Consider the following 144,179-nt stretch of genomic DNA (forward strand, 5'->3'; position numbering starts at 1 on the left):
AACATAACTTCATACAAATACAACAAATACTCTGCCCGGAACCCTTCCCTGAGGGAGATGGGTAGTTTAGAAATAGGATGGATGGATGGACAGATAGATAGATAGATGATAGATAGATAATAGATAGATAGATAGATAGATAGATAGATAGATAGATAGATAGATAGATAGATAGATAGATAGAAAACCCAAAAACAAGAATTAGCATATTCAGAGCTTATGTTAGCATTTGACATTTTGAGTCATCATCATTAACATCATCAGGTCCTGTGCAGAGCTCATTGGGCAGTAAATGATTTCCAGTGATTTTGATCATTTGGAACATCTTCAGCTTTGTCACAAGAGACATTACTAATCTTAAGATCTTTAAGTGTTTGGCATTAGGTTTTCCAAGGCTGGCTTCATTTCCTCTTTTGTCTAGGACAGGGGTAGAGAACCTTGGCTCTTTTATGACTTGTGGACTTCAACTCCTAGAATTCCTGAGTCAACCATGCTGACTCAGAAATTCTGGGAGTTGAGGTCCGCAAAGTCATAAAAGAGCCAAGGTTCCCTACCCCTCATCTAGGAGGTATCCATTGTAGTGCAATTTTTGGATGCCAGTCTTTAGGCATGTGTAAAGTATGACCAACAAATTGCATTTGACATTCATCCACAGCACTCATTTGGTGTTCTAAATCTGATCTTGGATACTACATATAGTTTAAAGTAGCCACTTGTTAATGTCCCACAGTAATTTTGAACTGGCATCACCCTTTTTGCAGGAAGGGCAAAAATCTAGTTAGTCAAACTTACAGTGTTACTTGAAGTGATGCCATAGATGAATAAGGCCTTTGGGACTTAATGAATGAGGAATAGGCTCACCAGACTTCTTTGTTTTAAATATAGAGTGGGTTCTGAATACGTTAACTATGAGCCAGTCTAATCTCTGGGAACCCCCATCCCAATTGAATAAAGCAAATGCAGGACTACTAAAGTCTTTTTTCTATGAGCTGATATTTAAGAAAGAAAAAGAACCAATCCTGCAAAATAAATTATTAACAGCAATGGTTTAATACTACATATATAGTAGCTGAAAGGGAACACAGCTTTGTACAAGGCAGATTGTTTTATTGGACTGATACAAGCCTTATAATTTATTTGCAATTATTATACCTAATGTTACAATAAAATCTGTGATAATTTCCTCCACTTTATTTTGTCAAGTAGATAAGGCACCAGATTAAAAACCAGGAGACTGTGAGTTCTAGTCTTGTATTAGGCATGAAAGCTGGCTGGGTGACTTTGGGCCAGTCACTCTCTCTCAGCCCAGCTCTCCTCACAGAGTTGTAATGGGGAAAATAGAAGGAGGAAGGAATATTAGATATGTTTGCCATCTTGGGTTATTTATACAAATAATAAAGGTGGGTTTAAAAATCTGAAAAAAATATTTTTCTACATATTTTATGTAGTATTTATACATTTCCATGAGAATATAGAATCTGAGTTTTACCATAAACATTTTATTGGAAGGAAAGCCAATATACAAAAATTAGACGTATTTTGGTGTTACTGTTTTTGTTGTGTTTGTGAAAGTGGAAAGACCAAATAACTTAAAATGGAGCACTGGTAAGGAGATACTTAGAGGAAATCCTTCAGCACTAAGCTCAACTCTTAGGCTTATCTGAGTAACTTTGGTACTTCCATTCATCACTGGATTCAAGAAATTAGTGATTTTTGAGTCATTTATTTTATTTGCAGTTATGGGTTCTGGTAGTGTTACAATAGATCCCTCTCATCTGATTGACTAGCAAGTTGCTCAAGACCTGCATATACAAGATATTCTTTGGGAGTTTGGGAAAATGCCTTTAAACTTGATTGAATCATTCTAGCAGTGAGATAATTCTCAAGCATGCAATTAGTGGTCACTTTTGCCAATTACCTAGGGAGATTTAGGTATAATGTAACATGCCTGCATGGTTAGCCATTGCTCATTTTCTCTGTCAGGTTTTTTTTTTCACTATTTATGTAAATACAGACCTTTGTTTGCCAATAATTTTTAATGGCATGGCAGATAATCACAGACAAGTGAAGCAGCAGAGTATTTTGTCTGTCCTGTTCACAGTGTTTGGTGGCACACATAAAAAACCCAGCTCTCAAGAAAGAAAGAAAAATAACATCAAAATCAGTTTTTGTATTAGGTGACTCCTATGACAGAAATAATATGATAAGACAAGAGAAATGGTTGTTACCTCTTCTGTTCCTTCCAGCAATTTAGGACCAATGTACTACTACAATTGTCTTTCCTGCTTGTAGAAAACCTCTATCCAGCGGGCACTCGAACTAAGAAGCAGCCAGTTAAATCATTCAGCTGATGGTCCCTGCTTGTTGTAGCAATAGAGCTTGTTGAAAATTCAGTGGTATAACAAGAATTTTTCAAGTCAAACTACAGTTGGAAGAACTGAACCATTAAAACATAATTTTAATGACAACTTTCCATGTTGCAGTTGTGGGCCTTTATTGCATAATATTTCCAAATAATACAGGAGTACAGAGGAAATATAATCCGTTTCAGATCTATATGTAAGTACAGTTTGGGTTTTCTAAACAAATACATTATATGCAACTGATCCCTGATTGAAGTATACTGAAGAGTTAGGAGGATCTTCAAATTATGCCCTCTTTCTCTCTCTCCACTTTGTGTCCACCTTCTCCCCAGGTTTGTTCTTCCCCTCTTCTTTGTGGTGAAGAATTTTTAAAACTTGCTGTTTGCTGTAGATACAACTTTTGTATTACAGAATTGCATGGGGATATAGTTTGGTTGGGGCACTGTGGTCTTTGTTGAAAAATGCATTTGTTAATAAAATGCATAATTCAGGTACTTTAATTTTGATAAATGTTTTTGAATTTATTTGCATTATTTCTTTTTTGTGTGGTTATTTGAGGAATGGGGATTTTGTGGGGTTTTTTTTTTTTTGCTTCATCTTGGGGTTCAGTTTTCTCCATGTTTTTACAAAAGTATGTGATTAGATAATGTAGATTTCCTAAACATGCTAACTTGCATGACACTCTCAGTTCTGCAGAGAAATTGATTCCTTTCCTCTAATGATTGCTGCACCTATGATATTTTTAAATGGCCCTTTGAATTAATTGGTTCATTTTAAAAAAATCTTCCATTCAGATCTGATTTTCATTGTAATTATGAACCATGCCCTGATTTGCCTCTCCTGTTATGTGCTCTGTGTAATAGATTGTGGAGAAGGTGCCTAGAAAGCGTTAAGTGGTTTTCCCTTCAATAATGTGATTTGTTCCAACTTTTGACTGTCTACATTGAGATTGGGTTGGTGGCCCTAATATCCATGATGATTTGAAAGTGTAAGAATTGTCCAGGTGTTGCTTATTAAATTTTTTGCAAGCTAAAAGAATCTCTCTGATGTGCTTTTGCCTCTTATTGAGCAGCTTACCTTCATCTTCTGATGCTGTAATGTGGACTGAAAAGTTTGAATGTTTATGCTAGCTAATTACTCCTAATGACTTAAATGGACTTTCATGGTCCATTCTAACCTCTCCACTGGTCAAACCTGATGACACTCCTGCAAAATTTCAACCTAGAAATTTTATAATGATAATTTGTCATAATCAAATTTTGGATAACGGCCAGTTTCCTTCTCTTACAGAGAGTTGTAACCCTGCATATTCTTAGCTCCCAGGCCAATATTAGTTCTAGATTTCTTTTTTTAGAATCAGGTTTAATGTCAAGGAACCAAAACTTGACACCTACTCTTAAAAAAACTTAACGGCAGGTGAAGTGGATCATCTTGCTATATGTTGCTATTGTGATATAAAAAGCCTTAACATAAATGCAAATCTTGTTTGATTTTCTCACCAAAAAGCAGACACAAAAGAATCCAATCCTGAATTAAATCTACGAATATCACAAAAACCCAAATAATAAAAATGAGAAGTGAAAATGTCCAAGTGAAAATTGGACAAAGAGATTCCTTGTTTCCAAGTTTCAACATGTTCAAATAATATTGTAATTTCTTCAAAAGATGCATACTTGTAATGGGCACTGTTCAAAAGGGGCAAACTATTGTATAATTCAAACATCTAGGAATACTACATTTTCGAAGAACTTGGTAAGTAATAATAAGCATTTTCTTTCAGGGCTTGTCGGAAGTAAAACTTATAGAAATCATTCTAAGGAAAAAATAATGTTTGTTACAGTTTTCTTATAACGAAACTTAGTTTTTGAGGGGAAAAATTCCAACCTTTCTATGCCCATGTAATCAAATAAAGAATCTTGGCAGCTTGCATTGAAAAGATGGAAGTTAAGAATACCTACAGAAGAAATAAAATAAAGCAATACAAAAGTAAAGACTATGAAATATTATAAAAAAGATAAGATACAGGTAGTCCTTGACTTACAACAATTCATTGAGTGACAGTTCGAAGTTACAACAGAACTGAAAAAAAAACAACTTACGGTTGCAGCATCCCCACAGTCATGTGATTTACATTTGGATGCCTGACAACTGACTCACACTTATGACAGTTGCAGTGTCCCGTAGTCGTGTGATCCCCTTTTGCAATCTTCTGACAAGCAAAATCAATGGGGAAATATGATTCACTTAACAACCATATTACTAATTTAAGAACTGCAGTGATTCACTTAACAAATATGGCAAGAAAAGTCATAAAATGGACAAAACTCACTTAACAAACGTCTCACTTAGCAACGTAAATTTTGGGCTCAGTTGTGGTCGTAGGTTGAGGACTATTTGTAAAGTACAGATGGTAACTTCACCTTTAATTAATCAAAAGATTTCTAAAAGCAAGCTACAGTGCAAAATTTAATACGAGTATAACCAATACAATTAGGAACGCATATAATAAAATGATTGGATATTTTGCATTAGAAATTGAGGAGCCTGGCAATATTCATGAAAATCTGCTCTGTTTGCACAGCCTTCAATGACATTAAAACAAATGAATTATACCTGTGGACATGGCCAGATTCGTAACAATTGTGTACAAATAGTCCTCGCCTTACACTAATCATTTGTTCGGTGACCATTTGAAATTACAACAGCATACGAAAAAAAACGTGGCCTTTTGTTGTTGGGGGACCTTTTTTCACACTTACAATTGTTGCAGCATCCCCATGGTCATATGATCAGATTTTGGACGTTTGGCAACTGGCATGTATTTATATGGTTGCAGTGTCTCAAGGGCATGTGATCACTTTCTGCAACCTTCCGACAAGCAAAGCCAACGGGGAAGCCAGATTCACTTAACAATCATGTTACTCACTTAACAACTGCAGTGATTCACTGAACAACTGGCAAGAAAGGTCATAAAATGGGACAAAACTCACTTAACAATTGTCTTGTTTAGCAATGGAAATTTTGGGCTCTATGTCAGTCATAACTCAAGGACTACTTGTGATAGGAAATGGAAGATGGAGAAGTGCAGTCTGTTCATATATAACACTGCAAGATGCAGATTGCGGAACAGACTGAATTACAGCTGCCAAATATAGGAATGAAATTCAGATCAATAAAGAATAGATGCGCCAGCAAGACTTGGTGTGTAATGCACCCACTCAAAAAATAAGCTCTACATTGCACATTCAGTATACATGCAAAAGGAAATCGGGAAGTTATGGAAAGATCCCACAAGAAGAATATATAATTATAAAACATTCCCTTCCCATGCCAAACAACAAATAGCAAGAAAAGATATTTTAAAATGTCAATAAATATGACATCAAAAATGAGAACCAAGATTTTAAGAAAATAAATTATTTAAATTATACTGTATGGGATTCCTTTACAAATGGGTTTCTAGAGCAACAGAATCCTATTCAGGAACTGTCCCCAATAGATACTAAGGTTCAACAGACAGCTGGTCCTTTGTCAAATATGGCATTTATAGATAAAACACCCTTTGAACTGTTTAGAAATGCAAGGGATAGTAGCTGAAGAGCAAATAGCTTCTTGTAAAATGCACATATTCTCTATGGCAGGGGTGTCAAACTGTTGGCCCGTGGGCCAGATGCGTCATGCCAAAACCATGCCCAACCTATTGCCGGCAATGGAAAAAAAGTCATGATACAGCACAACACATCACGTGATGTTGCGAGTTTGACACCCTTGCTCTATGGAAGGTAAAATATTAGTGTAAGTAATGTAAATGAATGTGAAAATAATTGAGCCATGACACTAATTCCTTATGCAATAAAAGTTTAGCTTAAGATCTTATAAAGAAGAATAGAGCCACAGAGGTATAAAGATGAGCTAATTCAAGGTGGACAATGGAAAAACTAGATAATTTAAACTGAAGGCAAACCAGTTCAGAAATCTTGCTAAGAAAACTGCAGACTGACTTAAATGTGCATATACACACAGTTCCTTGAAGCAATGATCAGTTGACAAAAGTTTGCATCTTTTGAACATGAGATATGAGAACATCTTTTTTAAAAAAAAACACAATTATCTCTGGCCAGTTAAAGGAAATAGAATGGAAGATAATGAGGAAGAGGTGGATAATTACTAACAAGATTACAGCACTCCCCTTGGAATTATTATTGGAGAGAGGTGGAGAGGGAGAACTTTAGCTCAGATAATCACCAAGCGTTGAGCCCAGCTTAATGTTACATAGCTAATTAACCTGCCAATCCTAGTCAGCAACCGAAGCAGTCTTTACAGCTAAATTCTGAAAAACGGCAGGAAGGCACTATCCCTGTAATGGCAGAAACTGCACTTCTTTGGGTAAAACAAACAAAGACTGAAGAATAAACACGAAACCAGCAGCAATTGACTGAAAAGGCTGCGATGGGAGGTTAATTCTCGTGTGGCTGTGTTTCAAGGGATGGAGAGGGGGAGGGGCAAACAAGGGCGTCCTCCTCTTGACTCTGAAGCCCAGTTGCGTCCGCGTTGAGAAAAGGATTCCTTGGCGCTATCCTTGGTGCTGATCCCTCCTCCCTTCCCAATTCTGCCAAGTTCGGGAATTCTAAGGCTGGAAAGGAAGGGAGGAAAGGTTAGCATAATTTTCTGGGTTCAGTTTTCGCGGCCTTTGTCAGCCTTCCAAAAGCCCCTCTCCCCCAGCGCCAAATTCGAGCTCCCAAAGGGAGTGCAGATCGAGCGTCAGCTTTCCACGAAACTCCTTTCCGCGCCAGTGGTGGCGCTCTACTCGGTGAGAAAGAGCGACCGAGGCAGACGGAGAAGCACAGAGGGAGGCGGATTTATTCCAGCGCTAGTTTCCCGGATCGTCTCCGCGGCCTTCGATGGCCCTATCTGCAGCCCGGAGAGCTTTGGAGGTCACAGGGCTAAAAGGGCTTCATGGCTGAGCGAAGGAAGGGACGGACGTCAAGGGGCTGGAGCGGGAGAGCTTTCTAATAACAGGGTGCGGAATGGAGGCCGATTATCCCGCTTTTGAAAACCCGCTCTGCGGCGAGTTCAAGCACATTTACCAAAGGATCAAAGAGACTTATAAGGAGATCAAAGAGGATCTCACCCCTTACAAGGATGATCGTTACTACAGGTAAGAGGAGAAGGCGAGGGAGCGGTCCTGAGCTAGCTGCATCCCCGAATCTTCCCGCAGGCTGGCGGAAGAGAAGCAAAAGATGCTTCCCTCAATTTGGGGTGTCAGATGGGATGGATCACTAACTCTCCGCATCCTGCTCATCTCAACATACTTGGGGGGCACCAGTTTGGTAAAGAGCTTTTTAATGTTCCCTAAGAGGACTGTGTGCATGAGCAGTTGGGCCTCTGGGCCAGGGGGACTGACTAGCGAGTTTCCCAAGCATCAGTGGATGATTTAGGCAAGATCATATGCTCAGGGAGCTTTTCACATTCTGGGCAGCCTTCCCTCCTTGTTCAGGGTGGGTGGGGGAGTGGAAGATGGCGCCTGCAACAGGGTCCTCATGTAAACCTTAGAAAAGCAGCTTTGGCTTATATAGTATCCTGAGAACAATTCCCTTTCGTTACAAAATGGCTGTCGTGAAAGAGCTCTGATTTCTCCCAGCTGAGTTAATCTGTTTTCTTGGGAATGTGGTCTTGACTGAAGATTTAAAAGATTCCTTTTATCAGGGAAGGGAAGGCTTCCTTACATTTCTTGAATCCTGATGGTGATTGAAAAAAAAATCTGTTCTTTGTCTAAATGTTTGGATGATAATCCCAGATTAGGGTTCTGTCTGTGCTTGCCTATTCTGAAGGGATGCATATCCTCGAGGCTGGGGTTTAACTTCCCAATAAGTGTATAGAAATTATGTGACAGAAAATGATACAGGAAAACCAGAATTCCTTCTCCCAGTAAGCAATTTCAATTAATATATATAGCATCACAGTTAAGAATGTATCTCTTGAAGAAGCCAGCCTTATCCAAAAGTTTCCAAGGTGTCATGATGGAGATAAAGTTCTCTCTTCCTCTTTGGTCTCTCACAGGCATCCAGGGGAGGAATATTTGATTTGGAGACAAAGTTCCACTTCCATTGGCCAAAATAATCAAATTCATTAACAATCATCTTGGTGGGAACTAAAAGTGAATCAATAGTTATTTTTATGCCTAATCATAAGATCTTAAAATAAAATTTAGCTTATATTAACTTATAATAAAATTTAATTGCTTCCTAGATTTAACTGTGACATGGATTAATCACTTGGTCCTGATTTCCCTACTCAGTGAGCCCCTGATCCTTTTTTTAAAAAAACAAAACAAAACAATCATGCTATAATATTTTTAAGAAAGAAAAAAAACCCACAATGCTCAGTCTTGAGAATGTTAATACAGTGAACATCTGTATTGGCTGTTGTATATGTTTACCAGAACGTGTGAGTAGTAATGCTGGCCAAAATATAGTCATGTTTTTAGAAGAACGTATCATGTTTTCCCGAAAGTAAGACCTACCCGCAGAATAAGCTCTAGCTTGATTTTTGGGGGTGGGCCTAATATAAGCCCTACCCCCAAAATAAGCCCTAGTTTTGGGGCAAGGCGCACACTTAAAAATCAAGCTAGGTGGGGGTGGGAGAGTGGAGCTGCCCCATGCACCCCACACCCGTTTACCATTGCAGCCAGGCCTCCCAGGAATCAACACCTGCCTCGCCTTACTAGCCCACTTCTTCTGTGGCTCCTCCTGGCCTGCATTTTGCTGTCAGAGGCCTTCAGGAAAGACTTCTGCAGCCGAGAACCAAGTTACAAATTCAATCCGTAGCTCAGTTCTTGGCTGCAGAGGCCTTTCCAGAAGGCTTCTGATGGCGAAATGCAGGCTGGAGAGGGGGGCGGCGCCACGAGCATCAATCCACAGCTCCATTCTCAGCTGCAGAGGCATTTCCTTTGGCCATAGAAGAAGTGGGCCAGCTGGGTGGGGCCGTTGGTGCCGCTGAGGTGACGTGAGACTGTGGAAAAGATACCCCCTGAAATTAGACCTGATGCCTCTTTTGGAGGAAAAAAAAATAAAAAAAAAAATAAGACCAAGTCTTATTTTCGGGGAAATACAGTAGATCACCCAAGATACTTTGCCTGAGATGAAAAAAGGAAATGGCACCTCAGCCTCCCCTCAGCTAAGTATGCAACGGTATGCAGTACTGGCCAACTTACCCTTTGAGATTAGAAGTCTGATAAGATATCCCAGTCCCTAAAGAATCTACTTACTTTCTTTCGACTTCCTCAAAATCAATTATTTTAAGCAGCTATTGCAGAGAGTAAGAAAGCTGACTTTGAGGGATATATGCAAGAACCGTGTCCTAGGCAAAAGAGCCTGAAACATATTTTAAGACTTGATGGTATTCAGAAGCAGTTCAGGCTCCTGAATATTATTAAAATTCATTGAACAAGAAGGAGAGGAGATACAACACAATCGGGATCACAAGGCTCTGTTTTTATAGCTCGTCTCAATAACAGTAGCTTTAGCCTTCCTCTAGAGTTGATTTACATTGTCATTAAATCACCATGAGTGAAAATGTGGGAGGTTTTCACACATTAGAGACATGTTTGCAATGCACTAAACCTTGGCTTAATTATGGTTTATTAAATAACCTTCACTGACATGTTTCACACACTGTGATAAACAGAAATCATAGTTTACAAAACCCAACAAGTAGTACATGCATCACTCTAAGCCATATCCATATAAAGCAGCAGTGACAAGAGATTGAAAAAGGACAGATTGTTGGGGAAAATATGCAAATAATGCTTATACAGTAAACCACTCAGAGAGTGCTGTAAAATACTGTGGGCCAGTATATCAGCCTAAATGCTATTGGTATTGCTATTAATGTTGATTACAGAAAGGCCTTTGATTGTGTTGACCATATGAAGTTGTGGAAAGTCCTTAGGAAAATAAGAATCTCAAAATATTTAATTTCAAAACCTCAGACAGGACAAAACCACGCTCCAGGTGGCAAAGGATTAAAACAAGGCTGTATTTATTTATTCAACATTATATGCTGTATAAAGGTGTCAGGAAGGGCAGCCAGCCAGAAAATGCTCAGCTCCATCCAGTCGCCCCTACTCTATTCTGAATTAAGGAACTACATGGTTATAAAAAAAAAGTTGAATAATATTGAGATCTAGTACTCTGGAGAAGGCTATAATGTTGAAAAAGTGGAAGAAAGAGAAGAGGACAATCAGTGGCAAAGTGATGAATGCATGGTGGAAGATATGAAAAAAATCTATTGTTTTAAGGAGTTGACAATGAAGCGATGGCATATAATCAAAACTAGAGAAACCCAATTTTAAATTTAGAAGAGGAAACATGTAGTATGGTGGTGATACTGCTCTGATAGCTGAAAAAAATGCAAATGAACCTTTTGATAAAAATCAAGGTGCACACTTGAAAATTAAAGGCCAAATTAATGACAAAATTACAAAAAACAGCCCTAGAATTGACAATGAAGATGCTGACATGATCTTTAACTTCTGCTTTTTATGATTATGCTGCAGATTAGCACTTAGATAGGGTAGCCAAGAAGGCCTTGGAAAAGATATTCAGATAAGTATCATCTTTATTTCAGTCACAGACTAACAAAAAGAAATAAAAACAAAGCAAACATAGAAGTAACCAAACAGTAACACATTAGAGACAACATCAGTGAATTTTGGGAGGTATCTTTCTCTACAAAGATGAGACTCATGCAGGGAATTGCTTCCCCTGTGAAGCAAAAGTTGGAATTTGAAGAAGCATCAATGGTTTGGTGTTTTGGTGTTGGAAAACCCAAAAAATATCACAAATAGTCAAAACAGGCAAGTGGGTCCCAGGACAAATTAATTCAAAGAGGCACAAATGGCCACACTCAGTTTATCACACTTTGGGCTCTCTTGAGAAGTAGATTGTAATGATGAGGGAGATGGAAGGGGCAAAAAAGGATGACCTATATCAAGTTGGATGGACTCAGGAGCAATGGTGTGCCATTTGAAGTGCTTGAAGGACTGGTTGGGTACAGAATGTCATGGACAAAATCTATCTGGTTGTTAAGAGCTATCACCCACTTAATAGCATATATTCAATCAAATTAGTCAATCAATTATGTTTGGGCCTGGCGATAATGTGGAGAGAAACAATCTGGAGAAATTTCCTGACAGTGAGAACAATTAACCAGTGAAACGGGTGACTTTCCTCCAGAAGTTGTGGGTTCTTCATCACTGGAGGTTTTTTTTTAAGAAGAGACTGGACAACCATTTGTCCAGAATAGTGTAGGGTCGCTTGCTTGAGCAAGAGGGGGATTGGACTAGAAGACCTACAAGGTCCCTTGCAACTCTGTTATGCTGTTATTCTGGATTACTTGTTTTGGAATTTAGTGTGTTGTGTGAAACCTTGTGTGATTTTCAAGGAACATCAGCCGCCAGAATTTTACACCAACTTGAGGGGGATTTTATCATTTTAAAGGCAAAGAAGCAGGAGGAGCCTCGGAAACGAGGATTCCTGAGCTTGTTTGGAGGTTCAGCAATTCTTTCCGCCCCCCCCCCCCCCGTCCCTCCTTAGAGGTTTTCAAATTGCCCGGCTGAGGCAGCGATGGCAATCTTTCCTGACAGCGCGCAGCTGCTCCCCCTCCCTTCCTCCAAAGAGCGGCTGGGCGGGGCTCTCTTCGCCCTGTCCCCTTCGCCAGGAGGCAGGGCTGGGACGCCGGGTGACGCACGCGGAAGTGCTTTGAGCGGCTCGCGGGCGGTGCCGCCACCGGGCCAGGTGGCAGTGGAGCGGCTCCTCCTCTGGAGGCGAGATGCTGGCAAGGTGAAGGAGCCTTGGTGCGCGTGCGCAGCGTGGACATGGAGCCGTGAGTTGGAGAGGGGCTGCGCTTGGAAACGGAGCGGGGGGCTTCCCTGGGAAGCGTGATGCCTTGACCGCCAAGGGGATATAGTCGAGGGAGGAAGGAGGGGCGGTTGCAGATGGGCACGCAACATTGCACGGCGCTCGCTTAGCAATTTTGTTCCCATCCTACTGTGCGTAACTCAGGCCAGACTTTGTAAAGCCTTTCCCAGCCTGATGTGATCCGGTTACGTTGGAACATACCGCCCGGAGTTCGTGGCCGGTTCCGAGGTTGAGGAGGAAATTAGGCTGAGGCCAAGGGTCGGAAAGAGCAGTTTGGTAGCTCCGGTCCAATCTTCCCTCCTTGTGATACTGTCCAGATTGATGGGCTCCCATAATCGATGCTGTAGCAGTGTTTCACAACTTCAGTAAGATATGTGTGGACTTCAATTCCCAGAATCCATCATGCTGGTTGGGGAGTTCTGGGAGTTCACACATCTTAAAGCGACTGAGGCTGATCTATTGTATATAGTACACCTTTGGAGAGCACCAGGTTAAAAAAAAAGTTGATTCAGCTGGTGGAAAGCAGGCTTGTTTCCGACTTCCATATAGGATTTAAACAATAAGACCGAACTTATGTGATAAGATAATCAGAAAGTAATAGCTTTCCTATGTAAAACTGTCTGTAACCTGTTGCATTTATAATTGGAATAAGAGCTGCCAAGTCAAAAGATGTAATTGAGGTGTGTCAATTATAAGTTTAGAAACAAGGCCCCAGGAAAGATTTCTCCTCTTCCTGTCTGTCTAGGAGGAAACACTGTGTTTATGTCTTTATTAAAATTGTTGATGCTTTTAAAAAGTGTTTGTGGATTGACACATAATGTTGATTTCCTTTTCTCTATTGGAATGCAGAATGAAACATTGTCACTTCTTGGTCCCAAAGCCATATTAATGTTGGGGATAGGCAAGGTTAAATATAAATGTGTTCTAAATGTTGGCTACATTATATTATCATGCAAGAACTAGCCATTATAATGAAGGCTGAGTCTTTTTGCCTTTTACTGAGGCATCTGAAGGCATAGTAAGTGAAGAGATCTATTCTAGGATCATTCAAAATTTCTTGGGTGGGAGGGGGTGTCTTCTAAATTTCTCTTCAAGTAAAGATCAGCACATTATAAAGGAAATACAGAAACAGAAGTTTGTGTGTTTCTACAGTTTTATGTTGCTTTCTGATTCCTTCAAGAACATCCGAGTCTCATTTTCTGATTATGCATGGTGACAATGAGTCACAAAATCACAAACTGGATCAAATGTAGCCTTTACCATTAAGACATAGCCTGCTTTATGTAAATCAGGAATAAGTTATGCATACACTTCCGAGAAGGTTGATTTATATATTTGATAAGAATATGTTACTGTTTAATACAAACCCTTCCAAAGTGATGTCTAAAAAATCTTTAAAAATATGAATTAATGACCACATATATTAGATAGAAATTCTTATCTTTTAATTTTGGATTTTTTTTTTTGTCCAGAAGAAAAAAACACCCCCACCTCTGATAACATAAAGTTTACCTGTAACTTAATTTTTCTCTCCTTGCTTACAGACTAGCTCCAATGCGATTATATACTCTGTCCAAGCGCCACTTTGTTTTGGTCTTTGTAGTATTCTTCATTTGTTTTGGCTTGACAGTCTTAATAGGCATTGCAGGTAAGATTTTCACCTTTTCTTCCAGATTTTTTTTTTTTACTTGCTTCTTCTTCTGTTCCTGGGCTGCATTTGTGATTACGTTATTATAACAGTGAAACCACTGAAAGTATTCCTTGTTAGTATCTTGATATAAAAATGATAAATGAATTTTAGGCATTACAGATCATCAATGACTTAATAATCACAACTGAACCCAAAATTTCCATTGCTAAGCAAGACACTTGTCAAGTGAATTTTTCCCCATTTTACAACTTTTCTTGACATGATTGTTAATTTGAATCACTGCAGTTCTTAGGTTAGTGACACGGTTGTTAAGAGAATCTGGCTTTCCCATTAACTTTGTTTGTCAGAGGATCACTGTCAGAGCATGCACAGTCTTATTGCGCTGAGGTAACCCAGGAGTAAACACAGTAAATAGTGGTCTATATTAAATGGTGGTTTATCTTACACTATCTACAATATTATACACCAGGAACAATATACATACACGTGTTAATACAGCAGGATCCAACACACCACAGTTACAGCAGGAATACAGAAGAGAGAGAACACATCTGCAGAGCCTTCCCTTTTATACAAAGCTCTTAAAGAGATACAGACCCTGCTTGCTCTTAAAGAGACATAGACCCTGCTGAGTCATTTCCAACATTACATCATACATTACATCAGCTGGTTAGCTTCTAAGTCATTACCTTGACAGTCACAAAAGGGGATCACATGACCCCCAGAACTCAACCATCATAAATATGAGCCAATTGTCAAGCATCCAAATCCTGATCGCGTGACTGTGGGGGATGCTACAATGCTCGTAAGTGAAAAACAGTGATAAGTCACTTTTTTCAGTGCCATTGTAACTTTGACCAGTCACTAAATGAATGGTTGTAAGTTGAGGACTACCTGTACTGAAAGATACTAATGTTTTAAGAGGAGTGATAGTTGGTGACCTTCAAGAACAAAGAGTGCACATGTGCTCCCCCATCTTGAATTTGAACTCTGTACAATCATTCATTTAGTGAGCGTTTAAAGTTACAATGGTACTGAAAAAAGTGACTGTCATTCTTATGACAGTTGCAGTGTCCCCACGGTCACATGACCAAAATCGGGTGCTTGCAACTAGCATGTATTTACAACAGTTGCAGCATGTGGTGTCCTGCCATTTGCGACCCTTTCAGCTGTCTTCTGAAAGCAAAGTCAATGGGGGAAGCTGGAGTTGCTTAATGACAACATGATTCACTTCATAACTGCAATGGTTCAATTAACTGTGCCAGATACTGCATCCAGTTTTGGTCACCACGATGTAAAAAAGATGTTGGGACTCTAGAAAGAGTACAGAGAAGAACAACAAAGATGATTAGGGGACTGGACGCTAAAACATATAAGGAACGGTTGCTGGAATTGGGTATGTCTAGTTTAACGAAAGGAAGGATGAGGGGGGACATGATAGCAGTGTAACAATATCTCAGGGGCTGCCACAAAGAAGAGGGAGTCAAGCTATTTTCCAAAGCGCCTGAAGGCAGGACAAGAAGCAAGGGATGGAAACTAATCAAGGAGAGAAGCAACATAGAACTAAGGAGAAATTTAGAACAGTTAAATCAGTAGAACAACCTGCCTCCAGAAGTTATGAATGCTCCAATACTGGAAATTTTTAAGAAGAGACTGGACAGCCACTTGTCTGAAATGGTATAGAGTTTCCTGCCTGAGCAGGGGGTTGGACTAGATGACCTCCAAGGTCCCTTCCAACATTATTATTATTATAGATAGTTCAGAGACTCAGATGTGACTCGCTTAACAACTGCCTTGCTTAACAACAGAAATACTGGTCTCAGTTGTATTTGTATGCCTCTAATGAAGTAGAAATCTAGTGTAGAACAGTCTCATCACCAGAAGTTGTGGTTTGCTTTTTTTTTTTTTTAGTGGGGAGTTTCAAATGCCCCTTGTGTAGTTAATTGAAAACAGATAGTCCTCAAGTTATAACCATTTGTTTAGCAACCGTTTGAAGTTAACAACAGCACTGGAAAAAAGGGATTCACAACCCTGTCTTCACACTTAAAACTGTCAAAGCATTCCCACGATCACATGATCAAAATTCGGGCACTTTGCAACTAACATGTATTTACAAAAGTCGCAGCATCCCAGGATCATGTGATCTTCATTTGTAACCTTCCCACCCGGCTTCCGACAAACCAAATCAATGGGGGAAGCCAGACTCACTTAATGACCACATGATTCACTTAACAGAAAGAATTTCAGCAGCAAACTGAGAATAAACCCAACAGCCTTTACATGTATTTAGGGCGGTTCACTTAATAACCATGCCCAAAAACTGTTGTAAAATTGGGCAAGGCTCATTTAACAACTGCCTTGCTTAGCAATGGAAATTCTGGTCCAGTCATGGTGGTATATTGTATACTATAAATCAGAAGTTCCCAACCTTTTGGGCACTAGGGACCGGTTACGGGGAGAGAGGTTTTTCCATGGACTGGAGAGTGCGTGGTTTTGTGTGCTGCCTGCATCCCACAGATGGGGCTTTGATTGTTTGTGTGGACCAGTTTGCTGGTATGCCGCGGCCTGGTACCAGTCCACGGATCAGGAGTTGGGGACCCCTGCTGTAAATGCTGTTTGTGACATTGAATAAGAAAATAGTGTCTGAATAAAAAAGTATTTAAATATAGCCTGCTCACACCCAATTTCTAAACACAAGTAAAGCATGCAGGGTTCCTCTGCAGTTTGTTGGAAAAACTCCTTCAGATAGTTGCCCTCCAGGTCCACATAGATCAATGTTTCCCAAACTTGACAATTTTAAGGCATGAGGACTTCAACTCCCAGAATTCCACAGCCAGCAACGCACAGTGAAGTCCACATGCCTTAAAATTGTCAAGTTTGGGAAACACTGACATAGATGATATTTGATGTCACGTTGGAAGGATGAACCTGACCTTTGTTATCCTGGGGAAGTGAATGCTGATGTAGGTGCTTTACTTTTGCACAATAGTTGGGGCAGATGGATTTGCTGACTTGAGCCTAAGTGGCTGATACACACTGTTTGCTTTTACAGGGCGGTGCAAAATTCTCTCCTTTGGTGAGGCAGACAGGTGTTTCAGGAGCTAGAAAATCTTTTTTTTTTGCTTTCATGGGAAGTGGATTCAACTGTCCTGCAATTTTAACACAATATATTCTATAGTCTTATCCAAATGAGGTGTTTGTCTTAAAAGCATTTGGATTTTTTTTTTAAAAAACAAGCAAACAAAATATTTGATAGCTTTACAGCAATGTTTCTCCACGTCATCAGCCTTAACGATGTGTGGACTTCAACTTCCAGAGTTCCACAGCCATTCATAGATTAAATTCTGTGCCTTTATGTATTGTTCAGGTCCCAAAGTCATTGAATGCATATCAGAAATACCTCCGATGACTAATGGTTCAAAGGTAAGTCTTGTGTTCCTTGGTTTTGCATTTGATGTACTCTGACTTTCCAAACAATTTTTAACCGTTCTACAAATACTTTAGATAAAAAGGTATCATTCCAACAATTTCTTATATTCAGAATAATATTAACCATGGTCTCGGGTTTGTCTTGAGTCTACGGCTTGCACAGCCGTTCAGTGGTTCAGTAGCAAAGGTCAAGGCTCTTCCTACTGACGCCCAGGCTGTAATTCAGGGTAATAGGAGTTACTTTGTTCCTTCTGCTTCCATACCAAATACAGTCCTCCACTTACAACCCTTCATTTAGTGATCATTCAAAGTTAGAACAGCACTGAAAAAAGTGATGACCTTTCCTTGCACTTACGATGATCACAGCATTCCCATGGTCATGTGATCAAAATTTGGTTGCTTGGCAACTGGCTGATATTTATGACACGTGCAGTGTCCCGGGATCATGTGATTGTCATCGGAGACCTTTCCAGCTGCCTTCTGACCATCGAAGTCAATGGGGGAAGCGGGATTCACTTAATGACTGCATGACTCACTCCACAACTGCACTGATTCGTTTAACAACCATGGTCAAAAGAGGTTGTAAAATTAGATCTGACTCAACCGCCTTGCTGGTCTCCATTGTGGTTGTAAGCTAAAGATCATCTGTAAAACTGTTAGTCCCTTTCTCTTGATGAAATGCAGGTTTTTAAGATTTCTTAGGGATCAGAATATGTTTTGTGGCTCAGGACAAAACAACGAAACCCTTTCATTACATAGAAATGTAAAAAGTTGAGATTTGATTTTAATGTCTGATTTTACTGCAACACACACAGAGAGAGAGAGATGGAAGTCAATGCTTTTTGTTTCTCCCTCCCTTTTCTCCACACCTTTTTTGTTTTCCCTTTTGCTACTGTTGTCCCCTGCTATTTGCTTTTGTATTTTCACATTTTATGTTATAAATGAATAAAACTATTAAAAAAGAAAAAAGAAACCTTTTCCAAACTGACAGGGTTATGAATCGCATAGCATAGCACTTGTGTCAGAAGCACCAAGGGGCTTCCAGGTTGAAAGGATTAGCCGATGACACCACCATTGTCTGGGACAGGGATAGGCAACCTTGGCTCTTTTATGACTTGTGGATTTCAACTCTCAGAATTCCTGAGCCAGCATGGCTGGCTCAGGAATTCTGGGAGTTGAAGTCCACGAGTCATAAAAGAGCCAAGGTTGCCTACCCCTTGTCTGGGAGATGCCTAGTATGGGGGCTCCTTTCATGTCCCTGGAGGAACTGGAGCGAAGGATGGGAGCTCAACCCTGTACCACGACCCCACTCGGATCTTGAACACGGGCTTGCTAATCTCCAACTCAGCGTCTTAACCACCCAGCCACTCTGCTCCAGGAAGTGCACGAATGACATATTTTCTTTGAATGAATTACATTTGGATAATGCTATTGTCGGAGGTGTATTTTTAATACATGCTCCTATATTTCTGAAAATATTTCCATGAACTTGGATTGGGTAACATTTGTGCTATTAGTACTTAACAGATACTGCTAAAAAGCGAACTAGCTTATGCTTCCACTAGAATGATTTTTTTAACGGGAAGATTTCACATGATTGCAGCTTTGGCTTCCATTTTGTTGTAGACAAAGTCATTTCCTTTAAGTTCGCCACCAATATCTACTTATAATCAACAACTCTGGCTTACCTGTACAGTGCACTTGGAGCAACCTTCTGGTAAGGATATTTTTTTTTTTAGTTTAGTTGTATATTGCTGTTTTGCTGCATTATCTTAATTACATATATACCTATGAATGGTATATAGCAGGGGTCTGCAACCTTGACAACTTTTAAGACTTGTGGACCTCAGCTCCCAGAATTCCCAGCTGGCTGAGGAGTTCTGGGAGCTGAAGTCTACAAATCTTAAAGTTGTCAAGGTTGCAGACCCCTGCTATATAGCATGGGTGTCCAACCTTTTGGCTTGCTGGGGCTGCATTGAATGAAGAGGAATTGTCCTGGGCCACATATAAAATATGTAATACAGTTAATGTACATAAATCACATAACAATTTAAAAGTTTACAATTTTGTAGGGCTGCATTATTAGCTCCCCAGGGCTGCATGTGGCCTGTGAGCCGCGGATTGCGCATGCCTGGTGTAGAGTGTTTGTGTCCCATTTTGGTTTAGCATGGAGAAAACAGAGTCATATCTGATACACTGATTTTGTATCACAGTGTCTTAGGTGCTTGATAATCCTGCCTCCCCCACTGTATATATCAAGAAGCCAATAAAAATGGGGTGTTAGTAAGCAACATTACCCATTACTGATGTCAAGATATAACGAGGCAATGTATGTACCAAGACTTTTTGTAGCTATGGAACATATATCAGAAAGAAATCTTCTTACTGAAATCAGTTTGCCTGGAAAAGATGGCTTATGTTGCTTCTGCAGTTCGGGTTAACTAAGAAAATACATTTTTCCTTTGAGGAAAATTCCCCTGAAGACGGACTATATTGCAAAATGTCATTTTCTTTAGCTACATCAAGTGCATGTAACTGCCAGCATTTGCTGTATATACCATACACATGCTAGAGTGTGTATCATTATATATATATTAATTTATCAAATTTATATACCTGTCCATCTCACAAATTTTTTTTGAAGGCTAAAATAACAATTTTTCACATCATTGTATATTTTTTTAAAAAGGATGGAGGGCAAGTAAATCAATAATAAGTAGTTATTAACTTTGTGCTAACCAGCCAATGTATTAAGCTCCTATAAACAAAACTGGGTGTATTGCTAAAGGAAGACACCTGTTCTTAGACTGCCTCATAGAAAGAGGCAATATCGAAAAATATAGTCAAAAGCCCTTCATAAAAAGATTAGGAGAATAGGTATATAAATTAGAAAATGAATAATAGCCATAGGAGATGAAAAGATGCTGACTAAATTGCTGCCTTATTACCGTAAGTTCTTTTCTCATGCATCACTTTTGTCACAACAAATTAGGTTTCTGATCTGCCTTATCTAGTTAAGTTTTTTTCTTTCTTTAAATAAAATAAGCAAAATAAATTTCTCCAGATAACAAGTTACGTGACACATTTCATATGTGTAAGATACATTTCCAGATGTCTGAAATGTAAAAGATCCAGTAATAAAAGAGCTGTAATTAATGAGCATATTTGCTGATCCAAAATATGTGAACTGGCTGAACCTTGCCTCCAAAAATATCACGCAAATATCAGCTTAACCCAGCCAATTGCTCTCCTAGTGCTGGTTGAATATCACAGGTGTCATCCAACATGTCTGGAGGACATCTATTTGAAGAAAGCTACCATAAGTCATAGAAGAGTGTTGCTAGTGCCTAAAAAAATATGGTGCCTATTTGGGAGCATATTTCAACATGAACTAGTTTCAGTAGCCTGTGGCTGATTTGATTGATTCTGCAGTTGATATTTCTTGATGTGTTTTCGTCCTTCCTGGTTTATTTTTCTCTCCGTGTTGCACTATTCCTCTTATAGGAGAAGAACACAGTCTGAGGCCCTGGGTGACATGCAGCTCCAAAACCCTAGGAAGTGGTTTTCGGAGGAATTCGTAAAATTGTTAATGAATTGAATCTTTTAATGTAGGAGAAGGGAGAAACTATTATATACTTGGAAGTCATCTTATTACCTATATTTAATTAAAACAAAAAAATAATAGTTCTTGTCATGGCCTCTCCTAGGTTCTTTTAGAGCATCTCCCCATGCAACTGAAAGGGAGAGATTGTCTGTGATTCAAAATAAATTCAGTCACAGGTGTTTGATTTAATGTTTCAGATAACAAATTGGATAGCTTGAAAATTAGCTTTATTATGTCAGTTACAATACGTGGTGTACTAAAGAATGGAAGTGTACGTTACTATAATAAAGAAACTCACAACCGGACAAGGATATTCAACTGTGCTAAGGTAAGCACAAGAAAATTTCTTTTTTTAAAAAAAAAAATGCTAAAGTAGATGTAAAATCATTTACCTGTTAGAGAAACTCATAAATTAATTATTCATGTATATGGGCAATCACAGATTCAACAAGTTGCCTTTCTAAGAGGAGTGATGGCAATATGTTTGGTAGAAATTCTAAAAAAAATATTATTAGCAATTTTATTCAGATGAGTTCTTTGTCAGTAACAATTTTAAAAAAATAAGAGGCTGTACCTAAACCGTGTGTGTTTTAGAACTATTCACACATTTCCAAATCAAAATGAAGTTAAGGCTATTATTAATCTACTAACCCAGTTTTCATATCCCAATTCACAGGATTGTGATGAAATTATTGTGGTTCATCTTGGTTATTTGAATTTCACTCGTTATAACATTGTTGTTACCTTTAACAAGTTTCCTGAGATCTACCACCTCAAGAGTTACAACTTCACGGTAAGTATAAATTGTAAAAGTAAGCAGAAAATATAAGTTCAGTTTTACACGGAAGTCTCTTTGTGTTGATTTTCTACAGGAAATCCTGAAGCAGTTGACAATAATTATAAAATCTTTCTAAATAAGTTACCAGGCAGAGAATTGCAAATATCTGTCTGGCATTGTTTTTAAGGAGCGGAAGAAATCCCCTTTTTTAAAAAACTGAATAGAAATAGATTACATACTAAACATGATTGCAGTTGACTTGATTCTGAATCTGATATGACTTACAGACATATGACTTGACATAAAAAAGACAAACTGTAAAGTGCTGATCTGAAAAAAAAAGTCTTGTGCTAAGTGTAATTACCAAAAAAAAAAAAAAAAGTAAATTGGAGACACTACTGGAGAGCATGGGGAGTGAAACTGGAGATTGCAAAGAGGAATTGAGAAAATTATTTTCTTATCTTTTTCTCTTCTGAAATATGATAAATTCTGATTGTTGCAATAAAACAGTTAATTAAAATATCTTGAGCAGTAAAGAGAATTGGGTAATCAGATAGATTAGCCTTGTCTAAATAATGATATATTTGCCTGACAGTGAAATGGACTGTAAAAAAGCATCAAGCAGATCATAGGAAAGAAAGAAGTCCAAGTACTACCAGTATAGTTAGAGGATTAAAAAAAAAAATTATCTAGGTACATTTCAGAATTTGGTAGAAAGCGAAAAGAGCCTCTAAGAATCTAATTCTTATTGGGGCCCATTCGGTATTATCAGGGCTTTTTTTCTCATAGAACGCCCAGAACAGAGTTCTGGCACCTTTTTTGGATGGAACCTTGTAGGGTAGGCAAGACGGGTTGTATGAAGTGTGTGAGTTCTGGCACCTTTTTTTTTTTTTTTTTCAAAAAAAGCACTGGGTATTATTATCTATTCTTTAATTTTATGAGCTGTATTTCTGAAGCTTAGTTTGAAATAGGATTGGAGGAATTAACAAATGGTGGTGAGTTCCCAAATGTTTGATGGGACTTCAGATTTTGGCTGTTGTTCAGGAGAAAATTCATTTGCCAGGGATTTGTAATCCACTGTATCTAAAGAACAGTAGACAAGTGAAGGGAAATTAATCCTGTCCACATGATTCAGATGTCCTCCAAATAACGTTTGCATTGTAATGTGTGGATTGACATCTTTCTGTGAAGAAAGCTCCACCTTATTGGTCCAGCGTAGCGGATTCTCTCTTGCTGAAGGGAGAATTAACTGTCTTTCTAGATGGTGACTCAGCAACTTCCTTGAGATCTGGAAGCCCAACTGGATTAATCTGTCCTGCCCAGGAACACTTTCCTGAACCGTCAGACCTATTTTTTCAGTTCAGTAAGACAACTACACCACATAACCAGGCCTCAATTCCAGAGGGCACTAACCTTATCATGCTTTAATGTACTTCCTATGGCAGTTCTTAAGGGAACATAGAAACAAATTCCACATGAACTTAGGTTATGCCCCTATGGAGGGGGCACAATTCTGGAAACTGAAGTCCAAAAGTCTTAAAATTGCCAAGTTTGGAGACACCTGCCAAGGACCATGCAATATTGTGTACTTTTTATAAGGATGCAAGAACCCATTTTCATCACTTCCCAGTTAATAAAATAACCAGGCAACTCCAATTACCAGACTGGAAAGATCCTACTTCTATGAATATGGCCCAACTTTATTATACTGTTTGTAAAATTAGGTATACTTCGATCACATCAATAAACTAATCACCAACTCTTTTATGTTATTTCATCTGCTATTATTTGTATTCTGATCAGTTACCATAATAAAGGTACACATGTATGTGCATTTGAAGGGCACTCAATGGGAAAAGAATATTGAGTGTGCAAAGTATTTTTATTCACAAAGTTTTTGGTTAATATTCTGACATCTTTTTTTTTCAGTGGAAAACTTATAACCCAGCTTTCTCCCAGGTGGAAATCTGGTTCCGATTTGTCTTTGTGGTTCTTACTTTTATAGTCACAGTGAGTATCAGCTTTTTGTTTAGTTTTTGATAAAATATTTTGGTATATTTGCCTGTCTTCAACAAATCAGTGTCTGTTTAGGTACACCTGCTGTTGGCTTAGTTCTCTTGCTTTGCTTTGCTATTTATTCTCCTTGATCCAAAAGATTAGAATTGCTTGATGCTGGAAGGTTTTTGTTAAACAATCTTGTGGGAAAATATTTCTTTATCGAGTGAGGGAGGCAAGAAAAATGATCAGAGTTGAAGATGAGACAGTATACATGCAATAAGAGAAGAAAATAATGTAATAGAAGAAATCTGTTACATCATGTGTGTCTTCTTCATAGGTGATGCAGCACATACACTTGAGCTGAGTTTCAGCTTAGTGATTGTTTTATGGTTACATTTGTGACATTCAGACACTACTGAATATTACAAACATCCCTTATTACTGGCCATGTTGGCTGCATCTCTTCATTATTGGTCTCTCCCATTATCTCCCATTATCCTTAGCAAGATGTAGCCATGAGATTTTATGATTAGTCATTGCTCTGCAATTAGGAATTCTGTTTTGGGTGTATAAGTCACTCATGCTGCACATACTCTCAAATTGCACCCCTTGTCTTATGCTGAACAGATACCACATAATTGTTATAATTCTTCTGCCTTTCTTTGCAGTGTCTTTTTGCTCACTCCCTGCGCAAGTTCTCCATGCGAGATTGGGGGATAGAGCAGAAGTGGATGTCAATCCTCCTCCCCCTGCTATTACTTTATAATGGTATTTATTCAAATCATATTTTGATATGATGGGATTTGGAGAGTTATCCTACTTTCACATGTGAGAGATTGATTGAAAATTAAAATTCCAATTAAAATCACTTGGAAACATTAGGCTTGGCCGATCAGCATAATCTGATGGCATTTTCAGATTTGATAAAAAATCTTTTGCATGGTTGTTCCCTCTGTTTAATACTAAAATAATTAAGAGTGTTTGAAGTAGCTGAAAAGGTTTAATATGTGGAACCAAGTTAACCTCTGCTATCACTCAACAGCAAAAAAGCTGATTAGTGAAATAGGCCAGCATCTTATTCTAATTAAAAAGAAGTGTTGAAAGATGGAGGGCTTGGCAAAGACCCATGTGTTCTAAAATATAATATTCAGGGAGCCTATGCTCAAATTGGTGATAGCCCCCCATTTCTGGGGTGCCTTCCCATTACAGTTTTGAATTTTTTTTTTAAAACATGACTTCTTAGAAAAACAAGAAAACTTGATCCATCAGAGTTGTAGTTGTTATCAATGTGGCTATCCTGTTATTTTTCATTTTCAGTATTATTGTACATTGCACAGTGTTTTTCTGCAAATGAGCAGAAGTAACAAATAACATATCAGTTTGAGTGGAGGTTGATGTCTTGCTTAAGAAGGAGTTGTAGAATTCAAGGTAGCTATTAAGAAGTTTCCAGTCTTTCTCCAGGCAAAAGTACGGCCTTTGGTGCATGATCATTTCTGTAAAAGGAACCAATAGCAATCATGCATCAGGCAAGTAGCCTTACGTATAACTTGAAACAGAGATGAGAATCTGACTACCTTACGTTCCTCTATTAGTCTTTTATTTGTGTCTGTGCCTTTGAGTCAGTGTTGACTCCTGGTGATTGGCGTGGACTAGGCCCTGCAGTTTTCTGGGCAAGTTTTTTTGAAAATGGTTTGCTACTGCCTCCTTTTTAGGCCTGAGAGAAAGTAACTGGCCCAAGGTTACCTAGCTGGCTTTGTACCTAAGTTAGGACTAGAACTCACACACTCCCAATTTCTAGCCTGATGTCTTAACCACTACACAAAATTGGTCTTCTTTGGTAGTCTTAATCTCCAATATTTGTTTCCATGCTTGGTGCCCACTAGACCAATTAGGGTGAATAGAAGGGGTTTTCTTTGTGTGTGAATGTATGTGTGTTCAGTTGTTAGCAGTGCCTTTGTCCAATTTTTGAAAATTCCTGCTCAGTTCCAGTTCCTGGCCATCTTCAGTTGAATTCTGTTGTAATAAGCTGGGATGGGAGAGAAAATCAGTTTCTTTACAAATCCAGCCCAAAGTTTAGCCAATGTTTTCTCAGTAAATTGCCTTTAGAATGCACATGTTTTAAATCCATAGCAAAGTATATTAGAAATACCATATAGAAATACTTAACACATGTATTACATTGTTTTCTTAGATTATTGTGATGGCACAGAGTTCAAATGTGTTGATCTATATTTTCCAACATACCTGTATTGTATGTTGTATTACCTGTATAGCCAATATACCAATATTGGCTAGGCTGGCTTGAGTGGATGTGGTTTAGCAACATCTAGGTCTTGTGTGCTGTAGAAAAGGCAGAATATTCTTGTGGGTAGTAACAATGATGTCTTCTGACTCTCTCCCTCTCCCATTCTGTTACAGACCCATTTTTCCCCCTCTCATTCCTAATCAACAGCTGGTTTCCTGGAATGCTAGATGACCTCTTTCAGTCTTTGTTCTTGTGTGCCTTGCTGCTGTTCTGGCTTTGTGTCTACCACGGGATCAGAGTACAGGTGAGGACTGACTTTGGACTGTGAGTAATGTTCTGAACTCTTCATTTCAAAATGATGCAATGGCTAAAAAAATTAAAGTAATTAGAGCTTTTTACAATTAATACAATAAAGAAGGATGGGATTAGGAAAGTGGAATGGATAAAGTGAACAGGATCATTCTTTCTGCAAAATGGTGGGAAACTCAGGAAAGAAATAGAGGAATTACTGAATTACATTGCGTGAAACTGAGCAATAAAATTTGCTGCTGCAGATTGTAGTAATAAGCAATCAATTTGGTTGCCTTTAAAAGGGAATTGTACATATTCTTGAACAATGTAAGTGAAGATTGCTGGAAAAGTTGGGTCTTTCATCTAGCACAGTTATTATGACAGGAATAAATAATATTTCAGTGTGGTTTATGCTCTGCGATAATCCCCTTTTTGTTAAACACATACAAAGTATAATTTTTATCTCTTCTACAAACTCTGCAAAGTAACTAGGCTATGAGATGGCGGTTGGTCTAGAAATATCTACTGATCTTCATGGCTGAACAAGGGTCCTCCTAATCCCAAATCCCAGCCAGTCATTAATCTTTTCTGTGAAACTTGCTTGTTTCACTTAGCAACATGTGGTACTTAATAGGTGTTGAATGCTAATGAAATGAACATTACTGCTGAACAGAATTCTATCCTTAGCTCCTTGTATATTGTCTCTGAGATACTGGGGCAATCTTCAGAATAAGTGTAATGAAAAATGATGGAGTAAGCAATGGAGGAAGAAGAGGAGGAAGATGAAAGCTTCTTTTGCTCAAGAGGAAATCCACTTACACAATTTTGGATTTAGCTCTATGTGGCCAGCAACCCAAAAAGAATTTCCATTATTCATTAGGTAACAAATGATATGCTTTCTTTTAGTGAAGGAAGGCCTTGAGAATCTTGGCTGTGTAAATCTGTTGTTTTCGTTCTGCCCTTGGTCAAATTAATTACATAGTTGATTACTTGCTGATTCCTTCTTCAGAACTCACACTGAAAAACTGTGTGTCATAAATGATAACATTTAGTTAGAACAAAGTTTCTATAAGAATATGAAGTACCATAGTCAGGTGGCTGACTTGTTACACTGATCACTGCTTTGGAAGTCCTTCTGAAGAAAATAACAAGTTTTACGATCCTGAATCTAAAAAATCATATTAAAAGAAAATAAGCATTGGAATGATTAGATGCTACACTTCTCTCCAAAAAGTATGCAACAATTTGCAGAATTTCTCTGCTCTGCAGAGGAACATCTGCAGCCATAAGTGAGATCTGCCAGATTTTGGAAACATTGGCAATGATTACTTGTGTTTTTCCAAAGAAACCGACACAGATTTGACAGCCATTCCTTAAAGAGTAATTAAACTTCAGTCTGATCTCTTCCTCTGCTATTAATAGGGAAAAAGAATTTTTAGGAGGTATATATTCTTCTTGCATTTAAAATCAATATAGAAGCAACAGAACTCTCGCTCTCTTTTAAATAAAAATATTTTCACAGAGTTTTAACTGATATTTGTAAAGCAAATCCAATATGGTTGTCATGTTTCTTTCTCTTTTCCATTTTATTTAGGGAGAAAGAAAATGCATGACCTTTTATTTTCCCAAATTCCTTATCGTTGGTCTCCTGTGGCTGGCTTCTGTTACGCTAGGCATATGGCAGACGTAAGTAATTTACTTCTTTTTATTTGTTAGACACCAATTATTCCTTTCCTAATTCAAAACAATTTACAAAATTCAGATTAGAAACAGCAATAATATTGGAATGAATACTAACATAACAATAAATGAAAAAGGGAGCTAAAATATTAATTTTGAAAAGGCCAGTAAGAGATCTTAGAAAATATTTTAAAAGTTCTGGAAGAATTAACAAGCCAACTATATCAAAATCATATCCTTTAGATTGTTACAGATAAATGTTTAGATTAATGATCATGGCATGTTTTGTTTTTTAGGGTCAATGAACTACATGATCCAACATACCAATATGAGACTGACACAAATAACTTTCAGGTATGTTAGCATAAAGCAGTTTTGAATTTGCATAGGAAATGATTTTGAAAATAGAGCTGTTTTTACCTGTCTATTTAACTGTGTAAAAATTTATGCTTACTCCACATCTAAAATTATTTGTATGTATTAGGGAGAACTATACCAGAGCTTAAACTTTGTTTATTTTCGAAGCTACTACTGCAAAAAAAGATTTTAAAAAATTGGTTTACTTTTCTGGCAGTGCATGCAATCTACTTTGAATATAGCAAAATTGAGCCATGTAAGCATTTCATTTATTTGGATCCTAAATTTTTGATTTATTCTTAAGATTTTTCCTTTTTATTTACCCCAGTAAGTTTTTGGTATCTCTAGTATATCTTTTGCTTTCCTTTTTTCTTTTTCTCTTATTTATTGCCAGTTGGGTGAGTTTTTAAGAATTGTGCACTTACTCCAGAAAACTGCTCAACTTTACAAAGGAATTGCTATTTTTTGCATCTTTTCTCTATTTTAAGGCTGTAGAGTCATTCCCAATAACTGAAAATAAAATTTAAAATGGTCAAGAAGTCACTGAAGCCCTTGGGGTGGGATTATTGTAATCTTACAAACTTTGGTGCTTTCCTGAATTTTCAATCATATAAAAATAAGGATAGTGTTCAATGCCTGATACAGCTGTCAACTCCTGGTATAATGCACAAATGTGGGAGAAAAGAAGTGTGGTGCTATCAAAATAATGTTAAAATGGTTTTTAAATGTATTTTGTAACAGGGGATGAAAATCTTCTTCGTTGTGGTGGCGACAGTCTACATTTTGTACCTTTTATTTCTAATAATCCGGGCGTGCTCGGAGCTTCGGAATATGCCCTATGTTGGTAAGCTCTATTCTTCACCTGTGATTTCTGATAATATATTGTTCTTCTAGAAAGATACTTCATTCTAGAAAGTTATTTATCAGATAACTCTTTGCTCTTCTTTTCTCAGATCTCAGGTTGAAATTCTTGACTGCGCTGACATTCATAGTGCTTATCATTAGGTGAGATATTATTCGTTTGAAGATATTATTCAGTTATACCTAAAAGTGTGCAAAATGTTCCATTTGGGAGGATGGACCATGTTTGAAACACAAATTACTTCCTGTTTTGGAAACTATATGTCTCTAAATTGACCCAACCCTTCCTTACCCATCCACTCCCACTCTTTAATGGCTGGGTCAACTTATTCTGTAAGGAAAATACAATCTCTTGACATTTATCAGACTAGAACTTTTTGCACATTCCTAATACTCTGTGTGAAATATGAAAGATGTTGTGCAAGATATTAGATGCACTTCATTGGATCAATCTCTCTTTTCTGACATAAGCAGATATAGTGGTACCTTGGTACTCAATTGCTTTGAAGCTCATTGAATTTGGTACTCAATGCATTTTGACATGAACATTTTGTCTTGTTGGTATTCCACACACAAGTTAGAACTTGTCAGTGTTGGCTACCTTGTGACTCACTGCATTATTCCTTACAAGGTACCGTTGTACTAGATAGTGCACTTCGGTAACATTTTCTTTTTAAGTGGTGGTATTGGTGGTAAAATAAAGAAACTCAATGAACAGAATTAAAACAATCTGTCTAGACATTCTTACTGTGCAAATTTTACACCACAGCAGTCAACCATTAATATTGTAGGGGTTTTTTTTGGTAAAAAATCCTATAAGATTAAACACAACCTTTTTCCTCCCCATAATCCCCATCAACTATTTCGATGTCTTATATAACTTATTCCTAATTTATTTGGGCGCTTGTATTATTCTTGCAGGCATATATTTGTAATTGGCCCATTTGCAACTTTCTGCACTTTACCTGGGAAATAGCTTCCTAATATTAATTTTAAAGATGGATTTTTATTTAATTGATCTTGGAATTAAAAATGTAGACTGAACTTTGATTTCATTTCTTTTCTTCTTGCAGCATTGCTACATTTTATTTGCGTTTTGGAGCACAGGTTCTTCAGGACAATTTTGTGGCTGAGCTTTCAACCCATTATCATAATTATATCCTTTTACTGTGACATCCTGCTCAAAGTTTCTATCAAATGGTAGGGCAATCGTAATTGAAAAGACTAATACACAAATAAGTAAGATAGGCTTTATAGTCCATTATGTAGTCTCTAAAAATCAACAGTGACTAACCATCCTTATTACTCTGAAGCCCACAGTTAATATTCTCCGGTTCCATGTATGTATCCCAAAGGTGCTATTCAAAAGGCAACTGGACTGTCTTGGTTTTTTTTTCCTTGAAGACATTTCACTTCTCATCCAAGAAGCTTCTTCAGTTCTGGCTGAATGGTGAGGAATGGTTTCTTCAGTTTTCACCCAGAACTAAGGAAGCTTCTTGAATGAGAGGTGAAATGTTTTTGAAGAAAAAAAACTCCAAGAAAGTCCAGTTGCCTTTTGAACAGCACGTTTGGGACAACCATGGCCTGGATGATTGAGAATCTCCATAGACTTTCCATGTATATAAATTTAGATTCTTGTGCAATGTGTCATTTGAGTCCCTAAAATAATATGAATATTGTTAAGTCTTCCTGATCATTTAGTTCTTATTTGATTTATGTGTTGAATACACTAATATTTCACCCTCAAAATATCTCACTGGCTCAAAGTTTAATTTTAAAAAATGTTTAAAATTCAGTATAAATTAAAGTTAAAAATTAAAGCATGTCAGATAAAAAGGTGGATATGCACAAAGATTAAAACCTAGCAACTCAGGATTGTTTGCTTGCTTGTCTGTTTTTTTATCATGGTGATGAAGATCTTCATACTGAAGGTTAGGGGAATTTCCAAGGTCAGGACTTCCAAAGGCTAGTTACAACTACAGGGAAGACCCTCTTTGGGCAACACAAACAAATGTAGCTTTAAATGCTGGTGGGATGTTGGCAAATTTCTGTAAAGCAGCAGCCCTCAACCTTTTGGGCAACAGGGACCGGTTCCATGGAGAGAGGTTTTTTCCACAGACTGGAGAGGATGTGGTTTCATGTGCTGCCTGCATCCCATGGATGGGGCGTCACTTGTTTGCGCGACTTGGTTTCTGGCATGTCACAGACTGGTGCCGGTCCACGGACCCAGAGTTGGGGATCCTGCTGTAAAAGATCTTAGGAAACAAATGTGTACAAATGTTTTTATGAGGTTGGCTTTTTACTCAGTGTTTTAATGTGTACTATAAATGCCGGCGTATAAGGCGACTTCCGCGAGCGCTGAAATCGGTGCCAAAGACGGGGGTCGTCTTATACGCCGAGTCGTCTTATACGCCAGAAATACTGGTAGTTTCCGGCGTATAAGACGACGTTCTAGGAATGCGGCCCAACGTTAAAGACGGGGGTCGTCTTATACTTCGGGTTGCCTTGTATGCCGGCATATACGGTAAATCACTGTTGGGTGAGGAATAGAAAATGGGGCTCGTTCAGCTTTTTGAATGGTTTTTTAGATCTTGATGATATGTTGAATTGTTTCATATGTAATGATATCCTTGACAGTTATCACCTGCAGAATTCTTATCATTCTATGGCTTATTAAATTTCTATCTATACACGTTAGCCTTTGTGTATTCACCATCAAAAAATGCCCTGTATGGTAAGTTAATTTCTGTTGCTTCTTTTGGCAAAATTCTGTTTTGTTTTTTGTTTGAAATACAGTTTGACTGACCTATGGATAAGCTATGAAGTTTAGTACCAAATGGTGCAGTGCATAGTAAAATTATATTCTTTGTGGGCATTCATGTTATATCAGGTATTATTTTTTTATTATACCTTCCAGAACTAAATTTGTTAGGCAATCTGAACTTGGCATAGTTTCCAGGTGTTTTGAGATTAAAAATGTGGGGGTAAAAATGAGCCTTTAAAAAAGTAGCACCATTCTTTGATAATAGAGCAAAATCTGAAACTATCCCTAAAATCTCAGTCCCAACATATGTAATGGGACCCTCCCCTCTCTACAGTAATCAACAAAAAGGTAAGATGCCCATTTCCCTTTACACCAAATGATTGCCTAATTCCAACCTATAACAATAAATAAATGAAAACTGAAGCAAAGAGAGGAGGATTTAATATTCACTCAGTTGGCACCAAAGAGTGACAAGGAAGAAGAGACCTGAATTAAATGGCTTTTATTAACATGACTGATCTTTGGGGAAGAGAGATGCATTTATTGATTATATTCAAAATGTCTTTCAGAATCTCAGTTGAAAGACAACCCAGCCTTTTCCATGTTGAATGATTCCGATGACGATGTTATCTATGGGTAAGTAAGACTTGCAATAATGTCATCAATCCCACTTTGTTTCTGTAGTGTTCTATAAAACGTATTGTCACTTTTTTGTCGAACCTCTCCATTTCCTACATTAAAAAACCTATCCTGTCCCGGAAGTTGTTTATGTAATAAAAACATGCTAAGGAAGTACTTCTGGAATGAATATGTGGCAAAGGTAGGCATAAATTGTTAAACTGCTGTTGTGCATGGGTTTTTTGCCCAAAAAGGAATAAAACTGTTATAAAAAGATGGCAAATCTACGAAGTTCACCAGGCAGCTAGTAAGCCAGTTGAATTATTATCTCCAAAATTTGATGAAAGCAAAGAACTGTATAAGGGAGAATAGTGATTTTCTTATTTAGATCTGTAAATGTAGCTTGTAAATATTGTAAAATAAAAAAAATACTATACATAAGTCAGTTAGATTGGCTTGAAAGAAGGGTTTGGGAATTTTATGATTGATCCTAGTCAGTTTTTTCCCCAATCTTAACCTTGATTCTTTTTTGGGTTATGCTGATTGGTACCTGATTTTTTTTTTCTTGTCCCAAGTTTGATATCTTTGAAATTACAAGCTATCCATTCTCAAGCAAGTGCAGTATTAAGTAGCTGTGGAATGTATCAGCCCTGTCAAAATTGTGTGGCTCATTTTTTTCAGGATTTTTATTACTGTCCTGGAATCTCTGTTTTTGATGAATTTTGACTGCTGCAAAATTTGAAATGTATATTGCTTTAAATAAACACAATTAAAATTAAATTAAACTGATTATACCATGCTTCTAATACAATCAAATTTAAAAGCGTCAAAAAGGGGAGTTTCCAAACAGGATGAAAGCAAATAAAGGAATATAGTTTGCGTACTTACCTGGAAAGAGCTCAAATTGAAAATAATAAAGCTAGTAAATTCCAGAATTTAAATGGTATGGAATTGTAATATTTTTGCTGCTTATGTTAAAGTATTTCTTCAATATATGTTTGGACAGGAGTGACTATGAAGAAATGCCACTTCAGAATGGCCGGGCTATCAGAGCCAAATTCAAAGAGGAATCGGACAGTGATTAAATTTGCACAGGAACAGCCAAGAATATGGAACAAGAGTAATGTTATATTTCCTATAGTCAAGTGAACCTTGCTTTTGGTGGAAGTATGTCCTTTATTCCAGTCATTTTCTGTTTACAAATCTAAAATGGATGGGAGTGAGAAATGAATGTTTAGTAACATTTATTTTTAAGAAACTTGTGGTTTATCCACTCCCCTCTTGTAAAACTCAGTAGCAACAGGATGCATTCATGGATGGAATGCTGTGGAATCAGATTATTAAATCAATATGTTTTTTGGGTGGAGTCTTAGCTTATTATGGATTAACAACTGAATACCGGATTTCCTAATTCCTTCATTATTAATATAAGAGAATATTTGGAGCTCAGGGTTGAACTGTGGAGTCTTTGATGCTCTCTGAGCTTGGTTTTTTCCTTGAAGACATTTCTTTGCCCAATTAGATAATATGTTCAGTGCTAAAAGGGAGTGGTGTTTGTTCTGTTTATATATGGCTTGCCCTGTCAGTGTTGCTGGGAATGTTTTTGTTTTTTTTTATTGTTCCTTGATTAGGCTGTTTTAATTACTATGCTTCATTACTATTTATGACTGTGCTTCGTTACTATTTAAATGGCGGCAATACTTTGCGTTTTAAAAATGCTGAAGTAAATTATCTTGTTATTGCATATTGAGCATCAGGACAATGCACCATGTCCCAACGTCTATAGATTCCAAAGTTAAGTAGAAATTGGTCTTCTTGGCTCTCGAGAAAAGAGCAGAATATTACCACAGGCAGAGATGACATATTACGGAACTCCCAATAATAATTCAGTACATAACCAGTGTCTTGAATTCATAAAATTTATCCTGTTGTTTTCTGTTGTGGACAATTGATTACCACAGCAGCTCATTCTTTCTGAGACACTAGTATAGTTGTGTTGTTTTAGAAAACAAAACAAATTGAGAGAAGGGATTATTTGAAAGCTGATTTATCTTAAAATAATGCTAACATTTAAATGCATGGCAATTTTGAATTCAAAGCAAAGCCTTCTGCTGATGCTAGTATTTTTTAAGGGAACATATACTTCAATCACATACTCTACTTCAGAAAAATGTTCTGAATATTTTGATAAATTGAACATTATTAAGTAGTGTAGTTTAGAAACACACAGTAAATGTTAAGTATGATGACTAGTAAAATGAGCACTTGCTCATTTTATAACCTGGCAGGATCCAAAATGGTGGTTGATTTGTTTTTATTGGATGAACACTCCTTTGGCAGAGTTAGGTAGAACTTTCAGATTTGCACAGAAACAAATTCATTCAGATTACAAAACTCTGGAAGAATTATATGAATAAAATATGGTCAAATAACATTTTCTTAGAATTGCTTTCGCTTCATGGCTATTTTATGCGCGGGCTATAATACAGAGTACAATTGTTCCTATTGTACATATAGAATAGGAATGAAGAGCTCTGCAGCAAACAGCAAGTGCCTGGGGATTGTGATGTGATTTCTTGATTTGAATTGCAAGTATCTTGAATGGTATTTCTCAGACTTTTTTAATCTCATCTCCTAACATAAATAAAATAACCTCTTCTACAACTTTCTGATCCTTGTTAGAAAAAGAAATTACTGAACTTCAGTGTGCTAACTGGAATGAGGATACCAGTTAACAGTGCACTAAAAATACCTTTTAGTCTTACATCTAGACCGATTCTGTGAATTAATTTCATCTGATTAACTTTATGGGATAACCTTCTATTTTAATTAACCTTCTATTTTCTGTGCTTTCATAGTACATCTTCCTCCTTCTCATTCACTCCAGTAACCTTCTTAAACACATGAAGCTCTTATAACCTGTGAAATAAAACCTGAATGATACATAAGAATTAAAGCACAGTTTAAATTACAGGTAAAATTAAATGTGTTTCCAATGTTCACGTTTGAGTCATTTCTTACTTTAGGTCTTGTTCTAAGTTTAAGCTTCAGGAGCAGCCTAATTATTTAATTCCAGGACCTCAATTAAAAAGCACTTCATTTTGTGCTGAGGGGAGACAGTATTCTCAGCTCTATCACATGCAAATCTGATGATCCTTCAATGCATGCAAGAAATTATAGTAAGGAGATGCTTAATAGGCATGCAGGGACTGGATCCCAGACATACCCAAGAATGTAATAAAAACTGAAATAACCCAAACCCATTAATACAATGATAAACTCATTTTTGTAAGTTACTCAAAACAGATACCTAAAAAAGATGATGTGTGGGTTGCAGTTCAATGTCCCACATGTAAAATTATGTGATCACCACAGTTCTCTACTGTATATTACTGTAAATCATGTCTTTGGTATATGTGAAAGATCCAGTTTTCCTTTGTGATAATATTTTAAGTATGCCAAGCTTATAGTGTAAAACGATAAGACAGAATATCTTCCTCTAATTTTTTTGTATTGCTTACTCATGAAAAGTTGTTGAAGTATATGTTGTTTTATGTTATTTTGAGTTGCTTTTCTAAGGTTTGCATTCAATTTGTGCAAAAGTATAAAAGAAAATCTGTTCCTTCTTCTGTATCCCAGCTTTGCTGTTGAGGTTTCCTTAATCTCTCTGGGCCCATTGGAAGTTGATGACAGGGTAAACTAGAGTAGACTCTTCCAGCGATATCTTGCTGACAAATAGCATTAGATTCAACACTAAGATGTCCAAGTTTTATTTAATGAGGTTCGCAAGTTATTTTATCCTGAATTCATTTATGTTTCTCTAGAACTGTATATTCAGTTCAATGCCCCTGAAGTTCATTTGACCTTGGGAATTTCAGGTGGCTTTTTTACCTAGTAATGTAGCTGTAAGCAGAATATCACTGAACTTGCCTGCACCACTTCAGCCAGTTGAAAATGTCTAGCAAATATACTATCTCCTAAACGTTTTGATCTTTTTTCCTATTTGCAAAATGTTTGTCTGACCTTTGATATTTTTAGTACACAATTAAAACTTATCCATCCTGAATTTATTACTTTAAGGAGACATTGTCAGCAAGAAAATCGAGCACTTTCTTAAATCTCTATGAGGGATTAGAATTGTGGTAGCTTTCAACTTAATACTATTCATTTAATGACTATTCAAAATTACGACAGCACTAAAAAGCTACGACTGGTCCTTGCACTTAGCAACTGTTGCAGTGATCACAATTTGCAGCAGCCAGTTTGCAACAAGCAAAGCCAATGGAAGCTGGATTCCCTTAACAACTGCATGATTCACTTAACATCCAGATTCCCTTAACTACGGCAGCAAAAAAGATGTCAAAATTGGGCACAACTCACTTAATGACCACCCCTTTAGTGACAGACTGGCTGGTCCCAATTGGGGTCAGAAATCAAGGACTACCTGTACACCATTTATTTTTACATAATTTTATAAACTGTAAACTTGTATTCTTTATGAGTTAAAAGTTTTCTGATGAATTTGTCTGGATTTGTTTCTTTAAATAATTTAGTAATTTGCATGGGATGAATTAGGCATCTCTTCCCCTCTCTTTTTTTTGTCTGTATCTTTGAAAAGAGGCAAGTCCAATAGGGATCACTTTAAAACCTTTTGCAAGGAACAAGTGTATTATTGCCTTTTTTCATATGTAATGTGGTATTTTTTAAGTTTTGGAAAGCTCAGAAGGAAACTTCCAGAACATACAGAATGACATCTAACTTTGAAAATCCAACAAAGATGAGGGCTGCTGCTCTTTTTTGAATCTCACTCCTTATTGGAAATTGAGACTATTTTTCAGGCGTATTATTAATCACAGAATACTTTTGCATGTGCAGTATATAATGGTGTAATGAGACGGGATCTATTTCACCCTTTTAGTTAAGGGAATAATGGGAGAGAACTCCTTCAATTAAGGAGATTCATTTGGATACCAATATATTTTCCCAGTAAGAAGCTAGAGCAGTGGTTCTCAACCTGTGGGTCGGGACCCCATTTGGGGTCGAATGACCATTTCACAGGGGTCGCCAAACAACGTAGTCCGCCATTTTTTCCCCCTTTTCCTTAGCTGTGCTACTCCCTTTTATTCTATTGGCTTTTGAAAGCCAATAGAATAGATTCTCTTGAATAGAGTCTAATTCTATTGGCTTTCAAAAGCCAATAGGAATTGTCCAGGCTGTCTCTGCCCTGCTGAGCCCACCAAAAGTCCCATTCTGCAAAAGGTGCTGCACCAGTTGAATAGTCCTCGACTTACGACCGGTTGAGTAATCCTCGACTTACGACCAGTTGGGGGTCGCGGCATTAAAAAGGTTGAGAACCACTGAGCTAGAGAGATATTAGTAAAAGGAGAGGGTTTTAAATACTACCCTCACTTACAGCTCTCATGTTCTTTGGGGGGTTAGGGTAGTTCTCATTGTAAGATGGCTGCTCAGCATTATGGGAACATGAGACTATCCCTTCAGTGTACTCAGTTTTTAGGTGGATTCCAATAATTCTGATGTTAGCAGTAGCATTTTACACCCTCCCAAGCCTGAATTTAAAAATTAAAATGTCCTCTGACAATGCCATGTTTCCTTTAGTGAAAGCAGCTGCTCTTTTAGTAAAGGATTGGATCCAATAGAATAACCTGATTAAACCAGAAAACAGATTGTATAGGACAGGGAGATAATGTCATATTACACTGCCATAAAGCCAATCAGATTTAACTTTTGTAATTAGTGAGGTCCATCGAAAAACATGTTTTCATGGAAATATTTGAAAAGGATAAAACAGGCTTTTTCAGTACCACCAAGAGCAGCGTAAGCCTGGGAATTGGAAAAGTTAATAGGTATGTTGAAAAAAATCAATTATTTTAATGGTGATTTTAATTCTGATTTTGTGCATGTTTATTTAAAAATACATGCTATCAAGCTTTAGGTTCACATCTGATACAAAATTTGAGAAAAAAATACCTGAAATTGTGCAATCATTGCACATTAGCTCTGTGGCTCTTTTGTTGTATTTGTTGTCTTATGCTCCACTTGTGCCAATATATATATGGAAAAATCCTTTCAGTACTATTCAACAGATGTCAATTTTTTAAAACAGATGTAACAAAGCAAATATAGAAAATTTTATATCAAAATGTGGCTAGCGATTTTTCAAAATGGCTGTTAATGAGTACATTTGTAAATTTAATTTTGCTTGAAGAAGGAATATGCATGGTTTATTGTAATGTGTAATCTCCGGGCTTCAGGGAATCTGCTGCTTGCAATTATGAGGTTTGGAATATGAAACAGAATTTTCCCACGGCATAATGTAATGTAAAGGATTTTTTTTTAGTAAATACTAGAAATAGTGCAAAATAAAGATCATGAAATTCAATTTATTCATAATAAAATTTTATACTGAACTTCTGTATCAATGTCAATTAGTCTTTCTTTCATTTTTTTCATGCTTTACAGGGGAATGCCAGCCAAAACAAAATACCCAGGAAGCTAATGAGATTAAGGAATAATGATACTCTTTCAGAACTTCAGCATGTTAAATACTGGACTATTAAAAGTTAGGATAAAATTACCAAATCAAACTCAGTTCCTGGTGATCATATGTACACATCGGTAGCATTTTTTTTTTTAAAAAAATGGGACTTCCATGGGGGACCCCAAATACTAATCTGGCCCCAATTTGCTTACTTCCAAAACCAGCAAAGGTCAGCCACTGCTGTGCTCATGATATTTTCCGCATTTCTATTTTTTTTAAGTTTTAGGAACGAACATACGCATATTCAGAGCTTCAATAATTTAATAACAAACAAATCTAGAGTGAAAATCATTCTTACCCACACAGGCGGAGTAAAGCTATAGAACTGCAGCAAATTTCAGGTATTAGCACCTTGAGAAAGTCCTTAAAGTGTTAAGACAGAGTTTGGATGTGAAGAAGGAATCATGCTTATATAACAGTACTGAAATTTCTCTGTTTTTCCTCAGAAAGAATGGGGAATTCTTAGTTATTCACCGAATTCACAGTTTTACTGGACTTAAAGCAACAACAAGGTCTGAAGAATTTCAAGGCAAATTATATTGCAAGTCCGAAGGCACTGACAATACAGTACATAGTCTTGTTCTCCCATCTTACAGTGCAGGCTCCTACCAAAAAAAAATAATAAAAAAAAATCAACCAGTTAGGAGAGCCACATAAACACAAGACATAGATTAGTGCATCCATACTTAATCCAGGCATTTATGTCTATGGCAAAACTCTTCATAAGTTTAAGTAGTACTTGTAGACAAACTCTACTGCTATTTAAACTGTTTGGAAGCACACCCATTTACAGTTTACTATATTGCCTATTTTGAACAGTAAGGGAGAGTAAGTCATCATAGCCATGAGCCATGATCAGGTGAATGCACTGGAAACAAGTTTGTAAATGCAATGCAAATTATTTGACCCAAAAGAAAGAGCTTCCAGAGTTAGACAAATTTTCTGTAAAAAAGTTCAGCAACACCAATTTTGAAAGAGTTTTATACCATCAGCGGCATTGTCCCAGAAGCAAGAGTTTGCAGTGTGAAGTCCAGCACCATTTTTTTGCATAATCACACAGGTCACTATAAATTATAGACAAAATACTGTTAGAAAAAAAAGCATTTGTCTATGCATCACAATCATATCTGATTTTGCAAAGGATATAGAGTACTTGTAGCATGACCACAAATGTTCAGACTATTTACTATTAGAATCTCCCCACCCTTAAAATTTCAAGCTTTAATTTTATTTGGAAGCATTTCTGAAAAGTACATGATAAGACTGCATTAACTTACCAACATATTTGAATGGTTTCCCCAGCTTTGTCAACTGACTTAAAATCTGCTCCACAACAGTTGTAGTCCATTGGTTCACTTTGCTGTGCAGATATGCATTGCCACCTATTGTTCCTTCTACGGCCTACAGATTAAATATAGATCACTAAATTCCCATAGTTCTATTTTAAAATTCACACATCAGCCTCAGAAATTAGAAATGGTATGCAAACATTTCTCCCAATTAATTCATTTTTGACAAAAAGAGATGAGTAATATCCCTACCCACCCAAATATTGATAAGACATACAACCTTGAACTTTTATTGTGAGGATGAACTCTCCATATCCATGGCATTGGGGGGGGGGAAACCCATAGATTGATAATATCTTAACAGTACTGCCATTAAAACTTCAAGAACAAAAATAATTGCAATGTAACTGAAAGAAGCAGGCAAAAGTAGTGGGTTACCTGGATTCATATAATCATTGCATACCCATCATACTTATTTGGGCATAAACAATGCTGTACAAAACCAAAAATAGTGGCTCTTCTTTTTTTCTAAAGATGGCCTGAGAGGGGTTTCACCTCTCAATTGATTCCTCAGTTTGGTCCCCAGAACTTCCTGGGGTTCAGTTGCTCTTTGCTTCCTATTTGGAAAGACAAGTTAAACAACTTTCCTTTAACCCTTCCATTGTCTGAAACGCCTGATGTGGAATTTCCCCACATTCAATTAGGAAGCTTATGCAAGAGATTTTTGTTTTAGTATGCAACGAGTTATATCCCATTCCACCATCTGGCACTACCTCCCCTAAACTGGCTCCCACTAGTAACAATTCCATTTGTCTGGTTATTACAGTACAGTATATGGCATAGACTTGCAGTGTTTCTCAACCTTGACAATTTTAAGGCATGTGGACTTCAACTCCCAGAATTCCACAGCCAGCATTGGAATCATGCCGTCTGTAGCAGTGCCTGTCCCTGGAATGAGATTCTCCTAAGATCCCGATGCCCCCCCCCACTCTATTGTTGAAGAGGGACAACCCTTGCTTCCTTTCCATCCCTTCTATCATGCTTGCTATCTCTTCCGCTTTAACTTGTGTTGTGGTAATTCTTTGTTTTGCAACAAACAAGATTAATACATTTTTTAAAAAAATCTATTTGTCCTTAGCAGGGGGAGAGGAAAAAAAAGCATAACCTATTGCATCAACCCAAATGGGATTATTCTTATTCTCTTCCAATGAAATTAAACCTTTCTATTCTAGTCTCAATGCAGATCAGCCACAATTAATCCCCTCTTAAAATAAAATGGGTCTTATCAGGGCATGCTTACATAGAGATTATGTCTATATATTTAGTGTGTAGAGTCTTTGACAGTCATTCACTGCATATTATTAAGCCTTAGTTGGTAGGGGTATTTTTCCCCCTGAAGGATTTTTAAAATTAATAAACTATTACTGAGGAACATTTACATTTGATAAGCCTGGGAATTGACTGTGTCTCGGAGATTATTTTCATAGATTTAGTAAATTATCAACTATAACTTAACTTTAAAAAGGATGTGCTTTCTGTATTGTAATGCTTAGCATAACAAGGCATGTTCTCAACTTTCTCTGAATTGTTAAGGCAGTTGCTACAACAAGGGATTAGCAAATAAGACACTGGTACCTTGACAACTATTAACCAAACTATAATCTGCGCTAAAATAATGAACTACATAGACTCTATATTAATAGATGGCATAAACTGGAAGATATAATTTTTACTTTCCATCAATAAAGATTTAGACTAAACTCTGTCCAAAAGGCTAAGGATTTTATTACAAAATATGAAACTGGAATAAGACTTAATGGATATGGAGGAAAAGGGTTTACATGGGCAGCAATAACTTGAAGACACTGAAGAACCAGCTGTGGAACTGGAAGCCACAGCTAAAGAGTTTGTCAAACTTTGTGCCTAAGTATGGATTACAAATTATGACACAGAATATAAATGGAATCAAAGCTCCTCAAAAAAAAAAAAAAGATTTGTCATTATCTGAGAAAGCTGAATCATGATGTAATTTGCAGGAAACACATATGAAGAAAAGATTCTATAGTTAGAAGTTGCTAACAATTTGTTTCTGAAGTTGGAATTAAATAGGGCAAAACAGCCTACTCTGCCTGAGTGAGCCACAAGCATGGAAACCAATTCATTCCCACCACTATTTATCTAGATTCAATAGGTTACAAATTAAGTTAGAGGCCAAATCTAATTACATGAGACAAAGCTCTGAGCTGGATATGCTTAACCATTTCAAGCAATAGTAGTATTGTTATGAATGCAGTTCTCTTAGGACAATAAAAGATAAACATTGGCTGGGATTCAGAAAACCTACTGTATATATGTATTTGTCCCTAAAGTAATTTTATGTTAAACAACATTACGCAAGCATCAAAAATAAGTCAGAAAAGCTGTTCAGAAATGGAACATTTTCCTGACATTTAGAAGATTTTCCCTTTTCCACTTATTTTGGGCTGTTGCTGTCTGGTCATCTCCTCCACAGAAAGGAGAAGGAAATATAGAGCTTTAGAGTCCACCTAAAATGTTACTAGAAGGTATGTATACTCAAGGGATTTCCAGAGTTCCTATCTCATTGTATGCAGTACCTTTTAAACTCTGAAAACCCACTCCTGAAGATAAAGGTGCTCCCCAAAAGGGGGGGGGGGTTGATGCAGTTAAAACAGCAGTCCATCTCCATTTACACATTTTCCACATATATATGAAATATTGTTGTGAAATATTTTTTTATTTAAGAACCCCACAGCATTACTTGAAAGTGATTTTACAGTTAGGACTACTATGGAGACAAGTTATAATTTCTTTGAAATGTCTCAAATGAAATAGCAAAAATTGTACCACAATTCAGGAGATTCTATAGAATATGGTAAAATATAACCTGGACTTTGCTACCATTATGGATGGATTCAGAGTTGGCTGAACAAATGCATTCAATGAATGAACTTTGGTCAGGATCATGTTTCTTCTAAAGGAGGTTATCTGTGACTGGTGGTGGTGGGTTCCTCCAGGCTTATAATTCCTGCTTTAAAAGCAATGGAAACCATAATCAGGGTCTATCCAATTCCAGATAGTGTGCAGGTTTCAGTCCTACCTAGAACAAGATGCCCTGGTAATGACAACCCATATCCTCATTATGATTTGGCCAGAATGCAAAGCAGCCTTTAGAGAGCATCTGGAAGTTGCTTCTTCAAAATGTATAAGCCAAACTACTAGCAAGGCAAACTCACTATTTTTGTCATGTTTATGACAACTGTGAGAGATATCTTGGAGCCCTAGTGGACAATCACTTAAATATGAGATAGCAGTATGCTGCAGCTGCCAAAAAAGCCAACAGAGGGATAGAATCAAGATCATGTGAAGTATTAATACCACTTTATAATGTCTTGGTAAAACCATACTTGGAATACTGCATCCAAATTTGGTCACCACGATGGAAAAAAGATATTGGGACTCTAGAAAGAGTACAGAGAACAAAGATTAGGGGACTGGAGGCTAAAGCATATAAGGAATGGCTGCTGGAAATGGGTATGTCTAGTTTAATGAAGCAGAGTTCCAATATCTCAAGGGTTGCCACAAAAGAGAGGGAGTCAGACTATTCTCCAAAGCACTTGAAGGCAGGACAAGAAGCAATGGATGGAAACCGATCAAGGAGAGAAGCAACCTAGAACTAAGGAGAAATTTCCTGACGGTTAGAACAATTAATCAGTGGAACAACTTGCCTCCAGGAGTTGTGAATGCTCCAACACTGGAAGTTTTTAAGAGATTGGACAACTATTTATCTGAAATGGTAGGGTTTCCTGCCTGAGCAGGAGGTTGAATTAGAAGATCTCCAAGATCCCTCCAACTCTGTTATTCTGCTATGTGTGCACATATACACTCATACACTTTACTAAGAAATAGCCCTATGATTATGCAGGTTATTATTCCCATTAATAAGTGGGCTTATATTTAAAACCTGGAGAAGGAGTTATTCCTCATGTTGTAGAAGTGATAAATTCTTCTTTTGAATGGAGACACAGTTGTTTGGTACTATAAAAATATAAACTATTAATAAAGCCAGTTAACTGGCAGAACCACTTTCTTAAAAACAATTCGGTTGAGGAATAAAAGGAAATGTAATAATGATGCAAGATCGTATTCATGTATAAGGACAAATAAATTTACCTCTTTTATAATGTTGCTTACTTCGTCCACAACAAATGCAGTCTTTTAAAATAAAGCAGAAATGTTTAAAATTACATTATGCAAAACTGAAAAGCCTCACTTAAATAAATACTTCACTCATTCAATTTAAATAGGATCACATATCTGAGTAACTTACAGCTTACTTTGACTTAATAGGCTGTATCACTTTCTTAGCCTCTCACAAAGAAGAAAGATGCTCCATGTTTTCTTAAGCATATAAATGACAGATACGACAATAGCCAACAGAACAACAGTCCTCCAGAGGCCTGTAAAGACCCCCGTTCTTCTCCCAATCGTTCAGCTAGGATGAGGGTTGAGCTGAGAGGATATTGGCTCTGCCATGGGGGGTGAGGGGGAAAAAAACCTCTCATTTTCAGTCATGTTTTTATGGGTTGTTCTAGGCTGCCTAGAATCATTTCATGAGATAGGCAGCCATCTAAGCCCTGTAAATAAATTTAAAAATAAATAATAAACAGTGCAGACATTGTTCACAGAAAAAGGGCTGTTTTCTCATTCAAGTAATAATCATTTTCTGCAGGAACCAGGGCTGCAACCCAACGGGTTCCCCCGCGTGCATATGGCTTAACTCATTGGGAGGGAGGGAGGACTATTTTTATTTAAAAAAAAACCTCTGAATTCTAGCAGAAGCCCAAAGCAGAGCTCTCCTTTGGCGGCCGCGCATAAGGATTGATTCTATATCTAACCCATCGCCTCCGCGTAATCTGGGAAAGAGCAGCGCAGCCAGGGAAGCCCACTGGGGCGCAAGTGAACGGGGCTAGAAGCCCGCTGGGGCGCAAGTGAACGGGGCTCTTTCTCCGCCGTCTTTTGGAAGAAGGCGAGGAAAGCACAGGCGTGGTGGGAAGGTGGGGAAGAGGAGCAACAATGGGGAAGGGGCGTGTCTCGACCGGAGAGGCCACCCGGAACCTCTGTTTCTCCAAAGGTCTGTTACAGCGAGGCCTGCGACCAAGCTACGTCCCGGGACGTGACAGCCCCTTTGCTCCGGCAGACGCGTTACCTCCTCGGCAGATTGGAGCTCATCCATCGTCCTCCTTCTGAGTCAGCTCGGCTCCAACCCCCGCGCGTTAGTTGCCGCTACGCGACAAGCTCCCTCCTCCTCCTCCTTCTGCGGTTGCGCACTGCGGTTGACACGTTCAGCCAATCATCTGCGACGCAGACGGACATGCCCGGAGGGGGTGGCGGGGCTAAGTTTTCTGCTCGCGGGTTGCGCGCGGGTGCAAGCAGCCTCTGTTACCACTTCCCCTTTCTAATTGTGACGTATTGTCTCACGTGGGATTTTGCAGGCTTTGCTCGCGACCGCTAGATAGTTGGAGGTGATTAACGCTTCCTATTTCACATTCAAGCCTTGTCTTCCCAAGGTGGGAGGGTGGCCGGGTGCACAGTAGGGTTTCCTCAAACTTTGGCATCTTAAAGGTGGGTGGACTTTAAACGCTTTGGGAGGTGGAACCCCACCCATCTTAAATTTGCCAAGTTTGAAAAACACTGATGTGCAACCATCGGCGAGAAGGGACGAAGCAAATCCAAAACAGTCATGGACAAAAAGTGACCAGACTTAAAGACGGGGAGCATGATTTTCACCGCTGCGTTTTGGCGCACTCCTCAGGTCTAACGCTCAAAAGATAGCAGCATCTGCCATCTGAAACGATCTTGAAAAAGGTATATAGAATCAGGACAGGCTGATACCTAAGTGAAAAAGCCATCAGGAGATCCCAGGGCTGTGGAAGAGATGAAGAGATAAAAGTCTCTCATATGCATACCATCTAGGAAGAAAACAAGAAAACAATACTTTATCCACATAGTCACTAGAAGTTGATTCTAGGCCAAGGTTCTATATTTATCCTTAGATAATGTACAAATAAAAAGTTGCCACGTATTTGGTATATGTAATAATATTGTTCCTTTAGTGGTGTCAAAAACAATCAGCCCATTTATGGAATTATCAGTGTAATTGCTTTTTGAAAGCTGTGTCTGTTCCAAATCTAGCCAGTTATGCCAGTTTTGTGCCCTCCAGGCATATATTGACTTACAACTCCCATAGTCAATGATAATGGGGTGTACTGTTACAGGTGTTAAAAACATTATAGATCGCGACTGAGAAGAGCCAGATTGATGTAGTGGCTAATGCATCAGGCTAGAAATTGAGAGATCCTGAGTTCTATGGTAGTAAGACATTTGGCATGAAGCAGCTGGGTGACCTTGGGCTAGTCACTCTCTTTCAGCTCTAGGGAGGAGGCAAGGGCATGCCATCTCTGCAAAATCTGGCCAAGAAAATTTCAGGGACTTGTCCAAGTAGTTGCCGGTAGCACAAACACACACAAAATGTCCACAACTGTGGAGCAGTAGGTTGGGAAGAGCTGCTATACTACAGAACAATTAATCAGTGGAATGACTTGCCTTCAAAAGTTGTGGAGGCTCCATCACTGGAGGTTGTTAAGAAGAGATTGGATAATCACTTGTCGGAAATGGCATAGGATCTCCTGCTTGAGCAGGGAATTGGACTAGAAGACCTCCATGGTACATTCCAATTCTGTTATTCTGTTATTCTATTCTGTACTTTTAATTTTGTGATTGTTGAATTTAATCTAGTTTTTAGAAACATCAGATTAGGTGCTCCTCTTCTTCATTCCTACCATCTTATCCGTTTGCTTTCCATTTAGACACTTATGGCCAGTGTATGCAACACCATTCTTTGCTCCTTGCTCCATTTCTAGACAGCTTTGTCTGCTATTTAGTGTTATAAAATTACTCAAACTCAGCAGACTGAAGAGCACAACAGATTTTAAAAAGTTTCCAGTGTGAAGGTGTATGCAGCACCATTCTTTGCTCCTTGCTCCATTTCAAGACAGCTCAGTTGAAGGAAGGCAAACAGGCAGAACAAAATAAATCTTTTAAGAAAAGACAAGCTCAGAAAGAGGAGTCAGAAACAGAACTGAACAACATTGTGGGTGTGTGCTTGAAGGGTTTTGCTCAGCCTAATGAATGGGTTAGAAGGAGGGCTGAGAAAATAATTACAGATCCCTTATATCCTGGCCATAAACTGTTTCAACTCCTCATGCCCAAACAACTAGAAATAGGGACAGTTTTCCCTTGTGCCATCACTCTGCTGAACACCTAATCCTCACAGTACTGTCTATTCACCCATGTTGTGCATCTGTATTATTATTATTATCATCATCATCATCATCATCATCATCATCATCATCTCCTCTACTAGCCCCTCTTACTGGTATCATTTATTATGATTAGTATTACTCTACTGTTTTACATTTACACTGAGAACTTATGCACTGGAGACAAATTCCTTGTGTTTTAATCACACTTGGCCAAATACAGTATTCTATTCTATTCTGTTCTGTTCCGTTCCGTTCCGTTCCATTCCATTCCATTCCATTGTACAGCACCATAGTATATGGATAGATTATCATATGGTAAACAAATAGAAGTGGATGAAGAGTATAACAGAACTCACTGTTTTACAGAAAAAATCTTATTCTGAAATATATTACAATAAAATCTTTTCTGAAGGGGCTTGTTTAGCCCTTATCTGGTTCTGGCACTATCTCCTTCAAAGAACACACAATGCAGGGATATTGCCTACAGAATTCCTAGAATTCATAAGTAGATTTTGACTGGATCCAAAAAGCTGATCCCAAAGAGATGATAAAATCCAAGCCTGATTGATAATTAGGATGAAGAATAATGTAAACCAGGAAATCCTAAAGTTATAATCTAGACTGGGAAGTTGAAAAAAATAACCCAGAAAGCAATGACAACCTTCCTCCATATTGTTGCCAAGAATATATGGAATGTTTTTTTGCTGTATGAATCACTTTCACCAGCAAAGATGAAAAATATATAACTGGAAATATGAGAGCGAAGAACCAAGAAGTTTATTTTCTGGGAAAGCTGTGATTCTTCATATCAGCAAAATGGACCTACAGTCATGGTAGTTCCTTTAATCTCTAGATTCAGTGTGAATTGGCCACTGTGAGAAAGATGGATCATTGAGCTAATAAGAGAAATGCTGCAAAAGCTCATTTATTCCACGGTATTCTCTTTAAATATGGACAGGGTTCTTAAACAGACATATAGGTGATTATAGACACTGAAGATCTAGAGACTCCAGCTAAGATGCTGCTCGTTCTTGATGAGTGATGAATTTGCTTTTGGTCCTATAACAAAGAGAAAATCCTTCTGTCTATTAAAAGTATGCTATTATGCACATTCACAGCAAAATAAAGCAATTTCACCTCCACATTAACAATACTGCCTAATTGCCTAAGTTCTCAAGAACCTCCCCCCAATCTTTTCTTGTAAATGGCATATTGACTATAATTGTATGTTTCTTATTCTGAAGCTTTGCGGAAACTGAGGTTTGCAGTATTGCATACATCTAATATTAGAGAGGAAGAAGGAGGAAACACTGTCAGTATCACATTTAACTGCTATTACTCTTCCTGTTCAATGACTAGACGCTTCAGATCCATTTTAATGAGAACAGCTGTTTTTTCTCAGAGCGAAAAGCTTCTTCCAAAACCTGTTGAGGCTCTCTTTGAGAGCAAATTGTATTACTAACGGTGACTTCCAGTGCAGATGGCCGAACGACAGCCAGGTAAAGCACACAGAGAAAACTCCATGTTAACTCTGGGTCAGCAAGACAGAATCATATGAGAGGGTGGTAACAAGCTCTTATTCAATAAAGCCAGCCTCTCTTTTTTGGCTTGGAAGGAACAGGTAAGTCACTATTTATTAATGGGAAAAAGTAGTCTCATGGAATTTTGTCTGATCTGTTTTTATTTTCTAAGAGTAAGGATTTGTTTTGGGTTTTTTTTTTAGCTCTTTTGAGTCAGCTTTGGCTCCTGGTGACTGCCTGCAGTTTTCTTGGCAAGCTTTTTCAGAAGTGGTTTGCATTTGCTTCTTTCTTAGGGCTGAGTGAAAGCACATAGAACATAGAAATAATAGATTCGGAAGGGACCAAGCAGGAGACCTTATACTATTCTGGACAAGTGACTGATCTGAAGTCACCCAGTTGGATTTGAGGATAAGGCAGACTAGAATTCACAGTCTCCTGGTTTCTAGTCTAGAGCTTAACCACCATGCCATCAATCTCAGATCTAATGATTTAACATTCAAAATCCAAGATAAATATTGTTAATAATATTAGGAGAGCTATTAGTAAATTCAGAAGACAAAATCCCTCGAAGGAAATATATTTTCTGTTTGCCATTGCATTATTTCATGTTTTTTTAAATTTAGTATGATGGAACAATGCATTTACAGTATATTGATATCAAGCCTTTGGAAAATGCACTTCATCTAGGGAACTGGTGTGGTATCATATGGTGTTGGATACTTAGATGTGAATCAGGAATCAGTTCATCAGGGTATCTCTGATGGAAGCCATGTCTTCAGATTCCTCTGCAGAAGATGGGGATAAGGCAGGCCATTTTCTTGCCAGGACCAGGGGCTACATAACCAAACAACTTGAGCCTGCAGGGTAGAAGTTTGGAGTTCTTAAACCTCTTTTCCCAGAATCTCAATGGACCTTCACCCCCTGAACATACCTCCTTCTTTGGGCTAACAGCTTGGCAGTGCCGCCCACCGTTATCTATTTTTTAGGGAGCACCCCAATGCAAGAGAAAGACTGAGTAAAAGCTGAAGTCACAGTATGCTAGTTCAAGGGTCTCCAAACCTGGCAATGTTAAGCTTCATGGAATTCAAGTCCCAGAATTCCTCAGCCACCCATGTTGGCTGAGGAATTCTGGAGTTGAAGTCCATAAGGCTTAACGTTGCCAAGTTTGGAGACCCCTGTGCTAGTTGTGCAGAGAAATAAAAGGTAAATTAGATAGAGACTGTTATGTCCTGAGCCTGTGCAAGCAGGCTTGGGGCATTGCAAATGGTCCCGGGCAAGTGCAAGCTGCCCGGGACCAGGCAGGCTGTCGCCAGTACTTGTGCGCATGCGCAAGTGCTGGCGCGCCAAAAGTTGCAGATTGACTCGGGAATGGCCTATAAAAGAGGCTGGGAGTTTTGGGTGTGGCCGGCGTCTTCTAACCTGTAAGCTGAACTAAGAATAAAGAAGTTCCTGAGAACTACAACTGCTTCTCGTGTCTTGCCATTTCGTGAGGGACGCAACACTGGCGACGAAGGTGGGATTGCCTTACATCAACGAAAGGGTGTAAGCTTACACGAGTGAGTCCTGAGCGGCAGGAACGGCGTTGACTCGGCAGCTACCCACCAATCCAGCGTGCATTCGGGGGTAGGCTGGCTGATAGACCCTTCCTTCTACAAAATGGCAAAAATTGGAAGGCTTTCGGAATTCGACGTCTCACATCCAGAGAGGTGGGAGTCCTACGTAGCCAGGGTGGAGAACTATCTCAAGGTAAATCAAGTAAGGGAAGATAGTTTAAAGGCTGCCACCCTGCTGTGCGTTTGCGGTCAAGACGCATTCGAAATCGCTGAGAACCTTGCAGCACCTGTTCCTCTAGAGTCTGTCAGCTACGCAGATCTAAAAAAGCTACTGAAGGAGCACTTCTAGCCTAAGATGTCCGTCATCGCATGGCGCCACACCTTCGAGCAGAGGGATCAACGACCCGGAGAATCGGCCAAGGAGTACATCGCCGCTGCGAGTTCAAGGACCTCGAAGAACGACTGAGGGACAGATTTGTATGCGGACTAAGGCATAGAGAGTTACAACAGAGACTTGTTGCCAAGGAGGACTTGTCATTCCAAGATGCCTTGAGAGAGGTCACCGCAGAAGAAGCAGCGGGCGGCACCATCAAGAACATGCGGCCGATCAGAAGCAGTCCAGATGCTGCGTCCGTGCACCAGGAAGAAGTCCAAAGGAACTCTGAGGAGGATCCTGACGAGGAAGTGGACCGTCTCCACTCTTCAAAGGAAGGGAAACAAAAAGGAAGCTCTTCAGCTTTCCCCAAGTGCATCGGTTGTGGAGGTCGCCACAAGAGAACCGACTGCAAGTTCCACTCCGCTTTCTGCAGGGCGTGCGGAAAACAAGGACACATTGCAGCTGTGTGCCTGGGCCGTCAGAAGGTACAACCTCAGGAAGAATTGCGTCTGAAAGGTACCAGGGTTCCCAGCCAGAATAGAGTGGGGTTTTGCGCTTCGCGAAGAAGCATCTATAGGACAGGCACACACAAGCCCATTAAGAAAAAGCTGTCACTTAAGGTGAAGCTACAAGGGGTTCCATTGACTATGGAACTGGACACGGGGTCTACACTTTCGATCATTTCTATGCATACATTTAGGAAGATTTGTTCCGGCAGTGGAATTCAAGCCAAGTTGAGGCCTTCCGACATTGTGTTAACACTTTCAAAACTCCAGAGTGTGTGTTAAGAAGGAGGCCACCCTTAATGTACAGTATAAGGATTTTGAGGGTCCACTAGACCTATTAGTAGTAGGGGGTGAACGAACGAGTCTCATAGGACTCGATTGGTTTGAGGCCTTGGGAATACACGTCACAGGGCTCAATAGTCTGCAAACACTCGACCTACAGGAAGTCTGTAAGGAATTTGCAGATGTTTTCAGCCCCCAGCTGGGCACATTCAAAGGACCCCCTGTGTCATTAAAGCTAGACCCCACTGTCACTCCCATTAGAATTAAGGCAAGAAGGGTCCCTTTTGCTTTAAAGAGTAAAATTGACACTGAGTTGGACAAACTGATCCAACAAGGAATTCTAGAACCTGTTGACTCCAGTCCCTGGGAGACCCCCATTGTCACGCCTCTCAAGGCAAATGGGGACATTCGCATCTGTGCTGATTACAAATGCACTCTGAATAAGGCATTGCAGCAACATGCCTATCCTGTTCCTGTGGTCAGTCATATTCTGGCCTCCCTCAAGGGGGGGCGTGTTTTTGCAAAGCTTGACCTAGCTCAGGCATATCAACAGCTGCCTGTTGATGATGATGCTGCTATAGCTCAGACCATTGTGACCCACAGAGGGGCTTTCAAGGTGAAGAGGCTACAATTTGGAGTAAATGTCGCTCCTGGGATTTTCCAAAGCGTAATGGAAAACACACTACGGGGTATACCAGGGGTTTGCCCCTATTTTGATGACGTCTTAATTGCAGGAGACTCTACACACAACTTAGGTGAAAGGTTAAGGGCTGTCCTGTTAAGGTTCAGGAAAACGGGCCTCAAACTTAAGAAGGACAAATGCAAAATTGAGGTGCCTTCTACTGATTTTCTGGGATTCAGAATTGATGCTACTGGGATTCACCCTGCTGAATCCAAACTGAAAGCTATTATGCATGCTCCTAGGCTAAAATCTAAGGCCAAACTACAGGCCTTTCTGGGCCTTCTGAATTTCTACAATTCCTTTCTCCCACATAAGGCTAGTGTAGCTGAGCCTCTTCACAGGCTATTAGACAAACAGGCAGTGTGGCAGTGGTCACAAAAACATGAGGCAAGTTTCAATGAGGTCAAGGCCTTACTCACTTCTAACAGTGTACTCGCAGATTTCAATGAATCCCTTCCTGTGTGCATCGCTTGTGATGCTTCTCCTTATGGGGTAGGAGCTGTACTGAGCCACCTCAGGTCTGATAGAACTCAGGTTCCTGTTGCATATTACTCCAGAACATTGTCTTCTGCCGAGCGTAATTATGCTCATATAGACAGGGAGGCCTTAGCTGTTGTTGCTGGAATTAAAAAATTCCATGATTTTTTATATGGTAGGCATTTCACGGTCTTCACTGACCATAAGCCTTTGCTGGGACTGTTCACCACGCATAAGCAAACCCCCCAAATCATCTCCCCCAGGATGCTCAGGTGGTCTATCTTTTTGTCTGCCTATGATTTTTCCTTACTTCACAAACCTGGGAAGGAAATGGGCCATGCTGATGGCCTCAGCAGATTACCCCTGCCGGTAATTGAAGCTGACCCTGCGCCAGCTATCAATCTTCTTTCTATTCAAGCCTTGCCCGAGTCCCCTCTGAATGCCAGGGATGTAGCCGCTGAATCAGGCACAGATCACACCCTTCACGTGTCCTTTCTTGGGTTTTGTCTGGATGGCCCGAGCACTGTCCTGGTCCTGAGTTTCAGAGTTTCTGGTCTAAAAGGAACGAGTTGTCCACCTCTCAGGGTTGTCTGCTTTGGGGAAGCAGAGTTGTCATTCCCACCTCAATGAGGACTAGGGTCTTAGGTACTCTCCACGAGGGTCATCCTGGCATTGTACGTATGAAGGCGCTTGCGCGCAGCCATTTGTGGTGGCCTGGATTAGATAGAGACATTGAAGCTAAGGTGCATGCATGCCACCTTTGTCAACGCTCGTGCCCTGAAATGCCCCAAGCTCCTGTACATAGATGGGAGGAAACACAGTCTCCATGGTCTAGGGTGTACATTGACTACACTGGGCCCTTTCAGGGTCAATTCTTCTTGGTCCTGGCTTGAGGTTGTACCTGTCTCATCCACCACCACTGCAAAGGCTATTCAGGTACTGAGGGGGATTTTTGCTGCACACGGGCTTCCAGACGTCATCGTGGCTGACAACGGCCCGCAATTCACTTCCTCCGAATTCCAGGCTTTCTTGCAAGCTAACATGATTCGTCATGCCACCTTTGCACCTTTCCACCCGTTTACCAACGGTATGGCTGAACGCATGGTTCGCATCACCAAGGACGCCTTGAAGAAACTGACCTACGGAGACTGGCATCACAGGTTGGCTGACTTCCTCCTTTCTTATCGCACCACACCGTCCACTTTTACAGCTGAACATCGTTGGGGGCGCAAACTGACTACCAAGCTTGACTGGTTGCATCCGGACAGACTGCCTCCTTCTGTTTCACACCCCAGGGCACCTAGGCAACTACTTGTGGGTGCCCCGGTTTGGACTCGTAATTACGGGCCTGGTCATACATGGGTCCCCGCTTCTATATACAGGGTCACAGGTCCTCTGTCTTACGAGGTGTCCCTGGACAACGGTCGTGTCCTGCGTCGACACATCGACCAACTTCGCCCTAGACGGGACCTTCCCGCTGAGACTCCTGGGTCTTTTCCAGGGGGGAGGGGGACCTCTTTGGGCAAAGGGAAGGGCATGGGCTGCTGCCCATTATCAATGAGGAAGCCACAAACGGCTCATCTCAAGATTCCGCATGTGCTCCCAACAGGAAGTCATGGAGCCCAACTAGAACCCAGGCATCAGAGCCTACTCCAGCCAGGGAGTCACCCCGGGGGCATAATCACTACTCACCCACATCACTCAGTACTCCAGACAGGGAGGATACCCAGGAGCATCCCAACAAACCATACCCTGCAAGAGAGCTGGCACACACTCTAGTTGGCCCGACACTACCCCTGTCCCTAGAAGGGGGCAAACACACAGGGAGGTGGTCGAGGAACCAGATCCCGACTACAACACCTCTGATTTCACTCAGGGGACAACTGAGTTTTGGGACAGTATTGAAAACCCCGCAAGCCCGGAAACAGGACGGGAATCATGGAACAGACAACCTCCTGACAGGTCTTGGACGGACCTAGGAGGTTCTACAGAAACGCCCAACAGTGACAGTCACTTAGAGGGGCCAGAGAGCCTACAGCCAGGCAGGACAACCAGGTCAAACAAAGAAAGAAGCCGTGGCCTGACGAGCCCAATGGGCAAGCAAGCAGGCCAGGCATTGGAGCACAGTCCTTGGGAACCACCAAGGTGTAATAGGGGGGACAGGCGCTCATCACCCCTCAGTCAAGGGGTACTTGGCAGGTACCCAGAAGTTAGGAGGTCACAGAGAGCAAGGAAATCTCCTAAGTATTTAGAGGATTTTGTAACTCTATTGGCAAAACAGAGTTAGCAGAGGAAATAGAACACTAAGGTTGATGGAAGAAAAGGGAATACCTGGCATTGGGTAGTATGGCACTACACTCGCAATAGGTTATGTGTTATTATGGCATGGTTAATAGTTTTAGCCCGGGGGGAAGGGGTGTTATGTCCTGAGCCTGTGCAAGCAGGCTCGGGGCATTGCAAACGGTCCTAGCAGGTGCAAGTGCTGGCGCGCCAAAAGTTGCAGATTGACTCGGGAATGGCCTATAAAAGAGGCTGGGAGTTTTGGGCATTGCCGGTGTCTTCTAACCTGTAAGCTGAACTAAGAATAAAGAAGTTCCTGAGAACTACAACTGCTTCTCGTGTCTTGCCATTTCGCGAGGGACGCAACAGAGACCCTGTGCTAGTTGGGCAGAGAAATAAAAGGTAAATTAGACTCAATGCAAGGAAATAAATAGAACCACATTCAATTCCTCGTAGAATGTTTTTACCTATATCTATAAGATATAGCTTCTTGGAAATTCCCAAACTTAATCAGGGCTCCATTCTTTTCCAGTTTCTCTCCGGCTAGAGTTCTGTCACCAGTTTTAAAGGGGCTGAGGTGTCTGACTCTTTCTGTATTATTTTCCTCTGTGTCTCACCGGCGTCAGAATGACTGGTAACCTATAGTATTATGAATGTGTAGCAAACAAGTACATTCCCATTAGGACCCAGTTAAAGATGCTGGAGGATCTGTTTAAAGAATAAGAGAGCTGGTACCGAAGAAGTAGGTGGGGCCAGCCAGCACAAAAATGAAATCTGATTTAATTTAATTTCAGTTTAAGTTTAGTTAAAATAATGTGACAAAATATGATTACTACCTGTGTATTTAATAAGACACATAGCTAAACTCATTTGCAAAACAAACAAACAAAAAGGAATTTTAGAGATTTGGTCAGCTTTTTGGCATTCCTGAACTAAAGCTAGGGGTAGTAGTATAATAGCTGACAATTATCCAATAACTGAATCACATTCTGCCAATAGAATATAAACCTGGACAAGTTCCGCCTTTTTATATTCACAAGAATAAGAAACATGTTAATATTATTTTGAGAGATACGTGTACAATGCTAAATATTTGATATGGCAAAAAAAAAAGAGTCAGCGACCCGGAAACCATTTCCACTACTAATGAGAATGTGCTTGATTTTTCTATAATAAAATTATAGGATGTACTTGGATATTCAAATAAAATGTTTGTAAGTGAAAAACTGAGTTCCTGACTTCCAAAGAGAGAGATTCATAATATGAAATTATGCATTACACAACTTCTGTTCTTTTCTCATTTCCTCTTCATTGTATACTTAACTTTCTAACATCAATCATGCCTTAATTCTGAATAATCTCATTCATGCCAATATGGTTATTCTACAGAAAATGGTTTATAATTTCAAATCAGTTCCTAAAGATTCAGAGAAGGGCACTTCTGTCATTGTTAACAATGAGATTCTGCATCTGCTTATGTCTGATGATGGTGTGAATGCTAAGTTATTTGTAGGAAGTAATTTAGACAAGCTTTTAAAACATAAAGAAGTATCAATTTGACTTCTTTGGTCTTCTAGGCGATCAGTGAAGTTATAAAGCTACATTTTCAGATCAAATGGCATGAAGGTAAAGCTAACTTCTTCCTTTTATCTGAAACACATTGTGCATTTTGCATAAAAAGAGATAATCTCCAACTTGCAAATTCTTAAGCTCCCTAGAAAACATGGTCACTTGGAGGTATATTTCTCATATATGCAGAACTCCAGATGAATGGTGTTGTTTTTTTTCAGACAGTTCTCTCTCCTTTGATCTCTGTTATTATTTCTTTCTTCAAGTCACATCATTGAAATTCTCCCTGGTTTTTGCTTGAGGATGATGGCCGTGGTTTTCCTATTTATTGTACATCAATTCATGAATCAATATCCATGATGCAATATGAATGCATATTGCTGGAAATAACAAAAGGAAATCCTCTTGATTTCTATGAGAGAGGTGTGGTCAATCAGAATTGCATTGTTTTATGCAAAGCCATTTTATGTGTCTCTAGAGCAGTGGTTCTCAACCTATGGGTCAGGACCCCATTTGGGGTCGAACGACCATTTCACGGGGGTCGCCAAACAAGGCTGTCTGCCATTTTTTTCCCCTTTTCTTTGGCCACGGCCCTGGCACATGGTGATGTATAAGTGGTTGGGGGTCACCACAACATGGGGAACTGTATTATAGGGTCGCGGCATTAGAAAGGTTGAGAACCACTGCTCTAGAGACATAGGCAAAGCATAATTCTCTCTCCCCTCCCTACACACACACACACACACACACACAGAGAGAGAGAGAGAGAGAGAGAGAGAGAGAGAGAGAGAGAGAGAGAGAGAGAACATGAAACTAGGAAACAGCCCTTAATTCCATGTACCTTTTATTAGTTTGCTTATTGTAATTGGCTATTAAATACTTTTTTGAAAGCTACATAAAACAAATTGCACAATGATGTATAAGCAGAGTGAAACTGAGCAATAATAAACCACATTTTATGCCACACCAGTTTTCTACCAGAATTATTAATTTATTTCTTTTTTCAATTTAATGTTGCCTCTAGAAGATTAGGAGCCTGAAGTTCACTTCTTCATGGGAGGAAGCAGACAACTGTTAATAAGAAGAGCAGATGTATTAAACAGATAATGAGTTTGTGAAAACAAAGGCTTCTCTGGAATATACACCTATTTTTTTTTACCACTTTTAAAAAGAACAATGCATTGCAAATGCTTCACTAACGAATGAAGGATGTAAATCTTCATAACTCTTTTCCCTGCTGGACAACACTGGATTCTCTGTCTTGTGATTGTCAGAAGAGAAGATGTCCCAAGAATTTAACCTTAACTTACTTAAGGAACTGGAGCAAGAAATTGTTCTAAATGTCCTTTGCCGTGACGAGATGTTGAGAAAACTGGAGGAAGAAAGAGTAAGGTATGTATGTTCTATCTTGGAATGCAGGCGCTGTTGTTTTCTGAGCTGTGAAAGCTAATGTACTGTTCAAAATATATAATACAGTATCTTTTGAGAACCAAACAAAATGGTACATTAAAATGTACTAGTGTCCAAGCTTCTGTGGCACGATAGCAGAAAAACACCCTCTAGCGTTGAAATTTTGAATGAAATAATTTGTAGGAAGAAACCTAAGTAGTTTCATAGATTAATTAAAAAAACCTGGTGATTTGCTTAAACTGCTGCAAAAAAAGTCATAAAAACAGATCAGTCAAGTGCCCAGCCTATTTTATGTCCATCACAATTTATGATCATCGGCATGCTCCATTATTGTCCTTAGATGAGGACTGTGTACCATTTGTTTCCAACTCCTATAGTTCACTTATTGTAATAAAAATGCTAGCTGATGACTTAGTAACTTCTAATTAGATCAGATAAAACCATCAGAGTAAAACTGGTTTCTGTTTGATCAATTTCCTCTTCCCTAAAGACAGAACCAGTCGATCTGCCAATCTACAGATAACTGGTTCTTTTTCTTCCCCTTTTGTGTAGATTGTTGGATTTACAGGCTCTGCAGCAGTTTGAAGTGGGACAGTGGTTTGTGTACCTTCTCAACATTTCAAATGGGCAGAAGCAGAGATATTCACAGATCAAGTTCAAAGTATTTTTGTGGGCTTGGGGAGTGAAACTGGTGGTTGGGTTGAAGTGCCATCATTCATTGCCTGTGGAGTCAGCTTGGTAACTTTAAGAATTTTGGAAAAAGTAGGCTTTTGATGCTTCCATGCTGATTTTCAACATAATATTCCAAAGCAGTTTACAGTATCAGAAATTTAAATGTTAAGAAAGCATATCATTTAATAAAGCAACAGTAGTAACTAGCCATCAATCTTTAAAACATTAAAACAATTCCATGTTCAAAACCAGTCACTTTTTAAAAATCCATTAAATTCATAAGCCTCCTTAACTAATGATGAATAGATACTGTACTGGACAAGCATATTCTTGAAGGCAAAGTTGCACAAATAATGGGATACTAATAAAAACGTTCTATAACTCATACTAATAGTAAGATAGATCTTAATGTTTGTGAAATGTTACATGCTTGCAGGTAGTTCTTCACTATGGTTGGTTTGGTTTACTACACATATCAGCCCCAAATCATAGAAAACTCCTAACTGATCTTTCAGAAGAACTGAGACCCCATTTAGAACAGAGTAAACAGGTTCATTCAGATTTATCAGCTTTCCCACCAATTAAACTTTCAATTAATTCTCCCTCAACAAAATAGTTTTTAGAGAATGTTAGAGTTTCATGGTTTCTCAAGGATCAATAGACAAAAATGCATGATAGAACTTGTTTCTGCATTGATGAGGCTAGCTGAGCCATTCTTGACTTGCACAAGAATAGTACCAAGATTTTACATTAGGATCATGTTGCAGAAATGGGAGGGGTGGTCAGGCCCAAGTTTAGAAAGACGGTTTAGTAGTTTTAAAAGGTGACATTGTTAGTGTCACTGACACAATTAACATGAATTTGGGCAAACTCTGGGATACAGAGAAGAACAGGGAGCCTGGCGTGCTATGATCCATGGGGTCACGAAGAGCCGGATATGACTTTGCAACTGAACAACAAATACAAATCTTGAGTATTTCAAAGAGTTAGACACTCTAGAGTTTTGCCCTTCAAACTCCCCTTCTTAAACTGGCAAAACTGCTAGAGCAGGACTCCAAATTTGTCCCTAACCATTCTGGGAGGTTTAGGCTCTATATAAGGAATGCTGTCAAATTGCACTTTTTCAGATCCTTTGGAGCCCAATCCATTTTATTTAGGGATGTAAGAGGGGTTATAAAACAGAATAGAATTTTCAATGCCTCATATGTGAAAGCCATTGAGAAATATATAAATAATCTAAGAATGGGAGCAGATTGCCAGATTATCAGCCAGGACAAGTCAGAACCTGCCTAATGTCAAGTCATTCAGATCAGTCAAGCCATGCAGCTCAAGAATCTATTTTTCATGAGAATCTGTAGGTTGACACCCTTTCTTGGTCTTTTTGTGCCCTGAACACATAAGAACCAAATTAAAATAGATCCGACTACTCAGAATCATCCAAAATGGCTTGGAATTAGGATGCTATCATCTTCTCCAAAACTTTGTTCAAGAATGGGCTATTAAATATTCTGGGGTATTTGACATTTTTCACTGGAGGTTTAGTAAAAGGATTCATCTCCATGGAAGTCAGAATATCACAATTCACAGCTACAGCTTAATAATATTTAGATGACTTAGAATTTGTAGTGCTGGCAAATGTGTGAATATTTTTATTTCTTTCTGGTCAACTACAGGAAACTGAAAACCCAACTGCAGCAACTTTGGCGTAAAGGAACAAAAAGTGCCAGCTATGGATCTCAGAAACGGTCTTGTGCCCGTTGTCAGAAGTCGTTTGGAATCCTATTCGATAGAGGAGCAGTGTGCAAAGGATGCAGCCATTATATATGCTCTCAATGTCGCGTTACTCTAAATGCCTTTCTGTGGAAATGCACTGTCTGCTGTGCTTCTGAGTACGAACCTACCTTACTTTAATACAGGGGTCTTCAGACTTGGCCCTTTTATGACTTGTGGACTTCAACGCTCAGAATTCTTCAGCCAGCATGGCTGGATGAGGAATTCTGGCACGCTGGTTTAATAGATGAATTTTTCACACTTAGGACTGTTGCAGCATCCCCACGGTCATGTGATTTACATTTGGACGCTTGACAAGTACTCACATTTATGATGGTTGTAGTGTCCCAGGGTCATGTTATCTCCCTTTTGCAACCTTCTGACAAGCAAAGTCAACTGGGAAACCAGGTGCACTTAACAACCGGGTTACTAATTTAGGAATTGCAGAGATTCACTTAACAAATGTGGTGAGAAAAGTTGTAAAATGGGGCAAAACTCACTTAACAAATTTCTTACTTAGCAACATAAATTTTGGACTCAATTGTGGTCATAAGTTAATGGCCACCTGTGTATATTTGACAGTGGGAACCTCTATTTGGGGAATCAGATTTATAGGAATTTGCAAATAGCCAGCCGCTGAAAATGGCAGAAGGGCTTGAGAAAGTGTAAGTCTGCCATTTCAGAAGGAAGACTGGAAAAACCGTTTCCTGTGGAAGAAATATAAAAGGGCTGAGAGTGAGTATATGTATGAGCTGATTTTCAGGAAAAACTACTTTTGTTTCATTTATTGATAAAATTGTTATAGAGCTGGGATGTTGGTGTTTGATGGTGTTTGAATGGAGTTTCAAAAATAAATGGCAGCTATAGGGACTCTGGATATGAATTAGCGTAGGATTTGAAAAGAAGGGGGTTTTATATGCTTGCGCAAAATCACAGAATACATAACTGATTATGCAAGAGCTGATGTTCCACTGCTCTTGATTACCATGATGGAACTGATTTGGTTTGATCTTTTAAAAAAATAATTAGCCCATTTATGTCTCCAAAAATCCTCCTTGAAAAAGGCATGTATAAAATTCAAATAAATACTTATTTTGTTTTTTGCAGGGCTATTAAAGTGAAAACAGGTGAATGGTTCTTTGAGGAGCGAGCAAAGAAATTCCCCACTGAAGGTACCAAATAAAAAACAGAAGCATTGAGTCATGCAAGATAAATTGATTACTTTGATAAGTTTCTCTTTCTAATTCATGTTTTATCTTAGCAAAAACAGTCTTCTAGAAAGTAAATCTATGAGTTTGGAAATTTCAGAGTGCAATTTTATTGAGCTATAATAGTAGTAATTGTATTGAATTTTTAAAATTCACCCTGCCTTAGCTATAAATATATGCATTTGTCATAGCTAATAACAACCGTGACTGATGGAAATATGGAAGTATTCACTGCTTATGTAAAAGATAAACCCAAGAAAACCAGCATTGTCCACTGGTGAAGATGCTGTCACCAGATTGGAGAGACCCAGATTAGATTCCCTGACCTATTCAGCCACAGATCTCCCTGGCCAGATTTCCCTTGCAGGCCAATGTAGCCCATGAGTTGCTGCTGTGAGGGTAGAATATATGCCACCTGTACCTCTCAGAAAAATGGTGGGGCAGAAATAAAAAAATAAGTGAGGTATCATTAAAATTAAGGAACTTGTTTATTTGCTGCTGACCAGGAGATCAATTTCCCATTGACTTTCTGCAATAGAAGAAGCAAAAGGTGACCAAGTGTTGTGCCAAGGAAGTTATGATTGCCTCTCATTAGCCACATGGCCTCCTTCATAGAAAGTATATTCTTGGAGAGTTATTCCCACACTGCTTTCATTGAGTGCAAGACATTTGCTGAAGGATTTCCTTACCAGGGTGCACTTTTCTCTGGTGGCAAATTCTACCTGGGCAGTAGGGCACAATATTTTCCAAAACACAGAACAATGATAATCTTGCAGGATCCAGTCTGGGCTGGTTACCAGGACCAGAAGTTTAGTCTTCCGAGCTTTTGGATTTGTGTTGGAAAATTCTCTCTCTCCAGAATGTGTGTTTTGGGCTATTCTATGCATAGTATTTATGTGGAGCCTGGTTGTGTGTGGCTTTTTAGTTGTTGAAGTTGTAATTAATAACCAGTCATCAACACCCCAATCAACAACTAAAAAACCACACACAACCAGGCACTACATAAATACGATAGATAGAATAACCCAAGGCACATATTCTGGCAGAGAGTAGTTCCCTGATGATGGGTTCCAGCACAAATCTGAAAGCTTGGAAGACTAAACCTCTGGTCCCAGTGGCTGACCCAGACTGGATCCTGCAACATTATCCTGGGACGTGTATATTTGCTTTCATTCATAATGATAGCCTTGTTGGTTCATGGGTGGAAAAACACAACATTCATACAAAGGGATCTTTTTTTTTTTTTTTTTTAACATGCTGAGAATTCAAATCCCTCCAGTCCCTAAATAGTGTCAGATGAAAGAAATCAGGAACCAAAATAGAGTTCAAATGTACTACAAGTTTAGTTCATGCTACTTATGCACAAGAATCTGATCTACCAATGGTCAAGGCAAATTGATGCCAGGTAAGAGTTAATGGACTTCAAGAGGGGCCCGACTTAGAGACTCCAAACTGATAATGTGTTTGACCTTGACCTCAGGCTCACACTGGTCATCTCCTACAGTAATATTACAATGAATTGATATATTTTTTAAATTTAGCATATCACATAAGTTTACTCTCTGCCTTTCCTCTGCGTTGTTTTCTAAGTCATCTTTAATTTTGCTCTTTGTGAGGCTAGATGCTTATGTGCTTTGCCTGTGACAGGAGACAGATAGGGGATACATGTCGTTTGTGTTTTCAGAAATGAAATTTTTGAGTTTTGAAATTTTTAAGAAGAGGCTAGCTAGACAGTCACTTGTCTAAGACGGTATAGGTTCTCCTGCTTGAGCAGGGGGCTGGACTAGAAGACCTCCAAGGTCCCTTCCAGCTCTATTCTAAAAGTGTGAACATGACTTTAAACAGCAGACTTTATTGACTCAAGTTGCTTTAAAACACTTTAAATTTGCTTGCTTTTGTCTGAGAGTTGTGGAGAATGTAAAGGCTTGCACAATATTTGTGCCATTGTGGTTGGCCCATGTTCTGCTTAAATATGGATGTGGGTTGTTTTTCTTCAAGGGAATCATACCCTTCCTTTTTTAAAAAAAGCTATTGTGAGAATTTTCTTAAGTGGAAATTTCTATACACACTCGTCAAAGCTGCCTATACCAAATATCAGTGCTTAATTGGCTTCCCCCCCACTACCACCATTAATTCCAGAGCATTTCTCTTGGAGAAATACTGGAAAATAGAAGTCAAATTGAGTTCTGTTCTAGTTGCAAAAAAGCAGAATTTATCCCAAGGTATTGCTAGTGTTGAGACATAGAAGGTGATGAGAAACGGTTGCATATGTTTTTAGTGTATGTTTTTTTTTAATGATAGAAAAGGGAAGAAAGGAAATGCAGTTTAAAGGTGGCACAAGAAAAAGAGGAAATCATGAAAACAAATTAGTTCTATTACTATTTTTTTAAAAAATAATAGGGAAATAATCTATAGGTGAATTTTAATTACATTGCAAATGCATACTGTATGTTAAACAGTGTTTATAGGATATATAATATCCTATAAATATATAATTGATTGGGTGGGAGCTTGGCTGTGTTCTGATTGGGTGGAGGTGTGTTCTGATTGGTACACATTGGTACACAGCCAAGCTCCCATCCAATCAGTTCATACCCCCACTGGCAGTTAAAAGGAAGAAACAGCTAAGACCACACATTGCTCCTCGAAGCATGAAGCTGAAAATACCAGCCTGAAGATGACGAATGGGACTTTGTCGAAACGTTGCCAAGACACTTCCAATTTTACACCCTAATAACCAAAGACCTCCATACAAACACCCGCGAAAACCTCAGAACACACACACACACACACACATATATATGATTAGAAATATGAGTAAAAATTCGACTTTTGGGCATGTCCATATTGCTAAAATAACGATCACCAAGAGAATGGATAAGAAAATAGAATTTAATCAACCTAGCTTTCGTCGATAACTCTCAACATCATCAGGGTTAAAAGGCAAACGCTAAGAGGAAACCTATATATGATTGCTAAACGCCTGTTTCCGGCTCCTGGAGCACGTCACTGACCCCAGCTGATCAAATTGCGTTCTAAATGCACCCCTTTTGTCAGTGCGTGTTCCTTTCCCGTTCCTTTCCTGCACTCCATCGCGCACCATTCCACCATTAACCCTAGGGTTGGATGAGGTCGGAATCCCCCCTCCTCCCTTGTGTGCAATTCCTCCATTACTTCGCATATCCCTCATTCTATAGGGGGGGAGGGGGTGTTCAAGTCTCTATTAATACCCCCATATGCCCCAATCCCTTCCTGATCTGCCCTACTTTTTCTTTGGGACTGCAATGTGAGTCTCTCACCCCACCCACATAATGTATTCTGAGGTTTTTGCGGGTGTTTGTATGTAGATCTTTGGTTATTCAGGTTTTCTCCCGTGTAAAATTGGAAGTGTCTTGACGATGTTTCGACAAAGTCCCATTTGTCATCTTCAGGCTGGTGTTTTCGGCTTCGTGCTTCTAGAAGCTGTATAATTATAAGCTTCTAGGAGCTATATAATCTAGCTATATAATTAAAGTAAAACCCCTAAAAGAAGTCAGTATTATTTTTATTTGTAAAGGTACTGTCTTATCCCATTTTGACATAATGTCACGCTCCTGATATCATTGTCCACCTGGATGATATTTGGATGCCTCAGATTGCTTCTTTCTTCTCTTCAGCAGGTCTTGCTAGACTTTTGGATGGGTGTGAGTGTAATGGGAAAACTCCCAGGAAAGTCCAGTTATGTATGTGTCAAAAAATGTCTTCCAGAACATTGGTTTTTCAACTAGATTACTTTATATCAATCTTTTCTCCACCTCAAGATATACAGGTTGTTTCTTGGCCAGATGATTGGGAATTATGTAATATCAAATTTTATAAAATAAAGAGGGAATCAACTTGGGGAAGATAACGTTTCCTATACTGATGGCTTAAAAAGGAGAAAACTGAATTTTTGAATAGAGAAATTTGGTAATCAAGATAACGTTTCCTATACTGATGGCTTAAAAAGGAGAAAACTGAATTTTTGAATAGAGAAATTTGGTAATCAAGAACAATGATTTGTTCTTTCATCAGAACAAAGATGTTGACTTTCACAACTGTCTAAATGTGCAAGGTGACTCATATAATTCCATGTTTTTCTAGAAAAATATTGGACTCCTAGCAGTTTTCAGTGCAAATTATTGATCACTGAATTTATGAATGAATTCATAAATTATTTTATGAATTCAAACAGTGCCCTCTCTTGGCCCTTTATCATAATGCCAAAGAAATTATTCAGTTTTAATGCAATTGAATGTAATATAATCATTATTACAGTAAAGTTTAAGAAAAACATGTTAAATTATTAAAAGCTCATACTAATCCAGTTCCAAAATGCATGTAATTCAACTCATTTAGTCTTGAATATCACCCAGAATTAGAATTCAAATAAACTCAAATAGTCTTGTAGACACGTTTTAACAAACTGATTTCTCAGTCTTGAAAAATGAAGAAAAATGAATGGGAAATAGTATCGCTTGATAAAAAAAATATCTAAATTATGGAACAGTAATCAGAAACTAAATAAATGTAAAAGCTGGTCCAGAAGTAACCTTCTACCCATGATTGTGCTTATGTCCCATTGAAATTAGATGATTTCAATATGTTTGGCTGCAGATGTATAAAGAGATAAACCTTAGTTACATCTCTCTTGAAACCAAAATAATTTAACAGACTAGTAATTATTAATAATAGCAATAATTATTATCTGTTAATAGCTCTTAGGTTTAGTTTACAGTATTTATTACTGTACAAGGCCAATAAACTTCTGATATACTTGACACAATGTTAAATATAAGGAACTGCAGAAAATAGGATAATAGATCAGTTTCATGTTTTCATGGAAAACTAATCACCTACACTTTCATTTACTGCTTAATCATAAATTAATTTTAAAATGTCAGTACAAATGCCTTTTTATCTATTGTAATGCTTTGTGACATTGGCATGGTATTTCTCACATAATGCAAGAACATTATTTGAAAAACAAGTTACCTATCTGATAGGCATAAATAAATGATCTTTTTAGAAGAGATTTCCAGGCTGCATTTCAACTGACATATGCAACTTGACTAATCATGACAAATATAAGAAAATAAATTCAGTCCAGCAACTAATGCTATCCCCACTAGTAACATGGAAATTTGGTGAGAGTAGAAGTAAAAAGAAAAAGCTTTAATAAAAGGACCTGTTCAACAAATGGACAGATAGCTAGCTCTAAGTATTCATGGCCTAGTCGGGAACATCCCCAAATCCAAAATCAAATTATTGAAAATGGTCTATCACTCTTCGCCATTCCCCAAACTTCTGATAATAACCGCTTCACTTCCAAGGCTCAAAAGGAAATTATGAAATTATTTTATGAATGCCAAATTATTGCTTCATTAAATTAATTATTGACTATTCCAACTTTTCACACAATTGGTTATCTGGCATTTAATCTAACATTTTCATATTAATTGGCCATTTTCTCTTTCACTGAGCTAGAACCTCTTCTTAATTTAATAAACTATATAAATACTATAAATAAAAATACTCTTTATTGCTTCTTAAGTACAGTAACTCATCAGAGCTATGATGATAATAGTAATGATAGAAGGAGAATAGATTTGATGCACATAATGATGAAAATATGCTTCACAATGACCATTTTATGAAATTTCCAAATTCAGATGAACAGAAATCATATGCTGGCCACTACAATAGTTGAAGAAAAGCTCTATAATGTTTACTTATAAATGTGACGGTATTAAATGACACTAGACTAGCTCAAAAGAAACTGGAAAGGATTGTAAAATATTTGGACTGAATAAATGAATTACAGAGACAATGGACTAAACCGGCAACATTTTTCCTCATAATTATTGGAACATTAGGAATTATAACAATGCAGTTGTAAAAACAGCTGACAAAATTGAAAGTATTTGACCTCATTTACAAAAAACAAGTATAGACACATATATTATGGTAATATTTGAACAATTCTTAGGCTTTGGGATAAAACTTGAATTGACCCTAAACTATCAAGGCAGCGTTTTTTCAGAAGAGAAATCATCATCAATCTCATCCTTTATTTGCAGTCTGGCTTGGTTAACAATTAATTTAAGTATTTAAAAAAGCTCCTGTATTTAGCCTTTGGAATGTTAATTCTACTTCCTGTCACAAAAATCCTTTTCTCAACTTTGTAGGTGTGTGAATAGGATCATTTCATTATTTAAAGCTAAGGGTCTGAATTTTTGGGCTGCTTAGTTTGTGAAGTAAATTTGAAAAGCCATTTCTGTTGATTTAACTACTGATCAAACGGATTAAAGCTCTCAGTTCTGGTGAGATCTTTTCCTCCAGTAGCTGTTCTTCTTAGGAACAACAGAACTTGAGTTTTTCTCCATTCATTCTTAAATGTCCAGTTTTTATGACCCTAGTTCTGGTATTACAGGTTAGGTTGATTTATATAGAAGCTCTCTTTGTATATAGATTAAGGAAATCTGCAGTAGCATAGCTACTGCCAGAAGACTAGCATATACACACACTTCCCTGTTTTACTGGGACACATGTTATGAAAGATCACGTGATTAACCAGTGTGAGAAAATAATTTTTATTGTCAGCTTAGCTGATTATGCCAAAGAATTATTTTCTATATTGTTTAATGATTTACCTGATGCAGAATGGTTTTCTTTGTGGACAGATATAAGAACACATTCCAGATGTAATTGTTAATAATCAATGCTTTTATTGCTACACACCATTTATCATTTGCAACATTGATTGAATCACATGGGTTGACTGTGTTTTAGTTGACTATCAATCCGTAGTTTTATAATCAGTGAGATTTTTTTCTAGCACTATTTGTACTGAAAAGTTATCCAACATTTAAATGGTGTTACATAACAAAAGTTGCTTCTTTTCATTTCATCGTCTTGCCTTATTGGTGTTTACTTCTTTTTAATGTTTTTTCTGCTATAATTGAGGTCTCCATAATCCATTACAATACAGGGGGTTGAATAGAAACAGGAAGAGAACATTTTAAACCACAAACATTTTCATATTGGCAATAACAAGTAGTAAAAATGGTTGATAAAAATGGCTACATCTACTAAAAAAAACATTGGCATGCAAGTACAAGTTTATTGCTATCAGTGACCTTGAGTTCTTTTCATTCTTGATAGGTAGATATGAAACTGCTGGAGCAAAACTCTTGAAATCTTATCAGAAATTAAGGTAAGGACAAGGAGGTTGACGTGTCCTACAGACGTTTGATGTAGTACTAAGTGCGTATTATCCCGTGCAGGAAGCCTGTTGAAGCTTCTAGTGAATGTGGGTGGAGTATGCATTTCATTGCCATGGATTCTCTTTACATATAGAACTTGTACAACATCAGCCATAGCAGCCATGTCCAAATATTTACCTGGGGAAATTGTTTCAGTTTTCCTTGTGTTACCTTTCGAGCCACTAAAACACTGCCTTTTATTTCAGTGTGGCAGTCTAGACAAGTGTTTCGGTGTGGCTCTGTAATTATAGCTTTTGCTATGGCCACAACTCCAACAACATTGGGGGTAGGGGAGGGATAAAGGGGCGTCTCTTTAACACTGTGGCCCTTGATACTGTAGGCCAGGGGTAGCTGGCTCAGGAATTCTGGGAGTTGGAGTCATAAAAGAGCCAAGGTTGCCTACCCCTGCTGTAGGCTGTTCTTGCAAAGTTGATAACGGGGATTAAGTTGTAAAGTTTTGTTTTGGTTTCATTGAAAAAGTTAAAGGTTAAAAAGCTTAAAGCTTAAAAATAAATAGCAAGGCCAACAGAAATGCGACTGACAGATCTTAAATAGTATTACCTCTTGAATGTTGAAGGTAAACTGGGGAGTTGGCTTTCAATCACATATTTAGTTTCAACCCTGATATCCTTTTCTACTATTATTTAAGAATCATTTTAATTTGAATTGAAATGCAAATGTTATAATTTAAATGCAATGTCATATTTCACACAGATAAAACAAGCACGTTTTAAATGAGATTTCCGTGGCATTTCATGTCCTAATGTTTCAGTCACAAACATGATCTCAGTGACAAATGTCCTAATTCCATGTTTTAATCACAGAGATGATCTAAGTCAGCGGTTCTCAACCTATGGGTCGCGACCCCATTTGAGGTCGATCGACCATTTTACGGGGGTCGCCAAACAATGCAATCCACCATTTTCCCCCCTCAGGGGGCACCGCCACGCATGCACGCCATGCCTGGGGGCGCCGCCGCACACACATGCGCCACACACGGGGGCGCGCCGCGCATGCATGCACCGTGCATGGGCCGCCGCCGCACATGGGCCGCCGCACATGGGCCGCCGCCGCGTATGCGTGCCACACATGGGCCACCACCGTGTATGCACGCCGCACATGGGGCGCCGCCGCGCATGCGCACCGCACATGGGGCACCGCCGCGCATGCGCGCCGCACATGGGGCACCACCACGCATGTGCGTGGCACGTTCGTGTGACGGGGGTCGCTGTCATACAAACGTTGAGAAACGCTGATCTAAGTGACAAAAGTGACAACCCCCCCCCAAAACCACAGAATCTTTAAATATTCTTTGCAGGCTACATACATGATTTACCACGAGTCTAGTTTTACCAAAGGCAGAATTTTAAACATTTCTGATGGGTCTTACCTCTGAATGATTAAGCTATGTTGTATTCAGGTACAGGTAGATGCAGGTAGATGCTTGACAACTGATTCATATTTATGACAATTGCATTGTCCTGGGGTCATGCTATCACCTTTTGTAACTTCCTGACAAGCAAAGTCAATGGGGAAGCCAGATTCACTTAACAGCTGTGTTAATATTTTAACAACTGCAGTAATTCACTTAACAAATATGGCAAGAAAAGTTGTAAATTGGAGAAAACTCACTTAACAAATTTCTCACTTAACAACATGAATTCTGGGCTCAGTGGTGGTCATAAGCCGAGGACCACCTCTAAATTCACATCATGGGTAGGCAACATTTTAGGCAAGCAGTGGGTGGTTCTATCGCCAAAGCGAGTGAGAAGCAGTAGTAACTTTCAGGCAGTAGAAGCAGTGGTGAGATTCAGCTGGTTCACATCACTTTGGCAGAAACGGTAGCTAATTTTTTGTTGCCCAGGCCCAGAATGGACTTCCGGAAGTGGCATCCACACAGAGAACCGGTTGTTTACACATTTGAATCCCACCACTGAATAGAAGGAAGACACTGAGAAGCTGGGGTATATATTTTTTTGTTATCATTTGGACATCTGATTAGACACTTGAGCAAACAATTTCCATTCAATGGCAAATGTGACTTCGCAAATAGCGAAGTCATATGGATGCCCTCAGATGTTACTAACATGCTGTTATGTCCACAAGGAAGTGTTGTGAGTGCTATTCTTTGTGTTGACTTTAAGAGGATCAAGTTGGGAGAAACTTCAGCATTTTTGAGAAACTGATAATATTAATTTCAAACCACCATGATAATCGGTTCCTTTGCTAATGCCATTGGGGAAACTGTGAGAAGAAATGTTTATCTACCCATGAGTAGATGGACAGATGAACCTATTCCAAAGTAAGGTTCTATGTTCCTATAAATCTTAAGTCAATCTTAGCTTATTTCTTACATCAAGAAGTAGTTCTTGCTCTTTGTTTGAACTGGGAAGTTACTGTAGGCTGAGAAGATTTATCTCCTAAGTTTTACCTTTATTTCATTTTCTTAGTTCTTCCTAAGAAGTCTTCATGATCCTTTGCAATCCTTTAAGTTTCAGATGGAGATTTTAATGTATTTAATAGCTTGGTATTTGGTTTCTAAAGTTAGTTGTTAATGTTAATAGTACAAAATACCACACAAGCAAATAAAGAGAAAGCAGTGCATTTTGTACAGGTAGTCCTCGATTTATGACTGCAATGGAACCCCAAATTTCCACTATTAAGCAAAAGAGTGGTTAAGTGAGTTTTATCCCATTTTACAACCTATCTTGCCACAGTTGTTAAGTGAATCACTGCAGTTGTTAAGTTATTAACATGGCTGTTAGGTGAATCTGGCTTCCCCACCAACTTTGCTTGTCAGAAGGTCATAAAAGTGGATCACATCTATCAGAAATGTGAACCAGTTGCCATGTCCATGACCATGGGGATGCTGTAATAGTTGTAAGTGTAGAAGCTGGTCAGAAGTCACTTTTTTTAGTGATGTTATAACTTTGAATGGTCTCTAAATGGACTGTTGTAAGTTGAGGACTTGCTGTATTGTATTTTATGTGGGTAACTTTCCATTATTATTTTATTCTAAATATTGGGTGGAATGATTGAATTCCTGAATGATGATGATGATGATGATGTTGTTGGAAGGTACCTTGGAGGTCATCTAGTCCAACCCCCTGCTCAGGCAGGAAACCCTATACCATTTCAGACAAATGGCTGTCCAGTCTCTTCTTAAAGACTTCCAGTGTTGGAGCGTTCACTGCTTCTGGAGGCAGGTTGTTCCACTGGTTAATTGTTCTAACTGTCAGGAAGTTTCTCCTTAGTTCTAGGTTGCTTCTCTCCTTGATTAGTTTCCATCCGTTGCTTCTTGTCCTGCCCTCAGGTGCTTTGGAGAATAGCTTGACTCCCTCTTCTTTGTGGCAACCCCTGAGATATTGGAACACTGCTATCATGTCCCCCCTCGTCCTTCTCTTCATTAAACATTTTGTTTATGTTTTTTTTCCCCTAAAACTCTTAGCAAAGTATCGGTGATTCCTCCAACTCCTCCACCTTTTGCTGAATCTGCCAATAGAATAAACATATTGGTAATGTATCACTCTACATTCAGTTCGACCAATCACCTACTTACTCAAAAAGCTTTCAGCTATCATTGATTTTGTGCTTAATATGTTTTCTTTAATCTTATACGTCTTTTTATTTGGTAGTCTCCAGAAACTGATCTCTATGTATGATTAATTTTTTTTTCAGCCTAACATAATAGGCATAGCTATTAATTTGTATGATCAGCCATGTATTAACAATTAAGTATGAGATAGGGAAGAGACTAAATTTAAAGAACAACAATAGATAGGAGGGCTCCCTCTCTTCATGCTGTTCATTTTTCTGCCATCCATCTTTTCCAATGTTAATCATGATCAGGTAGAGGAAGTGAATGTCTCTGAGAAGGAGGCTGCAGTAGCAGATAGAGGTCCACTATCACCTGGGGTACACATGAAATCCTATCAACCGAGACAACACTGAATAAGCTGTATTTTCTGTAACTACTCATTGTTCACTTCCTATTTGATGTTCAGTTTGCCCTTCATTTCATTTATTTACTCTTCTTCTTGTCTTGAACAATAACCATGCTACAGTTATTTTCTACAGCAATTTTTTCCTTAATTTGGAAAGGAATTAATTTTGATTGCTTTTTGTTTAGTCTGAACTTCCTTTTCCACACTCAGAAATATTACAGTACACTCGTTTCCATTGCATAATAGAAGTATTCATAGTTTATTCATCTGTCCCATCTTCATGACAAATTTAATTTAATTAAAATGAGGATGACAAAGTTATTTAGTCTGCATTACTTCTCTTCAGTTTCCCAAGATTAATTAGCAGTACATACTCTGCAACCAGTTTTTTCCCCGAATATAAGGCAGGGAGCAGTATTTGAAATTCCCATGAGCTAACTTTGAGTCATACTAGTTACAGTGATTGATTACTTATTATTTGTGTGGGGTAAATTTTGCTTCTTTTTTTGTAATTGGGGAGCTTTGATTCCCATTTTAAGCCTTGCATGCCAAATAAAAATAAGTTCCTTATTTTGAAAGTGACTAAATATTTAAGTTAAAATGGGTTTAAAATTTTTAATGAAGAGAATAGTGATTAATTTTTTAAGTAAAGTAAGAATGTGATTGAAGTAAAGAAAACTAGAAAGTCAATGGTATGTACTGTGATAGAATTTACTGCATTAAAATTCTTAGATTAAATCATATTTCCTATTTAAATATTTCCAAAAATGAAATATAAAATAATAATCATTTACCAGATCTGAGCAAAAATCCAGATGATCACTAGATGGCAACAAAGTGACAAAAATATAGTGGTTATTTGGCGAGTTTTTTTTACAACTCAGATTGGGATATTGTTTGATTTATAAGATTACTATGGTAAGCACTGTGATCTTTTAGATACCAAAGGACCAGACAGCATTTGTTTTTCGGCACGAAAGCTGACTGGGTGATTTTGGCCCAGTCGCTATCTCTCAGACCAACCCACCACACAGTGTTATTGTACAAAAAATAGGAGCAAGAAATATTAAGGTAGTTTTGAGTTGACCAAAATATTTAAAAGGTGGGATAAAATATAATAATAATAATAATACTATAGATCATCTCCTAAATGCTTGGACACAGGAATTATAGCTCTGTTTGCAAGTTTGCACTTGCGTTTCCTTGACAAATTCAAAGGGGTTATATGTTCCAGGAAACCTTGAAAAGCTAGCTCCATTCTATTTATTTTTTCTTGTCTCTTTCTCTTTCAGGAACTTAATCCAGGTTTCCACAAGTCTATGGAAAACATCTTTCTTTCTTTTACCTCACATATCAAAAGTAAGGACCTATGGTATTCTGAAATAAGATGTTGTATTAAAAGGATAGATCTAGTCATCTGATAGCTAAAAGAACACTATTGTAATTTACTACCTATCTTTTGACTGGGGGAATTAAAGAAAGAGATTCACAACCAGTATCAAAGGTGCAGCTGACTGAATCTTAGAATCTGGATTGGAACTTCAAGATTTGTAGTGTACAAGGAACAGTAGCCTTCCTTCCTCTCATCCCCCCAATGCCATTCCTGAAGAAAATAAGAACTTCTCATCTGACACTTCCCTTCTGAGGTAGAATCCAAGGTGGCCATGACACTGGATTAAAGTGTTTCATCATTCATTAACAACGTGTATTAATAGATTCTAGTGAGATTAGTGAGATTTCTTAGTTGTGCCCCTTCTGATTGTAGTTACAGCTTGTGGGACTGAATTATTTACCATACTCCAAAAATATACATGCAGAATATGATATGTTAGACCTGCCCATCATGAAGAATTATTCTTATGTCATTTGAAAGAGTTCTGCACACTCCTACCAAGCTAATACAAGTTACAGTCACTTCTACTTTCTGCCCTTTGTGACAATATTAATCAAAGCGGTCAATACATTTTTTAGATTTTCCACTGCTACAACATTCGTTCATTCATTCATTCATTGAAAAATTATATGGCTACCCAACTCACCGTCAATGACTCCGGGTGGCTTACCACAATACAAACCCACTAAAAACAACAACAGCAAAGATCTATAACCCCATCTTCCTATCCTGGCGACAGAAATCAAACTAATCATTTGATGGCCCCATCCCACTTTGGGGACCCAGGCCCATTGGCAAAGTCAGGTTTTCAGGGCCTTGTGAAAGAGTGTCAAAGTGGGGGCAAATCTTATCTCTGAGGGGATGATATTCTTGAGACATCTTATGCAATAAAAATTCACATATAATTTGCACCAATGCTTATTTGAGAAATAATTGGAACAGGGATTTCCCCTCCCCCCAATTTATCAACAAGTTTACTATTAAGTCAAACATAGAGCTACATAAAAGAAAATAAAAAGCAAATCATGAAGCGTTTTCTAAATTCTTACTCTCAGTCTCTCCAGTTTGTAACTCATTCTCCGTTCTGTGCCAATGTAGACTGCAGTTCTATACACGACTGCCTGAGAGAAATTTTCAATAAACTAACTAGGAGTCACTCTTTTGAATTCATACTACTCCTTTGAAGCTGTGCTATGGATAATTGTAATAACAGTAGACTCCTGTCAAGAGAGGACATAATAGAATAAAAATTGTATCCTGTAGGGATAGATACTTAACTGAAATTGTTACTTTCAGTTTAGGCCTACTTTAGGCAGTACTTGCTACCAGGAGCTGATTGTGTGTGTGTGTGTGTGTGTGTTTATTTTATGCATGTTGTAGACCAGTGTTTCTCAACCTTGACAATTTTAAGGCATGTGGCAATGCTGGCTGTGGAATTCTGGGAGTTGAAGTCCACATGCCTTAAAATTGTCAAGGTTGAGAAACACTGTTGTAGACTCTCTGTTGTGTGCCTGCTCCCTAAATTAAATCCCATTAACCCTAGGATATCTCTAAAACAGGGTTTTTCAATATGTGTTCTATAAAGCACTAAGCTTCTGCAAGAACTCAGTGTGATTCCATGAGAGACTTTTCCGTGGACAAAAAAAAAGTTTATCCAAATGTAGCCACTTTTTTTTGTTACTAGAGCTTTGTCTTTTGATCTACGATTGATTAGAAAGATGACTGGTCCAAGATCATCCAGCTAGCTTTGTGGCTAAGGTGGGACTAGAATTCCTAGTCTGCAGCTTCTAGCCTGATGCCTCAACCACTACACCAAACTGGTTCTCTAATCTAAGCTATAGTAATATATAACTGATATATTTTAATAGGTCTGTTTTAGTTTCATAAAATGCAAACAAGAATATTATACTTCAAATGCTGACAGCTCAGCCTTACAAGTATTATAAGAATTATAAATTTCAGACATAATTTTGAACAAACTGAATTGATTTTTTAAATTCTCTGACTTTTTTCCCCTCTAGAAATCTCAAAGTCACAGAATGATGTGCCCAATGAGAAATACCTTCTCACAGGAAATTATGGGCCACAAACCGATCCAGTGAAGGACAGGAGAAGTCTATCTGATACGGCTATTGATTTTTCAACTAGGGTACAATACTATTTAATTATATTAACTATGTAATATATTAATGGAATGTTGAGAAAACACAAAAAAGTCTGTGAACTGAATAAATTATGCAAAGTATGGAGGTTTACAATATATAATAGCTGTAATCACATTAGTATATACATGGGAAATCATAGTTTATTTATCTTTCCTCCCCAATTACAGATGGGAAGGGGAAACATCAACGTGGAACTCCCAGATCTACAGTTGTCTCCATTAATCCATGGATGTCCATGGATTCACTTGCAATCCACTGCCATGTATGGCAGTGAATGGAACCAGCTGAGTTCCTTTTTAAACTGTTCATTTTGCTCCGCATTGTTTTAGTTATCAACTGGCTCATGTTATTGAATCATTCAAGTTTAATCACTGACTGTATCATTCAGCATTTCAGAAGCCCCCTTGTCTTGATTTTATAAAGACTAGTAGGATTTTACATATTACTACCTCTCCTTTTTTATTAACAAAGAAATGTTCAAGTATCAGTGGAGAACAAGATGACAGTAGAGTTGCTTGCATAAAAGCATCAAGCGAAGAAGGCATACCCTCCGTTATTACCAATAATACCTTAATTTGTGGAGATAAAAAACGTGTAAGTAGTGATCCTATTTCTCATGTTTCTATTACTGCGCATGGAAAATGTATAGATTTTTAATGCTAGGCAGTTTATTAACTATCTTCCCAAAGAAATACCATATAATTCTCAAGAACGTGTACAACTTCAGAAAATAATCTGTTTCAGAGACGGAAATAATGATATAAACTTAAATATTTCTTTATCTTTACAATGGGCCTTTCTTTTAGTTTGATTAGCAGAACAGAGTACCGCTTAAAATTAGTTGTGTGGGAAATCTTATCTTCTTTGGATATCAAGGTTATTACAGTTCTGATTTGGGTTGGACAAGTAATAAATGACATTAAAGAGATGCAAAAAAAATCCCCCTCTAACCCAGTGTTTTTCAACCTTGATGTCAGGCCCAAAGCCCAGAGATGAAACAGTGAGATCCAATTGAGTCCATTCCTTTATTTACTTATACCTAATTGATAGAATCTTGCCAAATGACAACCATGTCTTTCTGACCTACTAGAGACTGTATAGCTTGAGCAATTCTAGGGTGTGGCTACCCCTAACCTCTTCCATCTTGGGATTGGCACAGTCTCTTAATCTGGGCCTCTTTCTGGGAAATCTCTCTGTTGTCAAAAACCTCCCCAACTGCTTCTGCAGGTGTACATTCCATCACAATTTGGTTACTTTAAGATGTGTGGTCTTCAACTCTCAGAATTCCCCAGCCATCATAAGAGCGGTGAATGCTCCAACACTGGAAGTTTTTAAGAAGAGACTGGACAGCCATTTGTCTGAAATGGTGTAGGATTCCTGCCTGAGCAGGGGGTTGGACTCGATGACCTCCAAGATCCCTTCCAACTTTATTATTATTATTATTATTATTATTGATCATTGCACAGTCAGCCAGATGTTCAGACTGGATTTGGCATTTTGTCTACCTATCGAGTCCTTACCCAGGACCTGGGATAGGCAGATGTGGATGTTTGATGGTATTACAGATATCGTCGCAAGATGAAAGCAGTTCCTAGTAAGGCCGCCTTTTGCAATTGACTAATAGCGAATTTGTCAACGCCAATGGTGTTCAAGTGGTGCTCCAGTTGTTTTGGGATTGCACCCAAGGTGCCTATGACTATTGGTACTACCCTTGCTTGCTTTTGCCACAGTCTTTCTATTTCTATTTGTAGGTCTTTGTATTTTGTTATCTTTTCCAGTTCTTTCTCCTCTATTCTGCTATCTCCAGGCACTGCCATGTCCACTATCCAGATTTTTTTGTCTTTCTTATCGACAATTGTTAAGTCTGGGGTGTTATGTTGCAGGTACTTGTCTGTTTGAATTCTGAAGTCCCAGAGCAGTTTAATTTTATCATTTTCTATGACTTTCTCTATTTTATGATCCCACCAGTTTTTGCTTACAGGCAAATGATATTTTTTGCAGATCTTCCTATTATTATTATTATTATTATTATTATTATTATTATTATTATTATTATTATTATCATCATCATCAACTTCCCTGTATGCTGGCTGGGAAATTCTATGTGTCGACATCCATACATCTTGAAGATGCCAAAATTGAGAAATCTTGTTCTAACCCTTCATGCCATCCAGTCAGTCTAGACCAGTGGTTCTCAACCTGTGGGTCGGGACCCCATTTGGGGTCGAATGACCATTTCACGGGGGTCACCAAACCATGCTGTCCGCCATTTTTTCCCCCTTTTCCTTAGCTGTCCTACTCCCTCTTATTGGTGGCCACACCCACTTGGGGGTCACCACAACATGGGGAACTGTATTATGGGGTCACGGCATTAGAAAGGTTGAGAACCACTGGTCTAGACTTTGGGGTCCTAAATTAAACCTAGAAAGCAGACAGATTATGTACTTGAGACCCTTTTGTATTGTCTTAATTCACTATTTTATACAGGATAGTTTATACAGCATTACCAGCGTTTGCAGTGGGGCTGTTGACTTTGAAAAAACTGATGTCTGTGGTGAAATAGAATTTGCCATTAGATACAATTTCAAATTTGGCTTTTTGGAAGTATTCATCAGTGCCTGTAGGAATCTGGCTTATGGAAAGGAGGAAAAAAAGAAATGCAATCCGTAAGTTTCTTTTGGTTACTTTAAAAAAAAATCTAAGATGTATTTTAATTCTAAAATAATATTATTTGTGAAGATGCATCGTCAAGGGGAAGGAGGAGATGCATGTGATGAAACGTATACCATGATGCAAACTCTGTCTCTTATGAGCTTGTATGTGATGCTGCAATGCCCATTTCATTATTTTGATATCATTGCCATTAGGAATGAACATCTAGGCATACATCTGCAGATACATGGGTGGTATAGATTTTTTTTTTAACCTAAAACCAAAATCATCAATAAGATTAATAATAGGCTTGCTTTAATTTCTTCTAGTTAGCTTTTATTCAAATTTTTACACTATTACAGGACTTGGGCTTGTTGGCTAGAAACATTTTCAGATCCTCTCATCTGCAAAAAGCAGTGGTAACAGTTTTTCACGGTTTCTCAGTTTCTCACTCTTTCTGCCATGGCTATCCCTGCTTTTGAGCAATTTTTTTTTCTGTTTGCCCTTAATCTCTCCAGAAGACTAATTGACCAACCTAGAAATATTCAGAGCCTCTCTGTACTGGAGACCTGTCACTCATGCAACCAACTGGAAAGGCTGTTAAATCTTCTCTTCCAGGCACCAGCCACACTTTCAGGAGTGTGATGATTTTGGATGGGAGTGAAAATCTCTGCTATTAAATTGTCCTGCAGGAAAGCTGTAAGCGCAGGGGTTCTCAACCTGGGCAACTTTAAGACTTGTGGACTTCAACTCCCAGAATTCTGGGAGTTGAAGTCCACAAGTCTGAAAGTTGCCCAGGTTGAGAACCCCTGCAAGGACTGGATCACTCAGGACATTTGTTACTAAGACAAATAAAAATTCAGTTTAATTCCTGAAACAATGCCAATTACGTTGGCAACTATTTATGCAAACTCAGGGATAGCCGAAATCTCAGATGACCATGAAGAAGAGCCAATAAGGAAGCAACGTTAGTAATGTTTTAAAAAATGGCTAAATATGTCACTTCTTTGATGCCCTTTGCAACTGACAGGTGTTTTGTTTTCCTTGCTTTAGAAAGAACACGCTCATAAGCTTGCTGCCTCCCACCTTTGTTTTAACATTGACTAGGTCAGTGGTGGCAAACCTATGGCATGCGTGCCAGAAGTGGCACTCAGAGCCCTCTCTGTGGGCACGTTCCATGGCCCAGAGATGGCAACCGTCCCTCTTCAACCAGCCGCCCGCTAACTCACCGAAGTCCCACATGGCTGGATGCATCCCAGCACCCATGTGCTTGCTGGCCTCTGTGTGCAGGGGCTGATGGTGTCAGGCAGCAGCCACCCTGGCCCCTGCCTCATCTTGCCCTGTGATAATGGCACCCCCGCCCTGCCTCGCCTCGCCTTGCCTCACCTCACCCCGCAGGACGAGCCTCCTGCCCACCGCTCCACCTGCCAGAACTCCCTGGATCTCCCCCAACCCTGCCCGGCCTCCACAGGCATCCCTCCCCACGAGCAACATTGAGGTGATCATGCCCACCTTGGCCACACACACCCAGTCTGCCATGACCATCACAGCCACGCTCATCCAGTGGGCCACACCCACCGGGCACCCGGCAATAAATAAGTGGGTTTTGGGTTGCAGTTTGGGCATTCAGTCTCTAAAAGATTCACCATCACTGGACTAGGCTAATTCTACATCATGCTCCCTTGTTTTCCCCCCATGGATTGTAAGCTACAGTAAACGTTAAGTGTTGTGTAAAATCAGAGGGCCGGTTTACCATTCACTGGGGTGAGTCAGGAGTTATAACAATACTTCACTCATGGTAGCAAAGCCAGTTTGGTGGAGTAGTTAAGCCATAAAGCTAGAAACCAGGAGACCATGGCCGTGACCGTAGTCCTGCCTTAGGGATAAAGCCGCTTGGGTGACTTTGGGCCAATCTCTCTCAGCCCCAGAAAGCAGGCAAGGACAAATTGCTTCTGAAATCTTGTTAAGAAAACTTAAGGGACTTGTCAGCGCTATTCAGAAGGATATATACACAAACCTAATAGCAAAAGTATAATAAGGTATAATATACTACATATATATTTAAAAGAGATATATAGACACTTATATTACAAATCACAGTTCTGGGCACTTGACAAAACACTAAACATTTAAAAAAATGAACAAATCATGATAAAATTTCCTGGCACCCCGAGACAGCTTTCTTTCACTATCAGTATGTTGCTTTGCTGGGCTCCAGCCTCATTGTCCCCCAATGCTTGCAGGAGGAGCCAGCTCTAGAAGACTTTCGAGAAAGCTAAAAGGGCAGAGGTCTGCCAGATTTCTGGGGAAATCTGGAAGAGTGTTCCACAGGCCAGGGTCAACAATAGAGAAGGTGTGCTTCCTGAGTCAAATGTTACTAGATGATAACATTTAAGGGAAGGAACCTGAGCACCTAGCCCCATGGTGGTGAACCTATGGCACGCGTGCCACAGGTGGCACGCAGAGCCCTCTCTGTGGGCATGCGCGCCATCACCCCAATCCTAGGCTTTCAGCTGGGTTTTATAAAACCTTTTTGCTTTAGGCCTCTGCTGCCGTGTGCAAAAAAAAAAAAAAAAAGGTTCAATCAATCAATCAATTTCAACTTCTCGCAGGAAAAAAAAACCTCGCAAGGTTTGAATTGATTGATTGAACTTTTTACTCCCACCCAGTCTGCCGTTACCATGCAGCCATGCCCACCCAATTGGCCACGCCCAACCAATGGGCCACACCCCCCAGCACCCAGTGATACATAAGTTGGTTTTGGGTTGCAGTTTGGGCACTCGATCTCTAAAAAGTTCACCATCACTGACCTAGCCTATCATATCATATAAAACCTAGCTAGAAGCTCAGATCCAGATAGCTCTAGGGTAGTTTCATGGTATCTAATATTTGTTTGTGGTGCCTAAACCTAAAGCCACACAAGTTGCCGAGATAGACAGCAAATACTATAAATTTTATCAATAAAAAAATAAATAAAGGTAACTCTGCTATCAGTTTTATTGAATTTAATACCTTTGCAAATTCATGATGTAACTACTACGTTTGTTTCTCAGAATTAATGGATTGATTAGATGAAGAACACAGACTCTAGACTGACTGATTGATTAATTATGAGTCATCAAGTCAAAATTAAGAGAGACCAAAATGGAATTTAAAAGTGAATAAGAGAACAGCCTTGTTACAAAAGAAAAGAGAAGAAAAAGAAAATGCTTCTTACAACACAAAACAAAATTTAAAAACAGGAGCCAAATACAGGAGATAAAAATCATTGTATTCCTCCTATCTGAATCCCAAGGCCTGTATATGTACGAAACTGATTTCATACATAAAGTAATCTCATTAGTTTTTTTTTCAGATTTCCAAAATTTGTCTCAGAGTTGAGTCTACTTTCATTGTAATGTTGTGTTTTAATATAATCAAACTAGAGTGTACCATGCTTAGCCTTACAGTCTATTTTCATTGTTGAGCTTAATTCAGTTTTAAAAAGAGGATATAATAATAAAGAATTCCGTCACAGTGATCAATGTGTACTAGTCATTACTTGGCAATTTCAATTCACTAGTATACTGAATTCAATTCGTAATCATTTAAGAAAAAGGATCTCATACAACATAAATGACTTGAATCCTAAAATATCAAAGTGTGTATACGTGTAAGTCTGTGTGGAGATGGGTTGGATAATAAAATGTTCTTAAAATATACCTGATATAGTAGTGGCTGGGACTTGAATTACTCTTTTAAAAAACTTGGCCAACATCCACATTTTACAAAGCAACCTATGAAGTCCTTCCTTACTCTTCAAGTACAATAAATAAATAAATAAATAAATAAAAAATCAGCACAGCATTTATGAAACTAAAAGAGAAACAACATGCTGTTGATCTCCAGAGGCATTAATTAATCACCCTCATGTGACTTTATTTTCCTCCTCCCTTTTTTTCACAAGCCTTAACCGCTGTCTCTATCTTTGATTGAAAGATATGTCAAGACTTACTTGCTGCCTGATAAATCTCCTCAGAGTAAACGGAAGACTTCTGTCAAAAAGAACACGCTGAATCCAACATTCCAAGAAATATTAAAGGTATTTGAAGCAATTCTTGGCCATATTGTGAAGAGTCAAGGAAGAGCATAACATATAGTTTTTTTATTTATAAGCTAAAGTTTTTCTTATGAGTTTATAAAAACAGCTGCAATCAGAATAAAGGGGATAACTCAAAACAATCCTATAAAACTACTGTATAGATTAAAAATAGATATGGCTCTATTTGGGATTATTATTAGATCTGCAGATTATTAGATCTGCAGTAAAATTGTAACACATGATAGTAAGAGGAGGTTCCTCTTCTACTATCTAGAGGAATATTTGGATTTTTGCAGTCTATTGATTTCTGGTAACTATATGACAAGTCCACAAACTTTTTAAGTGATTCACCATTGCCTTTTTACTAGGCTGAGAAACTGACTGGCCTAAAATCACACAATTGGCTTCTCTATCTAAGGCAGGAATAGAACTCAGCTTTCCCTGCTTCTAGTCCAGTGCTTTAACCTATAGACCAAACTGGATGCCTGCAAGATGGCAATAAAGAGGTCTGTTTGCTATTATCTAGGATTCCCGCAGCATTTCGCATAGAATGATAGTAGCTGATGTCCGGAAATTGGTACTCTGAATGGGAAGAGTGGAAATAACTGTCATCAGTGTGCTGATCTTACTAATTTTTGTGGCTTGATAGTAGAGAAAACTGTCTGGTATGGAAATATTCTTAAGGAAGAAATATCTAAGCATAAACTTCAATGGCCCATTAGCTAGAAATGTGACTTGTTGCATTTAATAGGATTTCTGAGTATAGGCTTTCAAGAATCTTGGGTATTGATTTTTAAATACAGACAGGACTTTATTCTTTTTTAGAGAGGAATGTTTGTTAATTTAAAAGATGCTATCATGCTTTGGATCCACTGAGTAACATAAGAAAGGTTTTACTGAGTCACACACAAGTAAATGTGCCAAAGCATTTTGGAGCTGAAGAAGAAATCTTGTGAAAATCCAGCATCTACACTATCTAAAAGCTGGTTTACTAAATGATAGAATCTGCAACATTCGGAATGGTTTCAGAAGTATATTACAATTTGGGTAATGAGTTGATCTTCTATTATTGATAGGTAATTTATCAAACTTAAAGGAGCTGTTTAATTTAAACTACCTAAATCTAACATAGATTGAAAAGTAGATCCAATGGCAGACATGCAAAGCTCCCATGGGGTTTTTGTAGAAAGCATTATGCTGGATCAGCTTTGATTGGGATTGGGCAGTCTCACTCTTCAAGAAAGAAGGACATAAGATATAACTTGGCTGAGGATTAAAGGATTATTAGCCCACCTTCCAATCAATTGTGACATAATATCCTTAACGCTAGCTTAGATAGTAGTCATTTATTGCAGGAGTCTGTGAAAGTGCTGTATAACGAGGCTGCATCTGTATAAATTGCATTTGCTAATCTCGCACCAGTCAATAATGCCATTTATCTTTATAGTACAATATTGAATATTCCCAACTGCAAACCCGACAGCTTCAGATATCTGTCTGGCACGCTGGAATTTTCAGACATCCCGTATTCCTCGGAGAAGTGGTGATAGATTTTGGGTCCTGGGATTTTGAAAACTATTCTGCTGAGTCGTTCAACTGGTACCAATTGAAAGCCAAAGTGACATGACTGCATTTGATTTACTTATGTTTACTGTATTTATGCATGTTTCCTGTTTCTTCAGATTTTAAGGATAAATGTACCGTAAGCAGTTCATTTTTTTTTCAGTGAAGTAGGCGTTAAATGTTTTCATCACTAGAATCATAAAGTGCAATTAGAATGCACCTCAGAGATCATGTAATCCTTTCCTTGTGCCAGCTAGATAAAGTCTCCTTTGAGCTGAACTTGACTCCTGGCAATTTCATAAACACATCCAAGTAGGTTACGTTTGCCAACAGTATAAATGTGTCTTGTTATAACCTTCCAGGATTTTTTGACTTCTTGATCTAGCATCTGACCATGGAATTTCCTGGCTCTTCCACAGTGTCCCATCCAAAGCATGTACCAAGTTTATTCCTGCTATTTTTTTAAAAAAAGATTTACCCAGGTCAGCAGATCCCTGCTATTACCTCTGCATTTGGGTCAGGTTAGGTGAGCACTGTTGATGATAGGACTTTGTTTTGGGGTTGTCATTTTAACCAGAATTTAATGGATTATATTTTATCTTTGTATGTTGACCAGCATCATTGTTGTGAAATGTATGGCTTTATAAACTATTTAAATAAATAAATCTTCAGCTTAAGATATCTAATGAAGAAAAATCTGAAGTTTTCAGTGCATTCTGCTTCCCTCATTCTTTAAATGTTTAATCAAAGTTCCCTTTCACATACCTTTGAACCCATTGGTTTCTATTCTGCCCCTGGAACAAAGAAAAAAAATGTCCTATCATATATGCGGTAGTATTTTAAATATTTGTAGACGGCCATTGCATCTGCTTTAAAATCTTGTCTGAACACATTCAAAGTATAATGATAGCCATCAGCTTGCATTAGATAACATAATTAAAAACTATCCTATAGCCTAATTTCTCAAACATTTTCCAAAGTAAATCTGATGTAATTCCCCTCTCTGCAGATTGCTCTAGAGCAGTGGTTCTCAACCTTTTTAATGCCGTGACCCCCAAACTGGTCGTAAGTCGAGGACTACTCAACCAGTTGTAAGTCGAGGACTACTCAACTGGTGCAGCACCATTTGCAGAATGGGACTTTTGGCGGGCTCAGCAGGGCAGAGACAGCCTGGACAATTCCTATTGGCTTTTGAAAGCCAATAGAATTAGACTCTATTCAAGAGAGTCTATTCTATTGGCTTTCAAAAGCCAATAGAATAAAAGGGAGTAGCACAGCTAAGGAAAAGGGGGAAAAAATGGCGGACTGCGTTGTTTGGCGACCCCCGTGAAATGGTCGTTCGACCCCAAATGGGGTCCCGACCCACAGGTTGAGAACCACTGCTCTAGAGATCCTCTTCTCCCCTCTGCAGTTTTCTAATGGTTGCCATTGAAATATTGTAATCCAAAAGTGAAAGTGTCCCAATTACAAGGAAAAGAGTAAAAGGAAATCTTCCCTTTTCTTTTGTTTTACCTTCCTTTGCCCTTAATACTTTCCTCTCAAATGGCTCTTGGTAGTTATAGTCAGCATCAAGGTCTGGCTCATATTACCTTTATCTTTTGTTCTGTAAAATTCACCAATTTTTTACACTCTTTAATAATAAACAACAAACATTCCTATGAAGGTTCAGTTCATTTTATTATTTTAATTTGTTCAACACTTTTACCAAAAATAATCTTTCAAAATAGCTATCTCCTTTATTCATTTTAAACTATCTTACATCCGCTCCTAGTTAAGCTTTTTTTTTTGCCAAAATTTCTAAATCTTTTAAGCCCTTTTTCTTTTTAATTCAGAGAGAATGTTGATTCACCAAATGGAATCATCTTATCCTGCCACTTAGAAAAATCTCTCTTTGATTGTAAATTAATTCCATCTAAAACTCAAAGCAAATTGCTCTAAAGAGATACTGTATTAATGGAAAGCATGATTATACAAAAAGTATTTTATCAATATTATTCCAACTTGTTTATAGGAAGTGATATCTCTCTTAAGAAAATAGATGAGTATCTAAAAAAACCCAAAATTACCAAGGATTACAGAGAAACAGAAGCAGATAACAGACCTATAAAAATATAGGAAGTTTCTGAAACTATAAAAAAGATTAAACCAAGCAAAGTGCCTGAGTGAGATGGATTATCACGTTCTTATTATACATGTTTTGAGGATGAACTTTTACACAGATTAACTCTTACAGGGAGGAAAGATGTCAGAGAGTTGGAAAGAGGCCAATATAGCACTAAGAACAAGATATGCTTTATGCTTTACTCATAAGATGTAATTATGAGGCACTTCAAATACCTGTCGGAAATGTGAACAAGGAGGAACATTTTATCATGCTTGGTAGACATGTAAAAAGCTAGAAAGTTTTGAATTAAAATACATATACTGTTTCAGAGGATTTTAAAGATTAATATATATCAATGTATATTTTCTGATCAGAGAAAAGACAATGTTTCTTACTGATTTACTGACCCCTTTATGGACTTTTTGCATAAAACAATAAATGATTTTTGATTTATGGTTTTATAATTAGACAGGATAGGTTGTAGAAAGAAAAGTCATTTGTAACTTAGAGTAAAAGGTAAATTTATAATTGTACTTATAATTTGCCATAAAGATCAGAAGCCATTTCTCTGTATTTTTGGTTTTTTTTAAACTTTTTTTCTTTTCTTGCCCTTTGTAGCTTTCTTTCCAATTCCTTCTATTAGTATTAGTTTTTATCTTTTTTTAAAACTTTGAATAAAATTATAGAAAAATGAATTTTGAAACTTGTAATTATTTTATGAAACTTCTATTGGCCCTAACAAAGATACGTTATGTATTTTTATTTTTTTCTAATGGCCAACATGACTACTGCTGTTTTATAAGAAAGTTATATGCTATATTATTTATAATATTGCAGCTCAGTCAAATCCTTGAACAGTACATACACTCAACTGACAAATAGTTTGTATCTGTCTCTTGCATTCTCCACATGCCTATTTGCCTTACATAGAAAAGCAGCATTCTTCAGTTTTTTTATGAAGTGATAAGATTATTTAGACAAGTAATATAATGGGACAAGTAATTTCAGGATAAGAAAAAATAAAGGTAAAATTTACTAATACCAAATATACCCAGGGTATCCTACAGTACTGCAGGAAGACCTTTTACAAGAAATGTTACATGTTTTAAACACTACTTTCTGCAAAGATATTTGGGAATCTGTGGCCATCCATCATTTTTACTAAAAATGCCTTTTGGATCTATGTTGAACCAAATGTCATCTGGGAAATGAAAATGATTACTAAGGATGCTACTTAGTTTTACAGTATGCTACTTTCTCATTTAGCTAAATTACAATCAACTTCACTTTAATAAATGGAATGAGTACATAATATGGGTAATTTGGCAATTACAAAATACTACCTATTATCTCAAGATCCTGATAAAGCAGGAGTGCAGAATGCTATGCTGGCTTTTGAATATATATGAATGCAGCTGTCCTGCTGAACAAAGGAAGCTCAAAAAAGGATGGGGAAACACCCCTTCCTCTTTTAATTGTATGTATTCCTCATATTCACAAGGCTACAGACAATGCAAACCTATCTAGAACTAGGTGAAACAAAACATATATTTACAGGACACAAATCATGTTGGACTTAAATGGAGTATCTAAACAATGAGTTACCCTGGTTAAGAAGATATGCTTTATGCTTTACTCATAAGATATAATTATGGCCTGTTACAGGTTTAGCACAACCTCAGTCTAATGTTTTCCAAACCCAAGCTAGTTTAAAGTTAAACAATCACTAGCCTTCCAAGAAAATGACAAGGAATGCAGAAGCCACCAGTTCTTTCATTCCACTTTGATTTTTCAACCACCCACAAGTAAGGGGATCTTTCCTGGGAAACAAACGATAAGCCTTTCAGATTCCTGAGTGTGGTGGCTCTGATCAGGCTATTGCACTTTGTTCTTTGCAGAAATCAGGAAAGCAAAGCAAAACAAAACACAACCCACCTTTCCTGGGATGTACTATATGCAGATTGCTGGCTATCTGATCTTGGCAGTAGAGGTGATGGGAGCTGCCATTTCTATTGTTATCAGTACTGTTCAGTAATCAGCTGGTTCAGTTGCTAGACTATGATTAAGGCTAAACATGGGCCACACTATTTAGAAACTTTACCACTGGGTTAAAGCTTATAGTTATTAACTTAATTTCCACCTTGCATCCAAGGCAAATGTTTTGCTATTCTGTGTTATTAGTTTATATATTGAACTTAATTACAAATTTACCCTCAGTGTCATAATTTCTTCCATAGTTACTATTTTACCTTTCTGTTTTATTATTAATATTCTCTGTCACTTGAACAAATGGGCTGCTTCATAGTTTTTCAGAAAAAAGAACTGGAGAAATTTAAGAAAGAAAACGTTGCCTTGCAGATTTTTATTTATGGGTTGATTGCATTCAACAAATAATCCCACCACACTATATCAGGATTCCAGAGGTATAAACTTCAAAATACAAAGCAGCATAGAAAATTGTATGTAGAGCAGGACTAACAACATTCTGTACTCTGACACTGATGATTTCAGAAGCCTAAAATTGGGATCTGGGGGCAGGCTAGGAGGTGGTGGTCAAATGGGGGTTAACAAGGGGATAGTGAGGCAAATCTATAGCAACTCTCTTCAACAGAGACATTTTAAAAAGCTGATAAAGTCCCTTCATGGCTGGAGTCTGAAACGGTACCATTTTTTAAAAATTAGAAAATTTGTTAGAAAAAATAGGATTAGTGAAATTATTTATACTGAATTACAGGCATGCATTACAATTTTCTTTCAAGTAAAAAATCATCTTTACAAATGTTTTCTAGATCATGCCTCACCCAAGAGTTTAGATTTTTTTTCCAAAATATCATTTGTTTAACAAGTCAAGAAATAATAACAAAATATACAAAGCAAAAAACCCTTTTCAAACTAGAATTATATGTTACTTATATTTTTAACACATATATATTATATATAAATATGATACTACAGCTGACTGGTTAAGCTGCAGTTCAACACTTGAATAATATTGAACATCGACAATTTCCCTCTATTTCTGATATAAGAAAGACATCCAAGTGTGTCTGTCATGTACTCCCTCTGAGTGATCATCGGGAACCTCTCCGATTCAAGGTGAACTTTTTTAGAGTCCTTTTGTGACTTTTTTTATAGGAATAACAAAAGATGAGGACTGACTTAAGACGTAAGAACATTATAAACTTCAAATATGGTGGGTGTTTAAGAACAAGAAACATGGCACAACATTTCCCTACACCCAAACAAATCTGGATATACTTGTGGTAGTAAAAAGCCTTCTATTAAAGCTGCAGAACTCTTAACGTGTAGGAAAAAAGTGACCACGAAACATCCTTTGACAATATTTTTTGACACAATATTAATAAGATTGTACTATGTCTCTGACTGTTCTCCTCGTTATACTTAAATCCTGGTGGCTGCTTTTATTAAATTCAGCTGACACCTGACAGTGTGGGAGTTTATTCATTTATTTACTGGTATGACTTTGCAAGTGACCTTTCAAGAAGAAATGTCAACATTTAAAATCTGCATTTCCCAGAGTCTTCGTTGAAACTATATTTACATAGCTTCAAATTCATCAATCCTCTGCTTGGTGTTCCCTTGTCGTATCTGTCTCAGTGTCTTGTACTTGTCTCGGCCTTGTCGCATATTCTCTGTGTGGAGGAGGTCGTTCTGAGTCTTCTTGTCCTCATCTCTGGCCTGAGCTAGTTCATCAGTCAGCGTCTACAACATTTAAACACAGTATTACACACATGCACAAGTAATAAATTTGTGAAACTTACATTATGATGGAAACAAAAAAACAATATGAAATTTTGCAAATGCTATCTGAAGGTGAGTTTTGTACATATCATTCTTCTATAGTCCAGGAATAGGCATAGTTATGTCTAAGAGCCTACAGTGGTTAATGTTAGAAGATAAAAGATCTGGATCATCTAAATTTGCCAACCATTTTCTACCTTCCACTATAAGATACATGGTAGCAAAGATTTCTAGATTATGATCCTCTTTCTTCATAAAATATAAAACCTTTCTTAACCCTTTAAAAGAAAGATACAATTACAACCTTTCTCCCTTCTTGGGCAAATTATAAAATGGTACACAGAATGATAACAAATGCTTTGTATTGCTGATAGATTACCTTCAGTTGTCTTTGCACACGCTCATTCTTTTCGGCTTCAGTAATTCGCTTTTCTTCATTACGATCGTTCAGTATGCCTTCGCTTGAGAATTCTGCACTGTAGCCAGAGGACTCAGATCCTTCATCTTGAAGGGGATCATGGACATGATAGTTCACTGGTTCATATGCAGGTGGAGGTGGAGGAGGTGGAGCAGTCATTACCAGGTGTAATTCTTCCTTTGTTTTCACCAGATCATCTTGGGCTTCTTTAGCCTAGAAAAGGGAAACCAAGAAGAATATGTTTTCAATGTTAAGTTTCCAGTGAAAGTATTATTTAGAAAATAGGTGACATCTGATATGACATATCTGACATTTTGTGTGTTTCCCAAATAATCTTAAAATACACAGATTTATGATAATTTAATACCTCAATTAATAATTTAATTTTCAACTATACCTCCATTCTCTTTTCCCAATGACTATGTTCCTGACTCTCAACTTATCCTCCTTCCGGACTCAGATGCACTTTTCTATTCATCCATATTGGCAAATGGGGTTTGTGTTCCCCCAAATTATGTAATGTGGCTCAATTGTTTAGCCACCTGACCAGCTGTTTGACGAGAAGCTGTTCGCCAAAGTTTTGACATATTCAATTATGGAATCCTCTATCTCAAAATAGAGTAAATTACTTCCATAAATTTGAATGTTTTAAAAGACAATAGTCAAACCTGTGAGGAATAAAGCTATGAGTGTTACTAATTTAGTCACAATGGGTATGCATTATTTGTACTATTAGATGCAATATGCTTCTGAATACAGTATTTGGGAAACACAAGTTGGTATAGATATATGTTATAATGTATTACTTGCAAGAATATTAGTGGCTAAAAAGAGCCATCTCTGCGTGAATGGCTCTCTTACCTCTGATGCAACCTGCAAGTTATCAATAAAACCTAGCTGCGTACTGAATTTGTCTTTCTTATTATTTATGTCTGTTGTGTAAACATAACATAAAGTTAGAAGTCAACTGAGAAGCTTTGAACAGTGCAGGTGTAATCAACAGTCTCTAGGTTTAGGTTTTGCTGGAATTTTGGAGAAGATGGAAACAAAGAGCTTTATGGTGGCAAGCAGGGCCAATAAAAATAATAAGAAATTACAAGCAGTCTTGTTTCAGCTTGTTGATGGAGAGGAGACAACAGACATATTTACTACATATTAATTTGAAGAGAAGTTTAATAAGCAGATATTGCAGGTGTTGAGAAATCCAAAACTTGCTATGTATCAAGAAAGGACATTGCATAAGAGAGGAATACTATTTTTACAAGAAAACAGAGAGACTTATGTAACAGAATTAAAACTTTTAATGCAGTCTTGTGAGTTTGGACAGTTACGCGGCTCTTTAAGTAAGGACTGTGGCCTATATGGAATAAGACCTGAAAGCGTAAGAGTCAGATTGTCAGGGACAGATGGTTTAACACTGGAACATGCCGTCAATGTTTGCAGAGCTGAGGAGTAGGCTGTAGGTTGTAAAAGACCTTGAGCATATCGATAAGGAACTGGTTGTTTTGAGAAGTAAACCCCAGCCATCAGTTGTAATGCCAAAGACCAAAGACTGGAAGCACCCATGTCTGAGATACAGAGTTTCTCAAAGGTGCATGGGCAGTGGTTGGAAAAGAATGCAGAAAATGTGGGTGGCTGAATCTTTTATAAAAAGTGACAAACTAAGAACAAAAAAAGAGTTAAACCTAAAACATTATGTACTGTATATCATATGACAAAGAACCTTCTTCAGAGCTTTGTAATGGACTGATTAAAATGGACATTTAGAAGTTGAACGGGCTGTTTGTTTAGTTATTAATGTTGTAAAACTATAATGTTTAAAATTCATAAGAGGGATAAGTATTAGGTTTATAGCCTGTATAAAATTGTTCAGAGTTAAAAGCAGTAACTGATTTAAATCTTGTGTTAATTTGGACTGAGGTAAAGTACTTAGGACATCTGCTAACCTCTAATGACAAGAAACTTGAGAAAAAGACTGAAGCCATGGTTAAAATACCAAGAAGAAAACAGATGTACAGTGGTTTTTCAGTATGGCCAATTTTTTTTTTCCAGGAACGACTACTGTGACAATTCCATTAAGTCAATTGTTGTTACATGAGATTTCAGTGGATATCACTACAAGAAGAAGCAGTTAATAAACTGTGTTACTAATGATTGAATCTGCATTCAAATATTACAATGTGCCAAAACTATGATGGTGTCAGCGGATGGCAGCGTATCTAGTTTAGCTGCAGCACTCCTTCAGTGAGGAGTTCCAGTGCCATATGCATCTAGAGTCAGGAGTTTTTAATTGCTTTCTTTTATGGAGAAGAAGTTTCAGTAGAGCCTGACCACAAATCTTTGAAAGCTATTTTAAGCAAACCATTACACAGAGTGCTTCAATTGTGGCTACTAATGTCAAGTACCTAATGAACCTGGAAAAAAAATAATAATTTTTGAGATCTTGCCTAGAGGTATTTTTTTTAATTTAACAGTCATAAATGTATGTTTTGGATTGTACTGATGTTACAGCTGATAGGATGAGGTCTTATTATTATCTATGTCTGAGAGGAAATAGAATTTAAATATATTACATTACATGATAAGTCCTTATAATTACTGAAGAAAGTTATTTTATTTTGGTAAAGAAAGCAAGATCCAGAAAATGTATAAAAATAGCTTAGGAATTATAGACAGTCAAGTACCTAATGGAAATTTACTGGCCAACGATACTATCTTTTGATTAGGTATGCATGCTCAGTAGAGATAATGTAAGATTTTTTAGGCTTTCAGGAATTGGAAATGTATTGAATCAATGGAAAAGTGAGAATTGCCTATGAACAATTTGCCAATTTTCTCGGCCAAAATAGTTATATATTTGATTTTTAGAAAAACAGATTATCTTGCAATGTAGAATGCAATTCAGACAATTTGCAAAAGATTGTGATTTTGGGTATACTACTTCCTCCCCATGTTATGCCCCTATCAAACAGAATGATAGAAGAATCATGCAGCTTGCAAAGGGAATGTTAGAAAAGCCAAATGAGGATGGTTCTGAATTTTATCTGGAACCTTTTGATTGTAGAAATACTCTTAGTTTGTTTTATAAACAAAAATAGCAGACCTACACTATAGCACTCAATTTATCCACTCCTTATGAGCTTCCTGGAAGCATGCTGTTGGCTCTTGTGGAAAGCAGATATATAGAATGTCAGTTCTGATGCAATGTGGCTCATCTTCTAGTATAGCAAATCTTATAGGACAATCGACTATACCATCTATATTTCCAATGAACCATGTTGTAATCAAGATCCAGGGAAGACCTAAAGTTGCTAAAACCCTGAAAGTAAAACAAAGTGGAACACATTAGCTTACCCTGTGCTGCCATTCTTCAACCTCAGTCTCTTTACGCTTCCTTGCCTCTTCCAGAAGAGAAATCTTGGCTGTATATTCTGCGAGCTCTGCAGCCTTTTTTGAGGGAAAAAAAAAAGGAAATTACATGAGATAGAAGTACGTTGGGTCAGTAAGAGAACTGCCCCCTATTCCTAGAGCCTCTGGTTTTTAGATAGGGTGGGACATTCAGATTCTGTTCTTGGCTCAAAAAATGACACAGTAGCAGCTACAAAAAAGTAGAACGTTGGGGGGGGGGAACTTTAGTTATGGGAAGACTAGACAACTAACATCCAACTTTATTAAGTTTTCCTTAGAGAACTTTCACACATTTTATTAAACATTGCCTGAATAAAATTTGCCAGTATCAACTCAAAGAAACCCATTTGTCTATTCCTGGAATATCAATAGTGGCTACTTTATTTCTAGCTGCAAGTTAGAACATTAAAAAATAGTTTACAGCCAATATAACTTAAGCAAACTGTTCCCAAACTGGTACCTTCCAGATATGATGGATTTGCAACTATTAGCATCCTGAGCCAGACTTTACCCATAATGCGTGGAAAGCCTGGGAGCTTAATGCAACATTTCATGAAGGCACAATTGATGGGAAAAGACAGCTTCTTTCTATAAGATATCATTGACCCCTCCAAGGGTTTTAATACCTCATTTCCAGCTCAAGTGCAGCTCAACCAGTTTCTCTATAGCAGCACTAGTTTGTAGAAACCCCTGTTCTGTAAAAACTGTTGTGCCCTTAAATATTATTTTGTCATCATGCATTTGATTCAGGAAATATTTGTGGCTTGTGCTGTCTATTTTCTATACTGTATCCATTTAAAGTATGATTATCATCTCTGCATGTTTTAAAATTACTTTGAAAATACATGAAGACTTTGAGAACCAAAGGCAAGATTTAAAAAGCTATAAACACTGATGATGCTTGAGGAGCTTAGCCCAACTACTTTGCTAAGATTTGTATCAATTTTCCAAGTTTCTTTCCAAAATGCCTCCGATCCATACCAGCTGCTCCTGACTCTTAATTTGGTCAACAGCCTGCCTCTCCAGCTCTTCCTTAGCTTGCAGAGCCATCAAACGCTCATTCTCCAGACGCTCTGCTTCTTCCTGGGCCCTTGTTCTTTCTTCCTCCAGCTGCCTGGCTTTTTCGATCTGGTCTGAGAGCTCTGGCAAAAAGGAAAAAAAAAACCACAGTCACATATATTTTAAATGCTGGTTATTTTTTTTAAAAAAAGCCCACCCCTCTTCAGAAATTGCATCAGTGGAACAAGGTAGTAATATTTGTGGAGAGGTAGGACAGTTCCTTCACCTTATCATTTTATGGCTAAATATGATATGCAATTAAGACTTCATGCTTTTGGAATGCTAGTCCTTGTTTTATGCGCAAAATATTCTTTGAAGATAAATAATTACAGCTTTAGTCACCACAGATGACAGCACTGGCCGACTTGCAGGAAGTCCCCAGGCTGTTGACTAAGGTGGAAGACTGGAAAACATCTTAGAAGAAATGTCTATTCTCATATTGTGCTTATATATCTATCAGACCAACTCCAACCAAATCACGTACCTGCCAAGATGATCAGTGATGATTACTTCTGATTTCATTGCATTGGACAGCACACAAACACTACTTCAGTGGTTAATTTTTCAGTCAACCAAACTATTAACATAGGAGGCTGATATTTTGGGGCTATTCAGTAGCCCTGCCAAACACTGGATCTTGATGGCAACAGCACATCATGATTCCCCGTTACTGTAAGTGAAGTGAAGCTTCCTCCTGCTCCCTACTCTCTTTGAAGGATTCTTGCTCAAGGAAGGTCCTGGGAGTTCATTAGGGTGAGACTACTCTTCTCTCAGAAGGATATGTTTACCTGTATATGTATTTCTATTAATTAGGAAACTCAATCCACAGCACTACTAGAATGACATTTTAAATTGCTATTGCTTGTTAAAGACATTGCTTATCCGATCAGAAGTGAGGAACACAGAAAGATGGATGTGGGTTTCAGCAATTGCTGCCAACAAAATGCAAGGTAGTACCTTTTTCGGCTTTTTTTGTCTTCACTTCATATTCCTGCAGCCTCATCATCAGCTCTTCTTTCTCTCGCATCATCTGCTCTTTTTCCTTCTCAATTGTCTCTCTTTTCTTCTTCTCATTTTCCAACATCTCTCTGTAGATATAAAATTAAATTAATTTTAGAACTGAACAGACTACAACTTACTTCACCTTCTAGAAACATTTTACACTTTTCTGATTTTTTTTCATAATAACCAGGACAGAACAATGTGAAAGTATCTGAACATGTGTTTAAATCAAGAGTAGTACTTATTATGTAATGACTGCATTTCTAATCACTCATGACCTACACTTTTCTATTAAGGAACCATGAAGGAAGTAAAGAGGATATAAAAATCTCAAGCAACTCAACCTCTTACTAGTCCATACTCACTCTAGATTTAATTTCTGGTAACCCTATAATTGCCATGTACGCTATGGTATGGTAAGGCTATCAATATATCTTCAGCAGAATGATCACACTTAACGTAGGGGCCTAACTGAGTTGTACCATGTTGTAGTTCCTATGTTCTTGCACACACCTTTCTAGCTCTTTCTGGTGCTTCTCTTCACGGGCCTGAGCTTTCATTTGCTGGACCTCAATGGTATCTGGTTTCCTACGGCGCATATACAGCTCATGATTTCCCATGCATAGCTGCAGGATTCTCTTGTTGATTCTTAGGCGAGGAGCATAAAATATAAAGTCCTGACAAGAAGAGATGAAAAGGTTAAAAAGACACCCATGCACACATGCACACTTGCAGTGCCCTACTTTACAGTTTTGTGTCTAACTTTTCACTGGCTCCTTAATTCTTTGTACTGGAAAATCCAAGCAATAACAAATTAACCCGTTTCATCATATAGGGGTTAGGTCTTCTCCTGCGATTGGTCTATGATTGTTAATTTCAGCACTAAAAATACATTAATAATTTCTGAGCCCTACCAATTTAATAACTGCTATAACAATGCTTCTCTAATAGTGTCTTTTGTAATATTCATTGGGCTTTGTGCATGGGTTAGATAAGTAATGGTATGGAAATCATCCAAATTCAAAACTTCTGTCCCTAAGTTCTTAAGAGCCAAGTATCAGAGCAAGTTCATTTGTAGGGTGGAATAAAGACAGAAGGGAAATTATGAAATAATGGATGGAGAAAATGAGCTAACATTGAGAAAAAGAACACAATAAAGTTATTCATAATCCCAGGGCTCCAGTGAACATTTGGAACACAAAATTTAAATATGGTTAATGACCATATTGTATGAAATGGTATAGGGTTTCCTGCCTGAGCAGAGGGTTGGACTAGATAATCTCCAAGATCCCTTCCAACTTAATAATAATAATAATAATAATAATTATACTAAATTTTCTCTTTACCTTCAAAGAATAATTTCTCGTAATCAAATATTTAAAGGGGAGGAAGTCATTTCTGAAATTTAAGCAATTTCTGGCAAGACCCATTTATATTATAAAGGAAAGCAAAATAAGACATTTCTTCAATATACCAACTTCTTTAAAAAAAACTTTACGGAAAGATTATTTCACAATTATCAGGAAGATTAAATTCTACAATGCAACAATAGAAGATGTTACAGAATTAAGGAAATATTCCTATGGTAATTTTTTTTACAAGTTATCATTTTAAGACTCCAATTTTGTGCAATATTATTATGCCCATAATATTAATATTCAATAAATGCAATAAAATGATTCAACAAACATTCTAACATATTGATGTGGACATGATGAAAGGAAGGGAGAATTCCACATTTTGTTGAAGTACAGTAATTTCCGGCATATAAGACGACTTGGCGTATAAGACGACCCCCGACTTCGGAGTTGATTTGCATGCCTAGAAAGTCGTCTTATATGCCGGAAACTACCGTAATTTCTGGCGTATAAGATGACTCGGCATATAAAACAACCCCCGACTTCGAAGCCGATTTGCATGCTTTAGAAACTCGTCTTATACACCGGAAAATACGGTAATTTCAATCATTAAGCAGATTTATTTTATAGAAACCATTATTCAACTACTGAATGGACATGCAAATTCATTCTAAGATTTATGCAAATTAACAGGTAGGTCTTTAAAAATAATAAATAAATAACCATATTCTCTTTCATTAGGAGCAACACAAATTATCAGTTATACTCACTGGTGATTTCTTGTCAATCGGTTTTATAACAAACTTCTTATCATTGAAAGATATGTTTCGAATTTCACTCCAAGGGAAGCCAATTTTAGGGGTTAATCTGGAAACACCAAAGCAGATATAGATAAGGAAACAATATCTACAATACAGATCAAGAGGTTTGGCTTTATTACACTCCAGGTAGTCAAGGTAGTCCTCAGTTTATGACAATTACCGGAATTTTGGTCATTAAACAAGTCATCATGTGATGGGACTTAATTTTGAAATAATTTTTACTGTGGTTGTTAAGCAAATCACATAGTAATTAAGTGAATCATGAAGTTGTTAAGCAAATTTGGCTTCTCCAATTTACTTTGTCAGAAGCTAGCTGAGAAGGTTGAAATTGGGATCATGTGACCACATGATGTAAATGCGAGCTGGTTGCCAACTGCCTGAGTTGCGATCATGTGACTGTGCAAGTTGTTGTAATGGCAATAACTTTGAGGATGGGCGTGTCACATTTTCCAAGGCCATTGTAACTTTGAACTGTCATTAAATGAACTGACATAAATCAAGGATTAAATTGTACTGTGATGCTGAAGCTACCTCCCTGTCTCATTAGATCTTTATAGCAGAATTGGGAGTAAATTGGGTTCCATATTTCTGCAATAGGTTGAATAACTGGCATCTAACAAAAGTTACTTCAATCTTGTGGCTTTTACAGGAAGGATACCAAGCCAAAAAAAAAAAAAAAAAAGGACTGATTATTGGGTTTAATGTGGTCAAAGAGGCATCATGACAATATGTGTTTCCCCAAACACAATTTTGTATCTGACCTACTAAATAACATTTTTGAGTACACAAACTGCATGACTGCCCATCCCTTTCTCTACAGCATCAAATTATCAGGTCAATCCAGGGATAGAAAAAATAATAATTGAAAGTCTCTCTCTTTGTACCCTTATAATTCTAACACCTGTATTCTTCTTTATATCACAGTCTTTAAAGTGAAACTCTGCCATCCTCCCAGAGACAAAAAGTTCTTCCCCATAAAGGTTTCATTCATTTTAAATCTCCTTTATAATATGTAGGTAAATTTTATCTTGTAGAGATCCATGTTATATTTAGAGCAGAGCTTGCATAAGAACTTTAAATCAGAGCAAAGATAATACTCCTCATATAAAGAAACACACAAGTATGGGAGCTGTTGCTTTGATCTCCGAACTTGGCAATTTGGCTGCAAAGGTTTCATCTCCATTCCGTGGGGGGGGGGGACATCTTCAGTGGGCTTTGAATTGTGGGTTAGGGTTGCACAACTCAAAGCACACTGAAGATGTCCCCCTCCTCCCAAATGGAGATGAAACATTTGCAGCCAAATCACCAAGCTCGGAGATCAGACCATCAGCTCAGCTACCAGTAGTGGGATTCAGCCGGTTTGCACCAGTTTAGCAGACCCGGTAGCTAATTTTTTTGTTGCCCAGGCCCAGAATGGACTTCCAGAAGCGGCATCCACATAGAGAACTGGTTGTTCACATATTTGAATCCCACCACTGCCAACTACCAACCCGAGCTACTAATATTCGAACACATCTCAAACACATAAGTATATAACTCACACAGACTATTATAACTGGAGCATTGTGTGCTAATGCTTCTCAACATATACAGACTATTGTTTTAAAGATATTGATGCAGTAATTAAGTGTTGGAGATTCAAAGGTAGCTTTCATAATGAAAAATAGAAGTGCTGTTATTTACATGCTAAACTCAATATTAGCCATAGGTGTGCCGTATCATATTCCATCCTCCAGCAATTTCTATGCATTCAAGTTGTATTAAAAAAATAAGGGAGGGGGGAAGCAGCAAGTTAACTTCCATATTATGAAGATTCCATTATGAATTATTAGATGTGCCAATGCTTAATTTACTTTGCACATCCCCCTTTCCCAGATTTTCTTTCAGAAGCAAATGTTTTTTCCTGCAGGCTTCATATAGCTTGTAAAACCAGTTTGAATGACTGTGGCTACACAAAAAGACCTGTCATTCAAGAATCTAGAAGTAGTTTCACTCATGCAATCCTTAGAGTGACACTCCTTATTTTCTAGGTGTGATAGGGGTGCTAGAAATTTTTTTTAGCTTTCTTCGGTGATCTTGGTATAATTTTGATTAAAAATGGCAAGAAAGACCTAGCATGTAGCCTGTTTTCAATGTTTGCAGCCAATTTCTCCTCTTTGAATGTTTATACAGCTTAAAGCGTGCCTTGGAAACAAATATAAAACCAATTTACTATTTATAAATAATCCACTATGCTTCAAAAATAAATTCAAGTTACTTGTACTTCCTTGTTGTATTGAACAAGTATTATATGAACAGGAACCATTCCTTTTTACATGGTATCATTCAGTTTCCTCTGTCTCATTTCCAGATTACCACTATGCTGTTTCTTCCTCAAATCTCTTCCTTAATAAGGAACCTTAAAGCTACTGCCTTATAATAACAAAGATTGTCAGTCTGGTATTCCAAGAATTCAACTTAACTTTACCTAGCTGTTTCCCTATAAAAGCCAACCTGTTTGCTAAGAATCATTTCACACTAATGGTTCCTAGCATGGAATAAGCGATTATAAAAAGCTCTCAACTGAGCATAATGGAAATTCTCCATTGAGGAGAAAGTTGAGTGAGAATCCTGAATGATTAAGCAAGGTTTCTTACATGGTGGCAATACTGTGAATACATTTTCTTAAACTTGGTTACTCTAATGAACCACAGCTCTCATCCAAGAAGCTTCTTCAGCTCTGACTGGATGGTGGGGCTGAAGAAGCTGAAGAAGCTTTTTGGATGAGAAGCGAAACGTCTTCAAAGAAAAACAAGAAAGTCCAGTTGCCTCGTGAAAAATGCATCTTTGGGATAACTATGAGAATCTCCATAGACAATGCATCATAAGGCAACAATTTTGGAATCAACATATCTTAACGTATCTCAAATAGGTTAATTTACAAAATACATCCAAAAATAGGGACCCATGATTAACATTTGGCAGAGTTGTGGCCGATTCAGCGGCATGTCTTTTGACTATACTTCCCAGAAACTCTTAAGTTATTTGGCACAAGGAAAAATGGGAGGACTTTACCCCCCCATCTCCCTTTGGCTCGTGTTCCCAATTGGTTGGCAGTAAGGACTGACAGGTTGCTTTGGAACTGAGGCTGAAATCTTAAATCTCTTTTAACAGTGGTGGCCGGTAAGGGAAGAATGAGTGACTCAGATGCTTGCTGGCAGAGTAGGTCTGGCTGGGGTGTATTGATGGTCAAAGGGTGAGTCCTTTTCCTCCCTGGAGGGAGGGGTGTTTTGGAGACATGCCAGAATAGGGAGTGTGGGGTGCAATTTTCCTTGTGGTCTGTCACTCCTTTTGTTCCTCCCCTCTTAACAAATGGCAGGAAGTTCTGTGGGTCAGCTGAAGTGGTGGAGGAAGTAATTTCACCAGAGCTCTCCTGAAGTTTTTGAGGGGAATGCAAACAGCATAAACCTATATTGTATACGGAAAGAAGAATGTGCCAACAGGTCATGGGTTGTCTACAGTATCCTTTGGCTCATATCTCTGTCCTACTTCCTGCAGATGATTGTTCTTGCTTCTGTCCAATACTTTAACAAGTGAAAATGGACTTGGCTTCTGATTTTTTTCTAGAATTATCAATAAGGTATGATACATAATAATAAAGACAAGCCATACAATAATTATTCCCTGTAGCCCCTGCCTGTCTTTCTGAAACCACATGTCTGTACATGAGCTTAAGCAGTTAAGAGATAAAGCAAGGCAAGTGACATTGAAGTCATATGCACCCCAGCACAATATTATTTAGCATATATTCTGAAAGGCAAGGTGACCTTAGCAATTATGATTGCTATAAAAGTACACATCACAGATGAGGTAATTCTTTGGCACAAGAACAGCTGTTTAGACAAAGGATTACAAATATCTCCACTTACTTGTCTTCCTTTTCATAAATGTTGAGCCCAAGTGCATCTACTCCCAACCAAAGTTCTGTTCCTTTCTTATTTTTTATTTCAAAATAGTTGATTCCATACATTTCAAGATCCTGAGCAATCTTCAAATATTCCAGCATGGCATTTTCTCTGGTTAATACAAAATAGGAAACGTTAAGACTTGTTTTCAAGACTGATGCAGAACTTTGAGTTCTGGGAAAATAAAATACTTAAGACTGCTAGGTATAACAGAAAAGATCTAAAAGAACCAACTCACCTCCCTATAGAATATCAGCACTTTACTAACCCTTTCTTCCATTTATCAATTTTTGTTTTTTCCACACTGTGTGTTCAATATTATTTCACTATCTCTACTCAATCATCTTTGGCTTTGCCTATATAAAAAATTCAATGAAATAACTCACTTAAGCATTCCACCATGTTCAGCATGCCATACTTGAATTCGTTCTTCCCACTGTTCTCTGGATAGCTTATGTTGATTCATTACTCTAAAATATAAAGATATATCATGAGATTTAAGGTTCAATTTGTTTTATTTACAAAAATATCATATGCTAGCAAAATTGGGTATATGGAAAAGATGGCACAGAACATTTAAAGTAAAAAAAGTTACATTTTTGAGATTTTTTTAAAAAGATGAATCTTGAACAAGTTTAATGATTAAACTCTAGCTTTACTACAAAGTTATTCTTTAAGGATGTGCAAATGTCTGCAAACATCCCTGTCCCATGAAGTTTGTACCCAAGAGCTCCATGGGTACAAACTAATGTCTTAAGGCAGTGTAAAGTAGCAGCAATTTATTAATTTGTTAACTGAAACCAGAAGTGAATTGAGAAATAATAGACCTATTCAATTGACACTCTATGTCAGGGGTCTTCAAACTTGGCCCTTTTATGACTTGTGGACTTCAACTCCCAGAATTCCTCAGCCAGCGTGCCTGCTCTATGTTGATAATATTTTCCCATTTGTTCATTCCAACTTTCATTAGGTTTAGATCACATTTTACTGTAGGACCTCAAAGTGGTATACTTAGCTTCTTTAATTTTCCCTATAACAACCATCCTTTTGGGAAGTGAGATAGCAATTGACTCAAAACCTTAAGTATTAGCCTCACTGCCATGTTTAGTTGCTAAATATTATGTGCAGTACTAGGACCCCATAAGCAACGAGCATCCCTAATATTCTAAAAAAAAATTAAATCTCAAATTCTGCTAAATTTCATGAAAATTACAACATACTGTAGTTCTTTTATATTACTGGTATTTTAGCTTTGTCAACATTTTGAAAAACAAAACTCATTTTGTTTTTCATTTTATTGTGTCACTCTTTTCTTAATAGATTGGCTATCAGTTGTAACAACTGCAAAAACTGTTCTAGTATCTTTCACACATCCCACATTCTCATCTGGAAGCTCATTCAATAGAATTGGGGAGTGCTGGGCCTCAGGATTTCAACAGTGCTTACCGCTGGGGGACCAGGCGTTCAGAACTGAGATACCCAGTCTTGTGCAGTTCTTTATTATAATCTCCAAATTTGGCTTGCACAGCGTAAGATCCAAGAAGGACAGCAGTTTCAGGTGGGCAATAGATCTCGTCACTAAGGATTCCTTCTTTGACTTGCAAGAAGAACAGCTTCTGTGTAATGTCCTGGATCAACTCTACAGACACATCCTCAGGAAAAAACTTGGCCCGGAATTTGAACTGGAGAGGGTTCTCTTTCCTGATTTCTTGAGCAGAGACCTAAATAGCAATAAAGTATCAGTAAATTATGAAATACTAACTTGTTGAACACAAGATATTTATTTATTCAGTTTTGATGCTGCCCAACTCCAATCAATAATAAAATTTTATTATCAAGTTATTAGATATCTTTGAACTTATGATTGTCTCCTGCTCCAAAAAAAATCAACTTATTTAAAATCTGTAAAAACAACAGCCCCTACTTAAGTATAAAAAGCTATTCTGTCCCCAAAATACCAATGTTAAAACAACTATTTCATTTGCCTTTCTGCTTCCTATCACTTGATCAATAGTGCTGTTCAGTAATTGTTAGGAAGGCCATGGGGGGGGGGGGTCTTTGGTGCTCTCTGAGCTTGATTGTTTTCTTCCAGATGTTTCATCACCCAAACTAGATAACATTATCAGTGCTCCTGATGATCTTACTTAGTTTGGGAAATGAAACATCTGCAAGGGAATAACCAGGCTCAGAGAGCACCAAGGACCCTTCAGTTCAACCCCGAGCTATAAATATTCTCCTTTATTTGTAATATGGGTCATATTATAACATAGTTACATGTATGCATGGGGGGAAGGGTTGTTTGAACAAGGAAATCTCTACATTTCTGAGGTTGTTGTTTTTTCCATAGGACTCAGCAAACATCAGGATTTGATAAGCTTAGAAATAAGAACAACTATCTTCCAGGATGTTTGCACTGTCAGGAGATGTTTAACTTTCAGTGGGCATGAATATATATTCTCTCTCTCTCTCTCTCTCTCTCTCTAACACACACAAACGTTTTGCACTGAAGAAAAGGAAATTGCTTTAGTACTTAACAGAAGTGAAATGTCTTATCAAAAAACCAAAAAGGCTGCTCTTTACACATTTGGCTTTGTGGTAGGGAAAGCTAGAAACAATTCCTAATATTTATTCCCTCCATGTGTTCTTTGTTTATTTGCTTAATAAGGACCCAGTGGGGAAGTTATCCATCATTATAACTCATCTGGATTACAATAATGAAAAATAAAATGGTGTTAGTATTTTAAACATTATCTTGCTTAGATTATGTGTTCCTGACTGCTTGCAATTTCTCTATCTCAGTATCACAACATAACCTGAGTTTACAGATACATATATATAGTCCCTTTAAATTGCTTTTTCTGCATCAGCATTCCTATTATACACAAAATAAACTGTGTTAAGCATATAGGATTAGCCATTTTAAACAGCATCTATTAACTTTGATAGTTGACACAGTTGTTTCAATTGTCAGTTCAATTGAACTGACTGCAAAAGCTATAATTATATAGTTTTATAAAATTAAGGGGAGAGAGATGGAAACCTCTACTTTGCATGAACTGAGCACAATCTGGAAAGACTAGTGAAAGACTAATACAAACTTTGTATGTTTTTTTTCTAATACTATCATACTGTTTTAATACTTGAATTAAGTAGTGCAGAATCAGATTATATCTTTACTTTTTCCCCCTAACAGATATTAATACTATTTATGCCTCCTATGAATGATTACAAATAGATCAGTGGAAAAATAATTTTCTGGGAGAATTCTTTAAATCAGTGTGGATTATGAAGACCTATATCTTAACTAGTCTCCACACTATATCTATAGGAACATTCATCTACAACAGGGGCGTCAAACTGCCGGTCCACGGGCCAGTTGTATCATACGGAGGCCGTGCTCACCCCAGCTCCAGCAATGCAAAAAAAAGTTGCGATACGTTGCAACACATCACATGACATGGCAAGTTTGACATCCGTGATCTATAAGAACAGGCCACTCTGGGCACATTGACAGCTAGTCTTGAAAAGTATTTAGAAAATTATCTATGTGTACCAAGAGACTGAGCTAACTGAAATAAGTGCAATGTCCATATTATGAATAGATTAAAGGAATGTTGACACTAAATTGTGTTCAGATTCTCAGCATGCATGCATATACTGTGAATGCACACTCAGTTTGCCAGCTTACTGGTCTCCACCAGACAGCCAACAATCTTTATTTATACATTTAAAAAATAAATAAAAACCTGACAGTTACAATACCAACTGCTAGATGTACTGAAAATCTGCTTTAGATGGTTCTGCCCTGCCTGCTAAGTATACTTCAAGATATAAATGGCTTCTTGTCCTACATTCCATTGCAGACTATTATTGTCCTAGCACATAGACTTAAATATGATGTCTGTAGCACGTGTTCTTATTATTCAAGTGGGATAGCAGACGCATAACTGTGATTAGCTCTTCTTATCAGTACCCAAGCCTAAACATCATCTCAACAAATTGCTTTACTTTAATAGCACTGGATCCTAAAGAAAGTGGCTAGGGCTAAGGGAATTGTCAAATATCCCATTCTTATTGAGTTTTGCTGGTCAATATTTCAACAATTATTTCAGAGCCCTGGTAGTGCAGTGGTTAGGATGCAGTATTGCAGACTAATTCTGCTGACTGACAGTTCGATTCTGATTGGCTCAAGGTTGACTCAACCTTCCATCCTTCTGAGGTTGGTAAAATGAAGACCCAGATTGCTGGGGGAAATATGCTGACTCTGTAAACTTCTTAGAGAGGGCTGTAAAGCACTATGAAGTGGTATATAAATCTAAGTGCTGTTACTGATGCTAGTGCTGGCTACTTAGGAAAAAAATCCTTGAAGAAAGAAAATGGTGGTTGAGTGATAACCATTACCAGAATCCTGCTTAACTGAACTTTTTGTATATGTCCCCTTTCTCTGGCATTATCATCTACTTGCTTGCTTATAAATAAGCACTGCTTTTGAACTGCTTTGCAGGATTATTTTAAAAGACTTAAATACAAATAAAGCAGTAATAGCAAATAATGATGACAGCAAATAATAAACATGTTATTTTTCACTGAAATGACTGTGATTTGACTTAAAAGATTTAGATGGATCTGATTATAAGTTAAATAGTGCATACCTATGTTTGGACCTTTAACCATCAAAGTTAGTTTATTTCATTACCTTTTTCTCAAGTTTCAGCCAGGTTGGGAAACCTTTATTATCTGTACATTGAAGACCAAAGTACCATACTTCGCGCAAGCCTATGGTTTTCACCACCTGAAAAATTAGGAAAGGTTAAAGCTGAATTTAAAGATGTAACACTTCCTAAGACAATTCATACAGGTAATATTAAACTATTAAAGTTTTACCATGTCAAGCAAATGACAAGAAGTGTTGCATCGATGCTTAACTTTGTAAACGCAGCTGAGAAAAAAAAGACTGAATAAAAGACATACTGTTCATGCTGATAGATTAAAATAAAAAACAATTATTTAGATTGAATTCAAAATGTTAAAGTTATTGCTGCTTGAAATAAGATCATTTATAACAGTACTATTATACTATTTATAACAGTAACCACATTAGGCTTAGAATCCTGCCCAAGGAAAATTCAGTTTGGACCCATACTGTTTTTAAACAATGACAACACCTTAATAAAAAAAAAATGGCAACATTGTCTGAAGACATCTTTTATAAATCAATGAAGACTAATGCACTATAATTAAATCTGCATGGTAGAAGATTATTTCTAATGTCAAAAGTTATATTTCTACATTATGGTTGCTTCCCTTTTGTAGCTATTAGTTATTTTATATATAAACAATGCCTTTTCCTGAACACAGGTTTAGGAAAATATCTGCTTGAATTAAAGCAGTATTAAGGGAGCAGCAACAGAGGGCAAGCACATGTTGTTGCTCATTCATTAAACTCAAACATATACCGTATATGCCGGCGTATTAGGCGACCCGGCGTATAAGACGACCCCCGTCTTTATAGCCGAGCCGCATTCCTAGAACGTCGTCTTATACATCGGAAACTACCAGTATTTCCGGCGTATAAGACGACTCGGCGTATAAGATGACCCCCGTCTTTGGCGCCGATTTCAGCGCTCGCGGAAGTCGTCTTATACGCCGGCATTTACGGTATCTTCCTGATCCTGTGCAGTTATGTGGCCTAAAAAAATGGACAGCTTCCGATGTTCCATAGTTTAAAATTTCTGGAGGAATAAACTGGGGCTCCTAATCAGCAACCTAATTCTATAAGAAATTGAAGGAACCTGGTGAAATTGCTATTAACTATTTATATGAGTAGTCCTCAATTTACAACCATTTAAAGTTATGATGGCACTAAAAAGTGACTTATGATTGGCCTTTTCAACAAAAGCAGGAAAATACTGTTCTTTAAGTGGAGGATTTGTGATTGGGTATATGTGGGTGACACTGTTCCCACCTTCCTGGAGGATTTGTGATTGGGTATATGTGAATGACACTGTCTGTTCCCACCTTCTAGAAATGGTGGTCACTCATAGCAACTTGGCAAAAAATCAAGGTGTACATAACTGAGGAACACAGAACTCCTGACCTGAATGCCTCAGAATGAGTCATAAGCATTATTCAGAGAAAAGGAAAAGTGAAGCAGTTTAGCTTTCCTGTTAACAGCCAAAACATAAAGGATATATTTGTGTGATAGAAGAATGATTCATATTTGTAGAATCTGAAGAATAACAATAGTGGTGGGATATGAGCAAGAGAGATTTTATATACTGATATGAAAACCTTTGGGAGAATCTTCCTACCTTGAGAAATCAATGGGTACCAGGCTAAAGCAGAAAATCAAGTTCAAAAGAATACATTTATTTTTTTATTTATTACTAAATGTATATGCTGCCTATCCTGCTGTTGAAGTTTTATTTTAGCATTATCCATTTATTCACCAATTTGAAGAAATTGTAGGCTATTGATAGAAAGCTTGACTAACTTGCCTCTAGTGAAATAATAAGTTAGTAGCTGTAGTTTCCCTCTGGTTACTGCATTTAATTTAAGATAAAGTCTCTTCCAACTTCTAATTAGCAGTAATCATCATAAAACAATTATGCGGATCATGAAGCTATCACAATCCCCATATGTGATAACATGAAAAAGTGCATTGTTTAGTTTCATTTCATGTAGGGAACAGAAAATGATATAAGGAAGGTAAAAATAACTTTATATTGATGTAGAGAAACTAAATAAAATTACTGGGCATATTTCCTTACAGCAGTAAAATATAAGACATATAGAAGCTTGAATTCCCAAATAAAGATTGTAAAAATTAATGAAAAAAGAAAAAAAATGTTGGGAACTGCTTCCTTAAAAGACACAGTTCAGGGATAGGTATGCTGAAGTTGTATGACTTCTCTGATTGTTATTTACATGGGCTGGAATATAAATGCACCAGAATTATAACATTGAGGAAAAGTAAGTAGCTCAGGATAATAAAAATAGTAATTAAACACCCCCATCCCCCCAAAATCCTGCTGAATTTCAAATAGAGGAAGTAAGGCAAGTTTTATAGTTATTACACTAGCAAGGAAAACCTGTTGTAAAAGAATCTGTAGCAGGTGTTAGTCAGGAAAAGCAGGAAAAAAGCAAAAAATAAAAAAATAAGTCTGGAAGCTGTGCATATAGAACTAATTTAACTTTGCCTATATTTCTGAGTGTACACATGTGTATATAAAGAATATGTATGTATACCTAGAAAGGCAAGCAATTGGCCAGATTGGCTTTCCTGAAACCAAAAAGTGGGAGAGCACAACACCAGAATTGTCCAATAGAGAACATGATAATAGCCTAGACTGAACATCTTGCAAATTGTTGTTAAAGAATCTTAGTTTAAGGATTTTCTGAATCCATTTCAGAGCCAAGCTGAGATGAATACAAGAACTGGGCAGATAACTAAAAACAAGATGAATCAATGTGCAGGATTGCCAATTATATCAGAAATAAAGGAACAGGAAATAACTATGTAACTTCTCAATCTTTCCATTCACAAAGTTGAATATAGTCCACGGAATTCATATCCACCTTTATTCTCTAGCAAAGCACTTTTCCTCAAGATATTTGTATCAAACTATCAATTTAATATATTGTGGAGAATCATATTACATGTTTCCAGTTCTATCCTAGCATGCCTGATTGATTGTCTACTTTAGATATTGTTCAGTTATCTGGAAATGTGTTCTATAAGCTTCTTTTAAATAAGTTTGTAAAGTGACTTGTCTACTCATTTCCCTTTATCATTCTGGAACATTTTAGATTGCATCCACTGGAACTGATTTTATTTCCTAGCATCTAATAAAATAAACTTGTATTGCTCCTATTACAAAAGAATTATGTGATAGATTAATAGCAATCAAATAGCAAATTTGATTAATCATCAAATAGAACACTTAGTACCTACTCATGTAATCTTCAACCTCACACTAGTGTTTTATTATCCTTATACCAAGGGTGACAAGTTCAATATTACTATTTCACAGGGGGGGGAGACATTTATTAGGTCTAACATCACCAATAATCAATCTGGAGTATTTAATGTCATTGTTATGTCAATCTAATTAGAATTTCAAGGAAGAACATTAGGATTTCTGTCAGAATTTTAATCCAGTATTTTCAAACAGACTTAGTAAACATCCAGTAAACATGCTATCCCAACCCAATGGTGGGAAAAGCTAATGCACTATTTTATAGCGAATACAGGCAACCAGTGGACTGCTTATGGTTCCTAACTCCTTCTACCTCACTTAAAAATATCAAGAAATAATGAATATAAGAAAAAAATGAGATACAACTTGAGGTTTGGAAAAATCACAGGAAAATATATAGCTAAGTTAAATATATTAATGAAGAAGACATGAAAGCAATCTAAGAGAAACAGAAGCAAAAAAAAAAGCCCATGTTGCTGTTTTTTTAATAAAACAAATTTTTGCTTAAGATCCAATGAAAAATGAAGTTGTATGTGGAATAAACAGACAAGTTTCCAAAAAGGCAGAGGAATACATGATCAGATAACTAATGTAAGGTAGGTAATAAGAAGAACAAAAGATATTAAGAGGTTTAAATTTGTTCTGTTCAGTATAACAAAGCCTTTGATTTGCAAAATATTACCAGAATATTGGTTATATTCAGGCTAACAGATGTGTCATAACACATCTGTGTTATGTGTTCCGAGGAACCTTTACAATGAATAAACAATTGCTACAAGAAATGAGTCTAGGAAAATGAAATGATTCAGAATAGGAAGGGGAACAAGACAAGAATGTACATTGTCTTTTTATCTACAAGAAATATATTAAAGGGCATGGCAGAACTTTTATTAGCTAATAGTAAGAAATGAAAATAAAATGAAAGTCAAAAATCTAGCTTAATGTTAAATAGAATGATAAATGAAATGTCAACTACCACATTTATTGAACTTGCAGCTGACAGCAGCGTAAGTGGTAGTTTTGTTTTCTTTAGCTTAAGAATAGGTAGAGATGGTCAATGTGCTGTAGAGATAAGAGGAGATGAATGCTAATTTGTGGTATTCATGGTTTCAAGTTTTTCTGTTTAATCAGAAATCAAACTCGCACCTGCAATTTCTTTCTTTTTTTTTTAAATTCCATGCATGCTTATACTAACCTGGTCAAACAGCTGTTTCCCTGTAGTATTAGGCTGGATGGCAAACTCTAGTTCTGCATCCATTGTGGTAACTCGAACATTGACCTAGAGGAAAAGATTAAAACAATGTATAAGGAAATAATAGGTCCAATAATTTCCCAATTTAGTAGATAATTACAGGAAAGTATGTTAATTTGAAAAGCCGAGCTATAGTTGGTTTGTTTCATACAGCCACTTATCTCTAGCAAATGACTCTGGCTAAAATCAATACATTAGCAAAATATTAAAATTGATAATTCTAGCTTCAAAATATATGATAGACCTCTTTTTAGAATATTGAATAGTATTTAGTACTGAATGCTGCATATATAAAACAATTAGTCCAAACTTTGAAAAACTGTTGCCAGGTTTCTTACCTATTCGGAAGCCAACATTAACTTCACATTTACTGAAAATATTGTTATGAAATCAAGGAAGAATGAGTGCCATGAAAACAATTAACAATCCCACTCTACAAAACAAATGATTGGCAATTTGTATTGGTCTTTTGTTCTATTATTAGTTATTGGTACTGTTGGCTGTTTATAACAAAGGACATTAAATTCCACTGCATGTTAAGTTTAACTTATTAATTTTTACAATTTTCAATGTTTTTTTCAAACATTATCAACTACAATGTTAAGGCACTTAAAATTATGGTTCTAGTAAAAGATTAATAGATTTATATCAGGACAGCTACATCTTTATCTTTTCATCTGATATATATGGATAATGTGAAAATGTTACTTTGGATATATCCATTTTTTTCTATTTTCACTCAGTGAAAAACATACCGTATATGCCGGCGTATTCGGCGACCCGGTGTATAAGATGACCCCCGTCTTTATCGCCGAGCCGCATTCCTAGAACGTCGTCTTATACGCCGGAAACTACCAGTATTTCCGGCATATAAGACGACTCGGCGTATAAGACGACCCCCGTCTTTGGCGCCGAGTTTAGCGCTTTCGGAAGTCGTCTTATACGCCGGCATATACGGTACTTTAGAATGATTTGTTTAAAGTTCTTTAATTTCAAGAAGACTGCTCTTCTATAAATTTAAATATGTTAGGGGGTGCATAATTAATATATAAGAATGGCCTTTTAAATGCCTCTCACAATACTATTGGATTACAACTCCCTGTTGGGTAGTAGATGATTAGAGCTCACCAACACATTTTAAGGGCACTAGATCAATGAAGACTGCATTAAAGGTCACATAAGAAAATTTTCATGGCTACCAATATGGTAGAGAACATAGCACTGAAAATATAAAACAATAATTAGTGTTGTTGGCAGTGTACAATTATACTTTCATTGAAAGACTTTTACACTAATACACAGAATAAGGATGAGAATACTGTACAGTAGTCCTTGATTTATGACCAAACTGACCCTGGGATTTTGGCTGTAAGTTTTGTAGTCATAAGTTGGGTCACCATGTGACTGGACTCAATTTTATAATTGTTTTTACAATGTCTGTTAAGTGAATCACTGGGTTCTTAAATGAACCGCATGGTCATAAGTCTGAATCCAACATCATTGGAAAATGGCAAAAAAATTTTTTTCCAAAATGTGATCACATAATCATGGGACACTGCAACCCACTGTAAATGTGAGCTGGTTGCCAAACATCTGAAATGTGATCATGTGACTGCTGGGGTGGTATGGCAGTCATAACTTCAAGAATGGATTATAACATTTTAACAACTGTTAAGTTGTGTTAGAGGTAAGTCTTCATCCTGGTTCATCCAAGCCGGGAATAAATAAGCAAACATGGCGACTGCTTTGGGAAGAAGGTTACAGTTTATTGCAGAAAGATGGTTCTTCAGGAAAGTGCAGAGGAGAGAAGGGCTGAGCACATGGGGTAGTAGGCTTTTATACCCCCTCTAGCCTTGTTTGGAATAGTTTCCTGTTCCTGTGGCATGAACCTTGAGGCTGTTTCTAAGTGTTTGTCTAGGCCTTCATATCTGTGGTTTAATCCTATTATCATATCCTGCTTCCCAGGTGATGGGGCTAATGACTCCTAGAGTTTGGGTGGGGTATGCAGATCTTCTCTTTTGTCTTCTTGATTTCTCTGGCTCCAACTTTCTGATGGTTTTACATCTGCATTTGTATGGGGCTAAAGTCTTGCTTGGGCCAGAGAGATAGATTTGGGGCCAGGTTTGGTTTTAAAAAGTCCTTTTGAGGAAAAATATATTTTTCTGCCTTTTTTAATATTTCTTTCTCTGGGCTAACTTCCCTCAGTTGTTAAGTCACTGGTAAGTCAAAGACTACTTGTAATACTTTATTATCATTGCCTTCTTCTTATATGCTTGTATGCAACTCACAAATCCATGTACGCAGGCAGCTATTAACAAAAACCTGGGGAGGACAAAATAGCAGCTTCCAATTCTGATTTCCTGGAAACTGACCCAAGCCAGATAACAACTGGGGAAAAGCAAATACTATTATATAAATCAGAGGTCCCCAACCACCGGTCCGTGGACCAGTACTGGGCTGTGGCATGCCAGAAACTGGGCTGCACAAACAAGAGAAGCCCCATCCGCAGAATGCAGGCAACACACAAAACCACGCCTCTTCCAGTGTTATGGAAAAACCTCTCTCCACGGAACTGGTCCCTTAGGCCCAAAAGGTTGGGGGCCATTGATATAAATGTATATTCGTATAATATTATATAATACTGGACAATGAAAATTGAACGACCACTTGTCTGAAATAGTATAGAATCTCCTGCTTGATCAGGGGGGTTGGACTAGAAGACCTCCAAGGTCCCTTCCAACTCTGTTATTCTATTCTGAAAATACATGCATGTAACACTCATTAGCCATAACACAAAACAGTTCCTTTTATTAGCTTTGATTAATAATACAAATTACGTAATTGCTCCATTGGAAGTCTACTATATCTGTCATACTTTTTTTTCTTTGCTAACATTAATTTCTTGGAAAAGAAACAAAATATTTGCCACTTAAAACACAAAAGAATTACAATTTCTTTTCTATTTCTTTTGCTTTATTTCTTTTCCCTGTTCTTCGTGATTCAAAATTTGTACTGGTTTTATTCTATTGAAAAGTTATTTAACAAAGATTATATAAGAAAAAAAAGAAAAGAAACCATTTTTCATTTGAAACACAAAAGATTAACAAATCATAAACTTTAGTATTAGCACCATGCAAAGCAGTAAACAGAAAGTCATTTGCAATGGCCATTTCTGAGTTATTACGTAATTTTCCATCTAGCCCAGGGATCCCCAACCTTCAATCCGTGGACCGGCACTGTGCCGCAGCATGCCAGAAACTGGGCTGCATAAACCAAAGCCTGATCTGCAGGATGCAGGCAGCACACAAAACCACGCCCCCTCCAGCCTGCAGAAACACCTTTCTCCACAGAACTGGTCCCTGTTGCCCAAAAGGTTGGAGGCCTCTGGTCTAGCCTACAGCTTGTGGATTTCCTAATAATTCCCTCCTGCAGGCTCTAAGCTGGTCTATACACCTCTATCAGTTTGGGGGCAATAAGCCAAGTAATTTAGATGCTGTTATGTACAAAGGTCTTTCCAGTTATATGCAACTAAAATAATTACTTCCCACTCGTGTATTTATAACACACATCCACTTCTACTAGATTAAACATTACACAATTTTAGAGATCTGGTAGTTGCACGTAAGACTTTCAGGGATTGCACAGGATTCTGGGATAACAAATTGTTCTCTACTATCAAATCTTACTACAGATAATATAATGGCTGTAAAGCCATTTCATCTCAATAGTGCTTTAAATTCCAAGAATATGGAGAACTGTAGAGAAAAGGAATAAAATGTGTAGACTAAATAGACTCTAACAAGTCATCTGAACACTGGAGTTAAGTAGCTACCATATATAAACATTCTGTGTAAATTTTATACTTGACAAGAACGTTCTCTTTATTTTCACTGAGAATTCCACCTTTATATATGTTATGCACCATTACTATACTACTTGTGATCAATTCACAATCTCATGATTTTATATGTTTAATCATATTAATACAAGATTTTAAGAGGAATCATAAAAATATAATCTTGCTGCTTGAGAATATTTTAATAATCTAAATCTTTTAGCTGCAGAAGTGTTACTTGTATGCTGTCTTCTGTTGTCAGCAGAAAACAAGCGATACAAGTGTAAAGTCACAAAATACAGTTTGAACTTTGATCTTTATAGCTTAAAAACCCTGATGTTATTTAGCCCTGGGCAACCAAAGCTGTTTAAACCTTTTACATTTCATATACATTATAACTTAAATTATCATAACTAAAATCTAGAAAATGTTACATACTGTCTAGTTTCAAGGTGTCCCCTTTATGGATTACTGCCTTGTCGTGGCGAAGGGGCTTGCGTAACAAGGTGTATTATTTTAATCTTTTGAAAAAGCAAACAGCCTGAAATGCTAGCACAATACACAAAAACAAAAAGTTGTGAACTATAAGAATTGGACCAAAATATCTGCACGGCAAGGCAACAGATTGTGGAAGATTGGCTTAAGAATATATTTAAAGTATTACTACTGTATATAATAATTTCCACAATGCAATTAAAAATGTATTTTTATTTCCCTATCTTTAAATTTCCTATTGGGTTTGCATCTAAAAGAAGCTGCTTGCTTCTTTCTAACAGCTCCTATCAAGTTTTCTACTTCCTCTCAGCAAAGTCTTTATGTGCCTCAATTAATTCCTGCATTTATTATTCGACTTACTTTTACCAAGTAGCAGCTGTAGCATTTGGTGCCATTTTGATAAGGATAGGACAGAAGAGATCTTAAGAGTCCCCCACTTTTTAAAATTGTTGTTGACATTGCACTGTTTCAGATAATGAGCTACATCCAACATCACATAGAATAATTTCTCTCATTAGTTGATCCTCCAATTCTTTGGGGCGAGGTTTGGGTGCATGCTGTATCGTTTTGGAAAGAGGATGGAATCTCTTTTGGTTATTGGGCCTTGATTCACAGAAGTAGGGCAAGACAGGTTGCAGAACTCACCACAGAATATAAGCAATTAAAGTAATCATGGTTGAATTACGCTGGGTATATTTACGCTGATTGGGTTATCACTGTCCAATTAGGGTGACAAATGATTCATGTTTCTATGTTGCAGAGACTGAAAAGGACAAAGAGGAAAGCAGCAATTGTACCAAATGTCTTCCCAAGCAGATTGCTTTGTTTTAACAGCTGTATGCAAATTGGCACTTAAGGTTTTTTTTTAACGATAATGCTACAAAACAGTTGCTCAGCCTCAATAGTTCTAAGTTCCAAAAGCTTATATACTTATTAAGGAAGGCAGGAAGAAAGAAGAGCAATGTCTATGTCTACTGAATATGGCAATAGGCCAAAGGAATTCATTTTTGGGATGACACTCAAAGAAAAATAATGAACTGTCTTTTTATGAGTACTCATTTCCAGAAATATAATTGTGTTACTATACAAGCTAAGAATCATATTTAAAATATCACATTTTATCCCAAAGTTCCCCTCCCATCTTTGATCTGAATTCACAGAATAGAGCCTACTACATGAAATCAGCAAAAAGATGATTAGGTCATAGTGAAGTGAATAGAGCTTACTTGTGTACTGACATACTGGAAATAGTATTAATCTTCACATATTGTACTAAACAAGCCATAGCAATTTGGCTTACGCACACATATTTTATACACACACATTATATGTATATATCTCATGGTATACAAGCTACAATGTACATATTCTAAATCCAAGGTAAACCAACTAGTTTATTAGCCCAGCAAGAAGCCTAAATACAGGTAAAAGATAAAATATGGATTAAAAAGGTAACTATATAAAAAGGAAGAGACTTGGAGGAATAGGGTAGAATGTTGAAAAGACAGGGTAAGTATACTAATGTAAATTTTATTCTAAATCAAACTTACAATGGGATATTTGAGACAATAATACAGCATCATTTTCAAACACAATTTACATGTTCCAGAACACCTATATTTCTTTTTGGTACCATAACCAACTATTCAGTTTTTCCAAAGCTTTCACTGGATATATTCTCTTAAGATTTGCTAATGCTCTGACATACCTTGAAATATAAAATAAATAATATAAAGATGTTAAAATAAAGTTTTGCCTACCAGCCCATACCAGATAACTATTGTAGTATATCTTTAGAAGGTGCTTAGAATTACATTCACACCTGCATGAACATCAATTGTTAGAAATTTCCACTCCCTTCCAGCTAAGTCTGGTGATTTTCTTTTACCTATCCCAACAATGAAATTTTAATACTCAGGGGGAAGGTATCAGGATAAATTTGAGGCTGATGGCAAAAATAATGTTAAGAAATATGTTGATATTTTTAAATATGTCTCATTCACAATATCATGCAATAACCAATTAGTGTGATAAGTCAAATGCTAGAGGACCTGATCCAGAATAAAGTTTGAATTTTGCTAGAGATATGAAAATTTTAAACTTTGCTCTTACTATGTTAGTTCAAACTGGAATTAATTAGATTACTATTCAAACTAATGAAATAATTTTTACTATTAATAATTCTATGACGTTTTGTATTTTTGGTAGTTTAGCCCTTCGTTCTACTTAGATTTGCTGAATTAATAATACACTACAAGTTGAATTGGCCAGCTACTGTTGCAATAGGACTGATTAATAAGATTTCCTATCCCATTTCAACTTGCTGTTTATTTCAAAGCCACAGTAACTTAGTGTATATGCACATGAAGAATCACATGGCTAATCTGTAACAATGTAATCACGCTCCAGCACAAGTCCCAAAAACAAAGCAACAGAAAAAAAATGCCTTTTCTACATTCTTATGAAAAAAATTACTCCTTTCCTGTTTCTCTTTTATCTGCAATTCAGTTATCACCTAACATCTAAGGATATAAATAGGATTGAATGCAAGCCACAATTCTATAGAACTGTAGAAAACACTTGTATTATTTTGAATATTATTATTTCTCAACTCAAAAAACACTTTCATATTCTAAAAGTAAAGCTGTTTTCTCTTATGTGTATTCCTAATAACAACTGAAACTCAAAATTTTTAAGTAGCTGTATGTAAACAAATGGCCTGTGAAGCATACTGTAAGAGTTCTTGTTACATCCTCGACTAGCAAAATAATTTCTGCAAAACAAGAGATCACACACATTCCCCAATTTGCATAATTTATAAAGAATGCAAATTCTGTGTTACAGAAGCTTGGTGGAAACTTCCGCCATTCCATTTCTCTGTATAACATTCTACCTTCAGTTCCTAGAAGACATTAAAATAATAGTTTGCAATTCTTGGAAAAAAAATAGGAAAACCATGTAATGATCATATACAGCAGGGATTCTCAACCTTGGCAACTTTAAGACTTGTGGACTTCAACTCCCAGTATTCCTCAGCCAGCTTTGCTGGCTGAGGAATTCTGGGAGTTGAAGTCCACAAGTCTTAAAGTTGCCAAGGTTGAGAACCCCTTGATATACAGGTTTCATTTTTTTGTCACAATTAGTTTTAAATCTGACTATTTTTCTAATTTATGCTTTAGAATAGGTTTAAGACAAAATTTAAAGCTATTCAATAAGAACTGAATATATCCAATCATTAATGACTATCTTTTAAAGACAACCAAGAATATATTTAGCACAAGGATGCGTTTTAAGAATCTTACTCTTCAGTGTATGTTTTAACATAGCTACATTATAGTATCACAGGATGGCTTAAAGAACAATTCAGGACAAAATAAAAGCTCACGAATCAATGTTTATTTCACAGCGAGTTGATGCCTGCCGCCATATGTAAGTCACTCTTTAACTTATAAAAATAGAGCAGTGGGATAGATACACTTTGTATTCCAAAGTTTCTCTTTCTTAAGAAAAATAGGTGTCTGCTTCAGACAGCTTGCTATCTTGAACTAAGTCTAATATACCCATATTCTTTAGGCCAGGGCAATCTAATAAAACTGTCAGGGTGTTTAGGGCAATATTGTAATGGTCAGGTTCACGTGCAATAGCAGGTCCTGCTTAGTTGTTAAGATCACCTAGCTAAGCTGGAATCAGTAATACTAGGATAGGTATCACAGAGCTGGAGGAAAAAGGTAAATGATCCCCATCTTCTCTCTACTGAAACTAGTAGATGACTAATATGTTTAAAACAGGGTAATCCCCTATGATGGTTCTTTTCCTTTTCTAATTATCCTGTCAAAGAACTGCTAATTACTAGGTATGTGGAAAACTGAGCCTGGACAGCATGAAGTACTCAGCCATGCTTCCAAATCTTAGTACTATAGCCTCACTATCACAATATAAAAACCAGTGCCTCTTGTCTCTTTTTACATTTCAGACCACGTCAACATTTCTGCTTTCCAGCATTAATTAGCAGCAGAAGGGGGGGGGGGGGAGAGAAAGACTGGAAAAAACTTTTTCTAAATGTCAGGTGACAAATATAACTCAGGCACAGTTAAGAACATACTGTAAGCAGCTTTTGTTGATTAGATGAAGGAACTTTTCCTCAGCCCACAGAACATTCTTGTGTAACTTAGACATAAGTCCAGGAGGTCATATTGAAACAGAACCCTATCACAGCGCCTGATTAGTAAATTCATTGTACTGCTTTATGCTGCTTGATTGAGTAGTGTAGAAAGCCTCAGATTGTAGAAGAGGGTAGTTCTTTTTTAATCAGCGCAGACTATTCAGGATCAAGAGGTGAAGGAGCATGGAAATATATGATGGCAGCAGAAAACAGCAAGAGTATATTTAAAGGTACAGCAACTGAACTTGAGAAAGTATTAATAAAGATACTGAATTCAACATTGATTTGAATTACGGTTATAAAAAACATCAAAATAAATTACTCCTAGTTCACATTTCAGGCTAGGAAAATAATATCTACTTACTATACTTCAGCAAATAATAAGAAAAATACACCAATTATAAACTTTTCTATAAATTTATTGGAGGCCCATGAGAGTTCACCTACACATAAGAAAATGAAAACTGTATTCTCGACCAGAGCAAAGATCTGTCTAATCTAGTAACCCAGACATGTCAAACACGCGACGTATCGGGACGGTTTTACCATTGTCGGCAATGGGGTGGGCACGGCTTCCGGATGATGACGTGTCTGGCCTGCGGGCTGGCAGTTTGACATCCCTGCAGTAATCTATTTCGCACAATGATTTCTCACAATGATCAACTAAATCAACTGAAGATTTATAAAGAATATGTTCATACAGAAAGTTAACTATATGTTGTTTTAAGTACTGCTGTTTGTCAATCATTCAGCCTTATGAAAAACCTTAAGTAGATTCCACATCTAGTATTTTGAGAAAACAAACCTCTCTAACCGCTTTATCCACAACATGAATAATTTTGAAGAGTTTTATCTTATGACCCTTATCATTCCCCCCACCAAATAAAATCCACATGTGTTACATTTTCCCCATTGTGAAGAATATATATAGCTCAGTGCTAGTTCTTGGTATTCTCAATTAGTTTCTCTTCCTGCTGCATTTCATTCCTAGGCTAGGTGATATTCAACATTATGAGTTCCAATTTTATCAATTTGATTTTTCTTTGTAACTTTTATCCAGATGCACAATACTCATAAAAGTTTAACAATCAGAACTCTATATAATACTCCTAATCATCGCAACAAGTAGACCACAGCATTACAGAACTGGCAATGTTAGTTTTGATTTCAAAACTAATGATCTTAAAGATAATATCTAATGTCATAACTTGGGTATGTTGGTTGGCTTCCTATGTTGTTGTCTTTTAAAACCATGGTTTGCTTAGTATCACACAGCATTCTAACTACAAATTCATTTCTAGACTACAATTGCAAAAAAATCCCTTTGTTAACTGATTACCTTGTGTAATATGGGAATAAGGATTCCTAGAAGATTGCTTAAGAAATAAAGCATACTATGTACTTTAGACTTGGGAACAAAATTAGAGCTTTATGAAAATTGACAAATACAAGATTTAAAAAAGGAAGAAAAGACAAATGGAATCCTTAGGCCTTCTAAAAAATAAAATGTAAAAAACTGAGCACCTTAACTTTTTTTTGTCTCTCAAAGTTAAGGTGCTAACTTGCTATCTATGAAATAACTTCTATGGGTGGAAACACAAAAAGCAGCAGTTGTGCAAGCATATTAATCTTCCTTTTTCTCAAGTCATAGCTTTAATTATTACAATCTCCACAGGCCCAGCTTACTGAATCTGTGGATCTATGCCAGGGGTGCCAAACTGCCAGCCTGCGGGCCTGTTTCATCATACTGGAGCCACGCCCACCCCATTGCCGGCACTGGCGAAAAAGCTCCGATACGTCGCACGACGTCACGTGACATCGCGAGTTTGACATGCCTGATCTATGCTGTACCTACAAAAACCCCTATAACAGATAGCTATGAGCTACAAAGAACACACAGAACCATTATATCTTCATCCTATTAATTAGCTATTTTATCTTTTAGGTCAAAGAGCTGTATATTTGCATCCATTTCATGCCTGCAAATTTCCCTGAAAAAAAAAAAATAGAAATTGTACTAGCAAAATGTCCCCAGGTATCAGGCCCTTTAGCTCAACTTTTCTAGTCTTCTGTGGCTTTGGAGTGGACCTGATTTCCTTAACGTAACCAAGTCTATTTACTGTATTACATACCTGCACATCATATGGCCTTCCTAGCAGCCTTCTGTGGCTCCCTGGTGTTTTTAAAAGTCCCTGCCACTAAACATTGTTACTGCCAGAAGAATCTGCTGCCACCACCTCTGTTCCAAAAGACAAACTGCTGAGCACCTGCCATGCCTCCAGGCTTCATTGACTTGGCCAGCTCCATTGCTACCCACTGAATAGCTGATCAGTGCACCAGGTGTTCCTTTGTAGCTCATGATTATTTTTAAGGTATCAATCAGATCCTTTTCCCTCCACGGGTTTGTGCTGGCCTTTTTTGTTTGCTAATACTAATAGCGTTAATAGATTTTCAGAGTTACTTATAAGTAGTGTGCTTTTAAGAAGTAAACGTTTCACAATGATTTCTTAAAAAGCAACAAGTATTCAGGAATAAACTTTGCAACATTGGAATTCTAATTCACTTATGGGCTAATCTTTTTTTTTTTTTTTGCTTTTTAAATTTCCCACTAAATTTAATGTGGCTACAGAAAACTGAAGCCGAGGAAGAAGAGAGTGTTCTGTAGATTTGTCACAGAGAGCAAAGTTTATAATAATTCCAGAAAAGGATAACCAGAACTGCAGTTTGAGCAGTACGATTTGATATTGAGACTCATCTCTCCAAACAAGCTGACTAGAATAACAGAAACTATGGACCCCTGGCTCTCGGGCCCTGACCCTTTCATGGCAAGATATTGTGTGTTCTATGGAATATTAATAGAATTTTCCGGCAATCCATTGCACAACAAGATATTGTGTCTATGCAATGCAGCTCCTTTAAGCCTTAATCACCCAGATGAATTACAGCAATATCTTCTTGGAAGAAACCTACTTTTGTGAAGCTAATGAACTCTGCCATCTTTCCAAATTCCAAGTTCATTATTAAACAGCTTTTTAGATACCGATTTTGCTGGAGAAGCACATTCTTTGCTTCCACATGACTTGGGAAAAAGTAATTCAGAACATCAGCCATTCAGTGCAAATGCACAGTCCAAGGTCATAGGGGGAATGACAGCAGACACTCCTGTTAATCTGCACACACATAAAAAAGTTTACAACTTGAACTATAGGATGAAAAATGTGAAGAATCTACCTTCCAGGAGTTTTTTTACAGGTTGTATTTGACTTGCAACCATTTGAGGTTTCGAGGGATCTAACTTGGGGCTACTTATGACCTGGATTTAAAGTTCAATGGCTGCCTCCCCAGTAGTATTTTTGGGTCTTGGCATTACATCCACACTTACGGTCATTTGCAATATCCTGCAGTTACATGATCACATTTTACGATGGTTTCTCTATCGGCACTCTGTTTTTTTGGAAAACTACACCCATAGTAAAGTATTTAACTGCTGTGGTAATGCTGACAGTGAACACTTTACAACTGTTGTGTTCATGTAATGGTCATACAATTGGGCCATGTGACCAACTCATTTTAAGACTTTATGACTTCTAACTGTGATGGACAGGCTCCATTACAGTCATAAGTTGAGGATTATCTGTAATAGGAATGTTCAAAACAATCTGCTCTGGAGATCAAACTTCTGAAGAATTTAAAGCATGTTCTATACTTCCTCTTCCTCCATGACAATCCAGCCATTCCTGGTTAGACTGGCAACCTTCTGGAAGTTAATCTTTCAGGACAAGAAATGTACTAGTACATTAGTGTACTAGACATGGAACAGACTATTTTGCACATTATTGCTTTCTACTTTTTGTCCATAAAAGCAGTGTGTAGAATTTTTAAATGAAAAGTCACGGTTATTAATTGCTCTATTTTCTGACTAAGCTAGAATTCTAAAAGCAGCTATTCATGAATCCTATTAAATGAAATAATTTCTTAAAAAATCATATTGTATGAAATTTCATGCACAGAAGATGTATTTCAGTGCATATTGCTGGATTGAAAAGAAACACTTGAATAGTTGAAGCTTTCTTAAGCGTAATATTTGATGTCATCTAGAGAGCTCAAGATAAGTTTTTAAATATTAATTCTGGGGAAAATATGGGACTCCCTCCCCAAACATTTTCAAAATAAACAGAAAAAAACATGGCCAAAGGAACAAAGGCTCGTCTCTCCTGTCAGTCAATAAAGAACAATAGCTAATGCCACTGATACTTAGGAAGGAGCATGCCAGATACAATTAGTGTAAATTAGTGGAACCGGGTGTTAGAGAGAGAGAGAAAGCAAGGTCCAGATTTTTTCAGAGGAATCCATTCTTGCATAATCAATATCTGCAGTCTTGGGTCCAAAGAATGAACAATATGACATGAACAACCACACCAGAAACAAAGGAAAAAGCATTCTAATATAGAGAGAAGAATCACAGAAGAAACTGATAAACACATGAAATGTTCTTCAGAATTTCTCAATTTGTTATCTGGAAACAGTGAACTACTCTCACATCAACTTTTTTTTTTTTTTTAAAGATCCAAGTTTAGTTTTCTTAAGAAATTTACACAACCTAGGCGCAAGATTTGAACATGCATAAAAGCTATGCAGAATTCAGGACAATTATATGATATGGTGTCCTTATGTTTCTTTACATTTCAACAAGTCAACAGGAAGCCAATGTTAAGTCTAGGTCGGACACCAATATATTATAGCTACAATAAGCAGTCCACATATGGACAACCATAGGTGGGAATATCCATGTTCTAATAAATTAAAAAATTAAAAATACACATTAGCCAAATAATAGTATGAAGAAAATTGACTGGAGAAATAAGGAACATATACTTCAAGTGTAGTCTGCAAATCGGTGCTAACAGGGACACTCAAGGAATTGGAAGTTGAGGGAAAAGATTAGTAAGAAAGCCAAAAGTGTGCCAATCCTTTTTACTGTATCAAAGCACTGCAGCCAGCTGGTGTAGGAACTACTAGTTATTATTGTCAAAATCCTGAAGAATCCAAAACTGTACCTTTTACCTCCATGTTATTTGTCAGAGCCTCAATCAGTTCTTTCCACATTAATAACAACACAAGAGAGATTTAGATCTCATAAAACATTAGTTTTACTTAGGACCATCAAAATCTAAATTCAACTTTTTTCAAACCAGGCAATATACAAGTACAAAGTGTGTCAGATTTATATAAAAATTTGTTGCATTTGTATAGTTGAATTTATTTAGTCTCATATCTACATTATGCCATCCAAATCTTTCTCTCTTTCCCTAGATTTCTTGCCAGGAAAAAAAAAAATGCATAGCTTTTTGCTATGATGATAATTTTTATAGCTGTCAATTGAGGGTTGTTTTAATAATGTTAAGGAGGTTTACTCCAATTAAAATGGAATAGATTCGGAATCGGAAGACAAAAATCCATGATTAATAGTATAATTTCATTAAATATTAATCAAAGATTATAGATTTCTTTGCATTTTTAGATTCAGAAGGCACCTAAAGAACATCTTACACGTAGGTACAGATTTATAAATGATAATTTCTACAACTCCTACTAAAGGGAACTTTAATTGGAACAAGCATAAAAGAAGTAAACTTTGTTTTAACTTACCGGCTTCGGCATGTTTAGTTCCTGAGGTTTTCCTGTTGATCCAAGACCAAATATTCATACAGCAGTTTACCGATATCCTCTTTGCTTCCAGGAGACCTGGTAGAATGGTTACACGGAAGACCAACTCAGACGCATGACATAGTTAAGGAGCTTTAGGCAAGTTAAGCAAGCAAAAAAATGATTCACTCATGACCAATAATTACTTAGTAACACCACCACTTTGCAAAGAAACAGAACCAGCAGCCTCACCCAGTAGGAAAAAAAAGAATCCAATTGTAAGTAGAGAAGGTCATTTTGCCAGCCACACCCATAAGAGCAGCTATAATTTCAAGATTCTTGAGAAAGAGAGAGAGAGAGACTGACTCTCTCTCTCGGGGGTGGTATCTAAAGCCAGTATCCCAGCAACAGGAGAATCAACGAAACCCCTCAAAAGGGAAAATTGTGCTAAGCCTCTCAGGCTACCAGTTGATACCGGTAGCTCGTATTTCTCAAACTCTGCTCCCTTTAGAAGACAACGGCTGCAATCTGATTAGGACTATTCCGCAATAAGCAAGCTGCAGGCGCCCATTCTGTATAGGACTAAAGCACACAGAGGGTCCATCTTAACCCTGGGGAAGGGGGGGGGGATCGGTAATTGCTCTCTGGTGCACTTCAAGACTATCGTGAACAAGGAAAGAGACGTTTCTTGATCAGTTAAAAAGGTGTTTTCAGCGATTCAATGTGTGGGGGAAAGACTCTTTTTTGTTCAACGCCCCCACCCCGGGGACACAAATGGCTTCCTTTTGTACTGGAGTGCCACCTTTACTTTCACGTACACGGAGTTAAGGATTTCTATTTTTCTCACTCCTGCCCGAGAAAGGGGAGATTAAATTCTTTTAGTAACTCCGTTCTTCAATGTTAGTAGCCAAATCGGGCGAGGAAATGCTCGCCTTTTCGCGTCGTCTTCCGCAAACGGACCTGAGGAGGAGCGCAATGCCACCCAACGCCTAGATGGCGGGTCTTCCTAAATAAAGAGGGGCTTTTCGCGCGAGGCAAAACCGTCGTGGCACCAGACTTCAGGAAGCGGCAATCTTTCGCCCACTTCCTGGGATAAAAAGTTTCGTTGAATTCCGCGGAACTCGGAGGGAGGGAGGGAGGGAAAGACTTCCACTTTCCGCAAACCCGGAAAGCGCCAAGTTTGTCCCAAAGGCCCAAAAAGAGGCTGAGGGATGGAAAAAACAAAAACAAGGCGCAAATCCCCGCCCCGAGAAAGCCCAAATTCCCTGTGAGAGAGAAGCAGAGCGTGGGAATCCCCCGCCGCGGCACCTGTGGCCGAAGCCTTGTCCGCCCCCCGGCGCTTCTTCCTCCTTTACCGCCTCGAAGGCGAGAGCCTGCCGAAGCCGTTTCGGGTCCTTCGGGGCCCCACCTGCTTTCCATTCCCGCCAACGCAGACAACCTGAGGAGAGAAGGTTCGCTCGGCGGCCTTACCTCGTTGGCGCGTCCTCTCTCCACAACCGAGTCGAGCGGCTTTTGGCGGGGCGCGGCTGCTTCAGCCGCTTTGGCTCTTTCCCTGGGCGTGCCTTTCCCGGGCCCTCCCCGGCTGGCCGCGTCAATATGGCTGACGGCGTCTTGAGAGAGAGAGAGAGAAAGAAAACGAGCGCAGCCGGTCGCTCGCCTCGCTGCCTAAGCCCCTTAGTCCACGGGCTGGTGAAACCCAGAAACCCAGCTGGCAACGTGCGAAGGCTGCTGCGGCCTCTCGGGTGCTTGTCAATCCGAGGAAAGAAGAACTGGAGGAGAGAGATTTAACACGCCCACAAGCAGTTGGCAGCCTGGCCAAGTCCTGTGATTTGCAAAGCGCCTGGACAAATTTTTTCCCCCCAGAAAATCAGGGAAGGAAAGAAGGACGCCTGGTCCGTTTCGGGCGTCGTCCCCCCTCGCGCAGAGTCGCCAGGATCTTTTTGTCCCGATGCAGCCTGAAAAGTTACTTTGCTGCTTTTGTGCCTTGTTAAAAGAAGGTGCAGCAATGATGGTGAAGTAATGGAAGGTTCTTGGAGAAACTAGGACACAAAGCAGCTTGAAGTCGGAATAGTCCTGGGTACTTGGGTAGCTAGGAAAGGAGCTCATTAGTTTAGACCAGTGGTTCTCAACCTGTGGGTCAGGACCCCATTTGGGGTTGAACAACCATTTCACCCGGGGGTCACCAAACAATGCAGTCTGCCATTTTTTCCCCCTTTTCCTTAGCTGTGCTACTCCCTTTTATTCTATTGGCTTTTGAAAGCCAATAGAATAGACTCTCTTGAATAGAGTCTAATTCTATTGGCTTTCAAAAGCCAATAGGAATTGTCCAGGCTGTCTCTGCCCTGCTGAGCCTGCCAAAAGTCCCATTCTGCAAGCGGTGCTGCACCAGTTGAGTAGTCCTCAACTTACAACCGGTTGAGTAGTCCTCGACTTACGACCAGTTGGGGGGGGGTCGTGGCATTAAAAAGGTTGAGAACCACTGGTTTAGATTGATAAACCTAAACCATTTTAGGACTTGTGGACTCCTGGGAGTTGAAATCCGCAGATTTTAATATAGCCAAGGTTGGACATCCCTGACTTAAACCATTATTATCACTGTCACCCTGATGAGGGTATTCCTGTTAGTCCATTGATCCTCTCCATTGAGGAAATAAATTCATTTAATGAAACAAGACCCAAGAAGTGTAGCCTGTAGAAGCCTCCAAACTTCCTGAAGCAAAAATGGATCACCTGAGAGAAGCAGGTAGCAGTAAAAAAGGAAGCCCAAGCCACAACCACAGGGAAGCAAAAGATGGAAGAAAAAGTAGCATTTTTCTTTCTTTTATTCACTACCTTGCCCTTATGAATGTGAAAATGTGCCTCCTACATAATGGGTTTGGTTTGGTTTGAAAAATACACATTATTTTACAAATGCAGCAATAATGTGCTACAAAGCATCAGTTGATATTTTAAAACATTGAGAAGACGATTATCACATGACTTTCATGACTTACCAATTTCCAGATCAGTAGTGTAGCCATGGGCATTTGCACAGTATCACAATTCATATAATGATATATACATGGGCAGCAATTGATTAAAACAATAGCTCCTGATGCTACTGAAGCCTATCTGAGATTCACTGAAGTTATTCACATTACTTGGACTCCTGGTTCAAGATAAAATCTTGACCTGAGCTCTTTGATGCTCAGGTCCAATTTGTGTTTGTGCGTGTGCGTGTTTCAACACTATGAAAGTAATTTGCTGGTACCTTTATTCTCTTTCTAATTACAGCTGTAAGATTTCTTCCTGGTCTAGGAATATTCACCATGTCTAGTGTTGCTTAACTTTTTGACATTAATAGTTTATTTTACTAATGCTGTCAGCTATGGCAAAGCTCACTCAGGGCTCTGTTCGTCCCAAGACAGTTCTATTCCTTGGTTGTATTTCTACCTAAACAGTAACTGAATACAATAGCTTTGTGACACTTTAATTCTGGGAACATTGTAGCCTCTGCACTCCGGATGAAATCAGGAAGGAGAGTCACAGAGTTGATCTGAATTTTGGAAGAATCTTTTTAAAGCAGACGGTGCCCTAATATTGGTGTGTTGATGTGGACATCTTATTTATGTTTGGCATGTAAATTATTAGTGGAAAAGAAACAATGAGACAGTAAGCAACCCCTGGCCTAACACAATGTTACTGATCTTCTGAAAATGCTTTACTACTTGTACTGGTTGGATACTTTGACATGAGTTATTCATTAATATAATCTCTCTTTTTCTTTGCTTTATCTAGTGTCCTAGCAGAAGAGTGGGCAGCTCAAAGAAGAAATGGACAAATAATTGAAAAGTTCTTTGATACTATATATATAGCCCCCAATTGTTGCTTTGCTATGTAAATTCAGGGAATGGGACAGCAAATTCTTTGAAGCATGTTTATAATTCCAACTCTAATTTAAAGCATCTTGTGTTATAGGCAGCAGATGTCTATATCTTCATCAAATGACCCCCATGGACATGATTATACATTCAGACAATGGTTGTAATATACCAATCATGAAATATCCATTTTAGCAACATGCTGCAGTCCTCCTCTATGTTTTCTAATCTTATAGAACGTTTACTACTGTACTGCCTCATTTTGCCTTTTTATTTGGGGAAGTGGGGTAGGCATGTGTTCATCCTGGCAAACAAAGCATTGAGCTGCAGTGAACCACCATTTTAATTTTCTTAAAATGCTTGTGTGGTAGGCCAGAGACATGCAATCAATGCTAGATGTTTGGGCTTTATTGGATAGCAAGTCGACTGTTCTTTTAATTCTTTTAAAAATAACTTTTAAAGAGTGAGGTGGGACAGAACTAAGGAGAAGATTTGTTGACATACCTGAGCTTTGTTGCCTGTCTCTAGAGTTCATGTTTTTGGAGCTTACAATTGCAGGCCTTTTTTTCTCATAGAACGCCCTGAACGGAGTTCCGGCACCTTTTTTGAATGGCACCTTATAGGGTAGGCAAGGCGGGTTGTATGACGTGTGTAAGTTCCGGCATCTTTTTTTTTTTTTTTTTTTTAGAAAAAAAGCACTGTACATTTGTATCCATGTTCTCTGGCTGTAAGAAAGGATGTTTTTGAGACAGGGCATAAGATGCTTGCAGGAAGCCAATAAGTGTTGAAAAATTTGGAAAAACAAATGGTAAGACCTCTTTCAGCCATACTAAAAAGAAATCCTGAAAACAGCAGATGGAGGAAAGATTAGCATTAAGGGATCAGACAGAAAAAGAAAAAGACTGGGGCTGTTACATCCCCCCCCATGTGTTTTTTATATGTGTTATTCAGAAAACCTAGTTTTGTAGGACAACATACAAATGCTAAAAATAGTTACAAATCAAAATTTCTCTCCTTATTTGGGGATGGAATTCTGGCATACACAGAGCTTGCTTTATAGTGCTTTCAGTGTGAAGTTGTACAATTTGCATTGACCTAGGCCAGTGTATCTCAACCTTGACAATTTTAAGATTAATGGACTTCAAAACCCAGAATTCCCCAGCCAACAATGTGGAAATTGTTGAGATTGAGAAAACCTGAACTAGGCATTATGAGGATTCTTCAATCTGTCCAGTCATGAATACAGTTTCATGTATTTGTGTCTTTTGTGTTCAGGTTACTCAAGATTAGCGTTTACATCCATGCACTTTTTTTAGCATTTCACCTAGGGGAAATCTGTTGTTGTTGTTGTTAATTGCGAAGTCGTGTCCGACCCATCGCGACCCCATGGACAACGTTCCTCCAGGTCTTCCTGTCTTTTACCATCTTCTGGGAAATCTAGATTGACTTATTCTGAGAAGTGAACAAAATACACAGATGATTTCATAATGATTTAATCATGAATTTCCATATATAGACATATGTAAGATAAGTTTCCTGAGGGGGAAAGACCTTTCAGCTTCCACATTCCAGTTCACTGATAGCTGGCTGAAAGGGGCAGAGGGATCCTGGTTGTGATGGCTTGCTTGTTTCATAAATGGAATGAGAGGAAGTGCAATTCAGAATCAGCTTGCAGTGCTTAATTAGGACTAGAGATCAAAAGAAGATGGAGCGGCCTAGATTTTCTGATAAAATAATCCGTGTCAAAGTAGGGACTTAAGTATTTCCATGAATCAATATTTATGATTCAGAGACAAGATATAACTAGTTTAAATCTAATAACATTAATTGTGGCATAGGGTTTCATAGATTCCAATTTAGAAGTGAATAGCCTGGTGAATCTACTTTGTTTTTTTCTTTACAGAACTCTGACATTTGGCGAATGCACCCAGTCTGTTTGGATGTGCAATGTGATAAAGAATGGAGGAGGGATCGTTATAGTATTTACTGCCATATGCATTCTGTGTTAGTAGTATGATCCATTATGAAGGAAGTTATTCCTTATATTGAAAATGATGCTATTGGCTGCTCTCAGTGTGGATGCCATCATTGCGATTGTGATACTGTGTTCTAGAAGGGGGGCAGGATTGTGACTAAGTCCACTCTATTGAGTTGGGAAAGCATTGAAGGCACAGATTAATAATTGCAGTATAAACTGAAAAAAAATCACAAAATAAAAATGCCTACAAATAGAACGATTGTGGCAAAAGAAAGCAAAGATTGTAATGGTAATAGGTACAAGACTGGATGAGATTGGCTCCAATCCAGTGGTGGGATTCATCCAGTTTGCACCACTGTGGCAGAACCGGTAGCTAATTTTTTGTTGCCCAGGCCCAGAACGGACTTCCGGGAGCGGCATCCACACAGAGAACCGGTTGTTCACATATTTGAATCCCATCACTGCTCCAATCCCAAAACACACGGGATTGGCCAACACCATCGACATTGTCAAAATCACCATTGGTCAATTGCAGAAGGATTTGATAGGTGGATAAAATTCAGTCTAAAAACCTAGCTGACTATGCAACCCACCATAAATTATATGACCAACCATAATAATAATCCCAGGTCCTGTAGAAGGACTTGATAAATGGACAAAAATGCCAAATCCCATCTGGATGACATCTGGATGATTGTGAGACCAACCACAATAATTTAAATTTGTATGCCACCTGACTTTCAATGACTCAGGGAAGCTATATGTATACATAGCCTATATTTTCATGATCAGTTTCAATTCCAAGCTCACTAAATCTTTTACAATACATTATTACTTTCCTCCAAATATTTTTAGCTACTTAATTTATAAAGTTCTTTTAGCTGCTTAGTGATTCCCATTGGGATCACACATTGCTGCTGATATATTATAAATCACTTAAAGATCTACACTGGATCTTTATTTATCTTCTGCCCATTTTGCCCATTCCTACCCACAAAAGCACAATCTGATCGTTTTCAAGCAGCCACAAAACTCCTGCTACTTACCTTTCTAGAAATTCATTACAGTGTTCTTTTCATTGTACATTCCATGCCTTTCAACTTTTCTACACAAGGTTTCCTGTACCCCATGAAATCTTTAATACTCATTCTTCCATGCATAGCACCTTGGCAGGCATAGTAATTCCATTGTGCTGGTGTTATTACCGAATAATGAATGCATACGTTAAGCCACAAGATATTTAAAATTAAATTTGCTTAGTTCAGTTTTAACTCACATAGCTGAAATTTTAACCTCGAACTGAGGCTGCTTTCAGATAAGTGGCTCCTGATGTTACCAATAAAAAGTCATTGTGCAGGATACTGGAACAGGAAAAAAGCAGAAAAGACCAATGCAAGTACATGGGAGGTTACAAACCTAATGGGTCACAATTAAACAGTAATTGACCCACTTGAGTCAGCAAAATACTGTACTGGAATGAACTTTGCTGGCCCTCTTGCCAATGCCTACTCTGCCTTTAGAGCATTGGTCCATTATCTGCACTACATGGTTACCAACATCAAATTTCTGGGTGTGCAGTTAATGAGTAGGCTGGCTTGGCCACTCAACAGCGAGACACTGGTAAGACGAGCACAGCAGCACCTGCACATCTTCCTTCCCCTGTCCTTACCACTTTCTACAGAGGGACGATCAAGCGTATCCTGTCATACAACATTACTGTTTGGTTTGGAAGCATCACTGCTTCAGACGTGAAGGTGGTGCAGAGAGTGGTGAGGATAACAAAAAAGATTATTGGCAGTTCACTGCTTTCTACCCAGGACATAGCATATAAGCGATGGTTGAGCAGGTCTGCAGGGTTGTCTGGGACACTACACATCCTCCTCACAACCTGTTTTCCTTGTTACCTTCTGGGAGGAGGCTCTGTGGTATCCGAAGCAGAACATCCAGATTTAGCAATAGTTTCATTCCATACAGCATTAACCTTGTGAACTCTCAAGCTTCTTTGTATTCAAGATGGACAGTGATTAATATTTATATATTATTTATATGTAAGGATGTAGGTTTATATGTATGTTGCATATAGCATGTTTAAATGTGTGTCCTTTATGTGTGCACTTTTGAGAGAAATTTCATTTTTAATGTGTGCCAATGTGCTCACAGTAAAAAATGACAATAAAGGTTATCTATCTGCATGTGCTAACCACAGATCAAGGACTTTTAATCAGGATATCTGATCAGTAGATTTCTATTTGGGTAGATCCTGTTTTGTATTGAAACTGGGCAGCTGCAGTTTTGTTTGGCCTAAAGAAAATATGCACAATCTTTTTGGAAAAATATTCACTGAATTCACTGTTTATTTGTATTTGTTAACTAACATAGATGTTAGCTAGAGACAAGTTATTTTCACTGGTAGTAAGTACAGATTGCAATCAAGAATTTTCTTCAGCAATCATCCTGCCTGATCGACAAATTGTCTCTTTCACATTGTGGTTCAGATGTTAATGGGCTATGATGGGTTTTTTTTTAAAGTTGCTTCTTCCATTTTCCTCTTTACACAAACAAAAAATGCTCAAGGAGCAAAAAAAGAGTCTCTTGTTTAGTAGAACTAGGTTTTTTTTTCCTTTGGAAGTACTATGGAGAGAAGACAGTTCTAGAGAGAGCCTTACAGTAGACAATTTAACTGTGTTCCATCTTTCTAATTTAAAAATTGCACTGATTTTTGAAAACAGACCTCTCACATCTTCAGGAAACATAGAACAGGGAATAGATGTTATGCAATTTGATTCATTCTATCTTCAGAGACCCAATAGACAGGCTTGTTTTGCTGCTTAAGCCTTTGTAATTCTGCTCAATTAAATTGGATAAAATGTTGGTCTGTACTGCATTAACTCTGAACAGGCAGGTTGCTGCTAATGGTTACACAGTATTCATCCTTTCCTTAATTAATAACAGAATAACAGATTTGGAAGGGACCTCAGAGGTCTTGTAGTCCAATCTCCTGCTCAAGCAGAAGACCCTATACCACGAGTGTCAAAATCTCAATATCACGTGACGTGTTGCGAAGTATCGTGACTTTTTTCCCATTGCCGGCAATGGGATGGGCGCGGTTTTGGTATGACGCTTCCGGCCTGTGGGCCGGCAGTTTGGCACCCTTGCCCTATACCATTTCAGACCAATGGTTGTCCAATCTTTTTTTTTTAAATCTCCAGTAATGGAGCACTCACAACTACTGGAGGCAAGCTGTTCCACTGATTGATTGTTCTATTAGGAAATTTCTCCTTAATTCTAGTTTGGTTCGGTCTTTGATCAGTTTCCAGCCATTGCTTCTTGTCCTGCCTTTAGGTGCTTTGGAGAATAGGTTGACCCCTTCTTCTTTATGGCAGCCCTTTAGATATTGGAATGCTGCTATGGTGTCACTCCTTCTTTTCATTAGACTAGACATACCCAATTCCTGCAACTGTTCTTCATATGTTTCAGCCTCCAATCCCCTAATCATGTTTGTTGCTCTTCTCTGCATTTTTTCTAGAGTCTCAAGATCTTTTTTTTGTGGCAACCAAAACTGGATGCAATATTCCATGTCTTACCAAAGCATTATAAAGTGGTACTAAACCTTCATGTGATGTTGATTCTTTCCCTCTGTTAATGCAGCCTAAGACTGCCCTGGCTTTTTTAGTGGCTGCAGTAGAGTGCTGGCTCATATTTAAGGGATTGTTCACTAACATTCCAAGATCCTTTTCACAGTTACTACTATTGAGCCAGGTACATCTAATCTATACGTGCATTTTGTTTTTCTTGCCTAAATATAGAACCTTGCTTTTCTTACCATTGAATTTCATTTTGTTAAATAAGGCCCAATGTTCAAGTCTGTTGAGAACCATCTAGATCTTGAGCTTATCTTCTGGAATGTTGGCTGTTCCTGCCAGCTTGATTTTGGTCAGCCATTTATGAATCCATCTGGTGGTGATGTTGTCTAACCCACATTTTTCTACATCTTATCAAATAATAGTTTGTGGTTTACTTTATCAAATGTCTTAATGAAGTCCACGTAAATTATATCTACACATTTCTCTGGTCCACTAATTTTGTTACTTTGTCAATGCAGTAATATTTTTTTGGCACAATCTGTTTTTGACAAACCCACGTTGGCCTCTGGTCATGACGTTGCTTGCCTCTAGGTGTTTGCAGATTTGTTGCTTGATTATCTTTTCCAGAATCTTCCCAGGTATTGATGTCAGTCTGATAGGTCTGTAGTTTCCTGGATACATTTTCCCCCTTTTTTGAAGACAGAAACCACATCAGCCCTTTTCCAGTCATCTGGTAGTTTTCTGGTGCTCCAGGGTCTTTGAAAGATATGATTCAGTGGTTCTCTTTGTCTCTATCCATCCACACCCATCCATACCTGCACACTCCCCGCCTACACACACTTTGTATAATGGAGGAGGATAAGTTAAAACAAATATGCTATCTGTATTGCCATTATATAAAAAATAGCTGTAAGCCAGCGCAGAATGATAGCTGAGATGTGAATAGTAGAATATCTTCACAGGTGTAAAGGATGCATCTGAATATTGGTCATAGACAACTATGAACACTATGAGATTTTAAAGACTATAGATCAGGGGTCTTCAAACTTGGCCCTTTTATGACTTCTGCAGCTCCCAGAAATCCTCAGCCAGTGTACCTGGCTGAGGAATTCTAGGAGTTGAAGTCCACAAGTCATAAAAGGGCCATGTTTGAAGACCGCTGCTATAGATGAAAGCAAAGGAGAAAAATACTATTGCACACAGGAAAGATAATAGCATTGGCTTCCTTGGTACGTGCCACAATTACTAACACATTGCCAATGAAAAATCAGAGCACATGTAAAATAATATGTTTGCCACTCAGTCCAGTTAATGGCCTTCTTAGTCTGGATACTTCCCATTTTCTGATTTTTTAGAACAGTGTTTAGATTTTTATAACTTTATTTTTTTTCAATCTATCAGACAATTCTTTTAACTTTTGATATATGCTTTAGGCATTTGCCTCATTAATTTGTAGCTGAGATATAAATTCCTTCAATTTGGTTTACCTAATGTTGCATTTTCACAGTTCAGGTAGAATGCATTTAACCAAATGAAACAAAATATTGCAATGGTGAACTGAGAGCTAAGCAGTTTGTGCAGAGTGATCCCAGCCTAATGGATTAATTTTTCAATCCACTGTTTTGGGCCACTGATGCTATAATCTCCAAGTTTGCTTTGTCTGTGCACTAAGTATAGTATTATTGAAGAGAAAATGGTGCCAAAGATAACTTGGATCAATTCATAGTTCAATGTGTGGAAGAAATATTTTCTATATAAAATTGTAGGTTTGAATAAGAAAGAGCTCTGGAAAATGTCACCCTTATTCACAAATAATTTCTCCTTGGTTAAAGGTTAAAAAAAAAAAAAGGGGGGGGGAGCTTCCTTTCTTCTTCCAGAGACTCCACATGTGGATTTTAATTTTCCACTATAGGAAATCAGAAACCTGGAACCTGAGCTCTATGAGTGTGTGTATGTATTTGTGGGACTCAGCATAGCAAGAAGAAGTTTGTGTGCATGCTATATGTGGGTAAATATCCACATAATGAATGTCAAACTGGAACTTTATTTGCTTCTTTCATCACCATCCTAACATTTTTTCTGCAGCTGCAGGATCTACTTTTTGAGTCAATAGGCGCCATCTTGCATGATCAAATACAGCATTCTGATCCAACTGGACATTTTCACATTCATGTGTATTGTATCTTGCTATCTGTCAACTCTGCAACGAACCTGGTTGCAGCCATTTTCTTCGTTCTAAGTTGCCACAAAATTGGGAGGGGGATAGAGGATTTCCATTAATTTAAACATTTTACTGTCCCGTGGGAACCAAGGTCATTTCTGTCAGTTAGATAGGGGCAGGAGCATTTAGTTAGAAAACCCGCCAAACTCTTCTATTGGGGAACATAGCTAATTGCATAACACTGGGCTGGGAAGTTTAACTTTGTAATGTTGTTGCTCTCTGAAGGGATCTTCAGACTTGGTTTCACTTGTGACCTTGCCAATACTATGTAACCAATAAGCATGTTCTTTGATGAAATCTCAAGCCTTAGAGTTCTGATTTATTTGGACTTGTTCATCGGAACCATGACATTATCTTTGCTTCAGCCTTCCATGTGTGCCCTTGCCATCTGTAGTAAAGTAGAAGGCGATGGGGTGCTGCGCATAGAACATGGCCTTACCGCTCTAGGCATTTCTCCTGTATTTTCTCTGGTATTGGCATCATGTTCATTTTCTTCTGAACTGTGTCATTGCTGACATGATTGAAGAGAGAAACACCTAATGAGCCATGAAGCATGCACACCTCCATGTGTAAAATGCGGTCAAAGCATTTGGTGACTTTACATGTTTCTGTAATTTGCTAAAATAAATTGTATATATTGTTAGAATAATAGCTGAAATTGTTATTGCACTTCATCATTTCAGCCATAGATACTTTATCTTTATAGCTGGGAAGCAAAGATGGAGGAAAGGAAGGTACCTACCAAGCTTGTGTGAAACAAGCCTTAACATTTATTGCATACTAGCTGTACCTGGCCACACGTTGCTGTCGCTCAGTCTGGTTAAATGGAAAAGAAAGAAAAGAGAAAGCGCATGTAGCGTGTGTTGCTTTTATGTCCAACAGATGGCACTGTTTTTGAAAAAAGCATGTTTTTACCTGTCACAGGTGTGACATCTATATAATATGGGTATATAAAAACATGTGCGTATTCGAATGCAACGTTGTTTCAAAATTTCAAAGCAATCGGTGAAGAACTTTCAGAGATTTAAGATTTTGAACAAATATTTACATTTTTATTTATATAGATAATTTCACTCAGATTGCCTTCCATGTATGTGCTTTTTTATTCACACATTGTTCAATCTGAGAATTCATTGCAATGTGATTCAGTAGGGATACTTCCTGTGACTTAAATGGGCAAGGATTAACAAATTGTTTTAGCCTATTATTGAAATGAATAAGATTAAGTGTAATGTAATTCTAGATTAATTAATTTAGGATTAATTTAGATTTTGAGAATGCTATTCTTGACTTGAAAGGCCAGTGGTCATCAAACAGGAAAAATATGGAAAATTCTTTTTGGGAAGCAGAAGGGAAGATCTCAACTGAACTGCACGTGTGTAAACACGGTGTAATGTTTGGGTAAACCAGTATTTTCCTACAGTCTTTTCAATAGATGTCATGCAGTGCTGGCACTAGAACATACCATTGTTATCTGTGGTGAAAAATGATCATAATCGTTTATTTATGTTTAGAACATCTGCAATTTATTAAGTTCTGCACAATGATAACATCACTGTCCCATCTTGTCAGCCTGAGACCAGTCTAAATAACTTCATAAGCAAGATGAAATGGGCGAGGAAACACATTCTTGGTCCAGGCTATTACTTGCAGGGCTCCCTAGAGAAGCCTATTTTAAAAAAATTGGACCAGCCTAAGAGTTTAGTGGGGACGTTCTCTTGGGATATTGAATAGTCAACAGTGGCACTGAGAACTAAAGGTTTCTGAGCACAAAGGTTGGCGATTACCTTGAAATCCATAAATGGCTTAGGTCCAAAGTGCTTAAGCCAGAATAGGGAACTGAATATGATTTGAGGGCTGGATCCAGTCCCTCATTTCCTCTAACAGGCTGGATAGTCAGGGGCTTAGAATTTAGGAAGAGGAAGCCCAACCCCTGACACTTGCATTTTTCTTGTAGAAGGCAGAAGTGAATGACAGTTCCCTTCCCCTGCATGAAGAAAACTTTACTCATAAACAGACTGTTGCCCTTAAGCTGGAGGAAAGCAAACCGGGTTCTCCTTTGGCTGACCTCTTTCTTTTTTGAATGGGGCAGCCGTGGTTTGGGTGAAAGAGCTGTGCTTCCTGACAGTCTGCTGGGATAACTGCACATTGTGCTCTCAGTGGTCTTCTGCTGTACTGTTGTCTTCTGCTGATGGTGTAGCACAGTTGAGAAGAGAGTAGATGTTCTTCTATTTGGAGGATAGCTTTTTGCAATCTCAACTTCTCTTAATTAATTAATTAGTTAATTAATTAAATTTATATACCACCCATTTTCTTATCCAGAATAGCTTTTAGGGAATATATCATGTCCCAAAGACTGAGCCATGCTTGCAGATATATCTCATGGCTTTGGGGAATAGATTTGACTAGGTAGACAGGATTTGTGGGCCAGATGAATCTCCAGAACAAATGTTTTCCACGTGTTACTTAAGGGGACACCACAAGTATCAGCTGCTTACTTCATAGGTTATGATAGGATATATGTCCAATATGTAGTGAAGGCACGAATGAGATTAAAAGACTTAATGGCCATCTTCACATGGTGGACTCCTTTGATCCAAGAAATTGTCTATTTATTTGTTAGCATCTATCATTGCTGGACTGTTAGAAGTAGTTTTTGTTTTCAGGAAGATGGTGATTTCTGCAGTGGCTCCTTGTAAATTTATTTGCTAATTCTATTTTCAGCTTTGGATTGTTTCTTTTGATTTTTGTAAACTGCTCCAAGCAGTGTAAATATTTTGGAATGATTGGATATAAGTATTTTGAATAATCAAGAAATGTATTAATGTTTATTAAAAAATTCAAGATAGGCACGTTAAGTTTTATTATTCATGTTTAATATGCAAGGGATATGTAATATTGATGATTTGAACTCATATATCTCCAGTAATCCCCAGACTTTATTGGATAATCTTTGGCTACTTGCCATTCCCACGAGTTGATATGGAAATCATATGAGAAATTACATGCTTTGTTTTGAATTTCTTGGAAGGGATTCCTTTGAAACATATAAATATTATATTGCAGGCAGCCAGCAAATGCTTGAGGTCTAAGTAAAACTGGAGGTTTATTTTCAGTTAGTTAATTATACAAAGGCAGAGGAGTTCCCTTGTGACATAATTATTATTTTTGTAAACCAAAAGCCCTTTGGGGAGAGGAGGTGTTATTTATATGTTTATAAAATAGGTAGCAATTGTGGATGGCTAATCCTTCCAACTCGATTGAATATTTAAGCAGAAGCAACATTAATCAGATGCCTAAGTTCTTATGCAAATCAATGGGGAAAAGTATTTGTTGAGTGTTTTCAAAGATTTATCCACTGCATATTAGGGAAACTGCCCAGTTTTAACTTTATCTTAATACTGGAAGTTCATTCATTCATTCATTCATTTATTTTCTATGCCTGCCATCTCACTGCTACCGCGATTCTGCATTGCTAGAAATAGGGGAAAGGTTATGAAAAATAGTTTTATATATCAAAGTATGAATTTCAGTATTACAAAATGCCTGCTTTTCATTGAAATGGCAAAGGTGTATGTCAAGGGGAACTTTCCCAACCTTAGGAATTCCATATGAATTGGACTTCAATATCCCACAGGTAGAACTCGCATCACTGCTGCAAAAATCCAGGCAACTGGATGACAGCAAAGAATAGGGTTTTCGGTGTCACTTTGTTGCCATCTTGGCTTTGTCTGGATTTTTTTACAATTCATATCCTGTAATCTTACCCTGTGGATCTAGTCTAGTAGGTACTACTTCAAAGATTACAAAGAATGGCTCTCAGAAATATAGATTTTTTAAAATCCATGAATATAGCAAACTTGTAAAAATGAAAAGTTGCAGTCTAGTCTTTTTAAAATGCCCGTATCTGTATGCAGAGTAGGTGGGTGCTTAATTAGTTTTTACAGAAGATCATTCATTAGCTATATTCCTCAAGCATCCTTTAGCATATAGCAGTGTGGTAGTGAAGAATAGCCTCTTTACTGTGACAGTCTTCCAGAATCAATTGATATATTTTTTTAAAAAAACACTGTATCATAAAAGGACAAATATTAGCAATCTCGATTGTACAGTAGGGTTATATTTATTTTTATCTGCTACCAGAATCTTATCCAAGTCAGTCTGGTATAGTGGTTAAGGTGCTGAACAGGATGGCCTATATTTAATATTACTTTCAACCATGGGAAATCATTGCTTATCTTAGAGCTACTTGTTATTTCTCCGTTCAGCCCACCTGAAAAGGGACTTATGGGACAAAAGAGGAAGGCACATTGTGTACAACTTCCATGAGCTCCTGAATGAAAACTGGGACATAAATTGAATAAATAAATAAATAATCAAGAAGCATGGCCATCCTAATCATTTTTCCTTTTAGATTTTTTATTATGAATCAAGGTTAGAGGTATTATGAGGAAAACAAAAGGGCAGGAAAAGGTTAGTAATATCTCTTGTACCAACATCATAATTCTTAGCTGACCACAGTAGATCACAACTTCAGGGAGGGGTTGTCAGGATAGAAGGACCATTTGTGTAAAGACCTGCTCTAGGTTGGAGCCAGGCTATACCTGCAATCTCATTTAAATCTCACCACTGACTTTCCAAACTGATGATGACTTAGCTATTTTTCTGATTTATAGTAGTCTTGAAGAGGTGTTCCCCTTGAAGCTGTGTTCCAATATCTCAGGGGCTGCCACAAAGAAGAGAGGGTCAACCTCTTCTCCAAAGCACCTGAAGGCAGAACAAGAAGCAATGGATGGAAACTAAACAAGGAGAGAACCAACTTAGAACTAAGGAGAAATTTCCTGACAGTTAGAACAATTAATCAATGGAATAACTTGCTTCACCACTGGAGATTTTTAAGAAGAGATTGGACAGCCATTTGTCTGAAATGGTGCAGGGTTTCCTGCTTGAGCAGAGGGTTGGACTAGATGACCTCCGAGGTCCCTTCCAACTCTTATTCTGTTATTCTGACAGCTAAATAGTTTCCAATTTAGAATAATCAAAGCTTGCTCGGAGAGACAAGGGTGGGGACAGAGATTGGTTTGGATTGAAAAAGAGCTATATACAGTGGAAAAACTGTAGGCTGCATAAATGAAGAAGCTGTTAACAATATCCCATTTGCTTTCAATTATTTGTTCAGACACACAAATCTTTTAAACTACTGTAAAACACATTTATGAAGCTCAGGAAAAAAAGTTTAGAACAAAATAAGTTGCTATTTTTTTCCATCTCTTTCTATCTGCCTGTGCCTGCTTGTTGTCTGCTAACCATTTTACACTGAAACTTAGCACTTACCTCTTCCCATTATGCAAGCAAACTGCAAACTTCCTGAGTCCAGATTTAAGAGTCAAGCATTCCACAAGTATGAGCAATTAGAGAAATATTTCACCTCATTTTAAAAATACAGAGAGTATTTTGTACTGAGTAACTGCTTTGGAGAAGAACTGAATTAACTTATGCAATTAAAAGTACTGTAACAATGCTTAAAAAAAAAATAGGTCAAATCTTGCATTCTTAGTTGGGTCAAACACTGTTGTTCACTAGCCAGGTATTCTCGCATGAGTTGGTTAGTGCACATGCTATGCTAAGTGCACATGCTATGCTAAGCCTCTATAACATTTACTGTACAATTCATGGAATTGGGAAGAGAACTGAATTAGAAGTAGAGCAGCATAACTTCATATCTGTGTAGAAATAACTTTTGGTGACAAGCACACTAATGTAATAATACCTTAAGCCAACTCAAGCTGTCTTTCAATGATCTCAATAGTTCAGGTTAGCTTCAGTCAGAACTCCAAAATTTATCAGAAATTAAGAAAATCAAAGATGACATTTTAAGAAAAAGAGCTGTTTGGAAATCACCAGCAAGAGGGGGTAAGGATTTATCTATGTGTGAGTTGGGCAGCTATGTAAATTCGTTAAATAAATTTTTAAAAAAATGTTCCTCCTATACATACGAAGAATTTGGCAGATTATTTCTAATGAAATAATCAAATGACATAGAAGTGAAATAAAAAGGTATAGGAAATATGATGCCAACAAAATAACTGTCTGGCTTTTTTTAAGCTTTTTTTTTTTTTTTTAAAGCTGACTCCCACTCAGTTTGCCATCAGATC

At 37.7% G+C, this 144,179-nt stretch overlaps 4 protein-coding genes across 11 annotated transcripts; 2 read left to right on the forward strand and 2 right to left on the reverse strand.

The window, feature by feature from the left end:
* Nucleotides 1-6,905: 6,905 nt before the first annotated feature.
* TMEM181 (transmembrane protein 181) lies at nucleotides 6,906-36,914 on the forward strand. 5 transcript variants are annotated; one of them, XM_039358261.1, is made up of 17 exons: nucleotides 6,906-7,521; nucleotides 13,828-13,931; nucleotides 17,302-17,357; nucleotides 18,990-19,080; nucleotides 21,165-21,295; nucleotides 21,644-21,760; nucleotides 23,675-23,755; nucleotides 24,412-24,511; nucleotides 26,162-26,292; nucleotides 27,874-27,965; nucleotides 28,256-28,313; nucleotides 29,058-29,160; nucleotides 29,270-29,321; nucleotides 30,251-30,333; nucleotides 31,822-31,911; nucleotides 32,511-32,577; nucleotides 33,566-36,914. In XM_039358261.1, the coding sequence occupies exons 1-17, from the start codon at nucleotides 7,391-7,393 to the stop codon at nucleotides 33,642-33,644; spliced, it is 1,566 nt and encodes a 521-aa protein (XP_039214195.1). In that variant the 5' UTR covers nucleotides 6,906-7,390; the 3' UTR covers nucleotides 33,645-36,914. The 5 variants fall into 5 exon arrangements, with proteins under 5 accessions (XP_039214195.1, XP_039214197.1, XP_039214198.1 ...); XM_039358263.1 differs by lacking the exon at nucleotides 6,906-7,521 and adding an exon at nucleotides 12,090-12,205; XM_039358264.1 differs by lacking the exon at nucleotides 6,906-7,521 and adding an exon at nucleotides 12,099-12,248.
* Nucleotides 36,915-38,940: 2,026 nt separating this feature from the next.
* DYNLT1 (dynein light chain Tctex-type 1) lies at nucleotides 38,941-45,793 on the reverse strand. The gene is made up of 5 exons (XM_039358287.1): nucleotides 45,635-45,793; nucleotides 44,599-44,640; nucleotides 40,396-40,519; nucleotides 40,105-40,182; nucleotides 38,941-39,723 (listed from the first exon to the last, which is right to left on the reverse strand). Exons 1-5 carry the CDS (start codon nucleotides 45,659-45,661, stop codon nucleotides 39,653-39,655), a joined length of 342 nt encoding a protein of 113 aa, XP_039214221.1. The 5' UTR covers nucleotides 45,662-45,793; the 3' UTR covers nucleotides 38,941-39,652.
* A 3,281-nt stretch (nucleotides 45,794-49,074) lies between these two features.
* SYTL3 (synaptotagmin like 3) lies at nucleotides 49,075-86,243 on the forward strand. Of its 4 annotated transcripts, none has more exons than XM_039358216.1 (12): nucleotides 49,075-49,371; nucleotides 58,020-58,387; nucleotides 60,751-60,966; nucleotides 61,955-62,019; nucleotides 69,238-69,289; nucleotides 72,787-72,853; nucleotides 74,575-74,641; nucleotides 76,697-76,824; nucleotides 77,312-77,434; nucleotides 79,328-79,506; nucleotides 83,471-83,573; nucleotides 85,021-86,243. In XM_039358216.1, the coding sequence occupies exons 2-12, from the start codon at nucleotides 58,278-58,280 to the stop codon at nucleotides 85,198-85,200; spliced, it is 1,290 nt and encodes a 429-aa protein (XP_039214150.1). In that variant the 5' UTR covers nucleotides 49,075-49,371; nucleotides 58,020-58,277; the 3' UTR covers nucleotides 85,201-86,243. The 4 variants fall into 4 exon arrangements, with proteins under 4 accessions (XP_039214150.1, XP_039214151.1, XP_039214152.1 ...); XM_039358217.1 differs by having other exon boundaries at nucleotides 58,023-58,387; XM_039358218.1 differs by having other exon boundaries at nucleotides 49,075-49,249.
* A 3,328-nt stretch (nucleotides 86,244-89,571) lies between these two features.
* EZR (ezrin) lies at nucleotides 89,572-128,068 on the reverse strand. Its single transcript, XM_039358215.1, has 14 exons — nucleotides 127,852-128,068; nucleotides 126,385-126,480; nucleotides 112,187-112,270; nucleotides 107,709-107,804; nucleotides 104,459-104,733; nucleotides 103,399-103,482; nucleotides 102,977-103,123; nucleotides 99,018-99,114; nucleotides 97,403-97,566; nucleotides 96,845-96,975; nucleotides 95,810-95,970; nucleotides 94,775-94,867; nucleotides 91,382-91,633; nucleotides 89,572-90,963 (listed from the first exon to the last, which is right to left on the reverse strand). The coding sequence occupies exons 2-14, from the start codon at nucleotides 126,394-126,396 to the stop codon at nucleotides 90,799-90,801; spliced, it is 1,761 nt and encodes a 586-aa protein (XP_039214149.1). The 5' UTR covers nucleotides 126,397-126,480; nucleotides 127,852-128,068; the 3' UTR covers nucleotides 89,572-90,798.
* Between the last annotated feature and the right edge of the window lie 16,111 nt (nucleotides 128,069-144,179).

Source organism: Crotalus tigris, unplaced genomic scaffold (genome assembly GCF_016545835.1).
Source record: "Crotalus tigris isolate CLP2741 ecotype Arizona unplaced genomic scaffold, ASM1654583v1 scf7180000019007.31208882:3723066, whole genome shotgun sequence".
NCBI classification, from domain to species: domain Eukaryota; kingdom Metazoa; phylum Chordata; class Lepidosauria; order Squamata; family Viperidae; genus Crotalus; species Crotalus tigris.

Coding starts and splice junctions, on each gene's coding strand:
- TMEM181 (XM_039358261.1), top strand. CDS start 7,391: ATGGAGGCCGATTATCCCGCTTTTGAAAACCCGCTCTGCGGCGAGTTC. Junction 28,314..29,057: donor CTGACACAAATAACTTTCAG/GTATGTTAGCAT, acceptor ATTTTGTAACAG/GGGATGAAAATCTTCTTCGT. Junction 29,322..30,250: donor TTCATAGTGCTTATCATTAG/GTGAGATATTAT, acceptor TTCTTCTTGCAG/CATTGCTACATTTTATTTGC.
- DYNLT1 (XM_039358287.1), bottom strand. CDS start 45,661: ATGGATGAGCTCCAATCTGCCGAGGAG. Junction 40,520..44,598: donor TAAGCAACATTATAAAAGAG/GTAAATTTATTT, acceptor TTTAATCTGTAG/GCCGTAGAAGGAACAATAGG. Junction 39,724..40,104: donor CTGGGACAATGCCGCTGATG/GTATAAAACTCT, acceptor TTTTTTTGGTAG/GAGCCTGCACTGTAAGATGG.
- SYTL3 (XM_039358216.1), top strand. CDS start 58,278: ATGTCCCAAGAATTTAACCTTAACTTACTTAAGGAACTGGAGCAAGAA. Junction 76,825..77,311: donor CTATTGATTTTTCAACTAGG/GTACAATACTAT, acceptor TTATTAACAAAG/AAATGTTCAAGTATCAGTGG. Junction 83,574..85,020: donor CATTCCAAGAAATATTAAAG/GTATTTGAAGCA, acceptor TTATCTTTATAG/TACAATATTGAATATTCCCA.
- EZR (XM_039358215.1), bottom strand. Junction 94,868..95,809: donor TTAAGAGTCAGGAGCAGCTG/GTATGGATCGGA, acceptor CCCTCAAAAAAG/GCTGCAGAGCTCGCAGAATA. Junction 91,634..94,774: donor TTGAAGAATGGCAGCACAGG/GTAAGCTAATGT, acceptor TCCCTTTTCTAG/GCTAAAGAAGCCCAAGATGA.